At 37.3% G+C, this 144,179-nt stretch overlaps 1 protein-coding gene across 3 annotated transcripts; it reads left to right on the forward strand.

Annotated features, from left to right (window-relative positions):
* The first annotated feature begins 44,490 nt into the window (after positions 1–44,490).
* On the forward strand, positions 44,491–112,289 carry MCHR2 (melanin concentrating hormone receptor 2). 3 transcript variants are annotated; one of them, XM_045391279.3, is made up of 6 exons: positions 44,491–44,701; positions 80,868–81,075; positions 89,599–89,808; positions 94,058–94,252; positions 102,702–102,821; positions 109,586–112,289. In XM_045391279.3, the coding sequence occupies exons 2-6, from the start codon at positions 80,894–80,896 to the stop codon at positions 109,899–109,901; spliced, it is 1,023 nt and encodes a 340-aa protein (XP_045247214.1). In that variant the 5' UTR covers positions 44,491–44,701; positions 80,868–80,893; the 3' UTR covers positions 109,902–112,289. The 3 variants fall into 3 exon arrangements, with proteins under 3 accessions (XP_045247214.1, XP_005552341.1, XP_045247215.1); XM_005552284.5 differs by having other exon boundaries at positions 44,491–44,525; XM_045391280.3 differs by lacking the exon at positions 102,702–102,821.
* The last annotated feature ends 31,890 nt before the right edge of the window (positions 112,290–144,179 follow it).

Raw genomic sequence — 144,179 nt, forward strand, 5'->3', positions numbered from 1 at the left:
GTGCGATGTGGTGCTGAGAAGAATGTATATTCTGTTGATTTGGGGTGGAGAGTTCTGTAGATGTCTATTAGGTCTGCTTGGTGCAGAGTTGAGTTCAATTCCTGGATATCCTTGTTGACTTTCTGTCTCGTTGATCTGTCTAATGTTGACAGTGGGGTGTTAAAGTCTCCCAGTATTATTGTATGGGAGTCTAAGTCTCTTTGTAAGTCTCTAAGGACTTGCTTTATGAATATGGGTGCTCCTGTATTGGGTGCATATATATTTAGGATAGTTAACTCTTCCTGATGAATTGATCCCTTTACCATTATGTAACGGCTTTCTTTGTCTCTTTTGATCTTTGATGGTTTAAAGTCTGTTCTATCAGAGACTAGTATTGCAACCCCTGCTTTTTTTTTTTTTTTTTTCCATTTGCTTGGTAGATCTTCCTCCATCCCTTTATTTTGAGCCTATGTGTGTCTCTGCATGTGAGATGGGTCTCCTGAATACAGCAAACTGATGGGTCTTGACTTTTTATCCAATTTGCCAGTCTGTGTCTTTTAATTTGACCATTTAGTCCATTTACATTTAAGGTTAATATTGTTATGTAAACTTGATCCTGTCATTATGATATTAGCTGGTTATTTTGCTCATTAGTTGATGCAGTTTCTTCCTAGTATCAATGGACTTTACATTTTGACATGTTTTTGCAATGGCTGGTACCTGTTGTTCCTTTCCATGTTTAGTGCTTCCTTCAGCATCTCTTGTAGGGAGGCCTACAAGATCTAGGCATTTGCTTGTCTGTAAAGGATTTTATTTCTCCTTCACTTATGAAACTTAGTTTGGCTGGATATGAAATTCTGGGTTGAAAATTCTTTTCTTTAAGAATGTTGAATCTTGGTCCCCACTCTCTTCTACTGTGGAGAGTTTCTGCTGAGAGATCTGCTGTTAGTCTGATGGGTTTCCCTTTGTGTATAACTCGACCTTTCTCTCTGGCTGCCCTTAACATTTTTTCCTTCATTTCAACTTTGGTGAATCTGACAATTATGTGTCTTGGAGTTGCTCCTCTCGAGGAGTATCTTTGTGGCGTTCTCTGTATTTCCTGAATTTGAATGTTGGCCTGCCTTACTAGGTTGGGGAAGTTCTCCTGAATGATATCCTGCAGAGTGTTTTCCAATTTGGTTCCATTTCCCCCCTCACTTTCAGGCACCCCAATCAGATGTAGATTTGGTCTTTTCACATAATCCCATGCTGCTTGAAGGTTTTGTTCATTTCTTTTTCCTCTTTTTTCTTTAGACGTCTCTTCTAGCTTCATGTCATTTATTTGATCCTCAATCGCTGATACTCTTTCTTCCAGTTGATCGAGTCAGTTACGGAAGCTTGTGCATTTGTCACGTATTTCTTGTGTCATGGTTTTTATCTCTGTCAGTTCATTTATGGCCTTCTCTGAATTGATTATTCTAGTTATCCATTCATCCATTCTTTTTTCAAGATTTTTAATTTCTTTGCACTAGGTATGTAGTTCCTCCTTTAGCTCTGAGAAGTTTGATTGACTGAAGCCTTCTTCTCTCAACTCGTCAAAGTCATTCTCCATCCAGGTTTGTTCTGTTCCTGGCAATGAGCTGCGTTCCTTTGGAGGGGGAGATGCACCCTGATTTTTTGAATTTCCAGCTTTTCTGCACTGCTTTTTCCCCATCTTTGTGGTTATATCTGCCTTTGGTCTTTGATGATGGTGATGTACTGATGGGGTTTTGGTGTGGGTGTCCTTTCTGTTTGTTAGTTTTCCTTCTAACAGTCAGGACCCTCAGCTGTAGGTCTGTTGGAGTTTGCTTGAGGTTCACTCCAGACACTGTTTGTCTGGGTATCAGCAGCGGAGGCTGCAGAAGATAGAATATTGCTGAACAGGGAGTGTTGTTGTCTGATTCTTGCTCTGGAAGCTTCCTCTCAGTGGTGTACCCCACCATGTGAGGTGTGAGGTGTTGGTCTGCACCTAGTGGGAGATATCTCCCAGTTAGGCTACTCAGGGTTCAGGGACCCACTTGAGCAGACAGTCTGTCCATTCTCAGATCTCAGCCTCCGTGCTGGGAGATCCACCGCTCTCTTCAACACTGTCAGACAGGGGCATTTACCTCTGTGGAGGTTTCTGCTGCTTTTTGTTTAGCTATGCCCTGTCCTCAGAGGAGGAATCTACAGAGGCAGGCTGGCCTCCTTGAAATGTGGTGGGCTTCACTCAATTTGAGTTTCCCATGGCTTTGTTTACCTACTTAAGCCTCCGCAATGGTGGGCGCCCCTTCCCCAGCCTTGCCGCCACCTTGCAGTTAGATCTCAGACTGCTGTGCTAGCAATGAGGCAGGTTCCGTGGGTGTGGGACCCTCTGGGCCAGGTGTGGGATATAATCTCCTGGTGTGCCGTTTGCTAAGACCCTTGGTAAAGTGCAGTATTAGGGTTGGAGTTACCTGATTTTCCAGGTGTTGTGTGTCTCAAATTCCTTTGACTAGGAAAAGGAATTCCCTTTCCCCTTGTGCTTCCCAGGTGAGGCGATGCCTCGCCCTGCTTCAGCTCTGGCTGGTTGGGCTGCACCCATGGACCAGTTCCAATTGTCCAACACGACCCAGTGAGATGAACTCACGACCCAGTGAGTTGAAAATGCAGAAATCACTCATCTTCTGTGTCACTCACGCTGGGAGCTGGAGGCTGCAGCTGTTGCTATTTGGCCATCTTTGAGACTGCTTTTTACTATTTCCATTCTTTTGCATTTGCTGTGGAGTATTTTACTTCCAATTATGTGGTCAATTTAGAATAAGTGTGATGTGGTGCTGAGAAGAATGTACATTCTGTTGATTTGGGGTGGAGAGTTCTGTAGATGTCTATTAGGTCAGCTTTGTCCAGAACTGAGTTCAAGTCCTGAATATCTTTGTTAATTTTCTGTCTCATTGATCTATCTAATATTGACAGTGGGGTGTTAAAGTCTTCCATTATTACTGTGTGGGAGTCTAAGTCTCTTCTTAGGTCTCTAAGAACTTGCTTTATGAATCTGGGTGTTCCTGCATTGGGTGCATATATATTTAGTATAGTTCACTCTTATTGCATTGATCCTTTGATCCCCCTACCATTATAAAATGCTCTCCTTTGTCTTTTTTGCTTTTTGTTGGCTTAAAGTCTATTTTATGAGAGACTAGGATTGCTATCCCTGCTTTTGTTGTTTGTTTGTTTGTTTGCTTTCCATTTCCTTGGTAAATCTTCCTCCATCCCTTTATTTTGAGCCTATGTGTGCACATGAGATAGGTCTCCTGAATACAGCACACCAATGGGTCTTGACTCTTTATCCAATTTGCCAGTCTGTGTCTTTTAATTGAGGAATTTAGTTGAGGAATTTAATTTAATTTAGTTTGAAGAATTTAATTTAGTTGAGAAATTTAATTGAGTAATTTAGCCCATTTACATTTAAGGTTAATATTGTTATGTGTAAATTTGATCCTGTCATTATGATACTAGCTGGTTATTTTTCCCATTAGTTGATGCAGTTTCCTCATAGTGTCAATGGTCTTTACATTTTGGTATGTTTTTGCAGTGGCTGTTACCAGTTTTTCCTTTCCCTATAAAGTGCTTCCTTCAGAAGCTCATGTAAGGCAGACCTGGTGGTGATAAAATCCCTCAGCATTTGCTTGTCTGTAAAGGATTTTATTTCTACTTCACTTATAAAGCTTACTTTGACTGGATATGAAATTCTGGGTTGAAAATTCTTTTCTTTAAGAATGTTGAATACTGGCCGCCCACGCTTTTCTAGCTTGTCGGGTTTGTGCAGAGAGATCTGTTAATCTGATGGGTTTCCCTTTGTGGATAACCCGACCTTTCTCTCTGGCTGCCCTTAACATTTTTTCCTTAATTTCAACCTTGTTGAATCTGATGATTATGTTTCTTTGCGTTGCTCTTCTCGAGGAGTATCTTTGTGGTGTTCTCTGTATTTCCTGAATTTGAATGTTGGCCTGCCTTGCTAGGTTGAGAAAGTTCTCCTGGATATATCCTGAACTGTGTTTTCTAACTTGGTTCCATTCTCCCAATCACTTTCAGGTACACCAATCAAATGTAGGTTTAGTCTTTTCACATAGTACCTTATTTCTTGGAGGCTCTGTTCATTCCTCTTCATTCTTTTTTCTCTGATCTTGTCTTCATGGCTTATTTCATTAAGTTGATCTTCAATCTCTGATGTCCTTTTTACCACTTGATTAATTAGGCTATTGATATGAGGGTATGCCTCACATTTCCTTCCTCTACTGCCCTAGCAGAACTCCTCCATGAAGGCCCCACCTCTGCAGCAAACTCCTGCCTGGACATCCATACTTTTTCATACACCCTTTTAAATCTAGGTAGAGGTTCCCAAACCTCAATTCTTGACTTCTGTGCACCCGCAGGCTCAACACCACATGGAAACGGCCTATGCTTGGAGCTTGCATCCTCTGAAGCAATGGCCTAAGCTGTACTTTGGCCCCTATTAACCACAGCTGGAGCAGCTTGGATGCAGAGCACCAAGTACCGAGGCTGCACATAACAGGGGGACCCATTAAACCATTTTTCCTCCTAGACCTCTGGGCCCATGTTGAGAGAGGCTGCTGTGAAGGTTTCTGACATGCCCTGGAGACATTTTTCCTTCTCTTTTGGTGATTAACATTCAGCTCCTTGTTACTTATGCAAATTTCTGCAGCAGGCTTGAATTTCTCCTCAGAAAACGGGTTTTTCTTTTCTATTGCATCCTCAGGCTGCACATCTTATAAACTTTTATGTTCTGCTTTCTCTTGAATACTTTGCTGCTTAGAAACTTCTTCAGCCTGATACAAAAAAAAAAAAAATCTTTCTCAAGTTCAAAGTTCTACAGATCTCTAGAGCAGGGGCAAAATGCCACCAGTCTATGTGCATAGCAAGAGTGACATTTACTCCAGTTCCCAAAAAGTTCCTCATCTCCATCTGAGACCACCTCAGCCTGGACTTTATTGTCCATATCACTATTAGAATTTTGGTCAAGGCTTTCCAACAAGTATGTAGTGAGTTCCAAAGTTGCCCACATCCTTCTGTCTTCTGAGCCCTCCAAGTCTCTAGGAAGTTCCAAAGTTTCCCACATCTTTGTGTCTTCTGTGCCATCCAAGTCTCTAGGAAGTTCCAAAGTTTCCCACATTCTTTCCATCTTCTTCTGAGCCCTCCAAACTGTTCCATCCTCTGCCCGTTACCCAGTTCCAAAGTTGTTCCCACATTTTTGGGTATCCTTATACCCGCACCCCACTCCTGGTACCAATTTACTGTATTGGTTCCATCTCATGCTGCTAATGAAGACATACCCAAGACTGGATAATTTATAAAGAAAAGACGTTTAATTGATTAACAGTTCCACATGACTGGGGGGTGCCCTCAGGAAACTTATAATCATGGCCAAAGGGAAAGCAAACACGTCCTTCTTCACATGGTGGCAGCAAGTAGAAGTGCTGAGTGAAGGGTGGGAAGCCCCTTATAAAATCATCAGATCTCATGAGAACTCACTCACTATCATGATGCCAGGATCAGGGAAACTGCCCCCATGATTCAGTTATCTCCATCAGGTCCCTCCCATGACACATGAGGATTATGGGAGCTGTAATTCAAGATGAGATTTGGGTGGGGACACAGCCAGCCATATCAGTCGGTGAGGAATCTATTGGAAAACTCCAGGAAAAGATGATGGTGTAGCACAAAGGTGCAGCAGGGAGGTTTTACAAGATGAAGAGAGCAGAAATGACTTGCCTTCCAGGCTTAATTTAGAATCTGAGCTCTTAACCACTGTCTGCTGCCTCCCACTGAGACCACTTTAAGCTCAAAAAATATCTAAGGAAGTAGGTATAAACTGCCTTTAAAATGGCTGATCATTTCATGAAGTGAAGCTTCAGATTGTTAAAGGAAAAACTACTTTCATAGCCAAATTTTAAGTCCTTCCCACCCTTCAAAGCCTTTACCAAGTTTGAAGAGTTATTCTGGCTCTAACTTGAAATCCTGTTACATTATATTTAATACTGCATGGTCTCTTTCACATCTTTGTGTAAGTTTTATAATTCCTCAACTGTATTATGAACCCTTTAAGGCAGAAAACAAGATTGCATTTATTCCCAACATTGCCTGAAATATATAGATGCCCTAAAGTAAAATAGATGTACTGAAATTTTTAAAGATTGTCTGATTGGTTGATTTTCACTGGAATCTCACCTAGAAAGTGGCTTACAAATAATGCAGATGTAAAGTTATTTTTAAATTCTGATGTAGAGAGAAAAGAAGAAAACAAAATATTTGTGCTATATGTGTAAATACATGCAGAACAATAGGAAGAGGAAATAACATGATTTTTTAAAAAAGAATTTATTATAAAAGCAAAATTCTTCATATTTATATAGCACATTGTTGTTTACTTAGTCCTTTTACTCAATTTATTTAATTTTATCAACTCCCCATGATTTTATTCTCATATTGTTTTTTTTGAAAAGATCAAAATTATCTGATGAAAGATGCATAACATATCGAGGGAAAAATCGATCCATGTATTTAAATTTCATGCACTGTACCTTTAGGATTTATATTTTATATGAACTAGTGAAAAGCAGAAAACATAATTAAGCAAGAGTGCATTCTGCTGACCTGAAAGTAGTGTTAGTTCTACTATAAGTATTTTTACTTTTTTCAGATATGTTCCATGTAAAGGTCTGCACACATTGCTTCTCACAGGTGAATTAAGCACATCCTTAAAGATGTCCTATCTGTCCTTCTTCAGAATCTCACCATTTGGTGTTGGTTTTAAATGTAATTTACTAGTATATCCTTTTTTTCCTCAGCCACACAAAGATCACTAATTATGCTCATCTGTGTGCAACATTGCACAGTGTCATATTAACTCCCATGCATGTCTGTAGCTCTGATGGCTCTCGGATAGAATTACCACATCTAGGGTCTCAACACTTCTTTAGCTTTTCACCATGCATCCCTTCCACTGAACTCTTAATACCTTAATACAGCTCTCTCTCTATTATCTGTGCTAATGGCACAGCAGGGTAAGTGACAGCCACAGAAAACTTGTAACCTCAATTTAGCCTTTGATCCTCCCCCTTACTGCCCTTTACATGAGTTGCTAATGAGCAGTGAAGTTGACAGATTGAAATGTCACCCCTTTCTGCCCTCTGATACAAGTGTTAATAAGAATGAATATGACAAGGGTTTAACAGGACATTAGGAAGAGGAAAGCAAAGTCCTGGGTGACCTATATGACTGTCAGCTCTCCTTCATAATTAAGTTTATTTTAGATATTTCCTTTACAAATTATCCCCTAAGTTGGGGTTGAATATTGCACTCTTCCTATTTCTGACTCTGTGACCGAATAAGTCATTGAGTACTTCCAAATTACAGATTTTTCATCTATTCAGATCAGTCAACTAAAATATTCATAGCAATTTCATGACTCAAAGTATAGGACATGGCTTTCCATTTCAGATTTGTTCTCTTCCAATTTCTCACTAATAGATTCATAAAAACACAAAAAAGGATTGCAAGTCATAACAGAAAATCATGACTCAAAGCCATCTTATTGCCAGGAAATGAGAGGATTTTCTACTAACTGCATGATCAATGGAGCTGACTTCAGAATCCCACATGGTTGCTTATGCATATTTTGCTGCCATAAGTGGAACATGTCTACCAGGTTAAAGACAAACAAAGGGAAATGTTGTACCCTCATAACTCCCAAAATCCTTTACAGAGACTCAGAGGATATTGCAACAGGAAATTCAGCAGCTATTCTTCAGAACAGGATACTTTTGGAAGCAACCCACTTCCCTAATGCCTCTTTTTCTACTTCTCTTCAGAGACTAACCTGGAAACCAACACAACAGGAAATATGAAATAAAGAGAGCTAACAATGATTTACGCCACATTAGAGATCTAGCATTTTACTTCTTTGAGTCATAACAACACACGGTAGAAACAGACTCTGGAAACAATGTATATTTATATGTACAAGGTCCCTCTCAGGAGAAAATACCACTAAATTCAGAGCTATTCTAAAGTGATGCCTGTTGGAGCATGGAATTTGAAGAGAAACTGTAAAATATCAACCAGTCTTCCAGTTGAAGATCTGAGAAGGTCCAAGTAGCCAGGAAGCCAGATGGGGAAGAAACCACTTACTCTGTTTATTGGTAAATATCAGGATTGGAGACAACTCATGCCATTTCAACATGAGTAAATGAAAATAACATGGAATTCTGAAAATATGGAGCAACAGAAGAATGGGAAGGTCATCCTGAAAATTTAGAGTAAAAGATACTTTTCAAAATAATTTACTACCATAACCAGAGAACATTTTTTAAAAGAATAGTATTATCAAAAGAGGCTATAAGATTTTACAATTTCATTTATGAAAGAAAATCATGAAGAAAGAACATGTCGATTGAAGACAACACAATAAGTTATAAAGACAATATGCTGAGATATATTGTCTGATTTGAGTGAAATAAGGATTAAAATGAATTAAAAATGCAAAATGAGAAAGAAGATGATGCTAAGAAGCGGAGACAATAAAGATTTAGTCCTCAAGTGATAGGTATTCTCAAGGGAGAAATCAAGATATTAATGAGGAGGGAATCCCTAAAACTGAAAAAGCATTGTCTAAATGTGTCAATTTAAATCATTTATCTTATTTCTTGAAACGTTATTGAGAATAGACCCATATTGAGATACATGTATTACTTAAATGTTTTAAATACAATATTTCAAGTGTACAAAAAAATAAAATTATTATAGTGAATACCCTAGTACCCACTATGCAGATTTAGCAAAAGCAAACATTTTGCTATACTTGCACAAATACTTTTCTTTAAGAAGCAGAGCTTTATGTGTACTATTAAAGCTTCCCAAGCTTATTTCCTTCCTCCTCAGAAATAACAACTATCCTAAAGTTGATATGTATCCATGTTTTATAATGTCCTATAACTATATGAATTCACAAATTATACATAGGACTGATTTTTATATTTTAACATTACATAAATATCATCTGTGTGGTCCTTGTAGATTATTGTAAGAATTTTGTTTTTCATGTTGAATGATACAAGAAACCATTGGAGGGCTTTGGGCAAAGGAATAGCATGCTCTCACTCAGTTTTAAAAAGATTCTCTGACAAACTAGGAAGCTAAGGGTAGAGGTGGATGAGATTAGCTTGGACCAAGAGTGATACAAGAGGAAGAGTAAGAAGTGAATATATTCTGAACCTATTTTCAAGATGGTGCCAAAAGCATCATTTCTAGTCTATTCATACTTGTATCTCCAGTGCCCATCACAAGGTATCATACATAGTAAGCTTGAAGTGTGTTTTCAATCAATACTCCTTCTATGCTACCCCAAATTTTCACCCTGCATGTGGTAGGAAGGATTAGCAGGAGGCAAGAACTGCTAACTGTAATGTAGTCTATATCATACACTGATGTAGATGAACTTTCTCTTAATTATAGTCCACATAACAGTGATACTATCAGATTATATTGATTAATTATTTTGTGGAAAAGCTGACCATTTAAATTAGATAAATTAGAATATTCAAAATATACTTTATGTAGACTCAATTATCAATGATGCCTGTATAGGTTAGCTGGCTGCAGTTTATCCTGGCCCTTAGGCTCTTGGAAATGTTTTCTGTAGTCTTGATACTTGAAGCTTGATACTTGAGCTTGGCTGAATATATAATCTCATTCATACTTTTCTTGAGTGTTTTGAAAAGGCTGCTTCATTGTTTGTTGCCTTATTTTGATTTTGAGAGGTCAAATACAGTATATTATCTTGCCCTTATAAATTACTTATTTATTTATTTATTTTTTTGGCCTGGAGATGCTCAGGACATTTTTAAAATCTAATAATTATATTAGAATATGTCTCAGTGCTGATCTCTGCAGGTCAGTTTTCCCTGATACTGGGCCTTGTTTTGTTTTGTTTCAAAACAGGTCCCACTCTGTCACCCAGGCTGTAGTGAAGTGATGCCACCTTGGCTCACTGCAGCCTCGACCTCTGGGGCTCAAGCAATCCTCCCACATCAGCCTACCAAGTAGCTAGGAGCCCAGGCACATGCCACCATGCCCAGCTAAGTTGTTTTGTTTTGTTTGTAGAGATGGGGTTTTGCCATATTGCCCAGGTTGGCCTTGAACTCCTGGACTAAAGTGATCCACCTGCCTTAGCCTCCCAAAGAGCTGGTATTACTGGCATGAGCCACTGTGCCTGGCCACTTTTCTCTTTCATAAATGGAAACAAAGATCAGTTTGTAACTTCAGATCTTTAAGGAGAAAATCACAAAATTCATTCATAGAAAAGAGCAGTGACAAGAAAGTGTTGGGAATGAGCATTGACTGTTTTCTGGACAAGACCAGTCCATGAGTGAAACATGGCTCTGAAATGAGGCAGCATCTTGGAAGAGCAATTACTGAGAAAATGGAAGTTCCTGTCATTAGAAAAGAGAAAAAAATGCTAATTTTTTATTCAGACTTAACATTTTCTTTCCAAAACCACAAAGTCCTGCCTACTTAGCATAATTGGGTTTATCACATCTTATTTTTTAACACCAAATTTAGAAAACTCGTATGTATTTGAAAAAGTAAAAACCATCATAAAGACCAAGATAGAAAATCCTCTAATGTCTTGTTTAATAAAGTTTATGGCACATAATTTTTAAACATTTTTTCAAGTTCAAAGAAATTCTTGGGTATAATATCTAATTTGTGGTGCCTTTTTAAAAAATCTAGTGAGATAATTGATACCTTTAAGATAAATAGTGGACTTTTCTGCATTTTTAAGTGCTTTAGGTTTGTTGCTGTATTTATTAGGTTCTTTTCCTACCATTGCCAACGCCAAATATTTACTTAAAATATGTAACTCTCCCCAGTAAACTATGCTTAGTCTTTTTTATTGTGGTAAAATATACATTACATAAAATATACCATTTTAACCATTTTTAAGTGTACAGTTCACTGGCATCAAGTAAATTCGCATTGTTTCATGGTCATCACTGCCATTCATCTCCAGAACTTTTCATCTTCCCCAACTGAAGCTCTGTACCAATTAAACACTAACTTCTCATTCTCCCCTCCTCCAGTGCCTGGCAACCACCATTCCATCCTGTCTATGAATTTGACTACTCTAGGTATCTCATAAAAGTGATATCATACAGTATTTGTCTTTCTGTGACTGGTTTATTAACTTAGCATTATGACTTCAAGGTTCATCAATGTTATAGCATATGTCAGAATTTCCTTCTTTTTAAAGGCTGAATAACCTTTCATTGTATGTGTATATCACATTATATTTGTCCATTCATCAACTGATGGACACGTGGGTTGGTTCTGCCATTTAGCTATTATGAGTAATAATACTATGTACACGGATATGCAGATATCTGTTTGAGCCCTTGCTTTCGATTCCTTTGAGCATATACCCAGAAGTGGAATTGCTTAATTGTGTAATACTTCTGTTTAACTTTTCTGAGGAATCATCATACTGTTTTCCATGCAGCTGCACCACTTTATATTCCCACTAGCAATTCACAAGGGTTTCATTTTTTCTACATTCTCACAAATATTTGCCATTTTCTGGTTATTTTCCTTAACAGTCATCCTAATGGGTATGAAGTGGTTAGTCTTATATTTCAAATGCCATTAGTAGTCATTAATATATCTATTCAATGAGTTTACATGTAATCAAAAATTCAACCAAAATAGCTGACAAAATTTTTTTGATTTATGGAATTGTATTATTAACTGTAATTGAAATTTGCTCAACATTGAATCACATATACTCCAGCACACTGCTATTCCAGATCTACCAACGACATTGCTGAAGACTAAGCAGACAAAAATAATTACTTACGTTTTTCAGATAGCAAGGTTACTGAGGCATCAGTGCCAGAATTCTTGCTTTGTTAATTTAATTCAATAGGCAAAATATACTCAGGGTAAAATGAAGCCAATTAAATCCTAATGTTTCCTTTCTGTGACATGAGAGTATTCCCACTTTAATCCTAGTGAGTATATTTATTAAGACATTTCCGCTCTTGCTATCATTATTTATTTTATATTCTTTTCTCAAACTCTTTCCAAAGACCAAGTCTCAAAATTGGCCAGACTTTGCCTTATTTCCACCTTAAGCCCAAATTGTTTTTTAACTAGAGAAAGAATGCCTGTCAAAGCTGAGTTAAGGAATAGGCCTTTAAGGTGAACTAAAACATCACCTAAATAAATTAAAATTATGCTCTCACATCACATAGTTTCTTCATTCACTTTCTTATATAAAGCTGACAAATTGTAAATTGGTTCCTTTCCTACCAAAGTATGTGGCGCTCTTGAGTTGGGGAGGGAAGAAATGGCTCTAAACTCCCTCTGCTGAATACTCAACTTGATACTTGCTAAAGTCAATAGCTGCAGTCAATTGAAATTCTGAAACCAAATAATGCATGACATAAACCTGTTTACTGGTGATTCAGTGGGTTATTTGTTATATAAATTAAAATTTAAAACCCTTTATTACCCTTCCTTAGAAGTTTCCTGGTTTCACAAAAGAAACTGGAGAGATTAAGAGACACAAAATATACAAAATGTTTTGCACACATGGAAGCCAGAGAAAATATGATTTAGACGTGAACTTGATTTGAAAATGACTTTGTAACTAAGGTCATGAAAGACACTATATCAGTTAAAGACCATCAGGAAAGAGACTGCCCACTCAAACTGCGTAACTGAAAAGGATTTAATAGAGGGAATATCTACAAGTTTTGAGTAAGATTTAGGGAAGCCAATAAGAGACTTTGCCATCCAGTGAGGCATCATCACTCCTAGGCCTGCATGGGCAATGAAAGAGTGTTTTCCAAAAACCAGGACAAGGATGAAGCCCCTCTGCAGCCATCAGCAGGGAGTAATCTAAGGGAACAGGTACCCCAATTTTTCCTCTTGGTCTCCCATTAGCTGTTGATGCTTCTTGTTGTCTGAATCTAATTGGAAGCCAGAGGACAAAGTAGCCCATGGATGTAGTCCATTAGCCTCCTGTAGCAAAGAGCAAGGGGTAGAATGGTGGTGAGTGTATCCAGCAGAGCTGCCTCTGTTTTTAGAGATTGTGTGTAATTAACACTATTCAGTTATAAGTAATAATTGAGAAATAACTACTGAGAAAAAAGATTATCAAAATAAGTTAAAATATATTTTATATTCCATGGCTACTATACATTTTTAATGTTCAATACAAAGACATATGTAACTTCTATCACATAAAAAATATATTTTTTCTCCCACTGGTAAACAAATGTAAAACCAATATCTAAGAATGGGAATTAGAAAAAGTCCCAGTTATCATTCTGCCTGAGACACTCATCTACTGAAATCCAGTTCTGGTTGGGCTGATCTAAAAACAATTGGATGGTCCTTCTACTTACTTCTGATAAATGTAGGTACATTATTTTAGCACCTTTGATGTAATAAGGTGAATATTTTTCATAAATGTTAACAGTAACTCCATTTTGATAGGCCAACAACAGTATTTCTTCATTCTTAGCCTATAATAAAGTTTCACCTGGACATTGTGGCTTGCATCTCTAGATGTTTAATTGGTCTCTTCTCTGTATCTTCTGTCTCCACTTAAATTTTTAAACACATAGAATACAATTATAATAGCTTTCAATGTACTTGTTGGCTAATTCTAACATCTGTGTCAGGTCTGATTTGGTTTCAAATTGATTGGTTATTCTCAATATGGGTTTTATATTCAAATATGTATACCACAACTTTTTTGCATGCTAATAATTTTTTATTGGATGCCAGAATTTGTGGATTGTACCTTTGGGGTGCTGAATATTCTTATACTCCTACAAATATTCTTGAGTTTTGATGTAGGATATAATTAATTTACTTGGAAACAGTTTGATACATTCAGATCTTGCTTTTCAGCTTTATTAGGTGGGAACAGAACAGTTTTTAATTTCGATCTAATTTTGCCCCACTACCGAGGAAAAACTCTTCTGAGTATCCTACACAATATTTGATTTATGAGGTTTTCTACTCTGGCTGGTGGGAAAACAGGAATTATTCCTGGTCCTGTGAAACCTCTAAAGATAATTACTTGTAGTTCTTTCCAGTGGTTTATGTCCCAGCCTTGGTGTTTTCCTCACAAGTGTGTGATAATCAGTCTTCAGATGAAGATTCAGAGACCCTCTGCAGCTCTCCAGCGTGCTCTGCTGTGCAGCTCTCTCCTTTCAACTACTCTGCAAACTCTGACTACCTTGGCCTGCCTGCAGTCCCAGCTCCATCTTCTAGTCCCAGGGATACTGCTGGGCTCCACCTGGGTCCCCCGTCCCTGAACCATGGCCTGGAAACTCTCCTGGAGAGGGGTAGTAAGCTGGGGCAATCATGCCTCATTACTTTCCTATCTCTTTGTGATTACTGTTCTTCATTGCCAGATGTCTAAATTCTTGAAAAATAATTGTTTCACATTTTTCCCAATTTTCTAGTTATTTTAGGTGTAAGAATAAATTTAGTCCCTGCTACTTCATGTTAGCTAAAGGTGGAATTTCTTGCTACTGCTACGCACTGCTTTTATTTTGAGTTAAAAGAGGATTTTTAATGTAATTGTCAATATTTCTTTAGGCTTCATATTTGTAAAATATAATACAAATTACTTTTCCCATGGATGACTTTGAAACTACAGAAAATAAGTACTAGTAGCCATTATTATTGGATTTCAAGTCTTTTTTATATAAATGTCAATCTGAGGACATTAACTTTTTTCTGATAAGTACAAGAAAATTATGCTGCTTCCATTTCCAATATTTTAGAACATTTCATTCAAGCAGTATTTTTGAACCCAAAGGAGAAATTTTGAAATAGGTGCCTTTCATCCTTGTGCCTTGACCACAGCCTTCAGCTTCGCCAACATCACTTTTATTTATCTTAAAGATAAATTGTCTTCTGGTTTGTGATGCCTGCTTCCACTATAAGTAAAAATTAGAGCTCTCACAGTCTTTTCCAAGGCTATCAGATGACACTAGCTACAACTGTAACCAAAGGACAGTTTAATGCTTCAAAGTAATGCCAACTAATTACATCATGGGCTAGCCAGCATTCAAACATTCCATGCATCCCTTCTTCTCTAACATTCCAATGTGTACTGGGACTTAGAAAGTATAGATGTCGTCTGTCCCTGGAAAATGCCAGATGTATATAATGATATACATTATTCAAGAATAAGCAATCTTTACATGAACACTGATTCTAAATGATGCTTAAGTACCTGCTGTGGTCAATAAACACAGGATGTGCTGTATATATATTAGAATCATATCCATAATCAAAATTCTTTAGTTATGTCTACTATAGTATTAAAGATTTTGCCTTTTACTCTACAATTCTGAGATCAGGGATTCGTCAGGAAAATCTACTTATTTTAACCAACACATGGCATTAATTAGGATTAAACTATTGAAGATGATTGGAAAATAAAACAATACATTTTTGTACTAAAAAGTATACATTATTCTGTTAAATTTCTCCTTTCTATATTGATGGAATCATAAGAAATGAAAAAATATTCAGTTTTGCAATAAGCAATAGACAAGGGGTGACTGGATCTCTTCTTTGGTAACTATTGAAAAAATAAACAGGAGAATCCAAATTGTCCAATTCTTTAAAATGGGGCCTGTTTAATTTCCTTATTTGCTTATACTCTAAACAGAATTTTTTACATGTAATAAAATCTGTATTTTACATTTGCATGGAGTAGGTAACTATCCTGCAAAATAAGAAAACAAGTGAGGACACAAGATAATCATTAATGTATGTTTTGAAATTCCAATAAATAATGTTTGCTAAATGCTTTAAAATAAGACAGATGGAAAAATGATTATTTCTCTGAAAAAGGGAGAAAATGGTATTGGAATCTATCAATCATGGCTTTTCATCCGGGAAATTTCTATCAGAGGTTCCTTCCTTCCTGCTGGGACAGACCAGGCCTTCCTGCCACGTGATGTGTGTTCTGACCCCTACATCACATTCCCTTCCCTCCCTCTGCACTCAGCCTCCCAGGGAGCTTCCTAGTCTCAAGAAGTCTGAACTGACACAGCCTCCACCCCTCTTCCTGGCTGAATGGGCTAGTATTCCCAATTTGCTTGATTCATTCTCCCTTTTTCCTCCCTTCAGTGCAGTAGTCAAATGTAGAATTTTCATAATCCTGGCCCACCACCTCACCCCCTCAACTATTCCACCAGTACATCACTCACTACTCTGTCACCTATTGTCCATTGGCAATTAATGCCTTCAGAACGTTTCTCATTGTTCAGTTTCCCAGGGTATATGTAGATTTTTCCCTTCATAAAAATCTCACCCAAATTCCACCATTGCAGTTGTAATAAATTCAGAAATATACAAGTGAGACCAGAATGCAAGAGTCAGGGATGTCCCAATTTATGCAACTCAAAGGTTGTCAGACTATAGGCCTCTTGAGGACTTAAGTCAGTGTCCAATGACAGCTGTTGAATTATGCAATTAAAGCCAATAATTTAATACTTTAATTTTTCATCTGGTTACTGACATCATGTAAACACTGAATTAGATTGATGTAATAAAATGTCATAAAACTCTAGTTAAAGTCTAACATCTAAAATAGCTTAAGCTAATTAAAACAATACATTTCAAAATCTCTAAAGACATTTGTGCACTGTAGGAAATAACTGGAGACTGGAACAATGCTATGTATAAGTCAGTCTGTAGTTAAGACAAAGATTAATTTGTACTTATTAAATATAGCATTTTTCCCAAGTAACATAGAGAACATTTTTTTTTGGATTAATCTCCTCTACCTCAGTTCTTTGACCTCTTCATTACCTGGCATTTCCAGGCTCTAGTGTCTATATTCAATAAATTATTACACTCTGTAGAGTGTCATCTATTCATTTTGTTTTTCATAGTACTATTTTTTACATCATTAGAATTAGTATTCTATTTTTTCAATCTAGCTAAGATAATTTCTCTTTTAAATTGATCCTATATGGCTTCTATATACTATGTTAGCTGTTAACTTCCTATTAAACTTTTCATAAAAGTAGCAATAACCTTCCATGTGTCTTGGTTCTCAAAAGCACCTATGACATAGTACACACCTCACTCCAGCCTTACTTGCATCCTAGCTTATAAATGATTCCTAAGCGGTGCTAGGATTGCTGCAGGTCAGCCTGGACTCGGGGTTTCCATGTCAAATTATTTATCTGTAACCAACCCAGTGCTGTGCATTTTCTATACTTTTCAATCAATGTCTGCTAACTGAATTAAAGGGAAATACAAGAATTTCTCTCATAAAGCAATATGCAGAATTAGGCAATATGCAGAAATTTATCAAAGCCATATGCAAAAATGTGTAGTGTAAAATGTGCTTGTTTCTTAGGGCATTAAAGAATACTGCCTTACTAGTTAATTAAGGAGAGTGGAAAACTTTGAAAATGTAATTTTTATTATGTTGATGTTTAAATTCAAGATACTTTCTGAAAAAATATGAAAAGTAAGTGTATCAATGTCGAGCTTTTGACTATGTACTTTCCTGGAGGTGTGACGTATTTATAAAGCATTGTTCTGTGAATATATAACTTGGGATATATGAAGAGTTTTCAAATGTACCCAACACTGCTTAAATGGTTTATGTGCAATAATGTTTTTTATATACATGTTGCTCTGCCTAAATGATTTCTATTATAAATGTTCAGATCTCAAAAAAAGTCATTAGTAAAAATAAACTGTTGACACTGTAATTAATAGTAATAGTCTGCTATAAATCATTAGCTTATATTACTAAAGTTAAAACCACAGATTTTATTATTATGGGTTATTCTAGTAAAACTGCCCAAACTACCTAGAGCAGAGTAGGTGGCCTGTAACTCCAGCACAGCCCCTCCAGACCACAGGCAGGCAGGAGATATGCCTTCAATCTCCACAGCCGACGTTTGAGATTTTTCTCATCTCAAGAGTTTCTAATTTATTTATTTTTATTTTTTAATTTTTAATTTTTGTGGGTACATTTTATATATATAACACATACATATAAATATCCTACGTACTATATATATTTTTTGATACAGGCATATGATGTGTCATAATCACATCAGGGTAGGTGGGGTATCCATCACCTGAAGCATCTTTTCTTTACAAAAATCCAAATGTACCATTTTAGTTATTTTTAAATTCATAATAAATTATTGTTGACAGTAGTCATCCTGTTGTGCTATCAAATACTAGATCTTATTCATTCTATCTAACTATATTTTTCTACCCTCTAATGAGCACCATTTCCCCACCATCCACTACCCTTCCCACCCTCTGGTAACCATCATTTTACTCTCTATCTCCATGAGGTCTATGTTTTTAATTTTTAGTTCCCACAAATAAGTAAGAACATGTGAAGTTAGTTTGCCTTTCTGTGCCTGTCTTATTTCACTTAACATAATATGTCCCAGTTCCATTCATATTGTTGCAAATGACACTATCTTATTGTTTTTTATGGCAGAATGGTACTCCATTGTGTTTATGTAACACATCTTCTTTATTAATTTACCTATTGATGGACATTTAGATTGTTTCAAAATATTGGCTGCTGTTAATAGTGCTTCAATAAACATGTAAGGGCAGACATATCTTCTACATTCTCATTTCCTTTCTTTTGGGATATAGCTAGCAGGGGATTGCTGGATCATACAGTAGCTTTTTGAGGAACCTCCAAACTGTTCTCCATAGTGGCTTTACTAATTTACATTCCTACCTCCAATTCCCTTTTCTCCATATCCTCAACAGCATTCATTATTCCTCTTTTTTGAATAAAAGCCATTTTAACTGGGGTAAGGTGATATCTCATTGTAGTTTTGATTTGCATTTCTCTGATGATCAATGATGTTGAGCACCTTTTCATATACCTGTTTGCCATTACTATGTCTTCTTTTGAGAAATGTCTATTCAGATCTTTTGCCCATTTAAAAATCAGATTATTAGGTTTTTTTCCTATAGAGTTTTTTTGAGCTCCTTATATATTCTAGTTATTGTTCCTTTGTCAGATGGGTAGTTTGCAAATATTTTCTCCCATTACGTAAGTTGTCTCTTCACTTTGTTGACTGTTTCTTTAGCTGCACAGAAGATTTTTAACATGATGTGATCCCATTTGTCTATTTTTGCTTTGGTTGCCTGTGCTTATAGGGTATTTACTCAAGAATTCTTTGCCTAGACCAATGTTCTGGAGAGTTTCCCCAAAGTTTCCTGTAGTAGTTTCATAGTTTGAGGTCTTAGATTTAAGTATTTAGTCCATTTTGATTTTTTTTATACGGTGAGAGATAGGGGTCTAGCTCCATTCTTCTGCATATGGATATCCAGTTTTTCCAGAACCATTTATTGAAGGGATTGATTGTCTTTTCCCCAGTGTATGTTCTTGGCACCTTTGTCGAAAATGAGTTCCCTGTAGATATATGAATTTATATCTGAGTTCTCTATTCTGTTCCATTGGTCTAGGTGTTTGTGTTTATGCCAGTCCCATGCTGTTTTGGTTACTATAGCTCTGTAGTATAATTTGAAGTCAGATAATGTGATTCCTCCAGTTTTGCTCCTTTTGCTTAGGCTATCTTTGACTATTCTGAGTCTTTTGTGATTCCATATAAATTTTAGGATTATTTTTTCTATTTCTACGAAGGAGGTCATTGATGTATCTTTGTATGGTTTGGGTATCAGAGTAAAATTGGCCTTGTAAAATGAGTTTGGAAGTATACCCTCCTCCACTATTTTTCAGAATAGTTTGAGTAGGATTGATATTAGTTCTTCTTTAAATGTTGAGTAGAATTCAGTAGGCCCCAGGCTTTTCTTTGCTGGGAGACTTCTTATTATGGCTTCTATCTCATTACATGCTCTTTGTTCAGGTTTTGGATTTCTTCAGGGTTCAATTTTGGTAGTTTTATGTGTCTAAGAATTTATCTATTTCTTCTAGATTTTCCAATTTGTTGGCATATGGTTGCTCATATTAGCTTCTAATGATCCTTTAAACTTCTGTGGTATCAACGGTAATCTGTACTTTTTCATCTCTGGTTTTGTTTGGGCCTTCTCTCTTTTTTTCTTAGTCTGGCTAAAGTTTGGTCAATTGTGTTTATCTTTTCAAAAAAAAACAACTTTCCATTTTATTGATTATTTATTGTTTTCTTTGTTTCAATATCATTTATTTATGCTTTGATCTTTATTCTTTCTTTTACTAATTTTAGGTTTGACTTGCTGTTGCTTTTTCAGTTCTTTAGATGCATCATCAGGTTGTTTATTTGAAGTTCTTCTACTTTCTTAATGTAGGTGCTTATTGCTATAAACTTTCCTTAGTATTGCATTTGCTGTATACAATAGGTTTTGGTGCGTTGTTTTTCCATTATCACTTTTTTCAAGAAATTTTTAAGTTTCCTTCTTAATTTCTTCATTGACCCAATGGTCATTCAGGAGCATATTGTTTAATTTCCATGTGTTTGTATAGATTCCAAGGTGTTTCTCCTTCATGATTGAGGGATATTTTTTCCAGATATATTATTCTTGTGTAAAAAAATTTTCCTTCAGCACTTTAAATACGTCATGCCACTCTCTCCTGGCCTGTAAAGTTTCCACTGAAAAGCCTGCTGCCAGACATATTAGAGTTCCATTGTATGTTATTTGTTTCTTTTCTTTTGCTGCTTTTAGGATCTTTCTTTATCCTTGACATTTAGAAGTTTGATTATTAAATGCCTTGAGGTAGTCTTATTTGGGTTAAATCTGCTTGGTGTCCTATAACATTCTTCTACTCGAATATCAGTATCTTTCTCTAGCTTTGGGAAGTTATTCATTATTATCCCTTTGAATAAACTTCTTACCTCTCTGTCTTTCTTTACTTCATTTTTAAGGCCAACAACTCATAGGTTTCCCCTTTTGAGGCTATTTTCTAGTTCTTGTAGGCATGCTTCATAGTTTTTATTCTTTTTTCTTTTGTCCCCTCCAAATGTGTGTTTTGAAATAGCCTGTCTTCAAGTTCACTAATTCTTTCTTCTGCTTGATCAGTTCTGCTGTTAAGGTACTCTGATGCATTCTTCAGTATGCCTAGTGTAATTTTCAGTTCCAGAATTTCTGCTTGATTCTTTTTAATTATTTCAATATCTTTGTTAAATTTAACTAATAGGATTCTGAATTCCTTCTCTATGTTATCTTGAATTTCATTGAGCATCCTCAAACAGCTTTTGAGTCATCTGTCTGAAAGGTCACATATCTGTCTCTCCAGGATCAGTTACTGGTGTTTTATTGAGTTCATGTGGTGAGGTCATGGTTTCCTGGATGGTCTCCATGCTTGTGAATGTTTATCAGTGTCTGAGCATCAAAGAGTTATTGGAAAGTTATATTATTAAAGGACTTCAGGGAAAAGAAGTTTTTGTTTAGTAATTCCATGGGAGAAAATTGGATTCGAAGAAACCTAGAAAAAATGTAGGATCTAGTTCAGTCTACAGGTAGATAATAAAACTTGAAAACATAACATGTTTCAGACTATAAGCCAATAATAAGTATATTGTATTCATCTCAATTTTTGCCAAATGTAATCAGATTAAGACTAATTTGCTCTAAATAAATTTAATTTTACTAGATTTGGTCTTATAGTTTACATAAGTATAATAATAATAGTGATTAGATTTCATATTGGACTTAGAAAAATTTTCAAAGCTAGGAAGACAAATCAAGCTGGGCTTTAGGTTTTATCTGTAGTACCTATAAACTGTTTTTTGTTTTTTAAAAATCTTTTTTGTGATTATAATTTACATACCATAAAATTAACTGGTTTCAAATATACAATTCCATAGCACAATATCTACAAACAACTTTAAATACAACAACCTAGTTAAATCTTGCCACTATTTTAAATTATATATTGTTATAAAGAAAATATTTATATTGAACTTATGTAAATAAATATATGGTTATAAAATAAATATAGCCACAAATAGTTTTTTAATTTTGAAGGGACCAGATAGAGAGAAAAAGCAAATATTTTAATTCTGTTCACAGTATATGTTACCAAATTGTTGTACACTGGAGGAACCTTATGAGTTTCCTCAAATCTAAAAAATAAAGAACCATAATTCATTAAAGAACCATAAATATTTTAAATGAACATTATAAAAATCATATTACTTTATCAGTTTAGTCCATATAATAAATTCTTGCTTTGTCTGATCTTGGTTAGCAGTTTCATGAATTCCTCAATGTTTTTTAATAAGCATTGGACATTTTTACTTTTTGGAAAATTTTGGACATTTTTACTTCATGCATTGATTTTAAAGTCATCAGAAACTGTATTCAAAAGTACTTGTTAGAGTATTTTCTATGAATCTGATTGGAGATGTCTTTACAGAAAAATCAAAACTGTAAATGACAAAAACTTAAAATAGCCACAGTTAAAAATCTGATGAGAATTCTTTGTAGCTAACACAAAGAAATTGAGTCACTTCTACCGTATTTTAAGATGGCCAGAATTATGATTGACAGTGTCACAGAAGGACTATCAGACCTTTATAAATATTAAATAATTTTTAAAACATCAACACGTCTGCATAAATAAATTTTAAGAAAGTTTTAGCATCACTAATTAGAGATGATTCAATTTTTCTAAGTAATCAAAAACCTAATAAGGACAGCAGAAAGCACAAGAAAAGCACAAGCAACTATATGAATAAAACAAAAAAAATCCTGTTTCTTAGGCTTATTACTTAAAACATTAAAAAGCAACCACACACACACACACACACACACACACACACACACACAGAGAGAGAGATCTCCTGCAGTATTAGTGCTTCTCTTTATTGGAAGCCCATTTACATAACCTTGAAGTGGAAGGCTGTTGAAAAGGTACTTCGATTAAATTGGACACTGAAAGAGTATATGTCCATGATTATGAGTGTACACCATATTATAAAATAACAATGTAAACAAGAGAACCATTACCTTGAGCAGGGGAATCTATAGCTTTCAGAAAAAGTAAAAGCAGGTAAAATTGTCTGGTTACATAGAACAATTTAGAGGCATCAAGAAAAGCAAAGAGTGTAGAATCAAGTTATAATGGAAAAAATATTGTTTTCTTAGTCCTTTAAGACAAACTTTCTCAGTGTTAGGCCACAATAGCACAAAAGCTACAGAAATGGATGAAAAAGCTAAGGAAGAGAGTAACCACTCTAGTTAAGCAAACTATGTACCTTTTCAAGGAGATAAGGAAGAAAAGCAGAAAGCAATGATGCATGACCTGTGAATCACATGTAGTGAGATGCAGTAAAAAGCCAAACCCTAGGCATGTGAATCTGAAGGGCTTTAAGAGGAAAAGTCTACTCAAAAAATGTAATTATCATTTTAAGTGAAAACAGCACTTCCAACTTGAAATTAGGTAGAAGCTGTAAAACAAGAAAAGCTGTAGGTCAGAAGATTGTTGAAAATTTAAAGAAATGGATTTGAGAATTAAAATCCAAACCTCTTGCAATTTATTTTTTACTAAGAGTAGATCAACATTCTAGGAAAACCTTGTTGCTTCAAACACAGAGAATCAGATTCTGGTCCTGTATCAGTGCACCCCTGACATTAATGCTCAGTTCTTAGAAAAACGTATAATCAATTCCCTTCTAATCCCAGCCAACCCAATTACACACAAAATTCTCTTTACAAGATTTATAAACCCCCCATGACTTGTTTATACTTTTCATTATTCTCTTAAACCCCAATCTTTGTCCTATACTGTAACAGTTCATAAATTAGAACTGTATAGGTCTAGAAGATTTCTTAGTAAAAAGAAAATATTTTCTCTTACCTATCAGAATGGCCAAACCGCAAGCTCGTGAGAGAAATTCAATCAGTGGTATTCTTAGGACTCACCTGATTCTAAAACTCTGGTAGTGACTTACTGGGTACTCCCATAAAGACAGAGTTTCAGATGAAATGTCCATATACTTTTGGACTTTTTGGTAGAGTATAAGTAGTGTGAAAGGAAAAAAACTTGGGACCCCAATTCACTATGCCAAAAGGAAAGAATTAAGCCAAAAGCTGTCACACAAAAAAACTGCCTTTCCTATTGTTCCTAAGCAGAGAGCTACAGATAAAAGGTTAAATATCTCCACCAGCAGCCATTCTATGTTCACCTTATCTTATGTAAAGTGCTGATTTACTGAGCTTGAGACTATCACATAATTCACAATTCCCCTGTCTGCTTCTTTTCTCTTACAACATGTGGATTCCTGTACCACTCCTCTTTTCTCTCCAGCCTGCTTTTCCTCTTTAAATACTGAAGCCCTCAGAATCATCTTTGGAGAAAGGCACAAACCACAGACTGTTTCTGTGATGTCATGTTCTTTTCTTCCAGGCATGTCCTTAACCTTGGCAAAATAAACTTCTAAATTGATTGAGACCTGTCTCAGATACTTTTTGGTTTAGAACAGACAGGCATTTATTAACACTTCCACCTTCTTTCTGAGTTATTCCCAAACAAAGCCACCAATAGAGTTAGAACAGCTAAAAAGGTTTTTAGTGACTTTTTGTTTCACATGTGTATAAGGTAAGGCTCAGAGTCACAAGAATTTTGGTGCCAGAGTCATCCTGGAAGTAAGTGGAGCAGGACCCCTCAGGGGAGCCAGGAGATTTAAGGTGATAGCACTTCTTGCCAACTTGGTCCCCAAACATTTAATTAATCTAAAACATGGTAGTCACTACAGTCTTACAACTAAAGGATTTGGCCTTTGTTATTAAAAATCAGAATAAATGATGGAGATATCTAAAAGGAAAGGTGCAGACAAAATAACATTTATCAGTTCCATTATCAAAAAAAGAAAGAAAAGATCTGAGTGTTTGAAATTGTAGATTACAAGTCAGCCCACTTTCTTTTGCACAGCATTACTTCTTTTCCTAAATGACAACATTTCATCTGTAAGACACCCTTAGGTCTCTCAATTGCTCATTACAATATAAATCCTCTGTGGTGTAAGAGACAGTACATTCTGAACTGAGAGATACTCCACTTTGTCACTTTGCCTGCTCCCAGTAATCTCTGGTCTGCCTCAGCTCCACATGTGAATGACAGGAAAGACAAAGGCAAGCCAGGGGATTGAATGGGAAGTACAGCTAAATAGTTATGTTATTCATCTTCACTTTATGTCCAGGGTTAACAGAAAATGTAGCTGTCCTATGTCTTGGATTTAACTCTTTTCACAACTGAAGTGCTCCTTCACTCCATAATCCACTTTCCTACACTGACTTATTTATCCTTCTGTCCCCTTTGATGACAACGCAGCTCAGAGGAGAATGGTCAAGAGTGCTCTGAAGGAAAACAGTCAAGAATACCCTGGAGGAAAATGGTTGAGATCTTTCTAAGGTGGAAGTAGGATCAGCTACAAGTAATACTGGCTCCTCCACAACTGGCTGAAGGTGAAAAAGAGAAACTACCCAATAAGATTCACAGGTGTACTTTGGGAGGCTGAGGTGGGCGGATCACCTGAGGTCAGGAGTTCAAGACCAGCCTGGCCAACATGGTGAAACCCCATCTGTACAAAAAATACAAAAATTAGCTGGGCGTGGTGGTGGGCACCTGTAATCCCAGCTACACAGGAGGCTGAGGTAGGAGAATCGCTTGAACCTAGGAGGTAGATGTTGCAGTGAGCTGAGATCACACCACTGCACTCCAGCCTGGGCAACAGAGCAAGACTCCATCTCAAAAAAAAAAAAAGATTCATGGGTAGAGGATGGCAGAGGAGTGGAGGAAGCTCTTGTGTGTATTGGTTGTGATGGGCTGAATAGCTGGCACATTCTAACTTTCTGTAGGTAGGCAACACAGTCCAAGAGGTGCCCACCTACTGAGTTAGACAAAGCAGCAGGTTCCTCTAGCCCCTAGCTGTGTGAAAAACAAGCAATCTCATGATTCATGATGGTTCAGTGATTTGGTAGTTTGGACCCACATTCGGGCCACACAGTGGCTAGCATGAAGAAAACAAATCCAGCCCGGGGAGGGAACCAACCAATTAGTAGGCAAGATCAGATCTGAACCTAGGCCTTGAAAAACTCCAGGAACACTATCCAAATTATACTCTTTGCAAATGAGCTCACATCAGCCAAACAGAGATTGAACCTAATGAAGAAGAGCAGACCAAAGGACTGGAAAGCATAGGAGAGATGGGTTCTTGGTATTCTCTTATTCAGACATACAGGACACCAGACTTAAGACTATTTTTGGAGACTACTGGGTCCTTTGTTGATCTAGAAAATTGAATTCAATATAAGGACTTATCAAAGTTCATAAAAAATAAGTAGGACATTCATATAATAGAGTATTAAAAATATATCATCTTATATTTCATTAGTGACTTTCATTAATTCAACACACATTTATTTACCATTTACTATGGTCCCAAGAACTGTCCTAGACAATAAGATACAGGATGAAGAAGAAAGATAAGATCTTCTCCCACCAGAAGCTTCTATTTTAGTGGGGAGACACCAAAATAAAAGGAAATAAGATAATTTTAGATACCAAATGCTATGAACAAAACTAAACAGATTAGTAGTATAGAGAGCGGCATTGATCAGAAGAAAAATGAAATTGAGTAGTTAGGGAAAAGTTATTCGAGGAAGCAACATTTGAGTTGAGACCTGAATGAGAAGAGGATATCAGCAATTTAAGATCTGAAGGAAGAGCATTCTAGGCAGAGAAAACAGCAAGTATAAATCTGAGATTAGAGTAAACCTGCTGAATTTGAGGCATAGAAAGAATTCAGGGGTATCTGTAGTGTAGTCAGAGAAAGGGTAGGTGGCAGCCACAGAGGTCAGAGAAGTTAACATCTCATTATATAGCCTCATGTCCAATTTAATTAAGAAGTTATAATTTATCCTAAATTCTTAGCAGAAAATTTTAAGCAAATTAGATAATAAAGTCATTAGGAACCATTATAAGAATCCAAAAATGACTTAGAAGGGATTTATTAGTCCATGTTACTGAAAGTTCAAAGGAAGAAAGGGCTTTAGGCATGGTTTAGTTGGGGATTTTACTCCACTTCTCTGAGATTCCAATGGCTTTGCCTCCTACTTGGTGGCTTCTTTCTCAGGCTATCTGGGCAAAATGGCTACCAGTCTGCATACCACATCATGCTTTCTCCTTCACATCCAGAAGGAGAGAACAAGACGGCTCCCTCTGTTCATTTGACAAATGCCCTAAGATTTGCACAATTGAACTACCTTGAACCAATCCTTTGGCCAGATAAATATCAGGAGCTGCTTGGGTTAGTCCTGGGCCGTCTGAACCGAGTGCTACAACAACAGCACATGGATTTTCCTGATAGGCTTTAAGTCATCAGGGTACTCCCTAGAGATGGTAGTGGGGTCAATCCCACACAACCCACACAGCTGCCACAATACAAAGAGTTGACTGGAGGCTGTCAACACAATCACCATGTGTACAGGGAGAAATGGCAAAAAAAAAAAAAAAAAAAAAAGGCAGAATCAGATAGAATACTTTTGACACAGTTGTCCATTTACAAGATAAGAGTGGGCCAGGCACGGTGGCTCATACCTGTATTCCCAGCACTTTGGGAGGCCGAGGCATGTGGATCACCTGAGGTCAGGAGTTCAAGACCAGCCTGGCCAACATAGCAAAAACCCATCTCTACTAAAAACACAAAAAATTAGCCAGGCATGGTGGCAGGCACCTGTAATCCCAGCTACTTGGGGAGCTGAGGCAGGAGAATTGCTTGAACCTGGGAGCTAGAGGTTGCAGTGAGCAGAGATCACACCGTTGCACTCTAGCCTGGGTGACAGAGCAAGACTCTGTATCAAAAAAAAAAAAAGTAAAAAAAAAAATGACTTGACCTGGGATGGTGGCAGTGGAGGTGGAAGAAGTGAATAGACAATATATTTTGAAGGCACAGACAAGAAGACTTACTGCTAGATTGGGACTTGGGAGTTTATGCTACCTTTTTAAGTATGATAAAACAGGTTAGAAAACACTGTATCTCTCCCACATCTACTCCAGTTCCTCTTTCAGAGCAAATAAAGATCAGGAGAGCAATGAATGGCAAGCCTAGGTTCCAGTCTACTGATACCAGAGAACAAGCGTCTGCACTTGCCAGCCTAAGTCCCTTCTAGGCAGCAGTGTAAACAGACAAGTCAGGCATGAAAAACTTAACAATTGGCACTTGTATCTTTAAAACAAAGGCAAAATAGAATGTGGGTTTTACTCAGATATTCTTGATCAAGCAGCCTCAATTCAGCCCTATTACACACAGCACAGGTTATTTTCCTCATGACCTAGGTCTCTGTCTGAGCCACAGACTCCTCTGATTTTCCTCCTCCAGCCCCATCTCACTATGTTACCATTACAAGACTGAAGCCTGAATGAATTAATTACATTCCACATGCCAAGCTCCTTGCTGGAGTTTTCATACATTGTCTCATTAATTTGAATATTGCCTATATAAGTGTTATCTCCTTTCCAAAAATGAGGAAATTCAAGGTGTGTGGGCTGTCCATTTTGAGCAAAGTAAACTATTTTCTAAAAGCCCCCTGTGTATTGCTTCACACATTCTATGTTACACAACTGACTAACAATACTAAGGTTGTTACACAAATAAGAAAAATAAGACTTGAAAAGATTCAGTATTGTGTACCACACACCAAATTAAATATTGATATGGTTTGGCTCTGTGTCCTCACCCAAATCTCATATTGAACTGTAGTCTCCAATGTTAGGGGAGGGACCCGGTGGGAGGTGACTGGATCATGAGGGTAGATTTCCTTGTTGCTGTTCTCATGCTAGCCAGTGAGTTCTCAAGAGATCTGATTGTTTGAATGTGTGTAGCACCTCCCCCTTCACTCTCTTTCTTCCTCCTGCTCAAGCCATGTAGAACGTGCTTCCTTCCTCTTCGCTTTCTGCCATGATTGTGTTTCCTGGGGCCTCCCTGGCCATGCCTCATATACAGCTGGTGAAACTGTGAGCCAATTAAACTTCTTTTCTTTATAAATTACCCAGTCTCAGGTATGTCTTTATAGCAGCATGAGAACGGACTAACACAAAGGTGGAGTCAAAATTCCAGCCCTGCTGTTTCATTTGTTTTTGGAGTCTTTCCACCACCTCATAATGTTTTCTGGGTGGGGATGCACACCACTAAGTTGGACAGGAAAATACTGAACTGGGCTTTGGTGGATGTAGAGAGAGTGAGAAAACTCCTTTAAGTAGCCAATAGAGCAGCCCTCTTTCCTGACTTCAAAGTGTTCCAGGCCACTCCTGGGAGATGTTCTGACCCTAGAGAATAAACTTTCATCCTTTCTCCATCCAGGGATGTGAGTCATATACAAACATATGAGCTGAAGAGGCAGGTAATAGTAGTAATAACACATTTTTTTTTACTTTCATACACATTCATTTTCTCATTTGATTTTTCAGCAACTCTGAGGGATAAACATAGTGAATATTTTTACTCATTCTCTACTTATGAGGAAACTAAATCTCATAGAGGTGAAGGGACTGATTCAACACTGTTTGGTGCCAGAAGGGATACATTTTATCTAAATGTATGAAAATATATGCTACAGTAAGACTTCCACGTAAACAAATAAATTGAGTAATTTTAATTTTTTTCCTCCTCTAACAACAGCATAATAGGTTAGGTAGTTACTTCATGAGCAGTGCTTTAGAGAAAGATGCACATGTAAGTGGCATTATAATTATCATAAAAACCATCTAAAAATCCCCAGATTTCCCGTCTGCAGATGACATTGGAGGAGGCAGCGATTTGGTGTGGATGGCTCTGAATGCTAATGTAGTTATTGTTTTCTACTCCTGTGTACATCCTGGGACCCACCAGCCCAGCACGGATGTGCTGGGGGTGCTGTGTGAGCCGCACACTCCCGCTGTCTTTCAAGGGCAGCCTTAAGGTCACAGTATTCTCCCTCAGGCTGGCACGGCTTTTCTTCTCACCCTGCAGGGCCCCACACTGTCATCTGTCAAGAGCTTCCTCCACATTTCAATGCAGATGAAATTCACTCAGACCATGTGTGACATCAATCTGAAAATAGCAATATGCATGGAACAAATTTAAGTTCAGTTGTGCGAAAGGCATTTATTGAGTGCCTACCATTTTCTGTACAAATTCTGAAAGAAGACTTAAGGCCATGGATAATGAATCATTTATAATAGTATCATATATATATATGTATATAACATATATATATAATATTTAATATATACCAAAAGGTGGAAAGTGAAAGAACATGTATTAGCATGTTTCTCTTATTTATACTATTACAAAACATCTTCCAAAGCAGGAGCCATATTTGCTATCTTTTCTTTATCTATTCTCAGCACCTAGTAACTGCTATTCATTGATTCAATGCAACAAATCAGTCTGTTTTAATGAAAGGAGAATCGATTTGGATTGGTGCCTATGCCTGCTTTATTCCCTGCCCCCCCCCCCCACAAAAAAATGCAGAGTTAATTTGCTAGCAAGAGTGTATAGAAAAATGGAATAAAATTTAAAATACCTCTTTATCACCCTATTTTGTTGTTTATTAGCACAAATGATAATTAACATGTGGTAGCAGGTCATTTAACTTTAAATGTACTCACATACAACGTATGTGGAAAACCTAAATTAAAATCATGCCTTAAATGTGTAAAATATTTCTTTTCAAATGTAGTTATTGTGCTTCAGAAATTGCTTGATGGAAATTTTACCTAATATTTTTGAGAAGTAGTAATTATCAATGAATTCTAAATGATTACTTCTTCAGTGAAATGGCTGGATTTTTTCCTTGACTATATGGAAAGGAGCCCCTAAGTCTTGTATGTTAAATGAAATCTCTCCTCATTCTCTGACTAGCATTTTTGCCTAAAAGCCCATCTCCCTAAATCATCCTTGTCTAGTAAAAGAGAACTTGGCCATATGTTCTTAATTCACTTTATAACATTTTAAAAACTAAAGAGTAGACAAAAGGCCAGTCTGCAAGATTTGTCGAAAAAGCCAGGGATGTGAAAAATGAACAATAGAAGGCAGGGACTGTTCTAGATTAAAAGAGATAAAAGAGACACAGACAAATGCAATGCCTGAAACTTCATTGGATACAGGTTTAAAGCAGCTAAAATAATATCTGGGGGACAATCAGGAAAATTTAAGTGCATGTTTGACAGTATAAAATTATTAATTTTCTGAAGTGAAAGAAACATGGTTGTTACCTATATTCTTCTTTCAATTTTTTGTTAGATTTTAAAAGCTTCAAAAGAACAATATTGAGGCTATAGGAGGGAGCAGCTGTGAGAGATGGATGAGGCGCTCCGCTCTGCACCTGGGTTTCCAGGATGCAGCACCTGTTTAGGGTTCACCCAGGTGTTAAAGGCCCACATGCTGCTGACAGGAAAAGCATTCATGTCAAGCTTTGCTACTGCTTACCTTTCATTAGCAGCAGCACCATTGAACACTCTGCAGGACAAAACGTACATTCATTTATTCATCCCTTCAATAAACCTGTATTAAATATCCCCATGCTAGATAATGAAGGTACCACAACGAATAAGAAACTGTTGCCTGTCTGCAGGCTGCTCAAGGATATCTATATGTTAAGTGACCACAGAATTTATCCACGTGAAAGCATGTTTGAGAGTGAAAGAGAATATGCTAACACAATCATGAAAACACATATAATTAAAATATTTATTGAGCAACAAATTGTGGTTTTACTATATTGGTCCTATTGTATTACATTGGTAGTTCTATTAAAAACTTTTAAAAAATAAAATTATTTCTAAAAATTGAAAATAACATACATTCTTGCACCTTAAATAATTTTTAGAATTATTTTGTTATATTGACTACCTGAATGCTTTAAAAATGAAATAAACAAAACAATGACTGTAGTGCATATTCGGTTGCTTAGCTGCATCTGTCTATGTTACTAGTATTTTCTTGAAGAGTGCATTTTTTCCAATAAGCATCTTATTATTTTTATTCATCAAATTGTAATGTGCAAAGTGTTATTTTGGTGGTTAATATATTTGAAATTTTTGACACCCGAAATTGACACTTCTCTACTTTTTTTTATTGGATAATATGTTCTCCCCACAGGCACTGAGGTTCCTGGTAAACTCAGAGCCAGTTATGAAGAATAGTCTCAATTCTAATTTCTTTTAATTGAGATGTATGAATGTTTTACCCCAATACTGTCACAAGCAATGCTTTTTGCTTTCCTTCAGAGTACAATTTCTTTGACAAATTATTTCGTATGAAAAAAGAACTTGTGAAAAAACATAGCCTGAATTTATATACTTTTGAAGTTTTTGCCAAATATAAATCCTGCAAAATCTAAGCGTTCTCAATATCTTTCAATTCCAGATGTCAATATAAATTATCCAATTAAAAATTGGCACTCCATCAAAATATTCTTTCTACAAGCCAAGATACTCAAAATTGATTCCTGTACACACTGTTTGAGTTCCCCATAATTTCTTCAGTTTCTCCTTGGTTTTGTAGAAATAAGAAGTTTTTTGGTTTTTGTTTTTGAGACAGGGTCTCACTCTGTCACCCAGCCTGGAATGCAGTGATGTGACGTAGGCTCGCTGCAGCCTTGACCTCCCAGGTTCAAGTGATCCTCCCACCTTAGCTGCCTGAATAGCTGGGACCACAGGTGTGCACCACCACGCCTGGGTAATTTTTAAAATTTTTTGGTAGAGATGGCATCTCCCTATGTTGCTCAGGTTGGTCTCCAACTCCTGGGCTCAAGTGATCCTTCACCTTGGCCTCCCAAAATTCTGGGATTAATACATTTAACATTTTCCATATTATAGGCTTTCTTTTTTAAACCAACTTTTTCTTTTAGAATAATTTTAGAGTTACAAAAAAACTTTAAAAGTAGTGCAGAGAATTCCTGTATATCCTTGACCCTGTTTCTCCTTTTGTTAACATCATGCTTTAACCATGGTACACTTTTCATAACTAAGAAATCGACTTTGGTACATTGCTATTAACTAAACTCCACCCTTTATTCTAATTTCATTAGTTTTTCCCTAATGTCATTTTTCTGTTCCAGGATCTCATCCAGGATACCTCATTACATTTAGTCGTCATATCTCCTTAGTCTCATCTTAGTCTGTGTCTTTGTTTTTGTTTTTGACGACCTTGATAGTTTTGAAGAGTACTGGTCAGATATGTTATAAAATGTTCTTCAGTTTTTGTTTGATGTTTTTCCTATGATGCACTGGAGTTATGGGTTTGGGAGAATACCACAAAGGTGAAATGCCTTTCTCATCACAGGATGTCAACATACCGTAGCACTAGTGATGTTAACCACGATCACTTGCTTAAGGTAGGGTTTGCCAGGTTTCTCTACAATAAAGATATTATTTTTCTTCCTTTTCATGCTCTATTTTTAGAAGAAAATCACGAAGCCCAGTCCATACTCAAGGAGGAGGGAATTATACTTCCATTCCAGGGGAATTGTATATATATATTCAGTGCAGATTCATGTATAATCATACTATGCTTTCAGTTATAATCCAACATTATTATTATTTTGTTTTTCAAATTATTCCAATGTGGCCACTGGGAGCTCTTTCAGGTTGGCTCTTTTGTCCCTTCGGCATGCCTTTATCCTTTGTTTAAGGGGTTCTTCCTTGCTTCCTGGGACTACAAATGCTTCAAGCTCATCTTATATTTTCCGTGTTCCAGTCCTAACTGAAACTGAGAGTTGCTGACATCAACCATTCTCAAAGGATCCCTGGTTGCTTTTATTGGAGAATGATATTTAGAAAAGCAACATCTGGGATCTGGGTGCAGGCTTTCTTTATAATAATTTCAACTCAGTAAATGCTGCCAAAGCTGACTTTTTGACATTACATTCACAGAACAGTTTAATGATTGATAGATTTACAGGTGACTTTTTAATATACTAAAAGGTTAAAAAGCTCATTTACAAAAAGTTGAACGCTGTTGTAGAGCATTAACATCTACTTGCAAAGTAGTTCTTCAAAGGCTAAAACACTTGTAAAATTCAATTGATGATGGGAAGAAAAGAGATAAAATGCAATTTGCCACGTCAAAGCTTGTTTTATGATTCAATATCAACTTCATCGCAAATATTTTATGACATTAACCATGTGAGATATGTTAAATTCTTTAAACTGCAACAACTACAGACTGTATTTTAACAGATATAATATCATAGTTTGTTTGAATACAATTATGGTTTATCTGTACACGACAAACAGCTTCAAATTTATTTCTTCTCCATAGATGTTTATGTTAATACAAATGTTATATTTACCACAAAGCCTTGCTCCACCAAAATTTAAATTCACATCATTACCACAAAACAGATAGTTTCTCTTTAATGTTAAACATTTTATCTAAGTTTCCAGTAGCTTCAGAAAGTTGTCATTTGTTTCACTTTTTCAGAATGCATTTCCAAAACTTTATGCTTAGGAGTTTATGCTGAATAATATGAAAAACCAAAAATGAATTTAAGCAAATCAGATCTTCCTGTTTGAAATTCCCTCTTGCAGGAGTTTGGAGAATTGGTTTGTTGGGAGAAGGAATGAGCAACTTATTCAGTAATTTATGGGGGAAAATGAAGACAGCCTAAGCTAAGGCAGTGGTTATGGAGATGGAGAAGTGAGCTATCTCAGTAGATGTAAAGGTACTACATTTAACTGAATTTGGTGCCTACACAGATTTGTGAAGTGAGAGAGAGGAAGGAGTAAAGCATGACTTCTAGGTTTCCAATTTGATAACTAGGTGGTTAACAGAACCATTAATGAGATGAAGAATAAAGGATGAGAAGACTTGGTAAAAGACTATAATCTCAGCACTTTGGGAGGCCGAGGTGGGCAGATCACTTGAGGCCAGGAGTTCGAGACCAGCCTGGCCAACATGACAAAACCCCATCTCTACAAAAAAATACAAAAGTTAGCAGGGTGTAGTGGGGCACTCCTGTAATCCCAGCTACTCGGGAGGCTGAGGCACGAGGATCACTTGAACCCAGGAGGCAGAGGTTGCAGTGAGCTGAGATCATGCCACTGCACTCCAGCCTGGGCAACAGAGTGAGTAAAAAAATAAAATAAAATAAAAAACTTGGTAGAAGACATGAAGGAATGAGGAGTTCAGGTTTAGACAAGCTGTCTGAAGATACTGTTTTGGGAGTATATTCTTTAGTATATAATTGATAATTGAAGCCATAAAAGAGGTCACATGGGGTTGTATAGAGAGAAAAGAAATCTAAGGAAGAATTCCAGCAACACTTAAAGGGTTGTTAAAGGAGCCTGGGAAAGAATGGGCCAACACACAGAGAGGAAACATCTCTGAATGAGAAAAAAAAAAGAAGGTATTTGTGTCCCATCTGAATGCCTGCCAAAGGGTAACCTCTGCAGAGGAGAATTTTAATAATCAAGTAGATAGAATGAGCTGTCCTGTGGATACCAGTCAGTTTCTTTCTTTCCTGCCACTTTTGTCATTGGCCAATGGTGTCATTAACAAAGTGGTCCTGATGACAGAGATGGTGGTTATGCATGAGCTCAGCAACATGGACTTCTACTCACCAAAGTCAACTTGGATATGGCCACAGTTGAGTGCCCAATCTGCCAGCAGCAGAAACCAACACTGAACACCAACATGACACCATTCCCCATGGTTATCATCTAGCTACCTGGTGGCAAGTTGATTACACTGAACTACTTCCATCATGGAAGGGGCAGTGTTTTGTCCATACTAAAATAGAAACTTACTTTGGATACAAACTTGCCTTTCTTGCATGCAATGCTTCTCTGCCAAAACTGTCATCTGTGGATTTACAGAATGCCTTATCCACCATCATGGTTTTCCACACAGCATTGTTTCTGATCAAGAAACTCACTTTACAGCAAAAGAGGTGCAGCAACGAGCCTATGCCCTCACCAATGCAGGTGGACATTATCCCATTCATTGAGGGTTTGCACAGAACAAATAAGTGGACTAATGGTGAATTCACTCTCCCAATTTGAGTTGGGGCATTTGTCTTCTCCTGCCCCTGGACATTGGAGCTCCTGGTTCTCTGGCCTTAGGAATTAGAACAGGAGTTACACCACCAGTTCTCCTGGTTCCCAGCTTGCAGATGCCAGACTGTGGGACTTTTCGGTCTCCACAGTCATCATATAAGCCAATTTCTATTATAAGTCTTTATCTCTATATCTATCTATCTCTAATCTATCTAATCTATATATCTACCGTCTACATTCTATTCATTCTGTTTCTCAGGAGAACCCTAATACAGAAGGGTTGCAGGATGGGCTATTGAATCTGGAAAACAGGAAGAAAGAGAAGGGCTCAAGAGACTGTGATCTCTGAGAAATCACATCTATGCGATAACAGCAAAGAGGGAGAGATAGATGCTTGTGGTCAGAGAACAGAGTTTAAGATTTATGAGGTGGAGAAGTTCAGGATAATAACCAGTTCTGGGATAGGACCTGGATTATGTTTGACCTATGTGTGATGTCAAGGTAGAGATTATTAAAAGACACTGAGGAAATTGCCATTATTCACCTTTTTAGGTGTAACCTAACTGGGGGCCTAACCTAATGTCATAAATCAGGGTAAGAAATTTATTTTAAAATTCTTATATAGCCTCTTTGTCAGTAAGCAAAGTTTACCTTAGCCCATGTGATTTACCAGAAACCCCTTGTAGGTCCTAAAATTTGAATAGAAGTTGGGAATCACATGCTTGTGTGCACGCTAATGGCTTGAGCTGGCACTTAGTTGGCACTGCCACCAAGTGGCCAGTAGGGAGAACTGCATTTGATGCTAGCGCTGGTTCTCAATGAGGTATTTGCCCTTCTGAGATCCAACTCTTCAAGCTCCGGAGCTACCAACTCTCCAGGGGAATATTTGTGTGACAGCTTTCCAGTGAAATGTGCAATCTGTCAATCCTTTAGATGAGAAAGTACTTAAAGGATGTAGCTTGAAGGATGAGCTACTCTAGCATAGTCACAGTTTTTTCTTTGACAATTTGGGAAAAGGTTGTTTTCAGAATAACTGAACACTTATAAAAACAGAGACTCCAAACATTGAGAAACAGAAAAAGTATGCATATTTGATGATATCATTTCTATATACAGACTTGAGGCTTCAGATCCTTGCAAACTTCTCAATAGGGAAGGACATTGCAGCATGGCAGACCACATGAATATACACAGGGAAGCATCATGAGCATGGCCTGTCCATTGCCTTTTGCCTTTGTCTTGTGTAACAGTGCCTTTTTTACTATATATACGAGACACTGTGTACCTTTGAAATACATATTTGAAAGACAAAAAGGTGAAATTGATCAGAATTGAGAAGCAAAGAGTAAACCAGTGGACCCTGTCCAATATCTCCTTGACTTTATGGTGGCTCTTGATTAAAATTAAGAAAAAAAAATGGTGATTGGGAGATGAATAGCTACCTTCATTTACTAAACAAATTCCACAACTATTAATCTTTATTGAGTACTTACCATCTATGTAAGGTAACGTCCATAGTGCTTACCATGTTCTAAGTGACGGAGACACAGTAATAAACAAAAGAGGCCAAAGGCCCTTGTAAAGCTGACATTCCAGCAGACTGAGGTAGATATTATTGCCCCTGCACCACAGATAAAGAAGCTGAAGCTCAGAAATGTAGCAAGTAATTGACCGAATGAGGTATTAGGCACTGGTCTGTTCTACAACAAAATCTGTGCTTGTTATTTTTATAGGAGCAAGGAGGTGTAATCTCTGACCCTTTGTTACACCTGAGAACTGTGCCATAATGATTATTACAGAAGGCTTTCTGACATACACAATATCATTGACACCTGAAATCTTTCTTTAAACTTACCTTATGAGAATCAGGTTTACTAAGTGTCTCCACATTCTTCTGTGACTTTTTTAAAAATTACACAGTTTATTACATTATATTGAAATTAACTTGTGTATGTCTATCTCTCTCATTGGATTGTGGGCTCCCTAGAGCAGAATCATATCTTATTTATCTTTATAACCAAATCAAGTTCAGGCACTGGCAGGAGTCAAAACCCAGTGGTGCAGAGTAATTCTTGACAAATTCTTGTTGGCTTGAACTTGTTTGAGCTTTAGTCTGTATAGGGGGAATGGAATTGCCAATGGAAAGAGAGATAGACTAAGAAATCTCACCTTTTAAGTGGATATATTTTCTTCTGTGAGTGTAATACCTCTAAACAGCCTGAAGGACAGTGCTCTCTGCTACCACTTATGATCACATAGTACTTTACATTTGGTAAGTTATTTTACACTCATCACATTTGTTTGCCTTATGAAGTGGGTGGGGCAAGTTTTACTTTCCTCATTTTATCCATAATGAAGTTGAGGCTCCCAAACAATAAATTACTTCCCTCAAAGCACACAACTTACACAAGGGGCCTTTAGACTTGATTCCAATCCATACCTAGACCCATTACATAGATCTGTCTTCCCTACAGTGCTGCTACTATGAATTTTATCAATTCCACTATAAACATGTTTTATAATCTGGAATTTGTCAAACACAGTACGTCTTTGTTATTAGATAGTGGAGCTATTTTTACTCAATACACAAGGACACAATGTATCTGAAATAAAGAGATGAAATTCACCAACATTGAGAAACAGCAAACCAGTGAGTTCTTTTCAATTTCCCATTGAATTTATGGCAGTGCTACACTAAAATTGAGTAAATTAGATCATTTTTCTGAATAGCTATTACAGTAAAATGAAGGACATTTATAAATTATTTATAAATCATATAATTCAAAAATTATTCAAAAAGCATAAATGTAAATATTAAATGTAGGCATTTAAACATTTCACTCTCAAAGAATGCATGCATGGGAGGTGAAGGATATGACGCTAATTCGATGGGGACATGAAATGTTAAAACCTTAGAATTCTGAGCTACTGCCCCCCAAGAAAGATATTAATGTGCACACAGGAAGTTTCATGGCACCCACATTTCTGCTCTGTTTTCAGCTCTTATCTCAAAGACAAAGGGAGCAGACTGTAACACTCCCATCCCTTTCCCACAGGGTGAGCAGGACAAATAGGTGGCTGCCCCATTAATCCATTACACTGGCATAAGATGCAACTAATAGTCACATCAGAACAGTAGGCATTAATTGGGATTGTCTCAGATAAACTGAGATATATGGTAACCCTTGTAATAAGAGCATGCATTTCCCAGAGCATTTGGGGAGGCAATTATCCCTATAAACTCTGAAGCCAAAGTGAAACTTGTGCAAATTAATTGAGACTGAAAACCAGCCCTGGCATTTCTACCTTAGCCCAAAAAGCACTGGAGACATAGCAGAGGGTTACGGAACCTGATGCAGCAGGAGAAATACAGAGTGGATTAAGCCAAAGACAGTTCATTGAAATTTGTTTCCTCAAAGTTTCTCATAATTCCTAAGGATGGAGTTGGATATTAACATCCACTTTCTCTTTTTATATTATATATAGCTTATTATCTATAACTAGCCTTAGGGCAACTGTTTAGTAGAGTACGTAGTTCTCATTCCAAATATTAAAGATGGTAGTTCACAGTGAATCTTGGCGATTGTCTGTCTTAGAACCCAAGGTAAAGCACCCTTCATGTTTTTTCAAAGAATAAAAACTAGGCTGTATACCTCAACTCACTAACCCATCAAAATTCTGCTACCCAACATGAGCAAACTCATAAAAATGACTTCCTTTAAGAATACTCAATTAACATGTCTTACTTCTATCTTAGGAATGGATATCATACTTTCATTTCATTTGCACTGTATCTATTCATGTGTTTATTTTCACCACAAGATTGCAAGGTCCTCACTGGCGGGGATGATATCATCTTTGTACCCCTAGTATCTGGAATAATACTCCAAGCATTTTATTATTGGGAATAAATGTCTTTTAAAAGTACCACTTTTAAAATAAAAGATTTTTAAAATGAAATAATTTTACTAACACATTAGTTAATAGATAGCACCGTACCATAGACCAGCCAGTCAGGGGCTAATATAGTGGAAAGAAAGAAGTCCACCTAGAATAAGGAAAAAGTATAAAAGGTCAACTGATTTTTCACTTTGTTTTGAGACATTCCAGGTCATAATGTTTTATGCTTACTGAGACAGCTTACATGATAAGCTGTGACCATTCCTCAGGAAGTTGGAAAGAAATAAATTCTTGTACAAATATCACTCCCAATGGTAGTTGTTCAAAATGAGCACATGTATTTGAAATGAAAGCATAGGCCAAGGCCCCTTAGGGAATATAAACAGATATCAACAATGATTCATAGTTACCAAATTAAATGAAAAAGGAGGTGTTTTCTATATGTTTCCTGCAACCCCTGTGTTTTCTTTTGTGCTTGAAAGCAGTTCCAAGCCTTGGCATTGTGACTAAGCTTAAAAAAGAGTTCTCCTGAAAGTGCTCCCCATTTCTCAATAACTAAGAGAAAAAGAGATCAGCCAGTATTTTAGGTTATTCATTCTCATTTTTAACACCAACGTAGCTGCTAAGCAACTTTAATGGCAAATATTAGATTTGCTATTTGAAAAAATGAATTTAATTAAAATTGATCAATATAATTCATTGGTCATTTATTTAAAAATGAATGTTCTTTATACCAATTATAAAATGATTCTGAAATTTGGCTAGCATCAGAAGTGGAAAATAATTTTTAATCATTTAGAAATTTAGAGCTGTACCAGACAAGTCACTGATGTGAAATTTAGCAGCCATGAGAAGGTAAATGGGAATTTACTAATACGCAAACTTTTTTAATCTGATGGATTGGTAAGGCTTGAAAATCATTGTCAATTTTTCTAAGAGTTCATCCAGGTTTCTTAATAACAAGTTTAGGACTTAGGCAAACTGCTCTTCTTTTTTGTTTTTTAATCCAAAGTGTATATTTTATATGATATTATTATAATATAAAGGTAAAAAATGAAATGAGTTTGGGAAGTAATGAATTAATGCAGTCCTTCTCAGAGCCTTTAATATATTAATGTGGGCTATGACTCTGAGAAGAGGGAGTTATATGTGGCCCAAACTCTTTTGACTATTTTACTAGTTATCTACTGCCACAATAATTCCAGATGGTAAACCACACCAAAACTGTGTCTCAGAACAATCATCATTTATTCTTATAGAGCTGAAGTTTGACTGGAACACTTCTGGTTCAAGCAGCAGGCCTGGGAATTTGTGTTTTCTATGCTTCTCTTATCCTCCCTGGCTTAGCAGGCTAACCAGGACATGTTCTTCTTGGACAATGCCAGAGGTACAAAAGAGGCAGTGAAAAGGCAGTAAGTTTCTTAAGTCCTACTGCTAAAATTGTCATACTGTTTCTGTAATCTGTATTCAGCTAGACAAAGCAAGTCACATAGCCAAGCCCAAAGTCAAGGAGTGATGAAATATGCTCCATCTGTGATGAGGCCATTGCAAGGAGTGGATCCAAGGAGGGGTTAAAGAGCTAGGACCAACAATTCTCTCACAACAAAACCCTTTGTTTATGGATCATCTCATGGAACTAGTGCTCCACAGGACATGCTTTCAGAAACACTGCAATATCTCACTGTTTTTTATGCAATGCTTATGTTAGTGGGCACAAAATGACATCTGACTAACTTCCTGAGAATTTCCTAATTCAGGCTAATTTCCTGAGGTGCTGCAGCCTGAGAGACATTTTAAAACATTATAATCTAAATGGAACCCACTACTAGATTCCTAGCAGAAATTCTTCATGTTAATTGGTCTTTAAAATCCCTTCTGTTGTCAAAGCTCAATGAAAATTCAGTTCATAGAATCAATATGGACACAGTGGGTTCAGTTTAGAGAGAAATCATTTTCCTAGAGAACCTCAGTCAGGATTCTGTAAAGGATTTTGGAGGGAATCAGATCCTTTGATAGGAGTGGATGATTAAGACTAAGTTCTCAGAGACTGTACTTCGAGGAAGTGCAGAGCCAAAGACCAAGCTGGGTAGCAGATGATTGCAGAGACAAGTAATATCCCAGCCCAGGCTAGTGAGGAGCTCAGGAACAGCCTGGGTCCTCAGAAGAAAGCCATGCCAAGTCAGCACAGAGATGTTCCTGAACAATCCCTTAATGAGAAGGAATAGAGATCAGAACGCACTGCGGGCACTCTGCAGTCTATGGTATATATACGCGTGGAACACAATAAGCCTCATTCTCATCAGCATGTGGGGTCAGTCATTGGACCAATCTCTTTTATTGTTATAAAACCATAATTAATGAGACTCACCAAAAATCCTTGAACCAAATGAAAGTTTTTCTGATAAGCATAGTCAGAAGTCTGTAGCCATAGTAGGAAAAAACCAGGTCAGCAGGAGCTCTGCCCACAAAGCCACCTCCCAACACATAAATTGCCAGTAAACTGAAGTGCTTTGTCTGACAAACTTCCCAGTTTCCAGCTGAGAAAAAAAGGCAGGGACTTTAGAGGGGTGGGATTTTAACTGGGCATTCTGGCTCCCCTACCATTATCTAAACCATGTGACCTCATCAGAAAGCTCAAGGTCCTGCGTGAGAATTGGGTGGGATTCTATTTCCGGTTCAGCCTCTGTTTCACTGTCTATGATTTACTGTAACTTTTAACCTCAGTTTCTTTATTAGTAAAATGGGATAACACCCATCTTGTGTACCTGCCAATTATTATAAAAATAAAGAATGTAATGATACTTTTTAAAGTATACATAAAAAGTGGCACTAAAATGTAAGATGAGGCCACATATCCTCCATTGACATCAATGGAAATTGACAAACATAAGCAAGGATGCAATTAGGCCTCATATGCTAATGTTTTCCTAAATAGTGATCTCTAGCACAGGCTTTCTAGCCACCAGTGCCCTATAAAACACAATACAATATATTGGGCTAGGAAAAAAAAAGTATTCTTCACTTTTCAATTTGGCAACAACAACAAAACGATATTTATTCATCCTTCATTGAGAGTACATAATTAGATAGAATTTGTCAACATCATCATCCTCATCATTATCAATCACTGGAACAAAGAATTGAAGTAGCAAAAATTGGCATTACCAATATCCCTGTCTTTTTTTAAAATAGATTGCCTACAAGTGAGAACTTCAAGACAAGCCACTCTGAGTTTTCTTTGAAATGACTTAACATTTGGTCACGGATAGAAAAGTTGAACAGGAAAATATACTTCAAGATTTTAACTTGGAAAAAACATGAGGTGTATAAACTCATAGTGGGCTGAATTTTTATATTATCGGAGAACTTGAAAAAGGCTTTTCCACAAGGGTATTGTAGAGGGGGTTTAGATAATCAGACTGATAAATGGGTCAGGTGTTTCTTCTTGTTTTTCTTTCCGAAGAGATGGTTTGAAATCTCCCACTTTGAAATCCAAATTCTCTTTAAATTTAATCTCCCATACTCATATCTCCTTGGTTTTTCTGAGATATTTTAGAGATGATGTCTTTTTGCACAAACGCTAACTCTAAGGCGACTTCCAGTTCTGAAATGTATAATCATTAACTCTACACTTGCTTTAAAAATTTTGAAATTTTAACCAATGTCACTAACCTTTCAAGTTTTTCTCGTTTTCCTAACTTAATGTGAAACACAGGACATTTTGCCATGCCACTCTGACTTCTCACACTATAGATGAAGGAAGGATTCTGAAAGGTGCTATAATGACTATAATTATCATAGGACCACATATTGAGCACTAACTACATGCCAGGCCTGATTTGAGGGCTTTTGCATATGTCAAGCCAGTGAAGCCTCTTAGCATCCCTGGGAGGGAAGTTTTACAATTCTGGTAGTACCAAATGAGCAACTGAGGATTAGAAACATTAAAGAATCTGCCCAAGGTCATATGCCTAACAGTAAAGGATAAAGCTGGGATGGAATGCGGGGCGGGCTGCCTGTCTCCAAAATCGTATGAGACTCCCTTGGGTGGGAAGTGATCCAACTCCAGCTTCGTCCTTGTCACCTTATTTGCTAAGTAGCCACTAAGGACAGCAGATTTGATCAGGGTGCAAGCATGAAGCTCAAGATCATTATAGCAGTTGTACTGGGTGGATTAAAAGTTCGTGAAAACAAAAGTTCCTTGGTGGTATTATAGGTTTCTTCTTTCCTCTTTCCTTTCCCCCTGCCCTTCCTTTAAACCTTTGGTACATCAATAAACATTTGATCATATAAAAAGAAGGTCGGGTTTCTATTACTGCTTAGCTGAAAACACCTACAAATGTTCACAGGAACTTTAGAGACTACCGAAGTCAAGAAAAGCACTTGAAAATAAGAAAAAAAAAACAAGCTCCGCGAGAGCAGAGATGCCTTCAGATTTTATTCGCGAAGGCACCCCACGCTCCTAGAAAAGAGGATGATGCACCCGATGCTCGGATTGGATGAAGTGACAAAGGTAGCCCCGCTGGTTCGGGCGTTTGGCTGTTCCTGTGTCTTGACTCCCGCTTTGGAAATAGAGGTAGGGCTGGCTCCCAATCGGTCCCAGAGACCCTCCCACTCCTCCCCCACCTTCCCGCAGCTGGGACCCGCTTCGAGCTGTTTTTGGCCACGCGCGCTTATCGGATAGACCTGCAGTCCCGCAGAGAGGAAGGGCGCCCGGGCCGCCCGCCGCGCGGGGAGGACGCCAGCACCCAGGTGACGTCCCGCGGGCCGCCGCGAGGGGGGCCGGGCTCGGGCGTGGGCGCGCCCCAGGGCCCGTAGGCTGCGCGGCGGGAACGGCCTGGCGCCAGCTCCACCAGTCGCCCCTCCCCGGGGCTGGCTCGCCGGTAGTGTCTGATTATTGGGGGATCCCTCTCCATCCCAGAAGGTACAAAGTTTGGCTCTGTGGAGGCACCTCCGCCACGGAGAGGGGCGGGTGGGTGGCCGGCTAGTTTCGTACTCGGCAAAGAAAATGGAAACACAGGTGGGAAAAGAAAGAGGGAGTGGCTTTCCGGGAAGCAGCGGCCCGGACCGAGACCGCTGGAGCGCGCGGGGCTAGTTCATCCCGGCTCTCCATGGGGACTAAAGAGGCTGAACTAAAGTGGCGAAGGCGAGGAGGCGATCACTGGCTTGTTTGCTAAGAGTTCAGGAAGGTTTTTTGAACTAGAAAAGACAAATTTAGTTCTTCCTCCAGGTAGATCCCCGTGTCTCCTGTACGCGCCTCCGGACGGACTTCTGTGAAGCCCCCCTTCCCACTTAGTTAACTTAGTTAATATTACTCCTCTGTCACAGGACTCCTGCATGGTCAGGTCATCTGCACTCCTCAATGGCCCTAGGGAAGTTAGCTGTCAGAGAACTGGGGAGGGGGGCAGGAGATAGCCTAGGCCCTTGCAACTCAGCTGGGGTTTCTGACAGCCTTTGAAAAACTCTTTCTAAAAATGTGCTTCTTGTATTTTTTTAATGAGGCTTTGCCCCAAAGCCTAATATCTTTGTTTGAGGTGGAATCTTCTTATTAAAATGGTCCTGAAGCTACCACTAAAGAATCAGGCATGAACATAAAATCGTCTGGATTTGAGAAATGCGCAGGTATTTCATAGAACTTAGCTCAGCGCAAATGCGGAGGCAGTCTGTTTTCAATGAATGTTTTCTAACTTCTTAATATTGCATTTTTCTACTTAAATAATAACCTGTTTGTTAGTATAACTTAGTGGGTAGAGATGAGGGGGGAATACTGACTGGCTGGAAATGACTGAATTTGGTTGGTAACCCATTATATGTGTTTCATTTGGATCACAACATCTGTTTAAGGTCACAATTGAATTGGCCTTTTGCAGAGCAGACATGCCCTCACTTATTGTCTTATGGCTGTGACAAGATAATTACAAGGGCAATGTTATTCGACTCTTAGCCTAACACAGACTATTAGACTGCACAAAGCATTCCAATTCCAAGAAAAAAGTTTTTCAAGCCTGGGGAATAAAGTACCACCAATGTACAGGCCACTGAATGTTTCTGAAATATTAATGTAGATAGTTAGACAGAGATTGAATAGGGAAGGAAAAGCCACCAGGCACTTTAAAGAGGAGCCAGGAACAATCCTACAGGTCCAAGATGCTATGAGAGAACCAGTTTCATTTTTAGTGTCAGCCTGGCTGTCCTCAAAAACTAGAAATAGATTTTGAGGGGAGGTCTGTTATGTATACTGCTAAGTCCAGTGTCTATTTTGAGAGGCGAGCCTGTAGATTTAACCCAAGTCGTGGGCTAAATGCACAAGAGGCAGCAATTATCCTACCAGACACCCAAACTCCCCAGCCTAGCACTTTAGTCCTAGAGTTGGGTGGGCAGGGTGGGAAGCCTCCTCCTTCACAGGACCTTTGAATGCCCATTAGACCTATGGTCCAGGACTGTCCAGTCAGAGGTCCTAGATGCCCTGCAAGGGACAGTCACAGCTCCCACTCCACAAGGGATGGAAAATGCCCCTGTGCCCTCAAGATGCCGGGATGCCTCTGCCTTCCGCAGTGACACCCCCTCACCCAGCATGACTCCTCTTCCTTCAACCCAGCCGGAAGAAACCCAAGCCATCACTTATTCAGTCTCCAATTTACTCACCTCCAATCCCTTATGTATTTATTTTTAACATTCTGATTCTAAAACCTGAAATGAAATAAATACCGGTGGGGAAAATAGAGCAAAGTTGGAAATGAGAAGAAGAACCTTCTTCATGCCTCAGGGCTGAAGAAAAGAAAAACACTTTTGTCAAGAGCCTGCTCTGTTTTAGGCAATGTTTGGATGCTTCATTTCATTAAATCCTCACAATAACTGTGTAGAGAGTATTATTCTCACCTCACCTATGGGGAGACTGAGGCTCAGACAGGTTGGTGACTACCTAAAGTCACACTGCTAAAAATGACAGAGCTAAGATTAGGCCCAAATTTGTCAAATTCTTCTAGGAAGGCAAGTATGCTTTGCTGGTGAGGGCTGTCAGGGAAAGCCCAAGTAGCTCTGTCCTCCAGCTCCATCTGTCTTCCAGCTTCCCTGAGGAGGATGAGCTGAGGCTGAATCTGCCAGAAGCTGTGCCTGGAGAGCATGTGTTCACCGCTAAGGTCTCCTACGGAGATCCTGGGCCCCACAGGTTGCTCTGCTCCCCTCTTTTCCCCACTCTTTATCTCCATGCCTGCACCTTCTCACTCCTCTGACCCCAAACTGTTTGATGCTACAATTCCAGAATCATTGGCATATGCCCTTTCTCTCCCTAGGGTTACCACCCTTTCACCACATGCCTGGGTTTCTCCTTTCTGTCCCATCCCAACATTATTGGGAATGTCATAAAGACGCCTCCAAATAAAGCAGGAGATGCATATCTAAGGACATGCTACATGTGGCTCCAAGGTGTGAAGAACCGAGGGCCTGGAGCTTCCAAGCCGCTGATGCCCTGATCAGGGTGGGAAGGAGGAGAGGTGGATGCTGAGGCCTTGCCCAGTATTGGAGCTCCTCTATCTTGGTGAAGGGCAGGAAGATAAGGAAAAAAAATATAGAGAGACAGAGAGAAGAGGAGACAGAATTATGCAAATGGCTTTTATCCAGGGAAAAGTTTATGATTATAGAAAAGTTTTTAAAAATTAGATTGATTGTGTAAAATTAATGCTGATGAAATGACAGTCTTTTGTAAATTCTGTATGACTTACAGCTAACTGCCATGCAGCTCAGTAACAATTGTGTATTTCATTAAATACAGTTCCAAATAAGTTCACCGTACATTTTACTTAATTAACATACATTTTTAAATCTTTCTATACTCTCAGGACTAATAAAGTTTCTCTTGAATACTAGCTTCTGGCATGATTATCAGATCATCATTGAGGTAAATAAATACACACACACACATACAGGGTAAATAATGTGTTTATCCTATGACTCTAACATTCAGAGAGACATAGATGGAAATCACGCTTTATGAGAAAAAGTTTTATCTTTGGGATTTGTATTAAGCATGTAAAATATTGGCAAAGTTTTTACTGTGCTGAACTCAAGTCTGATACATTTAGTAGCTCATTACTCCAATTTTAATGTAGGGTTGCAGAACACTGAAGTCTCATAACCTGGGTCCTACCTTGTTCTAAATATACCTGACATCCCACACCTTCTAAATAATTGAGCTAATTCATTTACAATGCTCTGCTCAATTTCAGTAAGATGGAATTTAGTTTTTGTTTTGTTGTTTAAAGCCAATGAACTTGCAAATGTACTTGGTTGAAAATGCCTTTTAATCTTAGAAATGAAAAAAAAAGATTATGTATTGCTACTTAAAAAATCTAGGTGAATTTTTTTCTCCAACTAAAATTCTTCAGAAATTTAAAAGAAGCTGCTGTCTTTGAGGGAGATTATTTCACAGAACACACATAAAAACATTTTTTAAATAAAAATGTTATAAAATTGTGAACTATTAAGGCATTTATTCCATAAATTCTGCCTAAAATATTTTATATTTCCAAAAAGTGGAAGGGGAGTACAGTTTGTTCTTTATAGAGAGCCTCTATATCAGAGACATATGTAATGTTCTCGAAATATTTCTTGATTCTTTCAAGCAGCAGTGATGACTTATTAAACAAGGTCTATGTAGCTCTACAGGAGCAGTTTGGGACCCTAAAGAGAGAGGAAACATTTCAGGGGGACCATTGTTCCCACTGTCTTCTCAGGTTAGAGGTCAAAGGTCAAAACATAATTTTAGAGCCTGACACAACTGGGTTTAATTTTTGGCCCTACCACTCACTTACAGAGGAACCTGAGCAATATCCTTACCCTCTTAGCCTCAGTATTTTCTTTGGCAAAATGAAGATAATACTAGTATTTGCCTTTGATCTGACTGTGAATTTTGAGTGAGGTAATGTACATAAGGTACTTAATACAGTATCTGGCACATTACAAACATTCTATAAATCTTGCTTAAAATTGGCACTTTACCTCTTTATCTTGGTTTTAATGTCTTCCTTCATGAAAATCTAGGCAATATTTTTTTTAATTTGATATTTTTTTAAATTTGATTTTGATTTGATTTTAATTTAATTTGATTTTAATTTAATATTTTTTAATTTGATTTGATTATTTTTAAATTTATTTTTTTAATTTAATTTTTTTTTTAAATCTGAGGCTCAAGTGATCCTCCTGGTGGGTAGTAATTTTAAACCTGTGGTGTATTTCATATGATCTTAGACCCTCTTTCAGCCATTCGAAATGCTTTTTTTTAACCTGTGTTTAATATTTATTTTTCTCGTAGGAGTCATAGGTGTTTTCATGAATATGACTATCTACATGCATGTGGGTAAACATCCATTTAGCTCATGGAGACATTCAAGCTGGTTTCTTAATTGACTCATAAAGGCCTTGAGAAGCTAACATTAGTCATAAATAAATGCTACCTGATGGCCATTCTGGAAGAGAAACCTAGTGTGCCATTCATTATATGGAAAAAGGTATACGCCTGCTGGTAGCAACGTATGCCCAATAACTATCAACTGTTAGAAGATGCATGTAAAAAAGATGGACTGATGTGTCTTCTCATCCTCCATAGTATTTAAGAATGTTCAAAAGTGAGAGGTAGAGGGTAAAAGGAAGGTCTTTCTGTTCTATTTCTACCTATGACAAATGTTGTTGGTTGATAATCTCATTTTTCCTTGCCTTGAATTTGGGTGGCTCTGAGCTTCAGGCAAGTCTGTGTCCATTTCTAGCCCCATGGGGGAGGATGAATTGAGATTACTTTAGACCAATTACTGTAATTGCAGTCCTCCTACCAATGCAATGATTGGTGTGGCAGAGAGCATGAGACACAATTCCAGCCATGATACTTGTGGGCCAGTGTGCAAAACAGCTGCTGGGAAAGGATTGCACTTTCTTTAAAATGTCCACAAAGAAGGGATGGTCCTTTCTGGCTTTTATTGTGCTTACATGACGATGAGCATGAGCTGCTGTAATCATCTGGTGTCCCTGTGGGGACCATCCTTGGAAAATATTTGTGTGCTGAGGATAGCTGCAGTGGAAAAGAATGAAAAGACCTGGACTCTGATGTCACTATTAGGCCACTGAAATAAGCAATCTTGAAAGTACCACCCTATCTTCCCCTGTGAAAGTCTACCCTATGGACTTCACTGTTATGTTTAAGCTATTTAGGGCTGGTCTTCTGTAACTGACAGCTGAAGACAACCCAAATGATTTACACGCCAGCCACAGAGAACCAAATCAGAAAACTCTTGCAATGAATCCATCCCTTGGGACATCAAATGAGTTAAATATTCTGCTGAAGTCTATGGCTGCCTTAGTTCCAGAGATGCAAATAATCCCTAATGATTTTTAACTTAGCCTCCTGTTTTAATGCCTTTTTGAAGAAATGATTAACCCTCTATAGACTTGTTGGTCTCTTGTTTCCTTTTCTTTTCTTTCAATATTGGCCTGCCAATCTTATCAATAAAAAAAAATAACCTTTTGTGCCCACATGAAAAATTTTAAAACAGTGTTTATTTTGGGGTGCTAATGAAGTGAATTCAGTCTCTTTTATGTGTTTATCCATTTATTTCAATTTTTATTGTTTCTTTTTAACTCTTAATTTCTTATATTTTGCTTACTTTTTCTGTGTACTGTCTTGATCTCTTTTGCTTTCAGTGTAGTTTTAAGTGTATGTGTGTATGTGTGTATGTGTGTGTATGTAGACTTTTGGAAGAAGCATAATGTAGTGGAAAAAGCATGGAATGTTGTGTCAAACTTTGGTTTAAATCCTGACTCTGTTACCTAATTTTTGTATAGTTTTTGACAAATTCCTTAACCCAAAGTAAAAAGAATGGTGGCGAGCATGGAATGTATTTAATTGTAGAACTAATCCTAAAGCAAGGGTGGGGATTTGGATGGCATATTATATGCTGTGAAAAATTTTAATTACCTAACCAAATAAATTGGTTTAAATACCTAACCAAAACTGGAAGAGGAAGAGGGAAAGAAGGTGAAAGGTAGAGTAAATTCACTTATGGCCTTGTGTAATATGTCTGAGTCAAAGGATATACTGACAAAACAAGCATTTAAAGTATAAGGATTAGCCGGGTGCAGTGGCATGGGCCTGTAATCCAAGCTACTCAGGAGGCTGAGGTAGGAGAATCGCTTGAACCCAGGAGGTGGAGGCTGTGGTGAGCTGAGATCACGCCACTGCACTCCAGCCTGGGCAACAGAGCAAGACTCCCTCTCAAAAAATAAATCAATACAATACAATACAATACAATACAATACAATACAATACAATACAATGCAACACAATACAGTATAAGATGTACAAAGCTAAAACTAAAAATATATTATGTTGACCAAAATTCAGCAGTGGAGGGCCAGAGGAAAAAAGCAAGGAAGGGGAAATATGCCAATGTTATCATTTCCTTTTTTTATTTTTATATATTTAGGGGTCCACGTGCAGTTATGTTACGTGGATATATTTCATAGTGGTGAAGTCTGGGGCTATTAGTGTACCCATCACCCAAATAGGATATATTGTACCCAATAGGAATTATTTCATCCCTCACCTATCTCCCACCTTCCCACCTATTAGAATCTCCATGTCTATTATTCTTCTCTGTATGTCCAGGTGTACCCATTGTTTAGCTCCCACTTATAAGTGAGACTATGTGGTTTTGACTTTCTGTTTCGTCATTTCAATTAGAATAATGGATTCCGGTTCCGTCTATGTTGCCATAAAAGACATATTTCGTTATCTTTTGTGACTGAGTAGGATTCCATAGTATACATATATACCACATTTTCTTTATCTGCCCATCAGTTGATGGACACTTAGGTTGACTGCATGACTTTGCTAATGTAAATAGCATTAGATAAACATGCAAGTGTAGGTGTCTTTTTGATACTTGATTTCTTTTGGGGCGAGGGGTAGATACCCAGTGGTGGGATTGCTATATCAAAGGGTAGTTCTTTTCTTAACTCCTTGAGAAATCTTCATACTGTTTTCTGCAAAGTTGTACTAATTTACATTTCCACTAACAATGTATAAGTACTTCTTTTCTCTGCATCCTTCCCAATATCTGTTGGTTTTTGACTTTTTAACAATATTCATTCTGGCTGGTGTAAGATGGTATCTCATTATGGTTTTAATTTGCATTTTTCTGATGATTAGTGATATTGAGCATTTTTTTCATATGTTTTTTTGCCATTTGTATGTCCTCCTTTGAAAAATGTCTGTTCATGTCCATTGCTTGCTTTTTAATAGGGTTATTTTTGTTTTTTGTTTTTTGTTTTCCTGTTGATTTGTTTCAGTTCCTTGTAGATTCTGAATATTAACCCTTTGCCAGATGAAAAGTTTGCAAATATTTTCTCCTATTCTGTAGGTTGTCTGTTTACTCTGTTGATTATTTCTTTTGATGTACAAAAGCTTTTTAGTTTGATTAAATCCCATTTGCCTATTGTTTTTGTTGCATTTCTTTTTGAGGACTTAGTCATAAATTCTTTGCCTAGGATAGTCCAGGATAGTTTTACCTAGGTTTTCTTCTAGGATTTTTGTAGTTTCAGGTCTTACACTTAAGTCTAACCAATTTTGCATTAACTTTTGTATATGCTGAGAGATATGGGTCCAATTCCATTCTTCTGCATATGACTATTCAATTTTCCCGGTACCACTTATTTAATAGAGTGTACTTCCCTAGTGTATGTTTTTGTCAGCTTTGTCAAAGATTATTGGTTGTAGAGGTATGTGGTTTTACTTCTGGGTTCTCTGTTCTGTTCCATTGATCTGTGTGTCTGTTTTTATGCCCATATCATGCTGTTTTGGTTACTATAGCCATAGTATAATTTGAAGTCAAGTAACGTGATATCTCTAGATTTATTCTTTTTTGTTTAGTATTACTTTGGCTATTCAGACTCTTTTTTGGTTTCTTATGAATGTTAGCATTGCTTTCTCTAATTCTCTGAAGAATGATACTGGTAATTTGACAGGAATTTCACTTAATCTGTAGATTGCTTTGGGCAGTTTGGTCATTTTAATGATACTGGTTCTTCCAATTCATGAGCATAGGATGCTTTTCCATTTGTTTGTATTATCTCTAATTTCTTTCATCAGTGTTTTGTAGTTATTTTTGTAGAGATCTTTTAACTCCTTGGTGAAATCTATTCCTAGGTATTTTATTTTATTTTGGTAGCTATTGTAAATGGGATTGAGTTCTTGATTTGGTTCTCAACTTGATCATTATTGGTATAGAAATGCTACTAATTTTTGCACATTGATTATGTATTCTGAAACTTTACTGAAGTCATTTATCAGATCTAGGAGTCTCTTCAAGGAGTCCTTAGGGTTTTCTAGGCATAAGATCATATCATCAACAAACAGAAATAATTCAACTTATTTTTTTCTGATTGGATGACTTTTCTTTCTTTTTCTTGACCGCTTGCCCCAGCTAGGACTTTCAGTACTAAGTTTGATTAGTAGTGGTTAAAGTGGGCATCCTTGTATTGTCCCAGTTCTAAGGGGGAATGCTTTTAACCTTTCCACATTCACTATGATGTTAGCTATGGGTTGCCATATGTAACTTTTATTATTTTGAGGTAAGTTCCTTCTAAGTCTGGTTTTTTGAGGGTTTTTATCATGAAGTGATGCTAGATTTTACTGAATGCTTTTTCTGCATCTATTGAGATTATCACAGGGTTTTTAAAAATTCTGTGTATGTGGTGAGTTACATATGAAGGAACTAAAAGATAATATCTAAACAATTAAAGTCTAAAAGTAGCATGTAAAATTAAACAAAGGTAACCTATAAAACAAAAATATACATTTTCCTAAACATTGTTAAAAAACAAAAAGACACCATGAAAAATGTAGAGAAATGAATGTTTCTCTTTCATGTATAAGTGTGTATATATATGTATATGTATACATGTGTATGTGCATGCATGTGTGTATAACGAGACAAAATATGAAATACTTCTGGACGTCTTTATTATGGCAAGATAATGAATACCCTTTATGTTTAAGCCATTTGTATAGAGTTTTTTGAAAGTAGCAAAGACATCCCAAATGATTCACCTGCCAGCTAAAGGATACCTAATCAGAAGCCCCTTGTAAAGAGTCCAATCCTTCCTTCCAGAGCTAAAAACAAACATATCTGTTATTATGATAGATGCAAAGGAGTTAAATTCTATCTCTATTATTGGAAAAAGAACTTCAAATTGGTTTATAATGGAATATCCAACCCTATGCTGTAGATAAGAAACATCCCTTAAATAAAGCAGTTCAGAAAGGTTGAAAATAAAAATATAGGCAAAGGTGTATCAGATAAATGCAAACGTAGGCACACTTTTTAAATAACAGATGAGCATCATGTCAAGGAAGTCAAGAGAAGAGAGTGTTTCAAGGAAGACATTTGCAATGATGTTGGATGTTGCCAGGAAACCAACTAAAATAAGGACAAAGAAGAATTACTTGGATTTAGCCAACAGTAAGATTGAGTAACCTTGAAAACAATGGTTTTATTAGAGTGGTGAGACAAAAGCTTGAATGTGATGATTTCAAATTCTTTTGGGGGGAACAATTAGGATCAGGCTTGCTTCAGAAAGTTCAGAGTAGTGGGCAGGTCCATTTAATGAAATAGTATGTACAGGGCCTAGTAAAGGAAAGATAATTGACATGCATATTCTGCTAGCTCAGATGGCTTTTTGAGACCTAATTCTACTTGTGACATCCTCTATAGACAAACATCTAAGTATGAGGACTCAGGAGTGAAAACAGTTCTTTTCCAAGAGTTGTTGCTAACCCCATGGCAGGGACTGGGCACAGTGACTCGCACCTGTAATCCCAGCACTTTGGGAGGCCAAGGATGGAGGATCCCTTGAGCCCAGGAGTTTGAGACCAACCTGGACAACATGGTAAAACCCTGTCTCTATAAAAATACCAAAAAAAAAAAAATTAGCTGGGCATGGTGGTGCACTCCTGTAGTCCCAGCTCCTCAGGAGTCTGAGGTGAGAGGATTACTTGAGCCTGGGAAGTTGAGGCCTCAGTAAGCCATGATCGCACCACTGCACTCCAGCCAGGGCAGCAGAGCAAGACCCTGTCTCTAATAATAATAAGATAAAACAAAACAAAACAAAAAAACCAAAAACATCATGGCTGGCACCAGCCACATATACCTTAAGAAAGACCAGTCTCACCAAGACAGTGCTCTGTCTTGAGTCCGAAAGGGAGAAAGGGAGCATCTAGTGTCACTTTCCATTTGTCTCAGCATCTAATAAGTAACTTCTTTCCCTAACATCTAATGTTTGAGTGCTCAGTTTGATCAGCCTGCATCAGAGGTTTAGGGAGAAAGGAAAAAGCCACTTCCCCATCAAAAGTTCATCGTCCAAATCATGGCACCCATAATAGCACCCCAATTAAAATTAGGTGTTTTTTTTTTTTTTTCCTGGAGAGTAGGTCTCAATCTGTTGCTGAGGCTGGAGTGCAGTGGTGCAATCTCAGCTCACTGCAACCTCCACCTCCCGGGCTCAAGCGATCCTCCTGTCTCAGCCTCCTGAGTAGCTGAGACTACAGATGGGCACCACCACACCTGGCTAATTTTTTTTTTTTTTTTTTTTTTTTTTTTTTTGTAGAGACAGGGTTTTGCCATATTGCCCAGGCTGGTCTCGAACTCCTGACCTCAAGTGTTCTGGCTGCCTCAGCCTCCCAGAGGACTGAGATTATAGGCATGAGCCACTGTGCCCGGCCCCAGTTAAAATTGTTTTATACATCAATGTTAGATTTCTGAACAGCCATCCTGAGTAGGGTTGGGGAAGGTGGGTTGATGTGAGTCATTAACTGAGGCTTAATTTAGGAGGCAGATTTGAAATGGACCACGAAAGACTGAAAAGGAATTTTGTCAAAGTGGGAGACAAGGCTGCCATAACTGCAGTGAGAACTAATGAAGGAAGCAGTGAAGCTGTGAGGAGGAAAACCTGAAATTCCATCTGAATAGAACAGAGACAGGTAGGGAGCAGAGGGTTTAGGGAGATGTGAAATCAGAATCTAGAATATGGAATTAGATACAAGATATATGGGAAGTTGTCGGGAGGGATAAAGTCGACAAGCATTGTGTTGAGCTTACACCATGTGTTTACAGTAGCTAGCAGTTTTGGGGAAGTGCATGTAAACACACAACTGATAATTATGAGGTATGTGTAAAACCTGAGAGTATATAGAAAGGGGAGACTCACAGAGCTGGAATTAATCACCGACTGCTTCTTAGAGGTGAGCCATTTCTGAAAAGAAGAGCTTTCCACATCAACAAGGAAGGAAAGAGACTTTCATGCAGAGAGAACTTGAGAGAAAGCACAGCTATGAAATGAATAGTAACAGCAGTGATAACCAACACATTTCCTAGTTGTCGTGTGCCAAGTGCCTTACATCTCATTTCCTCGCAACAGCCTTATGCAATGAGTTATATTATTCCCATTAAACAGATAGGAAACTGAGTTCACAAAATAGGTTAATGAATTTGACACTGTTCTCAATCCTTGTAGGGTAGAACCTGGATTCATCCCCGACATCTCCATGTTTAACCACACATACCACTTGCCAGATCCCCACAGAGAAAGAAGATTTTCCCAGAGGCCAGACTCCAGTTTTCAGGAAAACAGCTCCAGTCACAAGCCAATGTCCAGTAGTGAAACACGTTTTTTCTTATGGCCACCCTCTTCTTTGTGCCTGAAACTCTTACCCCACAGGGAAGTGTTTAGCAGAAAAGTACCAGTCAGTTTTATCTCCACTCTAATAAGACATTTTTGGTTTTTGCCTTCAATCTAGAATGTTACATGATAGACATAGGATTGCTAAGTTAATGTTTGGACCACAGCATTGGACAATCTGTACTTTTAAAGTAAAAATAGTAATAATAATAATAAATTAATAAGCAAAAGGACTGACAGCTAGAAAAACCTCTAGGTGCTTATTTTTACTATGGTTGATTTCTGATTGTCAAAGTAAAATGTCTCATTTTATAAGCATTTGACCTATTTGAAAGATATGAAGATTATCTAAGGATTTTTCTTTTGTTAAATTTGCAACCCTGCTTTGACATGCACTCAAATATGTAATAACTTTTTATCATAAAACCTGCAGCAGAAATGAATGCTAATATTTTCATGCAATCCTTCTGGGATTGCAGTGTCTGAATGGATATATCTTTTCTTTGATGTTTTTGGAGCTAGTTTCATGTAATCAGTACCTGTCAGTGGAGCACTGAATATTGGCAGAATAAAAAATTATTCCACTTTCTCATTGCTATTAAATACCTCACTCCCAGTTTTAAGTCATCCATAATTTGATTCAGCAGTGAAGATCCCAATACAGAGGGTATTTTATGTCGATGGTAGATCTAGTCCTTGGAAAGGTTATATCTCGAAAATTACGTTTCTCTGTCTCTGTCACTCTCCTCTCTTTCACTCACTCTCGCGCACTTGCGTGCATGTGCGTGAGCGCGCGCACACACACACACACACACACGCTTTCACATTGAAGTTTTTCAAGTCCATCCCATTGACTATGTGGGCAGCTCTTCCCTGCCTCTCAGAAGGCTAGTGGATGAACCATAGTTCTATAGAACTATCTTGACCTCCGAAAGCTTCCCCCAGGCTCTCAGAACTGGATCCAACCAGGACATTAGCAGAAACAACTTCGGTCTCAGCTTGCCCTGACTTGGCAACCAGATGGTCCCAAGTAAAATTATTTTTCCTTAAAGTGAGCTTAGTCCAGATTCAGTGGAGCACATTGCCTTCTTTTAAAACATCTCACTTATCCCCATAGGTGAGACTGTGATGCTGGGAAAATTTATATGTGTACCTGAGAATTAGTGTTTAACAAGGGCCCATAGCGGGTCGAGTAAAATGTGCTAGTGTGCTTTTAGAATGTTTACTTTCTCATTAATTTATAGAAAAAATACAAAACAGAATAATCATCTTGTAAGTTGAAATGATCAAATTAAACAAAGATCTTTAACAAGAATGTGTCACCAAGTTCATATGAGAGTACTTTAATGCTAGCAAATTTCAACAACAAACAACTCACTTCACAAAATAAAGGCTTGTAGATCAGTTGAGCAAAGTGCGAAGTCATTGAAAAATTTTTTTTCTTCTTAATTTAACTGTCTCTGCAAAGGAGCATACATTTTTCAAAAATTTTCTTCTTTAAACCTACTAAAAGATCCCTCCTCAAGGAATTCTTAAAAGGGATATAAGGTAAATCAGAATTAGATTAATTAAAGGATATTAAATTAGCAACAACATAAATAATCACTGTATGAATTGTTGTCAAGGATATTCTCTGTAGTCAGCTTTCCCAGGCAGCTTTGCCCAAGACAAGTAGGAGGCACAAATACAAATCACGTATGTAATCTTAAATTTTTTAGTAGCCACATTTAAAAGTAAAAAGAAACAGGTGAAATTAATTTTAATAATACATTTAATTTACCCTATTCTAGTAAAAATTTTATTTCCATGTGTAATCAATATAAAGTAATTATTAAGGATTTATTTTACACTTTTTACACTTAGTCTTCAAAATCAAGTGCGTATTTTATACTTACTGCACACCTCAATTCAGACAAGCCACACTGCAAGAGCTCAATAGCCACATGTGGCTAGTGGCTACTGTGGTTGTAGGGAAGTTCAATGGAACATGCATACTGTGCTGCTATCTTAGGTGATAGGAAAAAAGAAAGATGAATAAAACATGACTCCTGCCCTCAGTGAGGGCGAAGTACAGGGATTCTTTCAGGCTGGGACAGTTTCTTTCCTTGGGTGTACAGTGCTGCGTCTATGGACCTTTCTGCCAATTAGAGACTCTCTGTGTTCCCAAGTCACCGGACTCCCATAATGTCAGAAAATGGGCATAATGTGCTGATTTTATTAAAACAAGACGCTCTACCACTATCAACTGAAAAACTGTTTTAATAAATACACCAACTATAATGTCTGTGAAGTAAATGATATTCCCCATCCAACCCACCTCCCTCCGTCCCACCTCCCACCACTTGGATGTGGCACCTTTGAGCGTGCACAACCTGCATCGCCATACCAGAAGACCTGCTTATTCCCTTTGCCTAGTACTGGCCATGGCACCTTTTCATTTCCCCAGTTCTTCCCCTGCCTGTACTCCAACCAACATCAGAACAAGGCTGTCTAATTAAAAGCCCACTAACGATCTCACACTGACTGCGGCACAAACTGTGAAGCAGGGTACATTTTTTTGGTGTCCTAGCCTTTTGTAGCCACCCCCAATGTGCTATCATCCTCTTTCAGGGAGGGCCAACGGATGAGCTGTTCTCCTAAAGAACTGTCTTGACCTCCCATAGCCTCTTCCAGACTCTATAAGATGGGCAAGTCTAGGAAATGTCCTCTTAACACAACCTGCTTTCAGAGGAGAGTCAGATGGCAGTCCTTAATTCTATATCATGCATTGAATACAATACTTAATCATTCTCAGGGGTTTTCACATTATAAGCACCATTTGTACTATGGAGATGAAAGTCTACATTCTCAGTTAAATTAATGTCAGATAAGTAAGAGATGGGGCATCTCCCTGGAGCTGCTGAAATGCTGCTAATCAAGTGGAAACTTACCTTGCCTCTGATTGTGGCCCTGCCAGAGAGGCCCATCAGCTGCACTTTCTTCCTTTGCGTTCCTCTATACCTTTGCCACATGATGTTGGGATCCCTGTTTATATTGATTCTTAAAGTGTTTTTTCCCCTTGCCTGCTCAGTTCGTGGGTATAATTTTTGAGTTTACCTCATATTCGAAGTATTTATGTTGTTTGTACTAGTTTCCAGAAAAGCAGTGATATGGTCAAAGATTGAATATTAACATCATAAATTACACTTATTATCTAGCAAACTTTATTATGGGTGAATTAGCTAGCAGTAGCCTTTTTTTTTTAAGTTTTAGGGTACATGTGCATAACGTGCAGGTTTGTTACATATATATACATGTGCCATGTTGGTGTGCTGCACCCATTAACTCATCATTTACATTAGGTATATCTCCTAATGCTATCCCTCCCCCATCCCCACAATAGGACCCGGTGTGTGATGATCCCCTTCCTGTGTCCAAGTGATCTCATTGTTCAATTCCCACCAATGAGTGAGAACATGCGGTATTTGGTTTTCTGTTCTTGTGATAGTTTGCTAAGAATGATGGTTTCCAGCTGCATCCATGTGCCTACAAAGGACACAAACTCATCCTTTTTTATGGCTGCATAGTATTCCTGGTGTATATGTGCCACATTTTCTTAATCCAGTCTGTCACTGATGGACATTTGGGTTGATTCCAAGTCTTTGCTATCGTGAATAGTGTCGCAATAAACATACGTGTGCATGCGTCTTTATAGCAGCATGACTTGTAATCCTTTGGGTATATCCCCAGTAATGGGATGGCTGGGTCAAATGGTATTTCTAGTTCTAGATCCTTGAGGAATCACCACACTAATTTCCACGATGGCTGAACTAGTTTACAATCCCACCAACAGTGTAAAAGTGTTCCTATTTCTCCACATCCTCTCCAGCACCTGTTGTTTCCTGATTTTTTAATGATTGTCATTCTAACTGGTGGAGATGGTATCTCATTGTGGTTTTGATTTGCACTTCTCTGATGGCAAGTGATGATGAGCATTTTTTCATGTGTCTGTTGGCTGTATGAATGTCTTCTTTTGGAAAGTGTCTGTTCATATCCTTTGCCCACTTTTTGATGGGGTTGTTTGTTTTTTTCTTGTAAATTTGATTGAGTTTTTTATAGGTTCTGGATATTAGCCCTTAGTCAGATGAGTAGGTTGCAAAAATTTTCTCCCATTCTGTAGGTTGCCTGTTCACTCTGATGGTAGTTTCTTTTGCTGTGCAGAAGCTCTTTAGTTTAATTAGATCCCATTTGTCAGTTTTGGCTTTTGTTGTCATTGCTTTTGGTGTTTTAGACATGAAGTCCTTGCCATGCCTATGTCCTGACGGGTATTACCTAGGCTTTCTTCTAGGGTTTTTATGGTTTTAGATCTAACATTTAAGTCTCTAATCCATCTTGAATTAATTTTCGTATAAGGAGTAAGGAAAGGATCCAGTTTCAGCTTTCTACTTATGGCTAGCCAATTTTCCCAGCACCATTTATTAAATAGGGAATCCTTTCCCCATTTCTTGTTTTTGTCAGGTTTGTCAAAGATCAGAGGGCTGTAGATGTGTGGTGTTATTTCTGAGGGCTCTGTTCTGTTCCATTGGTCTATATCTCTGTTTTGGTACCAGTACCATGCTGTTTTGTTTACTGTAGCCTTGTAGTATAGTTTGAAGTCAGGTAGCGTGATGCCTCCAGCTTTGTTCTTTTGGCTTAGGATTTTCTTGGCATTGCGGGGTCTTTTTGGTTTCATATGAACTTTAAAGCAGTTTTTTCCAATTCTGTGAAGAAAATCATTGATAGCTTAATGGGGATGGCATTGAATCTATAAATTACCTTGGGCAGTATGGCCATTTTCACAATATTGATTATTCCTATCCATGAGCATGGTATGTTCTTTCATTTGTTTGTGTCCTCTTTTATTTCACTGAGCAGTGGTTTCTAGTTCTCCTTGAAGAGGTCCTTTATATCCCTTGGAAGTTGGATTCCTAGGTATTTTATTCTCTTTGAAGCTATTGTGCATGGACGTTCATTCATGATTTGGCTCTCTGTTTGTCTGTTACTGGTGTATAAGAATGCTTGTGATTTTTGCACATTGATTTTGTATCCTGAGACTTTGCTGAAGTTGCTTATCAGCTTAAGGAGATTTTGGGCTGAGACAACGGGGTTTTCTAAATATACAATCATGTCATCTGCAAACAGGGACAATTTGACTTCTTTTCCTAACTGAATACCCTTTATTTCTTTCTCTTGCCTGATTGCCCTAGCCAGAACTTCCAACACGGTGTTGAATAGGAGTGGTGAGAGAGGGCATTCCTGTCTTGTGCCACTTTTCAAAGGGAGTGCTTCCAGTTTTTGCCCATTCAGTATGATATTGGCTGTGGATTTGTCATTAATAGCTCTTATTATTTTGAGATATGTTCCATCAATACCGAATTTATTGAGAGTTTTTAGCATGAAGGGCTGTTGAATTTTGTCAAAGGCCTTTTCTGCATCTGTTGAGATAATCATGTAGTTTTTGTCTTTGGTTCTGTATATGTGCTGGATTACGTTTATTGATTTGTGTATGTTGAACCAGCCTTGCATCCCAGGGATGAAGCCCACTTGATCATGGTGGATAAGCTTTTTGATATGCTGCTGGATTCAGTTTGCCAGTATTTTATTGAGGATTTTCGCATCGATGTTCATCAGGGATATTGGTCTAAATTTCTCTTTTTTTGTTGTATCTCTCTCAGACTTTGATATCAGGATGATAATGGCCTCACAAAATGAGTTAGGGAGGATTCCCTCTTTTTCTATTGATTGGAATGGTTTCAGAAGGAATGGTACCAACTCCTCCTTGTACTTCTGGTAGAACTCGGCTGTGAATACATCTGGTCCTTTCCTTTTTTTGGTTGGTAGGCTATTAATTATTGCCTCAATTTGAGAGCCTGCTATTGGTCGATTCAGGGATTCAATTTCTTTCTGGTTTAGTCTTGGGAGAGTGTAAGTGTCCAGGAAATTATCCATTTCTTCTAGGTTTTCTAGTTTATTTGCATAGAGGTGTTTATAGTATTCTCTGATAGTAGTTTGTATTTCTGTGGGTTCAGTGGTGATATTCCCTTTATCATTTTTTATTGCATCTATTTGATTCTTCTCTCTTTTCTTCTTTATTAGTCTTGCTAGTGGTCTATCAATTTTGTTGATCTTTTCAAAATACCAGCTCCTGGATTCATTGATTTTTTGGAGGGTTTTTTGTGTCTCTATCTTCTTCAGGTCTGCTCTGATCTTAGTTATTTCTTGCCTTCTGCTAGCTTTTGAATGTGTTTGCTCTTGCTTCTCTAGTTCTTTTAATTGTGATGTTAGGGTGTCAATTTTAGATCTTTCCTGCTTTCTCTTGTGGGCATTTAGTGCTATAAATTTCCCTCTACACACTGCTTTAAATGTGTCCCAGAGATTCTGGTATGTTGTATCTTTGTTCTCATTGGTTTCAAAGAACATCTTTATTTCTGCCTTCATTTCGTTATGTACCCAGTAGTCATTCAGGAGCAGGTTCTTCAGTTTCCATGTCGTTGAGTGGTTTTGATTGAGTTTCTTAATCCTAAGTTCTAGTTTGATTGCACTGTGATCTGAGAGACAGTTTGTTATAATTTCTGTTCTTTTACATTTTGGAGGAGTGCTTTACTTCCAACTATGTGATCAATTTTGGAATAAGTGTGATGTGGTGCTGAGAAGATTGTATATTCTGTTGATTTGGGGTAGAAAGTTCTGTAGATGTCTATTAGGTCTGGTTGGTGCAGAGCTGAGTTCAATTCCTGGATATCCTTGTTAACTTTCTGTCTTGTTGATCTGTCTAATGTTGACAGTGGGGTGTTAAAATCTCCCATTATTATTGTATGGGAGTCTAAGTCTCTTTGTAAGTCTCTAAGGACTTGTTTTATGAATCTGGGTGCTCCTGTATTGGGTGCATATATATTTAGGACAGTTAGCTCTTCCTGTTGAATTGATCCCTTTACCATTATGTAATGGCCTTCTTTGTCTCTTTTGATCTTTGATGGTGTAAAGTCTGTTTTGTCAGAGACTAGCATTGCAACTCCTGCTTTTTTTTGTTCTCCATTTCCTTGGTAGACCTTCCTCCATCCCTTTATTTTGAGCCTATGTGTGTCTCTGCATGTGAGATGGGTCTCCTGAATACAGCAAATGATGGGTCTTGACTCTTTATCTAATTTGCCAGTCTGTGTCTTTTAATTGGACCATTTAGCCTATTTACATTTAAGGTTAATATTGTTATGTGTGAACTTGATCCTGTCATCATGACATTAGCTGGTTATTTTGCTTGCTAGTTGATGCAGTTTCTTCCTAGCATCGATGGACTTTACATTTTGACATGTTTTTGCAATGGCTGGTACCTGTTCCTTTCCATGTTTAGTGCTTCCTTCAGGATCTCTTGTAGGCAGGCCTGGTCATGACAAAATCTCTAAGCATTTGCTTGTCTGTAAAGGATTTTATTTATCCTTCACTTATGAAACTTATTTTGACTGGATATGAAATTCTGGGTTGAAAATTCTTTAAGAATGTTGAATCTTGGCCCCCACTCTCTTCTGGCTTGGAGAGTTTCTGCCGAGAGATCTGCTGTTAGTCTGATGGGCTTCCCTTTGTGTGTAACTCGACCTTTCTCTCTGGCTGCCCTTAACATTTTTTCCTTCATTTCAACTTTGGTGAATCTAACAATTACGTGTCTTGGAGTTGCTCTTCTCGAGGAGTATCTTTGTGGCACTCTCTGTATTTCCTGAATTTGAATGTTGCCCTGCCTTACCAGGTTGGGGAAGTTCTCCTGGATGATATCCTGCAGAGTGTTTTCCAACTTGGTTCCATTTTCCCCGTCACTTTCAGGCACCCCAATCAGACGTAGATTTGGTCTTTTCACATAATCCCATATTTCTTGGAGGCTTTGTTCATTTCTTTTTACTCTTTTTTCTCTATACTTCTCTTCTCACTTCATTTCTTTCATTTGATCTTCAATTGATGATACTCTTTCTTCCAGATGATCGAGTTGGTTACTGAAGCTTGTGCATTTTTCACGTAGTTCTTGTGTTATGGTTTTCATCTCTATCAGTTCTTTTAAGGTCTTCTCTTCATTAATTATTCTAGTTATCCATTCATCCATTCTTTTTTCAAGGTTTTGAGTTTCTTTGCTCTGGTTACGTAGTTCCTCCTTTAGCTCTGAGAAGTTTGATTGACTGAAGCCTTCTTCTCTCAACTCATCAAAGTCATTCATCCAGCTTTGTTCCGTTTCTGGCAATGAGCTGCATTCCTTTGGAGGGGGAGATGCACTCTGATTTTTTGAATTTCCAACTTTTCTGCACTGCTTTTTCCTCATCTTTGTGGTTTTATCTGCCTTTGGTCTTTGATGATGGTGAATACTGATGGGGTTTTGGTGTGGGTGTCCTTTCTGTTTGTTAGTTTTCCTTATAACAGTCAGGACCCTCAGCTGTAGGTCTGTTGGAGTTTGCTTGAGGTCCACTCCAGACCCTGTTTGCCTGGGTATCAGCAGCGGAGGCTGCAGAAGATAGAATATTGCTGAACAGCGAGTGTTGTTGTCTGATTCTTGCTCTGGAAGCTTCGTCTCAGGGGTGTACCCCACCATGTGAGGTGTGAGGTGTCGGTCTGCACCTAGTGGGAGATGTCTCCCAGTTAGGCTACTCAGGGGTCAGGGACCCACTTGAGCAGACAGTCTGTCCATTCTCAGATCTCAACCTCCATGCTGGGAGATCCACTGCTCTCTTCAAAGCTGTCAGATAGGGGCATTTATCTCTGTGGAGGTTTCTGCTGCTTTTTGTTTAGCTATGTCCTGTCCCCAGAGGAGGAGTCTACAGAGGCAGGCCAGCCTCCTTGAGCTGTGGTGGGCTCCACCCAATTCAAGCTTCCCAGCGGCTGTTTACACCTACTTAAGCCTCTGCAATGGCGGGCGCCCCTCCCCCAGCCTCGCTGCCACCTTGCAGTTAGAGCTCAGACTGCTGTGCTAGCAATGAGTGAGGCTCCATGGGTGTGGGACCCTCTGGGCCAGGTGTGGGATGTAATCTCCTGATGCACCATTTGGTAAGACTCTTGGTAAAGTGCAGTATTAGGGTGGGAGTTACCCGATTTTCCAGCTGTTGTGTGTCTCACTTTCCTTTGGCTAGGAAAAGGAATTCCCTTCCCCTTTGCACTTCCCAGGTGAGGCAATGCCTCGCCCTGCTTCAGCTCTGGCTGGTTGGGCTGCACCCGCGGACCAGCGCCAACTGTCCAACACGCCCCAGTGAGATGAACCCGGTACCTCAGTTGAAAATGCAGAAATCACCTGTCTTCTGTGTCACTCGCGCTGGGAGCTGGAGGCTGGAGCTGTTCCCATTTGGCCATCTTGGGCGTGCCCCCAGACGACTGTCCACCTTGTTTTCAAGTAGATGAGTCTTCTTAATTCTGAAGCTGAGGAAATAGCATGACATTTCAAGTTTTTAATTTAAAACTTTGCTACATTTTCTTAAAGGATAAGAATAAGAGGAACTGACTTATCCACTAGGCATAGTAGCCATTATGCCCAGGACCAATAGGACCTCTAGGGGCCAATGGAAATGTTTACATTTCTTTTATATTCAGAAGGGAAAAAAATAAATGTACTGCAAACTGGAGTACATTTGCCTTTATACCGATGCAATGGTAAATATGATTTTTTTTTCTTTGTAGAGGAAAGGACTCACAAAGACAAAAGTGTCTAGAGCCCATGAAAGTAATGAAGCAGCCCTACTCTGTATGGTATCACAACTCCTGTGAACAGTCTCAGGAGCAGGGTACATTTTCTTCTGTTCTTCCTAAGCAGAGTAAATTTTCTTCAAAATTTGTCTCCCACTAAATGTAAAAACTTATCTAGCAAAATGATGAACTGGAGTTTTCCTAAGAATCTAATAGGTCTTAGAAGGCATAAAACTTGAGTTTGAGCTCCCTAACTTCTTTTCAAATCCTCAAAGAACATTCCCTTCCAGCTAATACAGTTCAAGGTCAAAGGAGATTTTGAACATGCTAATTAAAATGTTAGATATTGCTTGAACAGAAGAAAATTAACTGTTACGCACACATTTTGAGAGTGATTCATGAATGAGTAGGATAACATGTCAGACTACATCTCAGACCCCAGTTGCTTATCAAAAGCTAAGTATTAATTTACACCAAACCAAATTCACTAAAATATAACTTTGTTATAAAAATGAAGTCAAAAGAAAATCAACAGGTCAGGTAAATATTGGCATTCTGGCCTCCATATGCCTAAGGTAGCTTTGGATGCTCTGGAATGTATGAGTTGCTGACAAAGAAATATCTGTGGCAAGGAGCCAGCAAGTGTGTGAGGCAAGAATGGCAGCAAAGGACACCAATTTCTTAAAGGAAAAATTGGAATTTGAGCAGTAGGCCCTGGTTCCTAGTCAGCAGGCCTTACCTTAGCCTTAGGCAGTCCCTATGTAGGGCTGGATGGGGCCGGTACAAAAGCAGGTCTCAGAAGGTGAACTGAAGTAGGAAACAGGGTTTTGAAGATGCCTGGAGGTCAGGTGGGTGCATTGGTAAAGATGAGGTAGCTGGAGAGTGCTATAAAAAAGCCCCAGGTGGTGCTCCGTCAAAGTAGACAGATGCAGCTAACTTGCAGCAGCCACACCTGGAGTAGCTTGACCAAAAGGCATATATAGATGGTGGATTGAAAGATGAGCTGTGGCGCAACTGTGGCTACACAACCAGAGCCTACAGCAGTCCTGCTCCTTCACACCATCAGTAACCATCCGTGGCTTCATCTGCTAGGACACTAATGCCATCTGGAGATGCTCCAAACCTGCACATAATTGGTACCCACTAGATTATGGCTGGTTTTCATATAGGTGGAAAATGCTCAGACATAAAAAGGTTGAGACTTATGCAAAAATCACATAGTTTCCTAAGGCTATAGATTCTAAACTGTGAAATGGATGTTATATCATCATTGTCATTTGAAGAGATAACTAAAGATTATGCAACCCAAATTTGTAGAAGAAAGATAGAGGTTTGTTAGGCAGTTAATCAAAATATTATATTATTTTCCTGGATTTTATGTTTGGGATATTTTTAACTTTTCAAAATTTGTAATGTGCTGTCATATCTTTCTTGCCCTTAAATTTGTGTTTGTAAATTTGTGTTTTTCCTAAAGACCTTCCCCTAGTTGTATAAGCTGAAAGATCCACAAATCCTGCACCTGCTCCTGACTGTCTGCATACCCACCCTCAAACCGTGATTTTATTTTATTTTATTTATTTTTATTTATTTATTTATTTTTTTTTTTTTTGAGATGGAGTCTTGCTCTGTCACCCAGGCTGGAGTGCAGTGGCCGGATCTCAGCTCACTGCAAGCTCCGCCTCCCGGGTTCATGCCATTATCCTGCCTCAGCCTCCCAAGTAGCTAGGACTACAGGGGCCCGCCACCTCGCCCGGCTAGTTTTTTGTATTTTTTTTTTAGTAGAGACGGGGTTTCACTGTGTTAGCCGGGATGGTCTCGATCTCCTGACCTCGTGATCCGCCCGTCTCGGCCTCCCAAAGTGCTGGGATTACAGGCTTGAGCCACCGCGCCCGGCCCCAAACCATGATTTTAATTCCTGCATCATTCCAGTGAACAGAAATTTCTCTCTGGTCACTTAGTAAAAGAATTCAAATGAAGGATGCTACGAATGTTTGCAATTGAAAAGTGAAATGCCTTTCTGTCAGTCAAGAATTATTATAAAGTTCAGTTGTTTCAGCTATATTGATTTAAGTGTTTAGCCACTACTTATCCTAGGGAGGTGGATAAGAGGCAGAAATGAAGTAGTATGTTTAAAATACACTCCCAGCCAATAAGACTGTAATATTACATCATGATCACTAACTCATGGTGTATTCCTCATTAAGATAAACTCCATTAGTCTTTTCTGTCTAGCTTCTCCTTGTCACTTAGAGATATGTGGGCAACTGAGAAGTGAGAGGTGGAATGACCCCTAGCTTGCTTTCTAGCTATGAGAGGTGACCAAGCCTAATTTCCCCATATCTAAATCCAGTCACTCTAGCTGCTGTCTAAACAATATCAATATATAGAAATGGGATCATGGGAATGATCCACTTTCCTGTGGTTCTCTTCACTGTTTGAAGTGTTTTGAACTAAAAGCTGGTGCTATGTTTTTAAACCCATTCCCTGTAGATTAAGGACTAAAACCTGAGAGCCTTAACCTCAGCCCTGTCTTGGTTCACAACTCATTCCTACAGTTCTTACCACCTCCTCTCCATCCCAGGGTTCCATACCCCTAGTAAACAAAATCGAGTGCATAATGATGATCATGATGATTATTGTAATAACTGATATTACATGAACACTTACTAGAACACATTATTCTCAATACCTTTTTTGGATTATCACATTAATCATCACAACCTCACTATGAGATAGGTACTATTTTTTTACCAACGGGGAACCTGAGACTGAGAGAGATTACTAAACCAAATTCTTTGCTATAGGCACTATAATGTGTGTTAAGTGAATGAATGACATAAAATAGAGTATGCCTGCAGATCATTGAAATAGAGATTTCACAAATAAAGTCTGAATAGAATGTAAGGAGACGGGTGGATCAGGTGAAAAATGAGATCCTCCAGTTAGTTGGGACATAACTTAGAGAGCAAATGTATAAAACTTGGATCCATAGGTGTGTATGGAGGGGGGATTGTTGACAGGTAAATGTAATTGTGTACATTGTGGCTATTGACATGTCTTCGGTGGTTTTCCTAGTTATTCGCAGTAGGTATTTTTCCCCATATGATTTTTTCCCCTGATATTTAACTTGAAAATAGTAACAAAACAAGTGGCCAAAAGCTGGCTCACCAGTTCACTTAATCTCATCATCATGACAGTTTACTGAAATAAGTTGAAGATAATTATTTTAGGGTTTATGTTTAAAAAATAACCAAAACTATGAAATTATCACTACAGTGTAAATAAGCTCATCATCTGTTAGTTCTCTTGATTTAATCTCTGCATCATGTTCCTCTTTGCCATATATTTTTTATTATCACTTTTCAGACTTCTTAACACTGGCTTTTTGCTTTAAAAAGCCTAATGTTCTTTAAATGCATTTCCCCTTTTGCTTGTCCTAGTCATCATGAATAAATTGTGTATGTATGAAGATGTCAGTGTATATAGATGAACGATGTGAATCAGAATATATTAAACTGACACTGTCAGTCTTCTTTCAACACCAACCTCACAAGCATACATTTCTCTTTTTTTTTTTCCTTTAAGAAAAACAATCTTGCTACCAAAAGGCTCAACTGTTTAAGACCTGTTTTCTGGGGTCATATTTCAAGTAAGTGTCAAAACTTGCAATTTAAGGAATGAGAAAAAGGTTCATACTTTGAAAAGTATCAAGAAAAAAAGTACTTTTTTCTTTAATATTCAGGGTGGTTGGGTTCAACCCAAAGGTACCACATGAGCACAGATGAAGAGACAGCGCAAGGGGGTTTTTGCAAAGGGGTTTTTATGCAGTTAATCTTATTTAGCATTGGCTTTCATTATAAAATTAGGGAGAGTTTTCCTGGATGAAAATGGCCTCTAGATATAATGAAATCATACTGAAGAATTGAGAGATTCTTTATACAAAAGATTCTTTAAAATAACCTTTTGATTAAATATTAACAATAATTAAAATTATGAACATAATTTAAATACTAATTCTTAAACTTTTTCAACAGCTAATATTTAATAACCATCAGTGAATTAATATTTTGTTTCTGTATATTTAACTAATGAAACAGTCTATTAAAAACACAAAGATAAGAATATGGTACTTGCTGAACCTGTGAAGTACCAAATATTGTTGGGCATTCACTCTTCAAGTTTAGCAGCCATGCACCTGGAGGGAAGGCAGCCTGCTACCTGCCACAGTTCACAAAACAAGATGAAAGACAAGTAGGTTATTGTTCTTGACACGGATTTATTATTTGATTTGGTGAGTTTCCCAGTTTGAAATTATATTAAGAAAGCAACGAATTTCTTACAAATATGACAAGGATTCACAAAATTCTACTTATGACGAATTTCCATTGGTACACTAATTTGCCTTTACTTTAAACTCCAGCATTTACAGGAGATGGTAAACATGAAGTTTTAATTGACACTGAAGAAAAACAGTGACAGCTAAGGTAAATGAGCTCTACTTTTTCAGGTATTTAAGGATAAAAAGGTTACAGTTTACTTTCAAAGTCCTTTCCACACACAGTATTATTTAGCATATTTCTTTCTTTTCTACTCTTTGAAGCTCCCATCTTCCTCAAAGGACTTGAGAGCTGGAAAATAAATAAAGCAAGTTGTATAGAGAGGTGGAAGGGTGAGGCTACAAAGCTTTGGGCTGAGATTTCATTAACCTGGGAGTTGTCAATAACAAGTAAGTCTTCTGACTGCACTTCTTTTTGGTTAAGCATTAAAAGAAATTAATATGTAGCCAAATAGATTATACTCCCAAATCTTATGACGTGAAGCCATTAGTCTTAGAAACACATGTGGGGAGCTATCTTCCTGTAGATTATATTTGGAGAAGAGATATTGAAATTCATAAATGATTTGTGAGATCATAAAAAATTGCTATCCATAATTCATTGGAAAAAGTTTGCCTATGGCTTAAACTTAAGTAATCATTTTCAAAAATGCATATGGCTCCCAAACCTATTCATTTGCATATATAATCTATATTTTCTTTTTTAAACTTATAGAAGTGCTTAAAAGGCAAGTGTCATAAAAGTTAACTTTCTCTATTTATCTTACATTTTATAATTACAAAACACTAGATTTTTGTGTATCCTAAATCTCTCTTAACACTAATATTTCATTATCTAAAAATGAAATGAAAATTAAAATAAATTAATCATTTTGGCTTTTTAAAAGAGCCACATCAGTTATTTTTAAAACAATATGAGGTAACTAACTGAATATGTTTCTCCATACAAATTTCTTCAATGAATTCAGCCAGTCAGTCATATTTATTGGTGTTCCCTGAAAATAGCTGTTTTGCTACATTTTCGTAAACACTTTGACATTAAATTTTCATATAACAGAACCACAATCAAAGTTAACATCATATTAGATGATTTTTAAAATTTGAAATAATCAATTTGGAAAGTAAAAGAGAGCAGTGGCAGAAAATTAAGACTAAGCATTAATAAAGGAGAGAACAGAGAGTTAGATTATTGCCTTGGAACCGTATGGTCAGATGTTAGACTGGTTTTTTAACAATACTTTTACTGTTATTATAACCTGCAGAACCATACAGAAAACACTGGCTATCAAGGACAAGAAAGCCAGAACGTTTTTGGCTCATCAGGGTCCCTCTGAACCACTTACCAATCACAAGTTGCTCTCTCTTCAGAGGTGGCCAACAATCTGACATTTGCAGTTATCACTTCTTTGCTTTTCTTTATATTTTTACCATCATTATATGTATCCCTATAATATAGATTCATTTTGCCTTGTTTTTTATTCTATAAAAATGGAATCATACATATGAATTTCTGCTTTTTGCCCTTCCTTATGATTTTAGATCCATCCATGTTGCTGTGTGTACCTAGAATCTGTTCCCATCGGTGCTATATAGTATTTCATTGTGTGAATATATCACAATCCATTCCATTGTAAATGGACATTTGGTTAATTTCAGTTATATAATTTGGCTGTATCCCACCCAAAATCTCGTCTTGAGTTGTAATCTCCATAATCCCCATGTGCCAAGGGCCAGAACAAGGGTGGAAGTAATTGAATCATAGGGGCAGTTTTCCCCATGGTGTTCTCATGATAGTGAGTGAGTCTCAGGAGGTCTGATGGTTTTATAAGCATATGGCATTTCTCCTGCTTGTTCTCACTCCGTCCTGCTACCCTGTGAAGAAGGTGCCTGCTTCTCCTTTGCCTTCTGCTATGACTGTAAGTTTCCTGAGGCTTCCTCAGCAATGCAGAATTGTGAGTCAACTAAACCTCTTTCCTTTATAAATTACCCAGTTTGGGGCATTTCTTCATAGCATTGTGATAACAGACTAATACATTCAGTTTAAGGCATTTTAAATGAATATTTCTGTAAACATTCTGGAGCACATATCCTGGTACATATAAACTTGTGTATCTTTAGGTATATCCCACCTAAGGGGAAGATTCTGGGTCATGCAGCAATATGTAGCTACTCAACTTCAATAATGCCTCCTTGTTTTCCAGAGTTATATATCCATTTATACTGCCACCAGTGGTGGGAGTTTCTGTGGCTCCAACACTTAGAACTGTTAGACATGAATATTTTTACCAATCTGATAGTTAAGCAAAGGTATCCACTTGTGCTTTTAATTTGCCTTTTCCTTATCTTCAATGAAATTAAATACCTTTTAAATATGTTTATTCACCAGCGGATACCTATTTTATAAATGCCTATTGAAGTCACTTGCCATTTTTCTATAGGCTTCTCTTTTTTTATAGATTCATATAGATAGTTTATATATTTTGATCAAGAGCCTTTTGTTGGTTATATGCCTTAGAAATATCTTCACTCTGAGACTTGACTTTTGGCTTTCTTAATGGTGTCTTTTTTTTAATTCCCATGTTATTTTTTATTTTTTGCAAACATAGTTTACCAATAGGACATTGAATGGAATATTCCACCTAGAACATGAACCACTAAACGCTGCATCATTTCTCAAACATTCATTTTTGTCCTCTACATGCATTTCTTATTATGATTAAAAAGAAAACTATAACATGATAACCACCCCCAAACAAACTGAAAAATGAACAGTACAGTATTAGGAACAATAAACACAGTATTTTACAGCAAAGACCTAAACTGTTTTCACTTTGCATGATTGAAACTTTATACTTATTCAACAATTCTCCATTTCCTCATCCTCCAGCCCCTGGCAACCACCATTCTACTTTTGGCTTCAATAAGTTTGATTAATTTAGATACTTCATGCAAGTGAAATCATATAGTATCTTTCCTTCTGTGACTGACTGACTTCACTCATTATCATGCCCTCAAGGTTCATTCATATTGTGGCATATGACAGAATTCCCTTAATTTTATGGCTGAATAATATTCCATTGTATGTGTAAACTTTGTTTATACATTTATCTATCAGTGTTCATTAAGGTGATTTCTATCTGTTGACTTGAGGAACCTCCACACTGTTTTCCATAGTGGCTACGCTATTTTACATTCCTACCAACAGTACACAAGAGTTCCAATTTTTCCACATCCTCAATACTTATTTTCTGGGTTTTTTGTTTTGTCACTTTTTTAAATTGTCATTTGTATGTTTTTATTGTTTGTTAGTAATGGTCATCCTAACAGGGATGAGGTGATAGCTCATTGTGGTTTTTATTTGTATTTCCCTGATTAGTGACATTGAGCATCTTTTCCTGTATCTGTTGGCCATTTCTATGTCTTCTTTGGATAAATGTCTGTTCAGATTACTTGCCCATTTTTTAAATCGAGTTATTTGCTTATTTGCTATCCATATTAAGTTATAGGAGTTCCTTCTATATTTTGGATATTAACCATTTATCAGAATTGTGGTTTGCAAATTTTTCTCCCAGTCTGTCAGATGTAGTTAGACTCTGTTGTTTCCTTTGCGGTTCAGAAGCTTTTTAGTTCAAGGTAGACTCGTTATCTATTTTTGCTTTTCTTACCTGTGTTTTTGATATCACATCCAAGAAATTATTGTCAAAACCAATATCATGAAGATTTCCCCTATGTTTTCTTCTAGGAGTTTTACCATTTCTGGTTATACATTTAAGTCTTTAAACTATTTTGAGTTAATTTTTGTGTGTAGTGAAAGATAAGGGTCCAATTTCATTCCTTTGCATGTAGATACCCAGATTTTTCAACATCATTTGTTGAAAAGTCTATCCTCTTCCCATTGTATACTTTGGTACCCTTGTTGAAGATCAGTTGACCACACACTAGCCCTTCCTTATCTGTGGTTTCACTTTTCAAGATTTTAGTTACCTGTGGTCAACCACAGTTAGAAACTAATAAATAGAAATTTCCAAAATAAACAATATGTAAGTTTTAAATTGTGCACCATTACTGGAACACGGTGAAATCTCATACTATCTAACTTCATTTCTCCCAAGACATGATTAATCCCTTTGTCTACCATAACCTCGCTGCATATGCTACCTGCCTGCTAGTCACTTAGTAGCTGTCTCAGTTATCAGACTGACTGTCACAGTATAGCAGTCCTTGTGTTCAAGCAATCCTTATTTTACTTAACAACAGACCCAAAGCACAAGACTAGTAATGCTGGCAATTTGGATATGCCAAAGCAAAGCTATAAAGTGCTTTAAGTGAAAAGGTAAAAGATTTTTACTTAATAAAGAAATTTTAAAAATCATATGCTGAGTTTGATATGATATACCATGAGAAAAAAATCTCTCTGTGAAATTGTGAGGAAGAAAAAATAAATTCATGCTAGTTTTCCTGTCATAGATTTCATTCCATTGTGGTTGGAAAAGATACTTGACATGATTTTCCTAATTTTTTTGTTATTATACTTTAAGTTCTAGGGTACATGTGTACAATGTGCAGGTTTGTTACATAGGTATGCATATGCCATGTTGGTTTGCTGCACCCATCAACTCGACATTTACATTAGGTATTTCTCCTCATGCTATCCCTCCCCCAGCCCCCAGCCCCCAGCCCCCAACAGGCCCTGGTGTGTGATGTCCCCCACCCTGTGTCCTTGTGTTCTCACTGTTCAACTCCCACCTATGAATGAGAACATGCAGTGTTTAGTTTTCTGTCCTTGTGATGGTTTGCTGAGAATGATGATTTCCAGCTTCATCCATGTCCCCACAAAGGACATGAACTTATCCTTTGTTATGGCTGCATAGTATTCTATGGTATATATGTGCCACATTTCTTAATCCAGTCTATCCTTGATGGACATTTGGGTTAGTTCCAAGTCTTTGCTATTGTGAATAGTGCCGCAGTAAACATACATGTGCATGTGTCTTCATAGTAGAATGATTTATAATCCTTTAGGTGTATACCCAGTAATGGGATCACTGGGTAAAATGGTATTTCTAGTTCTAGATCCTTGAAGAATCACCACACTGTCTTCCACTATGGTTGAACTAATTAACATTCCCGCAAAAAGTGGAAGAGCATTCCTAAAACACTTTTTTGGAAAAAAAAAAAGCATTCCTAAAACACTTTTATTTTCTTCTTTTGAGAAGTGTATGTTCATATCCTTTGCCCACTTTTTGATGGGGTTGTCGTTTTTTCTTGTAAAATTGTTTAAGTTCTTTGTAGATTCTGTATATTAGCCCTTTGTCAGATGGGTAGATTGCAAAAATTTTCTCCCATTCTGTAGGTTGCCTGTTCACTCTGATGATAGTTTCTTTTGCTGTGCAGAAGCTCGTTAGTTTAATTAGATCCCATTTGTCAATTTTGGCTTTTGTTGCCATTGCTTTTGGTGTTTTAGTCACGAAGTTTTTGCCCATGTCTGTGTCCTGAATGATATCGCCTAGGTTTTCTTCCAGGGTTTTATGGTTTTAGGTCTTATATTTAAGTCTTTAATCCATCTTGAGTTAATTTTTGTATAAGGTGTAAGGAAGGGGTCCAGTTTCAGTTTTCTGCATATGGCCAGTTTTCCCAACACCATTTATTAAATAGAGGATCCTTTCCCCATTGCTTGTTTTTGTCGGGTTTGTTATAGATCAGATGGTTGTAGAGGTGTGGCATTATTTTTGAGGCCTCTGTTGTGTTCCATTGGTCTATATATCTGTTTTGGTACCAGTACCATGTTTTGGTTACTGTAGCCTTGTAGTATAATTTGAAGTCAGGTAGCATGATGCCTCCAGCTTTGTTCTTTTGGTTTAGGATTGTCTTGGTAATGCAGGCTCTTTTTTGGTTCCATATGAACTTTAAAGTAGTTTTTTCCAATTCTGTGAAGATAGTCATTGGTAGCTTGATGGGGATGGCATTGAATCTATAAATTACCTTGGGCAGTATGGCCATTTTCACGATATTGATTCTTCCTATCCATGAGCATGGAATGTTCTTCCATTTGTTTGTGCCCTCTTTTATTTTGTTGAGCAGTGGTTTGTAGTTCTCCTTGAAGAGCTTTTGTTTTCTGAAAAAGTCTTTATCTCTCTTCAATTTTCAAAGAATATTTTTGCTGGATGTAGTAGTCTTGGTTGCCAGTTTTTTCTTTCGGCACTGTGACTATATCATCCCACTCTCTCCTGGCTTTCAAGATTTCTGCTGAGAAGTCCCCTAACAGATGTATTGGAAGTCCCTTGTACACAGTGAATCATTTTTCTCTTGCTGCTTTTGAAATTTTCTCTTGCCTTTGTGGACTTCTTTGGATGTAGCCTATTTGAGGTAGGCTGGTGTTCTTGAATCTGGGTGTTCATTTCCCTTCCCATATTTAGGAAGATTTCAACCATTATTTCTTTAAATAAGCTTTCTGTCCCTTTCTTTCTCTTCTTTTCCTGAGATTCCCATAACATGTATATGGATCCTTTCAATGGTGTCCAGTAGCCTTTTAGGCCATTTTTACCCTTCATTATTATTATTATTGTGTCTTTTTGCTCCTCTGCCTATTTTATTTCAAATCACTTGTCTTCAAATTTTCTGATTCTCTCTCTTGCTTGATCAAATCTGCTGTTGAAACTTTATAGTGAATTCCTCATTTCAATTTTTGAATTTCTCAGCTCCAAAATCTGTTTGGTTCTTTTTTATATTTTCTATCCCTTTGCTGAAATTCTCATTTTGTTCCTGTATTGTTTTGATGAGTTTATCAATCACCTTTATGGTGGTTATTTTGAACTATTTGTCAGGCAATTAGTATCTAACTATTTCTTTAGTATCAATTTCTGAAAACTTGCTTGGCTTATTTGATTGGGCCAATTTTCTCTGCTTCTTTGTGTTCCTTGTAATTTTGCATTAGTATCTACACATTTTAACAATATAGCTACCTCTCCCAGTCTTTGTAGACTGGCTCCAAACAGGGAAACATCTTCACCAAGCAGCATAGCTACAGATTCAGGGGACATCGCAAACATTTTCTGTGGATGTGTCTCCTCTGGATGTCTGTGTCTAGGTTCCTAATTAGAGAGATTTACCAATTTTTTTCCTGGAACTCGTAATTTCTTTCTCCATTGGTATCTATCTTTTGTACCACAGGTTCTCCAAAATAGCAGCATGCCACCCGACTCTTTTTGTGTTCCCAGTGGCCTTCCAGGCATCCAGAGTACATGAGGTCTCATCAGTGCCCCAATTTGGACTACATAGAAACCAGTACCTCTGGAAACCCCCCAAAAGCCAGAACACTGCATATATGCTCCACTCTTCTCTCCTTGAAGGAAGAGACTGCCAAGCAGCATTGACCTCTGTCAGCTATACCACAGGTCCTCTGGAGCAGCAGCACACTGCCCAGCTCTTTTTTTCTGAGGAGCCCCCAGCTATCCAGAATATGCCATTTCCTGCCAATACGCTGAGATAGATAAGACAAAAGCCTGTCCCCAAAGAAGCCCCTTGAAAGTCAGAAAAATGGACATATGCTCCAGTTTCCTCTCTCTCCCCAGGGAGAAGCCAGGAGCTGGAAGTTTCCCCGCAATCACATGGCACTGTGCCAGAGACAGATACTATGGCAAGAGGGTGCCACAGGTTCTTATACTGGCTTTGATGTAGCTGGCTTCCCCTTTGCCTAGGATGCAAAAGTTTCTTAACTGGTTTCTGGGTTTCTCACAAAAGGAATTGTTCCATGTATGGCTGTTGAATCAGTGTTGCCATGGGAGAAAGAGGGTCTGAAATTTCCTATTTTACTGTCTTAATGGTGTCTTTTAATGAACAGATTTTTTTTCATTGTAATCAAATTTTTCAGGTTTTTATTAAACATCTGTGTTTTCTGTGTCTTGTTTATGAAATTTTTTACTCCAAGGACATAAAGATATTCTATATTCACTTCTAAAAGCCTTTTACATTTGTTTTTAAGCCACGTGGAGTTTATTTTTATGTATGTATAGATTTTAAATCAATGCGCATATAAGTGTAAGTAAGCATATATGAATTCATGTATATGTGTGTATAATATATATTTATATAGGTGAGATTGTTTTTTTTCTATTTAGATAGGCAGTTGTCCCAGCATCATTTATGGAAGAGTCCATTCTTTCCTCACTTCTCTAAAGTGACATCTTTTCATGTATCAAGTGTAATGTATATGTGTGGGGGCTCTCTTTAATGTTCTCTTTAATGTTCCCTTGATCTATTTGTCTATCCCTATTCAAATATCACACTATGTAGATTACTGTATCTTTATAATTTGTCTTAGTATCAAATAAATTAAGTCCTTCTATCTGGTTCTCTTTTTTCAAGAGTTTACTTACTATTCTTAGTCTTTTATGTCAGAAGTAGTATGTTATCATTTTTCACAGATAATAAAACTTGGAATTTTATTGGAATTGCATTGAATCTATAAGTCAATCTGGGGGAAATTGACATCTATAGAATAATGAGTCTTCAAATTCATTAACTTGGTATTTTTCTCCATTTACAAATGTTCTTTAACATCAGTTAAATGTTATAACTTTTCCAGTAGAGTTCTTACATATTTTTGCTGGGTTTAGCATTAGGTATATATATTTTTAACAGTTAAATGTTAACTCTTTTAAACCTTCTTTTTCTAATGGTTTGTAGAAAATATATGGAAATGCAATTTTTTTGGCTTGTTTTCATATCCAGCAAACTTACTAAATTCTCTTATAGCTGCACAATAATAACACTGAGACTTTCTTACTCTCCAAGTCTCATACATCCTATTTTTTTCCCTCATTGTGCTAGAGAAGTCCAATATTGAAGACAAGTGGTAATAGTGGACGTTCTTTCATGTTTTGAAAGGGAAATGTTCAGCATTTCATAATAAAAGTTTTCTTCAGGGGAGATTCAATTATCAAAGTAACGTGACAGACATGAAAAAGAACCAAATGAAAATGAAGAACATTTTTTAAAAATCACATCACTCTCTCAATTGATGGAAAAACCATCTTTAATATTAAATTAATAACCTGCTGATGAACTAGGAATAGAAGGGAACTTTCTTAATCTGACCAAATATAATACACTTAATCATGAAGCCCCTGAGGCTCCAGCTCAGAGGAGGGTATCTCCTGTAAGATTCCCCAGCCTCAGTAGGCCCTGGACCCTAATATTTCTCTGGACTTCTTGTAGACATGGAACCAGACTTCAAATGCTATGTCATCCCTAAATGTCTTCTAAATCAAGATAGCATTGGTGCTTCAATATTCCACTTACCTTTCAAGATCTCATTCAAAACCCAGCCAGGGAAGGCCTACTGATTTTTCAGACCTTGAATATTTTTAAGTTGCTGTATACACACACATGGACATGCATAAATATAAGTACACACACACATATTTTGTCCAGCATATTTTATTTTCAGTGGGAAGATTAATCTGAGTAATCCAATTTATCATTACCAAACACCAGACTTAGATGGCATTTTTAAAATGTCTTTTATCAAAACAGATGATCAAGCAAATAATTTTCTAGTTCTATTTGGCTTTATTTACTTGTTTATTTTTTGGCAGTGAGCATTTCTCCTTGAATACTTCTTTGCACATGGTGCCTCCGCTGGCTACAACACTTTTCCCTTCCCACAACTCTACTTTGCTCAGCTAACTCTTCCTCATGCTTCAGGATAGTCCAATAATCACATCAGGAAGTCTTATCCATTCCATTTCTAAACAATCTGAGTTCAGTAGATCCCATGCATTTTATAGCAGACAGAGAGGATATATTTAACAACATAAGTGTTACAAGAATACTAGCCAATATGAACAGACCTACAGGCCAATAAGAATACCAGCGATCTGTAAACAACCAGGACCAGTATATACTAGGTAAATATCACCTATGCTCAAAGCATATAGTACAGTAAGATGTGGTAAGATACAAAGATTATCATGGTGCTTCTCATGTTGTTCTGTAACTTGCTGTTTACCTGTCTCTTATGGTAATCTGTGAGATTACTATGAACAGGGACAAATCATACTCAACCTGGAATCCTGTGTTCCATGGAATCTTGGTTTAAAAAAAATAGGTCCCAAAAAATATTATTTGAATTAGGTAAAGGAAGTTATATTGAGAGAATGTTCACTAAATAAATCACTTCCTATTACTTCACAGCTTTAATCCCTGGAAGTCCATGAACAATGAATCCATTTCACTCATCTTGTTGGAACACCTCTGCCGAACTTTCAAACAAATCCTGGAATAAAGAGTTTGCTTATCAAACTGCCAGTGTTGTAGATACAGTCATCCTCCCTTCCATGATTGGGATTATCTGTTCAACAGGGCTGGTTGGCAACATCCTCATTGTATTCACTATAATAAGGTAAGTGCTCCTTTTTTTTTCCTTCTGTACTTTAGGAAACTACAGTCAAAGCTCCCTAAATCAATCCTTTCCCCTGTAGCATTTTGCTTAATGAAATGCAATTTCTTAAATATTTGCTTAAGATAATTAAGATAATTAATGAAGATTCTACAGATACTTTCATCATGCATTAGGTAACATCTCAGTTGGAAATCTCAACATGCTAAGACCTAGGCCAATGCTTACTGCTGGGTCAGTGAATTTTTAGGGCAATGACTCTCAGTCTTAGCTGCATATTAGAATCACCTGGGGAGTTTTAAAAACTCCTGATATGCAGTTTCACCCCAGACCCATTAACTCAGAATCTCTAAGGGTAGGGTCTGGGTAAGATTTGAAACTGCAATGCAACATTTTATTTTCCAGCAATAAGAATTATCCTAAAAAGCTGACCTGTTTAGGCAGGTGAAAGAGATTCTTTTACTCACTTGGGCAAAAGAGAGACTTTATCTGATCACCAGAAGATGCAGGGAGTCATAGGTAGTGGGCTGTTCCCTTTTGTGTAGACCAGCCTATATAGACCAAACTGAGAGACATTTGCCCCCCAGTACCTCCTGCCTGGGCACCACGTATCTCACCTAATTCAGGTAATTCCCTCCTCTCAAGTAGAGACTAAAGTTTTACCTGGAGAATAAGAACTGATTGTTTTCTAGGGACTTGATAAAATGGATTCAGAATTAGTGCACACAAGCCCTATAACTACTTGGTATATTTGCTATCTTGATTTTCACATGTAAGTTTTGCTAGTTTTAATAACTATAGGATGTTAACTTTTTTCCCTAGTTTCTGATTATACTTAAAATTGCCATTTTTAAAATGTTTGTGCATATTCATATGTTATAAAAGATATTCTAGACTGCAGGTTTAGCATCCCTTATCCAAAATGCTTGGGACCAGAAGTGGTTCAGATTTCAGATTTTTCTGGATTTTGCACTGTTTGTATATGCATAACGAGATATCCTGGAGAAGGGACCAAGTCTAAACACAAAATTCATTATGTCTCATTTACACCTTATACACAAAGCCTGAAAGTAACTTTATGTAATAATTTAAATAATTTTATGCATGAGACAAATTTTTGTAAACCAAACCATCAGATAGTAAAGTCATCACTCTCTCTGCCACCCATGTGGACATCCGTGGTTGTCTGGCATCACCATCATTCCTGACTCCAGATTTACATCTAACCAATGAACAATCACTTTCTTAAACTTATTCACACAACGGTACTTAGCAGTAAAAAAATATGGCCATTAATACCACTAATACAGTGAAAAATAATGTGTTCAGGGCAACTAAGCAGCCCAGTAACATCACCAGAACACCAGCACCAGCTGCGAAACAACAGCAGCTGAAGGGGGCTGGGAGGCTCATTTTTCCCTTGGAAATGCTGTGTGTTGTGCAGCAGCATTTTGACTGCAACCCATCACATGAGGTCAGGTGTGGAATGTTCCACTTGAAGGGTCATGTTATTCCTCAAAAGCTTTCAGATTTTAGAGCATTTCAGATTTTGGATTTCCAAGTTAGGGATGCCCAACCTGTACTACCTAATAGGTGTTTTCAGCATCATATTAACACATAACCGCAAAAAACTTTTGTGGAACATACTACACTAAAAAGCACAGCAGTACTATTATTACACTAGTACTATATAGCATTATATAGTACTTACATATATAGTATATATACACACTATATATAGTACATTATATATAGTACATAATATAGAACTATATATGTAGCAGTACTATTATATATACAGTACTATATATTTAAGAAAAGAGGCTCAGATGAGTAAATAACTGGTCCAGCATCACAGAGCTAGTAAGTAGCAATCCTGGCAATTGAACTCAGATCTTATTCCAAATTCTAGGCTATTTCCTCCACAGCTAATGAAAACAAAGAGGTCATCAAAATTATAGAGACAGTTGTTGGATTTGCCATAAAGATAAAAGAATCCTCACAGCCTTAATTGAGAGCAAGAGGAGCCCTCAGGATGGTCATGCAGATGGTGCTCATCACCCCGAGAAGACTCATAACTTGTCACTTCCCCGGGTGGCGTCTCATCAGCCAGCCCTCTCTCAAACTTTCATTTTCGCTCTCTCTGCAGTTAGAACTAGAGGATCAATGGTATTTTTTATACCAGTCACAGCTGAAGATTTATTTAGTACATAGGGATTCTACTCTTAATAAATTCAGGCATTCTTTATTGTGTCCTGTAAAGCCATTTGTGAATATCAAGCATTTTAAACTTTTCTTTAAGTGCTAGAAGAATGTCCATTCAATATATTTTAGTAAATACCTATTGCATGCCCTGCATTGCCCTAGGGTGTATGAAAATACCCCAAAAAAAAAAAAAGCAGCATCTGTTTAAAAAGTTCATATTCTAGTGGAGAAGATGAGATTTAAATTCATGGAATAATTTGAAAAATAATACAAGAAAGACAATAAAAACAATCAATTGCTGGGGGAAAAAGATGGCTCAGATGAGTTCCAGGAAAGAAAATGGAAGTAATCAAATATTCTTAGGGAGCCTCAAAGAGGCAATAGTGCTGAGTAGAGAGTTAATAGCCAGATACTTGAGAATATTTCTAGCTCCCTCCTGTTGGCCTGTTGGATCTGCCCAGTTCTCCTTCCATCTCTTCCTCATGGCCTCCAGTATTTCTGCCCTGCTCTTCTAAAGATACATATAGTGTGTCCTACACCCAAAAGCCTTGGTACCACCATTGAAAAACCCAAGTCCTTATTAGGTCTTAGCCCTTCTGAAATGTTTGCATTTTCACAGGTGGCTTTTATATGCAAAACCTTTGCAATGTGGGATTCCAGGCCTTGTGACAAGCTGTTGAAGAGATGTTTGGAGCCAGAGAAATTTCTTGGACCCCTCAATTTACACCAATAGATAACAGGCTAATCCTGTCTACTTATACAGAGACAAAGTTGAAAAAAAGGAAGACATGTGCAATGTGAACTCTTCTAAAAGTAAATTCTGAGCTATGATTTATGGAAACAAATTTTCAACATGAAGTCAACAATCATTTAACTGGGGAAAAAAACACTTGAGCCATTATATGGACCAATTTGTTTGCATTATTGTGAAAAATCTATCATTTCTTCATATTATCATTTTATACATAATGTGAGAATATACATTAGATAAAGAAATGCTAATGGAGCTTTTAAAATAAATATTTTAATCTTTCAAAAAGTATAGGGAACAACTTTTAATTAAAACAACAGTTTTAATTTTTTTGCTAAGATTTTAACACTTTTCCTTGCAAATTGCTCGCCAAAAATTTATTAATCTTTCAAAAGTCATTTAAAAGCAACTTACATTTATTTATTTATTTAGTTGGCTAGGAATGTATCAACATTTTGCAAATTGCTCTCTAAATATTTTAAGGCAATTTGTATTAATGTTTTCATCCTGCTTTGCCATGATCTTTTGTTACTTTCTGAACAGACAGGTGAATTAAATAAAATATTAAGACTACAGTAACAATAAGGAGAAATAAATAACATTTAAACAAGATTTAATGACTTTTCCTTTTATGGTAGTAATTGTATCAAAACCAGTGTTCATCAATAGAACTAAGAGTCATAAGCAAGCAATGAACCAATTTCTGACTTTGCCAAATGAAGACTAGAAACATATATAAAATAAATATGTTTAAGGAAGGTGGAGCTTCAATAATAAGATGTTCTATGTGCCTTTTGTAAAAGCAAGAAGCAACTTGTGTATTAGGAGGGTGACTTTAAAATAATGAGGCCAGATCATCACTAGTCTGTTGTACATTAAATTTGTAGCAGGTCAAAAGAAGCCAGTTTAGAAAAGGTAGGCAGAAAATTGAGCCAATTATAGTATTTTCCTCTTGCGTTCCCAGGAGACCGATCAATGAACTCAACCCCATTACTCAACTATTCTCCACAGGCACAGCAGGCCCTGGGAATCACCTGTCCTTTAATAAAGGCACTGACTTTTTTTTTTATCAGACCCCCACATCCACCTTCTGAACACATCTTCCTTCTGTTTACTGATAGATTCCCTTCAAGTGGGCAGAGTCTCTATAAAAGGTGCCCTATCCTCCAAAAATAAAGAGTTCCCATTTTGTCACTTCCTGCCTTCATCTCCCTGTCAGGTCAACTAATTAATACTAAGTCATGAAATCATGAAACAGAGGTTACAAACAGAGGTTAATAAATGTATTAACCTAGAGGAATACTGTCTAATGGCAGAATTCCAGTTGCTGACAGGGATGGGAAACGTTTTAGAACACAGGTCTCTTTTTTCCCAACCCAGATTAAATAATAACTAACAGCTCCCTCTGACCCAGCCCTCTACCATTCCAAATGTCAGCCATACACAGACTTTTGTTGGAATTGACCCATACCCTTGGCTGCACAGATATGTTTTAGATGCCAGAGTACCTTGCAACCACATTTGTTCTGATCTATGGTCCAGTTGGCCAATATGCTAAGCCGGCTTGGGAATCTAAAGAAGTTGAGTGGCTTGCCTAACGACACAATGAGTGAGGGCATAGAAATGAAAATAAAATTCCCAATTAAGTTATCTTTCCACTATATCACTCTATCTATGTAGGGAAGGGTTGGCAAATATGTGACTCTACTGTAAACTCTCTCACCCTTAGCAGTCATCTCTAATCACACAGGTCTGTCCTGTGTAGCATCTGTTCTGTATAGGTCTGTCCTGTGTGAGGACTCAGAATTCTTCTCAGCAAAGTGCTTCAGGAAATGACTACTAATCCATTGGCATTGGCTCATGATAGCAATTTAATTCAACTAGAGTTAAATGCCAGACAGGATGGTGAGGCAACCCAGAGATTAACAAGAGCAGGAAGCCAGTTCTACACCCTACCCCATCCCTCACCCCAACACCACCTTCCTCTCCCTGCCCCAAGCTGGAGGAAGAAAGGGAGAAAGAGGTTTTACAGCCCTCCGCAGTCTGGGCTGCCTGGTGGGAGCTGGAGCCCCACTGGTATCTTGGATCATGGAGTGAGGGCTACATTCTGGCTTCTCTTCTCCCCCTTACTCTCCAGTTCCCACCAGTGCTTCTGATTGGCCAAACCTAATCAGAAGCCAGTTGGCAAAGGGGCCTGAGGACAGGCTAGCGAATGACAAGCATGGCAGCCTACATGCGTAGTGTTGTGTTTTGTTAGTTTTACTGAATCCATATCATATGTTGTTATTTCTGATTGCAAAAGGTAAGCATGGTTTTAATAGAAATTTTGAAAAATTGTCAGAAAATGCAAACAGTAAAGTAAAAAAATCAGTCATACTACTACCAAATAGATGATCACTGTGATCACTTGACATATTGTTCCTGCAAATTTTTTAACAAATGTTTAAATAAATTTAGAGTCATGCTCTACACGAGTATTCTTTCTTTTTTTCCCAATGTGATTAAATATTCTTTCAAACTATGACTTATAACAGCTATATCCTATTGAGTGTGGTAGTGTAGAATACCGTAATTTATTTTGTCATTCCTCAAATTAATGAGCATTAGATATGACCACTTTAACCATATGGAACACATGTTAGCCAAAATTATCACAAGTCTTTGTATTTTATTTTAAATGTTTGCATCATAAGAAACATAAATCTCATGAAGTCTGACATCAGGAAATCTGAAGATAAATTAGACCTAAAATGGGATATAATTTATATAGTTAGAAATTTTACAATTTCTATTTGTTTTTAATTTCGATGCTGTTGCTTTCAGTAAAGAAGACAATAATAAATATAATGTGTTATTTATATTGCCCTAGTAACTTATGTCCAGATAAATTTATCAATTGCTTCAGAATTCTCTTTGTACTGTACAGAATATCGAGACACACTTTTATTTAATTCTTTTTAATTGGCAGTTAATGGCCTGCACTGTCTCCACAATATAATTACCATAATTCATTATCAGTAAATGATGGGTACCCCTCTAGAGAAAAACAAGGGCCATGGATCTAATTGCTGCAATTGAGACCTAAGCAACTGCTTATGGTTTATATCCCAATTCACATGCAAATAATGTCTATTTATAGACCAAGATTTACGATTTTTTTTGGTCTGTTTTTTTTTTTTTTTAGTTTGGAGCTCTTTCTATCTGACTGCTAATATCTGTCCCTCTTTTCTGTCCCCTCTCCATTTCCCACTCTAATGGCCTGGAGAGGACAGGGGATGAGAGACCAAGGACAGTCAGCTGGCTGGTCTTTTGTTTGACATGATCTTTTCTTCATGTCATCTCTCCCTCTTGGTCATTCTAGTGTGAGGCACTAAGTTCCTGAGAGCAAGGAACCAACCTGTTTTTTTAGTGGCAGCAACAATGCATACAGTATGGTTGCTGAATGAGGACTCCATGGCAGTAACTGCCCCACATAGTGGGTGCTGCCAAGGCCTGGAGAAGAGACGGCCTCACCCAATCTGATGTTTCACATGAGAATCTGACAGCTGAGAAATGAAGCTCACAGGTTATAGAAGTTGTAGCCAATGAATAATAAAGACACACACGAGCTTCCAAACAGCAGAGCATTAGCCCTGAAATAGGAGCATATACACCATGGAATACTATGCAGCCATAAAAAAGGATGAGTTTGTGTCCTTTGTAGGGACATGGATGCAGCTGGAAACCATCATTCTTAGCAAACTATCACAAGAACAGAAAACCAAACACCACATGTTCTCACTCATAGGTGGGAACTGAACAATGAGATCACTTGGACTCGGGAAGGGGAACATCACACACCGGGGCCTATCATGGGGAGGGGGGAGGGGGGAGGGGGGAGGGATTGCATTGGGAGTTATACCTGATGTAAATGACGAGTTGATGGGTGCAGCACAGCAACATGACACAAGTATACATATGTAACACACCTGCACGATATGCACATGTACCCTACAACTTAAAGTATAATAATAATAAAAAATAAATTAAAAAAAAAGAAATAGGAGAAAACTAGCAATTGTGGCATAATCTTAGGACTGGTTCTTATATGCTCTTTAAATTCTTATTTGTCCACATCTGCCAAGAAACCTGTCTTGACTGTGCCCAAGAAAAAGGAGAGGGCCCCTTCTTTGTGCTTCTTGACCTTGTACTTGTCTCTAGTTTTCTCTCATCAAATTGTAATGTGATCATTTATTTATGCAAGTCTAGACTATAAGCTCCTTGATGACAGGGTTTATACATGGTTTAGCTTTACAGCCTTAGAGCACAGTATTATGCCTGCCATGTAATTGGTGCTCAACAAAATGTTTGTTGAATTAATAAACAGCATCTCCCAGATAAAGATGATACCTGTTTATTATTGAATGTGCCAGCTCCTTGAAAGAGGAACCAGCTGAATTTTAAATTTCTGCTCTCAGAAATGTATTTCACCTGCTGATGAGAAGGCCACTTCTAGATAGCACTGAATTCACTTCTCCCACCCCCAGCTCCCCACAGGAGACATGACATCATTCTCAGTGCCATCTACCAGCTCCCTCTTTTCAGATGACTCTCTCTGTCTGGATCTCAGGGTCTTTATTAATAGTCTTTGCTATTTGTTAGATTTTTCTGGAATATTTCTAAGTCATTGTTGAAATCTTAACAATGGCCTAAGTTACAACAGGAAAAAAAAAAGCATTAGACAACAGAAATCATTTATTTTCAGTCTTCAGCTGTTTTAAATACTAGGAATGAGTAAAGACTAAATCTTTTGTCTGAGTGTATTTAAAGTTGGTATAACTTGTTGCTGCATTAAAAAATTACCCCAAACATACCGGATTGAAACAATAAACGTTTACTGTCTCATGTGTGTCCAGTGGTCATGGATTCAGCAGCAGCTTAGCTGGTTGGTTCTGGCTCATGAACTGTCATAAAGTTGCCATCAAGCTGTCTTCCAGGGTTACAGTCATCTGAAGGCTTGGCTGCAGCTGGAGGATCTACTTCCAAGGTAGCTCATTCCCATACCTCGAAAGCTGGTACTGACTGGTTGTTGACTGGAGCTTCAGCTCCTCTCAACGTGGACCTCTCCATAGTGTTGCTTGAGTATCCTCACAAGATGGCAACAGGCTTCCACCAGGGAGAGCAATCCAATAGAGAGCAAAGAGAAAACCCTACAATAACTTTGTGACCCAATTTCAAAGGCATACACTGTGACTTCTGCCATATTCTCATTGTTAGAAGCAAGTTAATAAGGTCAACACTCAAAGAGAGGGAATTGAAAAAAAAAGAGAGAGAGGGAATTAGGCTACACCTATTGAAAGGAATATCAAAGATTTTGTGGACATATTTTTAAACCACCACAGTAAGTTATCAAATAAATAGTTCAAAATGCTTAAATATACACAAGACTAGGCATTTCCTCTATGCATTTGTGTAGGTTTCCTTTAACATTTTAAAATGCATTATGGCAATTAAAAATTGTATCAGGTAGCATATATTGAATAGTCTGTATACATTCAATGTCAAACCTCAGTTTCCTCTATCTCTTTCAGGTCCAGAAAAAAAACAGTCCCTGACATCTATATCTGCAACCTGGCTGTGGCTGATTTGGTCCACATCATTGGAATGCCTTTTCTTATTCACCAGTGGGCCCGAGGGGGAGAGTGGGTATTTGGGGGGCCTCTCTGCACCATCATCACATCCCTGGATACTTGTAACCAATTTGCCTGTAGTGCCATCATGACTGTAATGAGTGTGGACAGGTAAGTGAAGGACTTTGAAATATCTTAATATAATTCAGAGGTGCCTGCGCTTCCCCAAGCTCATTCCAATTCCAACATCAGTTTTGGTTTATTACAGCAAAGCTTTTCTTCCTTTGCTTGTTTCATTGTAGGATTGATTACTTAAGAATATTTTGTTCAACTTTCACAGAGGTCTATTTTTAATGGAAAACATAAAACACAAAAATCTCCTTTTTTCTAATCATTCTTTTCAACTCAGTTTTATTTGCAATTCACTGCATGAAAAAAAATCACAAAACCGTGAAATATTAGAAACCAGAATGAATTCCCCCCATGAATTTCACAGTAAGGAAGCTGAGGCCCAAAGAGGTGAGGAGATCTGCTAGAAGCACATAGAGAATTAGCAGCAGAGCCAAGAATTAAAGTAGGTTTCCTTAGTCTCTGTCCAAGGCTATTTCTGATATGTCCACTGTCTCATACACTTGTTATTGCCTCATAGCTCTAAGGAATCAGTGGAGTAAATAGAGGTTCTTATATGACCATGAAGCAATTTCCCAGTGCCAAGAAGATCATCTTTCACAAACATTATTGTGATTGGTTAATACAAATGCTGTCATTTTATATTATTAGAAATGTATACCACTATGTCCTGGAATGTGCCATAGCCCCTTTCACCATCCATGTAAGCTAATGTTATTTGAGGAGATGATGGTGATAGTGAGTACTTATTGAGCCGATAAGTGGTAGAATCCAGTTCAGACCCAAATCATCTGACTCTAGAGATGGCAGGTAGTTGTAACTGCTTCAATCTCTGGCCTGTCTAGGAAGCATGCAAGCTAGGATGTGCCCTGCATTATCCGGATGCCAGAATGTCCACCCCAGGTCCTAACAGCTCACCTCAAACAGAAACAGGGCCTAAAGACAACCATAGTACTTCCAACAGTGTTACTCTGTCTTTCAGAAAAACCCACTTAAAATCTCCATCTGCCTTCTTCCCAACCCAACCCCAGCCCAACACATTTAATCCTCCTTTCTCTGATCTACTGTCTTTTTCCTTTGATTCAAATATATTACATAAATCACGTGTGTGTGTGTGTGCGTGTGTGTGTGTGTGTGATTTATTGTCTAGTTCCCTTGCACCTCAAATGTAAATTCCCCAAAGGCAGGTCTTTGTCCATAAATATATCATAAATGTGTGTGTAACGCTGCCTGGCACTCAGGTGCTAAAAAAATATTGATGAATGAATGAATGAATGTCTTGAAGGGTATGTTAAATTTCCCCGGGTCCATCCAGAAATCTTCCTGAACCCTCCCTCTTTCACCCTTCCAAATGGGACTCTTGGGTGGGGAAGTGATGAACCATTCTTTAGATGGACAAAAAAAGAATGACAAGGTTCATATAAATCATCCACTCTGACAAAAATGAATAATAATGGTAAAATTTTAAATATACTTTTATTTTTTTGCAAGAGAATTTTCAAAATATAAAGTTTCCTTCTCAACTTATAATTCGCATATTTTTAAATCAATATACTGCATAGGTCTAGTTAGCTCAGCTGATGCCAGCCACTGTGACTGTGTCATGAGAAAAGCCCCATAAACATGTCAGGGTTCCAATACCAGGAAGAGGGCCTTGAACAGGCCAGGCTCACTATGGAAAAGCAACCTAAGGTATAGACCATACCACTAGTAATCCCATTCTTGGGGATAATACGAGCTTCTTTATACACTGTGCCTTGGATGCAGGAGAATATTGCCTTTTTTTTGAGAAAAAAAAAAAGAGGGGTATACTCCTGTAAATCTTTTACTGTAAATGAAGTGAATGGGCATTTTCTGCCTTGGAACAGACAAACTGTGTATATTTTTTAATATTGACAGATTTTTCTCTGTATGTATACATGTACACACATGCATGCGTGTGTATCTTACTCGTAGTCTTTTGTTTTGTTTGGTTTTAATCCAATTGACATAGTATGCTAAAATTTCATTTCACATTTAAGACATCTGCCCTTTCCTTCCCCTCGCTCTGGAAAATCAGGTGGTAAGAAACAAATGAAGAGGCTATAAAACTGAACCATTACCTTCCTCACAGTTCTTGTAATTCTAACTCTACTAAAATCATTAAAGTTTAACAAAATCTGCAATTTTGTAAGAGAGAAATGAGGCTTGCTTTGTAAGATCATAACTAAATGTCGGTGCCATCAGTATGCCTTAGTGTTTACATATTTAAATCATTTTAATTGCCAATTTAATGGATCATACATTTCAAGTGTTTCCAATAACTCATTTTGCTTTCCCTAATTAGTGATAACTGCAAGTGTGTAGAATATCTAGTAGTCGGCTCCTACCTCCATAGCCATACAAAAACAATATATAAACACCCAAAATGTCAAAAATGTTTGCTTTCAAATGAAAGCTACCTAGACTTTCATTAGTGGCTACTTTTATAAATAAATTCTCTAAAACATCAGGAGTCAGTAAGTAGGAGCCAAAATTTGCAATTTATTCATTCATTTATTCAAAAAATATTTATTGAGCATGAACCATATGCCAGAGATTGTTGGACACAGGGGATACAGTGGCCTTAAACTAATAGTCAAGGCTCCTGCCCTCGTGGGGCTTTCATTCTAGTGACATAGACAGACATTAAGTGAAGAGTCCCACAAGTAAATGTTTATTTCCACATAGTGATAACACACTAGGAAGGAAAAATAGAGTCTCCCTATAATATTCTTTTACAGTCGTGGTCCCTTGTATAGAATGGGTGGTCAAACAAGTCTTCCCTAAGAGGGAGACGGTTAAATAGGGTCTTGAAGGAAGAGCAGGAAGAAGCAGAAGCAGATCCCGCCAGGCAGGTAGCACAGCATATACCTGACCTTGAAAGGGGAAGAGCTTGAGGAAGTCAAGGGAGAGACTGGCACAGGCTCCAGCTTGAGCAGCAGGCAGAACCAGGTGGGAAAAAAAGACCTGTGGAACATGGGAGGAATTCTGAGAATTTATAGAAAACCATTGAAAGATTTTCAGTTGGGGAGGGATGCTATCAGAGAAGATTCCTTAATTGCTTGATCCCATGACTTCATCATCCTATAATTCCAGTAAAACTGACGGCTGGGCTGCTATGCAGTCACTACGGTATCCACTTCCCCAGCAGGGAGAAAAGAGGCCCTTCTCTCCTTAGCCACAGGGAATGCATGTGCAGTGTGCAGAGGATGGGTAGCCGAGGAACCCTGGCCAGACCACTCTCTGCAACCAAAGGCCCCTTAACTGAATACAAATGTCCTGCTTCTGGTGCAAAATTGAAAGGGCAAAAGAAGAGGAAATTTTTTTATTTTTGTGAGTCTTCATTAAGTAGCTTTACAAAAACTTGGAGAAATTTAAGTGACCATAAAAACCATTTTTACATTTGTTTAATTTCTGCTGATACTATCCTCCACCACCCCCCAGCCCCCAGCAAAGCTGTGCTTTTTCAAATAGGCCTTCCTTCTGAATCTGAGCTCTTGTTTCTCATTCTTCAGTTTTCATTTTGCTCTGAAAAATTCTTTGGATTTGCTGGAGGACTAAATATATTAGATATGTCAGAATTTCAAGTTTGATTAATGATTACCACTTTTTTCCTGGCTGTAAAATGAAAAGAAAAAAAAATAAAGAAAAATGCTTCCCCATGAAATTAGCCCATTTCTTCCCTCTGGCTCCTAGCCTAAGTTCCTTAAGGAATTTGCATTGTCTATACTAGTCACACTTGTTCATCCTCACTGTGACTTCTGTGAGCTGAAACTCCATGAGCGTGGTGACTTTAGTATAAAGCCATCGGGGCAAAATGTTTGTTCTATGTTCCTGAATCCCTTTCTGCTGAGAGATTCTCTTAGCCCCACATTTTCCTCCTTCCTGCCTCTGTGTCAGTAAATCTTGCTGGGAAAAGGGTCATTTCCTCCTGGAGGAAATCCGTATTCAGAGACAAAGTTTTCCAGAGTCTCATTTACAGGACAAGCGCCTTTGTAAAGAGTGCACTGCAGAATTTTGCCATTATCAGTGTGTTCATAGAAGGAACAACTATTTCAGTGAGTGGTTTATTCAGACTTGCAGGGCCAAGAATTGTTTTCTCTACAGATACCAGGCAGCTCTTAAAAAATATAACTTTCTTTCACCCTGATAGAGGTGTGCTTCAGAGAGGACAATAATGCTAATAATTTACGCTCGTCATGAACCTTTCATCCTTGGAGCTCAGTGTTTTTATTGATTGTTCCAAAACTCTTCCTGACTGCTTTTGCAGGTACTTTGCCCTCGTCCAACCATTTCGACTGACAAGTTGGAGAACAAGGTACAAGACCATCCGGATCAATTTGGGCCTTTGGGCAGCTTCCTTTATCCTGGCATTGCCTGTCTGGATCTACTCGAAGGTCATCAAATTTAAAGACGGTGTCGAGAGTTGTGCTTTTGATTTGACATCCCCTGACGATGTACTCTGGTAAGTTGTTAAAACTTAAGAAAAATGAGTTGAATTAAGTTGTGAATTACTTCATTCTCCTTGTCAACATGTGAGCAGCCTCAAAGAGTATCCTTGTGGATCCTCTTCTCACCAGTATCTCCACTTAGGTCCCTCCACACATGCAATCAAGGTGATAGTTTGATTTTTAAGGAGAGGATAACCTTTAGAAAAGATTTTGAATTCAATCATGTAACCTCAGTGGACACAAATATATTTAAATAGGATTTTAAAGATTCATAGCAGCCAGATGCAGTGGGAATGCAGCAATCAAGGGAGGTAAGGAATTTCCAGAGTCACTCAAACTCAAAGCTCATCAGTATGCAATTGCAGTTTGCTGAAATTGTGTCCCCTATAAAGATATGTTCAAGTCCTACACCAGCTCCCCCCTGCCATACCTGTGAATGTGACCTTATTTGGAAATAGGGTTTTTTCAGATGTAATCAAGCTAAGTTAAGGTCTTGCTGGATTAAGGTGGGCCCAATGACTATTGTCCTGATAAGGAGAAGCAGATTTTAAGAAATACAGAGACACACAGAAAAGAGACATGTGAAGACAGAGGCAGAGATTGGAGTGATGTATCTGTAAGCTAAGGAACACCAAGGATTGCCAGAAACCAGCAGAGAGGGTAGGAGGGGGCATAGAGCAGATTCTCCTTCAGAGTTTCTAAAGAACCAAACTTGCCAGCACCTTGATTTCAGATGCCTAGATTTCAGAGCTGTGAGCGAATAAATTTCTATTGTTTTAAGCTATCCAGTTTGTGCTAATTTCTTACAGCAGTCCTAGGAAACTAATGCAACTACCATAGCCATTTTATGCATTTTAATTTAAAAGGAAATTAAAAGTCTTCAATGTGAAATTTGAACATAGAATTGGAGTTCATGATTAAATTCTTTGAGCAACTACCAATGGCCAATAACTGTGTTAGATATTTTTACATATGCTATCTCAAGTCAGTCCGGCAGATCCCTTTCTCCGACTCTATAACTTGTCAAACAGATGAGTCATTTCTGCATTATGTGGACGCAGCCAAAGAAGGATGGCAGTAAAGGACCTGCAAATCCACTAATCCAGTAAAAAATAAAATTCATATACATGCATGTTTTGTTCAGTTTAGTATAAAAAAGTACTATAGACTAGGTGGCTTGTAAACAATAGAAATTTATTTTTCACAGTTCTAGAAGCTGGAAATCCAAGATGAAAGTGCCAGCATGATCAAGTTCTGATGACAGCCCTCTTCCAGGTTGCAGTCTGCCAACTTTTCATTCTATCCTTATGTGGCAAAAGAGAGAGACAGGAAGCAAGCTCTCTTGTGTCTCTTCTTATAAGGACACTATTCCCATTCATGAAGGCTCCACTCTCATGACTTAATTACTTCCCAAGGACCCCACTTCCTCATACCATTATATCGGGGGTTAGGTTTTCAACATAGCAATTTTGAGGGAACACAAACATTTAGAACATAATAGTGCAACATAGATAGGACTGGACTTCCAGTTCCAAAATGGCAGCATAGAAGCAAGCTGACTGAATGCCCCCCTGAGCCCTCAGAAAATCAAAAACAAATATACAGCACCAAGGTTAGCATTAGCAATATCCCAGAACTCCAGAACTCAAATATGAGGATGAGACGGTTCCTCAGGCTTCAGAGTAGTGAAAAAAGATATGAAAAAGCCTCCAAGCTGACTGTAATAGAATCAGATTTCCACATCCATGACACCCTTCTCCCCCATTCTGCTTGACACCAAACACATGAAAAATTTCCCCCCAACTCACAGTTTCTACACTGAAGAAAACACGATCAAGGTAGACAACCAGCTTTCCCACCACCTTGGGTTCCCTGACAAAATATCTGTCTGTGCCTTAACCTATGGGAAGTATCACAAGTGCTGGAAGGGAGAAATATCCCTGAGAACAGGCAGAGACAAAGTAGGGAGGTGGGACAGTTACTCTGTAGCTCAGCCAAAGGAGACACTAAATCAGAGTGGCTATTCAATACCACTACACTGCAGGAGGTACATTCAGCAGGTCCCCTGGACAAACCCCTAGCCAGGCTTCCCACACATCTGGGATATCTCCTTTGGGACCTCCCCCATTCAGGACAGCCAGTGACTGATGGGTTACTAGAGCGAAAGCAAATCTGGGCTTAAGGTGCAACCTAGAGCCAAAAGGAGACAACAACCTAGCGATAAAGACTCTCTAAGAAAATATATGCAATAAAAACCAAAACAAGTCAGACAGAGAAGACTGGAATAAATAGCAAATCCTCAATGCAAAGACATAGTTGTACATCCACAAGAAGCAACAGCAAACAGCAAACCATGATCTCTCCAAATAGACAAAGCAGGGAACCAGTAACTGACCCTAATGAGACAGCAATATGTGAGCTCTCTGGCCGATAATTCAAAATAGTAGTTTTTAGGAAACTCAGTGATCTCCAAGATAACACAGAAAAGCAATTCAGAAATATATCAGAGAAATTTAACAAGGAGATGAAAATAATTTAAAAATTAAAAAAGAAATCTTGGAATTGAGAAATACGTTTGCTGAACTGAAAAAGTTACTAAAAATTCTCAACAGCAGAATGGGTCAAACAAAGGAAAGAATTAGTGAGCTCAAAGACAGGTTATTTGAAAATACACAATCAGAAAAAAAAAGGAATGAAAAGAAATGAAGACTGTATACAAGATATAGAAAAAATTACTTCAAAAGACAAAATCTAAGACTTATCAGTGTTCAAGAGGGAGTTGAGCAAGAGCAAGAAGTAGAAAGCTTATTCAAAGAAATAATAACAGAAAATTTCCCAAAAATTGAGAAAGATGTAAATATCCAGATATGAGAAGATCAGAGAACATCAAACAAAATCAACCCAAATAAGACTCTACCCCAAGGCAGATAATAAACTTTCAAAAGTCAAAGACAAAGATAGAACTCTAAAATCAGTAAAAGAAAAGAAGCAAATAACGTGTAAAGGAGCTCTAATTCATCTGGATATGGACTTCTTACTAAAAACCATATAGGCCAAGAGGGAGTAAAATGACATTTTCAAACTGCTAAAGAAAAAAAACTAAAACAAAAACAAAAAAACCTGCCATCCAAGATATTGCATCTATCCTTTGACTGTGAAGAAGACATAAAGTGTTTCCCAGACAGGCAGAAGCTGAAGGAATTTACCACTGTCAGATCTGTCTTATAAGAAATGCTAAAGGGAGTTCTTCTGTTGGAAGGAAAAAAAAACACTAATGTGCAAAAAAAACATTTGAAGGTATGAAACCCCTGGATAAAATTAAATACATTAACAAGCCCAGAATGCTCTAATACTGTAATTTTGGTACATAATCCACTCATAATTATAGCATGAAGCCCAAAGACAAATCTATCAAAAATGATAACAGCTGTAGCAACCTGTTAAGAGACAGATAATATGAAAATATGTAAATTGAGACAACTAAAAGTTAAAATGTAGGGGAATGGAGTTAAAGTGTAGTTCTTTCCACTTGTTTCTTTGTTTCTATTATTTTCTTTGTGATGTAAAATAAATAATCATCTCTTTGGAATAACTTGTAAGATATATGTTTTTTGTCAACATCATTGTAACCACATTGCAAAAATCCATAACAGATTTTAAAAATAAAAAGTAATGAACTAAGACATTCCATCGAAGAAAATCACTTTTCCACAAAGGACGATGGTAAGAAAAGAAGAAAGGAAGAGAAAAGTTGCAGAACCAGAAAACAAGCAACAAGATGGCAGTAGTAAGTCTTTACTTATCAATAATAATACTGAATGTAAATAGTCTCAATTTTCCAATTAAAATGCAGTGAGTGGCTTGATAAAGAAACAAGACTCAACTCTATGCAGCCTGCAAGAAACCCACTTCACCTCTAAAGACACACATAGCCTGAGAGTGAAGGGATGGGAAAAGGCATTCCATACAACTGGAGATCAAAAATATCAAGAGTAGCTATATTTAGATAAAATACACTACAAATCAATGACTGTAAAAGAAGACAAAGAAGGTCACTATATAATGATAAAGGGGTCAATTCAGCAAAAGGATATAACAATTTTAAGTATCTCTGCACCCAACATTGGGGCTCCCAAATATATAGAGCAAACACTAATAGATCTGAGGGGAGGGAGGGGCTGCAATGCAATAATAGTAAGAGACTTTAACACACCATTCTCTGTAATTGACAGATCATCCAGACAGAAAATCAACAAAGAAACGGCAGAGTTAAACTACACACTAGACCTAATAGGCCTGACATTTACAGAACATTTCACCCAACTGTTGCAGAATGCAAATTCTTTTCAACAGCATATAGAACATTCCCCAGAATAATCCTATCAGGCCACAAGACACACCTGATCAAATTCAAAAAAGTAGAAGTTATAGCAAGTGTCTTTGACCACAGTGAACTAAAACTAGAACTCAATAACAAGAGAAACCTTGGAAACTACACGAATATATGTAAATTAAACAACATGCTCCTGAATTATCAGTCAATGAAGATATCAAGAAGGAAATTTAAACATTTTTGAAACAAATGAAAGTTGAACTACAGCATACCAAAATCTATGGGATATAGCAGAAGCAATACTAACAAGGAATTTTATAGCAATAAATGCCGATATCAAAAAAGTAGAAAGACTTTAAAAATAAACAACCCACGAACGTACCTCAAAGAATTAGAAAGGCAAGAACAAACCAAACCCAAAATTAGTAGCAGGAAAGAGGTAATGAAGATTAGAGCAGAAATAAATAAAATTAGACTTAAAAAACTACAGATGATCAACGAAATGAAAAGTTGGCTTTTCAAAAAGATATGCAAAACCAACAAACCTTTAGCTAGACTGAGAAAAACAGAGAGAAGATCCAAATAAACAAAACCAGAAACAAAAATGGAAACATAACAACTGAAACCTCAGAAATACAAAGAGTTATTAGAAACTGTAATGCATCACTAAATGCCAACAAACTGGGAAATATAGAGGAAATAAATAAATTCCTGGACACATACAGCCTGCCAAGATTGAACTATGAAGAAATAAACAACCTCAACAAACCAACAGCGAATAAGGAGACTGACGCTGAAAAAGAGTCTTTCACCAAGGAAAAGTCCAGGACCTGATGGCTTCACTGCTGAATTCTACCAAACATTTAAATAATTAATATCAATTCTCTTCAAACTTCAAAAAAAAAATGAAGAGGAAGGAATACTTCCAAACTCATTCTACAAAGCCAGCATTACTCTGATACCAAAACCAACCAGAGGCACACACAAAAAGAAAACTACAGACCAATATTACTGATGAACATAGATGCAAAAATCCTCAACAAAATATTAGCAAACAGAATACAACAACACTTTAAAAAGATCATATATCATGAGCAAGTAGGACTCATCCAAGGAATGTGAGGATGGTTCAACATACGCAAATCAATAAAGTTGATACATCACATTTACAGCACCAAGAACAAAAACCATATGACTATTTCAATAAATGCCAAAAAATCATTCAATAAAATTCAGCATCCCTTTCTGATAAAACCCTCATCAAACTGGTTATAAAAGGAATATACCTCAAAATAACAAAAGGCATACATGACATACCTACAGCTAATTTTGCACTGAATGGGGAAGAATTGAAGGCCTTTTCTCTAAGATCTGGAACAAGACAAGGATACCCACCTTCACCACTTTTATTCAACATAATATCAGAAATCCTAGCCAGAGCAATTAGGCAAGAGAAAGAAATGAAGGGCATTCAAATTGGAAAGGAAAAAGTCAAATAGCCTTGTTCACAGATGGCATGATATTATGTTTAGAAAAACCTAAAGATCCACCAAACAACTATTAGAGCTGATAAATGAATTCAGTAAAGTTGCAGGATACAAAATGAATGTATAAAAATCAATAGCATTTATATATGCAGTAATGAACAATCTGACAAAGAAATCAAAAATGCAATTGCCTTCAAAATAGCTACCAAGAATATAAAATACCTAGTATTCAATTCAACAAAAGAAGTAATATATCTATACAAGGAAAGCTATAAAACCCTGATTAAAAAAAAATACGCACATACCTAGATACCTGATGAAAGAAATAGGATGCAAAAAAAGGATATTCCCTGCTCATTAATTGGAAAAATTAATATTGTTAAAATGACACTACTAGCCAAAGCAATGTACAGGATTCAATGCAATCTCTCTCAAAATACCAATAACAGTTTTCACAGAAACAGAAAAAAATTCTAAAATTTATGTGGAACCGCAAAAGACCCTGAATAGCTAAAGCAATCCTGAGGTAAAAGAACAAAGCTAGAGGCATCATGCTACCTGACTTCAAAATTTACTAGAAAGCTATAGTAACTAAAGCAGCCTGGTACTGGCATAAAAAGACACATTGACCAATGGAACAGAGTGGAGTACACAGATACAAATCCACACATTTATAGCCAACTCATCTTCAACAAAAGAGCCAAGAATATACAATGGAGAAAGGACAGTCTCTTCAATAAATGGTGCTGGGAAAACTGGAACACTATATGCAGAAGAATGAAAATAGACCCCTACCTCTCACCATACACAAAAATCAAATCAAAATGAATTAAATACTTAAATCTAAGACTTGAACCTATGAAAACTATAAGAAGAAAACATAGGAAATGCTCCAGGACATTGGTCTGGGCAAAGACTTTTTGTGTAAGACCTCAAAAGCACAGGTAACCTAAGCAAAAGTGGGCAAATAGGATTACCTCAAACTAAAAAGCCTGCACAGCAAAGAAAACAACAAAGTGAAGAGACAACCCATAGAATGGAAGAAAATATTTGCAAACCATGCATCTGACAAGCGATTAATAGCCAGAATATATAAGGAGCTCAAACAACTCAATAGCAAAAAACCCCAAATAATCCAATGTAAAAAATGGGCACAAATCCAAACAGATATTTCTCAAAATAAGACATACAAATGGCCAATGGGTAAACAAAAAGTGCTATCACTAATCATCAGAGAAATGCAAATCAAAACCACAAGGAGGTATCATCTCACCCCAATTAAAGTGGCTTTTACCAAAAAGGCAGGCAATAACGGATGCTGACAAGGATGTGAACAAAGGGGAACATTCGTACATTGTTGATGGGAATATATATTATTAGAGCCACTATAAAGGCTCCTTGAAAAACTAAAAGTAGAGCTACCATATGATCCAACAATTCCAGTACTGGGTTTATATCCAAAAGAAACTATATTAATATATCAAAGATATATCTGTACTACCATGTTTATTGCTGTACTGTTCATAATAACCAAAATATGTAAGTAATCTAAATGCCTATGAATAGGTGAATGGATAAAGAAAATGTGGTATATATACACAATAGAATAGCGTTCATCCATAAAAAACAATGAAATCCTGTCATTTTTAGCAGCATGAATAGAACTGAAGGCTATTATGTTAAGTGAAACGAGCCAAGTACAGAAAGACAAATATTACATGTTCTCACTTATATGTGGGAGCTAAAACAGTGAATCTCATAAAGATAGTAGATTGGTGGTTATCCCAGGAAAGGTAGAGGAAGTGGGTAAGGAAGAGAAGTTGATTAAGTGGATACAAAGATACACTTTACTAGAAGAATTAAGACCTAGTGTTTGATGAATCAGTAGGATGACTATAGTTTAAAATATCCTATTGTACATTTCAAAATAGCTAGAAGAGAATAATTTTAATGTTTCTAGCATTTTTAAAAAGTCAAATAGTTAAGATGATAGATAAATCCCGAGTACTCTGATTTTATTTTTACAAATTATATGAATGTATTAAACTATCACATATACCCTGAAACGATGTACATCTATTATGCATCAGCGAAAATTGTTTAAAAGAAACATAGATAAGATTGTTTATTCATTACTTCTCCCACCAGCATTGGCTATCCTGGGTTCAAATTTTACCTCTTTCAGTTACTGCTTGGGTAGTCTTGAGCAAGCCACTTAACCCCTCTGTGCCTCAGTTTCTTCTTCTACAATGTAAGGGCACTAATGGCATCATACTCATGGGGTTTCACAGATTCAGTGGATAAAGATATAAAAAATGCTTAGAACAGTGCCTACTATATAATAAACGTTACGTACTGTTGCCTGTCATTGTTAAACACTGAAGATTGGTGATAGGTAGCCTCACCTATACTGCACTCAGTACAGCTGGGTTTGGCTAGAGAAAAGACAAGCATTGTTATTGGTGAACAATGAAGATCAGGGCTTCTCTACAATAAAGCAACCAGAGATCCACAAGGACTTTTATCCTGGACCCTGAAAAATGAAAGAATCATGCCTCGGAAACTGCAAAAGCCAATTCCTAATCCAATTAATGTAATGGTGTTGTTCTCTCTCTTCTCTCTCCCCTCTCTCTCATTTTACAGGTATACACTTTATTTGACAATAACAACTTTCTTTTTCCCTCTACCCTTGATTTTGGTGTGCTATATTTTAATTTTATGCTATACTTGGGAGATGTATCAACAGAATAAGGATGCCAGATGGTAAGTGTTTGCCATATTTTGCTTTATTTGTTAAAAGAACAGTTTATATAGTCTAAGACATCTACAATAGAAACTTAGGCAACAGTGACTTGAAACATACCACACTTAGACATGTCGACATTGATATATGTCTATAGAAAGAACTTTCGGAAAATAAGGCATGTACTAAATGAACTGCTTAAGAATCTCTCAGTGACAAATGTTAAAAATCACTGATGTAATGGTTTCATTAAAATGCATACAGAACTCAAGATTCTATTTAAAGAATAATTTTATTTTTGTTATTAACAGTTATTTAACTGTTTTCATTGCACATTTTGCAGAGTTGCATGCGTACGTAAATATCTTAAATGTTATGTGCAACCTTTTAATTTTTGTGTTTCAATTTTTTAATTTAGAGGAGAAAAGTCTCATTAATATTTGAATTTTAAAAGATGGGTTTTGTTAATATTAAAAGATTATTTAGGAGCAAATAAAACCAAAGACTTAACCTAAAGTCAATAAACTTGAGAAGAACCTGTGAAGATACTTGTCTCTAAAACTGCATAAATAAATCTAAATTATTTTCACCTTGCAATTGTGTATTCCACAATCTACTTGTTCAAATAAATAAGTCAGTAATTATATAACCTGTTGGGTAAAAACACACTTACATTCATTAAACATTATATTGTAAATATATTTTTGTGTTTCTCTTGGAAAGGCAAGTTTGCTGGGTTTCCCTGCACACTACAAATTTACAAATTTTACAAATTTTTTGTTTAAAAAAATGTGAACAATTTAACCACCATTCCTCAAAAATTGTGGCAAACCCTTGAACCAAAGGTTTGTAAGTAGTCTGTTGGCTCACAACTTTTTTTTTTACCACCTAGTTACTTGGAATTCTTTGAAAGTCTTACACTTGTAAAGTATGGTCCATTTGGGAAGAAAAAGGAAGTAGCCACAGTTACAGAAAAAAAACATAGCTTATAAATGTATCCCAGGGAGCTGAGTTGGTGAGAAGGTTAAAGTGAAATCATATGGAATATTAAAGATACCAACAGCTGGAGAGAATGCTTGAGCCTTTCTAAAACAGTTCTCCAAATCAGATCATTTTGCTCCTGACATTTTTCTCAGAAATGCTAAAGAGGATCTTATGAAACAAATCTCATACACGTCAAAATGCAAATTGGAGGAATGATAGGGCCTACTCTGATAAACTGCAGGAGAATCAAATGATTTTTAGCTCCCATGCTTTTAAAATTATTTCCAAGTTTTGTTCATCTGTTACCCTCATGTCCCAGGGAAATTTTCATTAAATGCCTAAATATGACATAACATGATTAAATGTATGAGTTTTAAAATATGTTTTATTTTAAAATAATTTGTATTTCTTAAAAAGTTGATAGTAAAAATATAGTATAGATAATACAGAGATAGTATAGAGGTTTCCCAACTACCCCTCACTCAGTTTTCCCATAATTAACATCTTACATTACCTAAGACATTTGTCAAAACAAAGAAAATTTCTGTACATTACTGTTAACTAAATTCCATTCTTTATTGGACTTCACTAGTTTTTCCATTAAAGTCCTAAATCTATTCCAGATTCAATCCAGAATAGCACATTGCATTTAGTTATCACGTCTTCCCAGTATCCTCTGATTTGTGAATTTCTCACTCTTTCCTTATTTTTCATGACCTTCATAGTCTTGAGCACTGGCCAGGTATCCTGTAGAATGTTCCCAATCTGGGTTTGTCTGATATTGTATCATTACTCAACTGTACTTACATGTTTTTATTTTTAAAAATCAACTCTTCTCATCACAGCATATCAGGGGTCACATGATGGCTACATTACATCACTGTTGATTCTAGCCTTGATTACCTGGCTAAGGTGGTGTTTGCTAAGTTTCTCCACCATGAAACTGTTTATCCCTTTCACTATTCTATTCTTTGGAAATGAGTTACTAAACATAGCCTACCTTCAAGGGGGAAGCAGGAAGGTGGGAATTAAGCTCCATCTTCTGAAAGGGGAGTATCTATATAAGAATCCCCATATTATTTGGAATTATTCTGTAAAGAAGGTCTGGCTCTTCTCTCCTCATTTTATTCAATATTATTTGTATTACTATAGACTGATATAGTTATTTCATACATTGAGTCATAATTTAATACTTTGTTATTTATTTGGTCTTTCAAAATGTTCCAACTTTGGACCTTACATGCCAGGAGAGAGTGGCATAACATATTTAAACACTGAAGGAAAAAAAAGTATACCCTAGAGTAGCATATCCAGCAAAAATACCCTTCAAACATGAAGGAGAAATAAAGACTTTCCCAGATGAACTAAAGCTGAGGAATTTCATGAACACGAGACCTATTTTACAATAAATTCTAAAGGGAGTACTCCAATCAGAAAGAAAAGGACATTAATGAGCAATAAGTAATCACTTGAAGGTACAAAACTCACTGGTAATAGTAAGTACCAAGAAAAACATAGAATATTATAACAATGTAACTGTGATATGTAAACCACTCTTGCCATAAGTTGAAAGACTAAACAATGAACCAATCAAAAATAATAACTACAACAACTTTTTAAGACATAGATAATGCAATAAGATATAAATTTAAACAATAAAAAGTTAAAAATTGGGGAGACAAAGTTAAGGTGTAGAATTTTTACTAGTTTTCTTTTTGCTTGTTTATGCAGTGTTAAGTTGTTATCAGGTTAAAATAATGGCTTATAAGATAGTGTTTGTAAGATTTATGGCAACCTCAACTCAGAAAACATACGGTGGATAAACAAAAAATAAAAAGCAAGAAACTAAATCGTATTACCAAGAAAATCATCTTCACTAAAGGAAGACAGGAAGGAAAGAAAAAAGGAAGGGAACACCACAAAACAACCAGAAAACAAATTTTTAAATGGCAGGAGTAAGTCCTTACTCATCAATAACAACATTGAATGTAAATGGACTAAACTCTTTAATCAAAAGACAAAGACTGGCTGACTGAGTGAAAAAACAAGACCTGTTGATCTATTGCCTTCAAGAAACACACTTCAACTATAAAGACAGACATAGACTGAAAAAAAAAGGAATGGAAAAAGATATACCATACCAATGGAAACCAAAAAAAGCAGGAGTAGTCTTATCAGACAAAATAGATTTCAATCCAAAAACTTTAACAAGAGACAAGATCACCATATAATGATAAAAAGGGGTCAATTTAGCAAGAGGATATAATAATTTAAGATATATATGCACCCAACACTGGAGCATCCAGATATATAAAGCGAATATTATTAGAATTAAAGAGAGAGATAGGCCCCAATATAATAGTAGCTGGAGACTTCAATAACCTACTTTCAGCATTGAACAAATCTTCCAGCCAGAAAATCAACAAACATTGGACTTAATGTGCACTGTAGACCAAATGGATCTAATATATATTTACAGAACATTTCATCCAATGACAGCAGAATATACATTATTTTCCTTAGCATGTGGATCATTCTCAAGGATAAAGCATATGTTAGGTCACAAAACAAGTCTTTAAAAATTCGAATAATTGAAATAATACCAGACATCTTCTCTGACCACAATGGAATAAAACTGTAAATCAATAACAAGAGGAATTTTGGAAACTATAAAAACACATGGAAATTACAAAATATGCTTCTGAATGACCAGTGGGTAAATGAAGAAATTAAGACAGTTGAAAAATTTCTTGAAACAAATGATAATGGAAACACAACATACCAAAACCTATGGGATACAGCAAAGCAGTACTAAATGGGAATTTTATAGCTCTAAGTGCCTACATCAAAAAAGATGAAAAATGTCAAACAGTCTAATAATGTACCCTAAAGAACTAGAAAAGGAAGAGCAAACCAAACCCAAAATTGGTAGAAGGAAAGAAACAATAAAGATCACAGCAAAAATGAATGAAATTAAAATGAAGAAAACAATACAAGAGATCAATGAAACGAAAATCTGGTTTTTTTTGAAAGTTAAACAAAATTGACAAACCTTATAGTCTGACTAACTGAGAAAAAAGAGAGAAAGTCTAAATAAATAAATTCAGAAATGGAAAAGTAGACATTACAACTGATACTGCAGAAATTCAAAGGATAATTAGAGGCTACCATGAGCAACTATATGCCATTAAATTGGAAAATCCAGAAGAAATGGACAAATTCCTATACATATATAACCTACCAAGATTGAACCAGGAAGAAATCCAAAATCTGAACAGATCACTGACAAGTAATGAGATCAAAGCCATAATAAAAAGTCTCCCAAGAAACAAAAACCCAGGACCCAATGGCTTCACTGAATCCTACCAAACATTTAAAGAACTGATACAAATTCTACTCAAATTATCCTGAAATATGGAAGAGCATGGAATAATTCCAAACTCATTCTACAACACCAGTATTACTGTGATACCAAAATCAGACAGACACAACAAAAAAGAAAACTACAGGCAAATCTCTCTGATAAATATTCATGCAAAAATTCACAACAAAATATTAGCAAACCAAATTCAGCAGTATATTAGAAATCTCATTCATCATGACCAAGAGGAATTTATCCCAGGGGTGCCAGGATGATTCAACATATGTAAATCAATCAATGTAATACATCATATCAACAGAATGAAGGATAAAAATCATATGATCATTTAAATTCAATATATCAAATTGAAATATCAAATGCTGAAAATGTATGTGATAAAATTCAACATCTCTTTATGATAAAAACCTTCAAAAAACTAGGTATAGAAGGAACATACCTCAACATAATAAAAGCCATATATGACAGACCCCCAGCTAGTATCATACTAAATGAGGAAAAAACTGAAAGACTTTCCTCTAAGATTTGGAATATGACAAAGATGCTTACTTTCACCACTGTTACTCAACATAGTACTGAGGTCCTAGCTAAAGCAATCAGACAAGAGAAAGAAATAAAGGACATCCAAATTGGAAAGGAGTAAACCAAATTATCCTTGTTTACAGATGACATGATTTTATATTTGGAAAACTCTAAAGACTCCACAAAAAACAAACAAAAAAAAGATTAGAACTGATAAACAAATTCAGTAAAGTTTCAGGATACAAAATCAACATACAAAAATCAGTAACATTTCTTTATGCCAATAGTCAACAATCTGAAAAAGAAATAAAAAAGTAATCCCATTTATAATAGCCACAAATAAAATTAGGTACCTAAAAACTTAACAAAGAAGTGAAAGATCTCTGTAATGAAAACTATAAAACATTGGTGAAAGAAATTGAAGAGGACACCAAAAAATGGAAAGATATTCCACATTCAGTGTTTGGAAAATCAGTACTGTTGAAATGTTCATACTACCCAAAGCAATCTACAGATTCAAAGCAATCTCTATCAAAATACCAATGATGTTCTTCACAGAAATAGAAAAAACAATCTTAAAATTTATATGAAACCACAAAAGACCCAGAATAGCCAAATATATCCCAAGCATAAAGAATAAAACTAGAGGAATCACACTACCTTACTTCGAATAATACTACAAAGCTATGGTAAGCAAAACAGCCTGGTACTGACATAAAAACAGAGACGTAGACCAGTGAAACAGAATAGAAAACCCAGAAACAAATTCACACACCTACGATGAACTCATTTTTAACAAAGGTTCCAAGAATATACACTGGGAAAAAGACAGCCTCTTCAATAAATGGTGTTGGTAAAATTGGATATCCATATGCAGAAGAATGAAACTAGAGCCCTATTTCTCATTATACACAAAAATCAAAATGGATTAAAGACTTAAATCTAAGACCTCAAACTACGAAACCACTATCAGAAAATATTGGAGAAAATCTCCAGGACATTGGTCTGGGCAAAAATTTCTTACTCCGCAGGCACAGGCAACCAAAGCAAAAATGGACAAATGGGATCACATCAAGTTGAAAAGCTTGGCTATATAAATTACCAAGATTTAGAATCAACCTAAGTGTCCATCAACAGATCAATAGATAAAGATAATGTGGTATGTATACACAATGGAGTGCTATTCAGCCATAAAAAAGAAAGAGATACTGTCATTTGCAAGAACATGGATGGAACTGAAAGTCATTATGTTATGTGAAATAAACCAGGCCAGAAAGACAAGCATCACATGTTCTCACACATTTGTGAGATCTAAAAATAAAAACAATTGTACTCATGTACATAGAGCATAGAAAGATGGTTACCAGAGGCTTGAAAGGATAGTAGGGGCCTGAGGGTGAGGTGAGGAAGGTTAATGGGTATTTAAAAATAGTTCAAAAGAATGAATAAGGCCTAGCATTTAATAGCACAACAAGATGACTATAGTCAATAATAATTACACATTTAAAAATAACTAAAACAGTGTAATTGGATTGTTTGTAATACAAAGTATAAATGCTTGAAGGGATGGATACCCGATTCTCCATGATGTGATTATTACACATTGCATGCTTGTATCAAAACATCTGATTTACTCCATAAATATATACACCTACTATGTACCCACAAAAAAATTAAAAAAAAAATAACAACAAAAAATTGTTCCAGCTTTGGAAACTTTGGAAAGTTTTCAACAATAATAAAAAAGAATATATCATAATGCACTAAGTAGGAATATAATAATGAGGTTCATATTTCACTGCAAAGCCATTATGAACTGTCCAAAAGATTCTAGGAACACATTGCCCCATGATTTCTATGGTTGTTTATACCCTGTCTATCTGAATGTTTCCTTTGCAGTTGCAATCCCAGCGTACCAAAACAGAGAGTGATGAAGTTGACAAAGATGGTGCTGGTGCTGGTGGCAGTCTTTATCCTAAGTGCTGCCCCTTATCATGTGATACAACTGGTGAACTTACAGATGGAACAGCCCACACTGGCCTTCTATGTGGGTTATTACCTCTCCATCTGTCTCAGCTATGCCAGCAGCAGCATTAACCCTTTTCTCTACATCCTGCTGAGTGGAAATTTCCAGAAACGTCTGCCTCAAATCCAAAGGAGAGTGACTGACAAGGAAATCAAAAATATGGGAAACACTCTGAAATCACACTTTTAGGAAAGTACATGGATCACCATGAGTCTAGACATGATTATCTTACTGGTATTATTAGAAAGGGCAGGTGTACCGATATGTTTATGCCCATTTTTCTTGTGTACTTGTGACTCTTAGCAGCATGGAACAGAAGTGTAACCATGCAAATGCAATGAGTTTAATATGCTAACTTTAGCAAGATGTAAAATATTAATCTATATTGTGGGTAGGGAATGGGATAGTCTAAGATACCCAAGCTTCATGATGGCATATATTATTCCAGCATGTTATAAACTAGTCACTAATGCAAATGGCCATCCATGACCATTGACTCAAAACTCACCAAGGAACCTGACCTTGCCGTCCACACTGTGGCCTCACTGTAACAGTTTCCTCAAGGTTCCTAGGAGGGTATCACCTCACAGTGAAGTCTGAAATTTGGCTATTTTTAATCTACAAATATGTTGGTTTTATATGGTCCAATCTAATACCTTCAACAACTAAGCCCTACCTTTCAGATAACAGTTACCATTTATTGCACACATGCAATGTGTAAGATTACATGTAACAAACCTATGAAATAAGTATTATTACCTTTGTTTACTAAGGCTCAGGAAGGAGATATGCTAGGCCTAATGCTGCAACAGCTATCTAAGAGCCAGGCTAATAATGTTCAGCTCTGCCTGTTTCTTTTCTACTGCACCACCTTGGCAACCTTTACTTATTATACTGGAGAACTCAGTAACTTGGAGTTTCTTTTGCTTTCTCCTATAGCCCTGCAAGGGGAGAACTAAAGTCTGATAGAAACGAGTTGATGTTTAAGCATCCTTTTGGATTACCTTTGTTCTCACACCTGCAAACTGTAGAAACTGGTATCTACACTTTAATAATAATACCTTACTTCTGGACTTTAAGCTTCATTAAGAAACATTCCTGGCCGGGCTCAGTGGCTCATGCCTGTAATCCTAGCACTTCGGGAGGTGGAGGCGGGTGGATCACAAGGTCGGGAGTTCAAGACCAGTCTGGCCAACATAGTGAGATCCTGTATCTACTAAAAATACAAAAAAATTAACCGAGCATGGTGGTGCGTGCCTGTAGTCCCAGCTACTCAGGAGGCTGAGGCAGGAGAATCGCTTGAATCCAGGAGGTGGAGGTTACAGTGAGCCAAGATCACGCCACTGCACTCCAGCTTGGGCAACAGAGTGAGACTTCATCTCAAAAAACAAACAAAAAAACAAAAACCAAGAAACATTCCCTTTAGGTTACAGTATACATGTTTGTTCTAAGGTACAAAAAGTAATTAGCCCTTAAATTTTCATAGGTATTCATTATATTTTCCTCTTTAGACTTACATATAGTTAGGCAAGCAAACAATGCATTTAATGCCTGGGTTCTACACTAAGACAAATATCGTTATTTTGTTTGTGGATAAAGTCTGTAAACCCACCTTCTTCATCTAAATACATTAAATTTGTTTACTCCATAAACATCTGAAACCAATTTTCAATCAGCCCTTTTTAGAAAAAGACTTAACCATTTTTATATCTGATCTCCATTTTTATATCTCAATTGTGTTTGGATAAACTTGTATTTGAATCAACCCAGACGTGATTTTTAACCCTATTTATTTTACTCTAGAATTTTTAGGCACAATTTCAGAACTGGATAGTATCTAAATGCATATCTGGATGAATGGCTCCGTAAACAACATGAGAACTACACATCTGAAACATTTTATTTCCATAGCTGAGGTCTAGAGACCTACATACGCAGCTGGATGCTCCTGTAAAACGTCAATGAGAAGCTGTGTCATGGCCACAATTTCAGGGGTCTTCATTCTCACTTTTCTAAGGTGCAACAGCTCAGACTCAGTGAATAATACTGACTTCTGAAGACCCAGCACAATGGGTCAGAAATATCTTATTATGTGATAATTGAAGAGCAATTGTTTACTTTCATTGTCTTTTTTAATACAGAAAAATATTATGATTTTAAAGACTCAGTTTTAAACCACAGACCTTTTTCTAGTAGCATTCCCAATAGTCCTCAAACAATTGGTCAGTGAATTATTTTAAATTATATTTACTAAGAGTCATAAGGAGCTTTAGTTTAATCAAAGTAGAAAATAAAAAGGGTGACTAATAAATTTATCTTTGTCCCTTTATATAGCCTTTCTATGCATAAGCATATTTATATGCAGATTTACAGAGGTGGTTTGATAGAGACTCTTTATGTGTTTTATATGTTTGGCCATGATATATATACAGGTTTACTTTCAAATGAAGTTAATAGTGATAGTTGGGTATTTGTCACTCAGTCAAATAATAATTGTATCCTTATTCTATTCTTATTCAATTGTAGGTGCCTCGTTTAAACTTTGATCATCAATTAATAAAAATGAATGAGTAAGAATTGCTTGTATATTAATTTACCTCTGGCTTGTAGCTTCTACTTTTAAGATTTTCTATAAGGGATTTTATATTCTCTTAATGGAAATAGTTTCTCCTGAACAAAGACCAAATGTTTCAGAATTAGTAAAATGTATCTTAAATATGGCCAGTAGTTTGAAGGCACTCGTTATCATACCAAATTGTCAGAAACCTAGACTCTTGTATTATGTCCCAGAAATTACTGCTTTTGTGGGTTATAATGTCACAGGCTCATGGAACCTTGAATCTGAAAGATACTTTAGAGACTATCAAGTGTTAAAGGTGAGAAAAATGAGCCACAATTAAACCAAATTATTTTTAACACAGTTCATTGTGTGTCTAGAGACCTACACCTAAAAAGCAGCTACAAACCAGCCCTGAGTCCTTTCTACCAAACCATAGTCCCTGTGGAACACTGATACAGTTGATAATAGCTATAACAAATACTTAAAAGTTTACTGAGTAAATCAAGATTGTATAATTATGCTCTAAAAGTTGTCAAATTTTGAAGAAATATCTGATTCAGAATTTACTTGGATTACTTGTCAGAATGGCAGACATTAATTATCCATTCTCTTCACAGAGCTCTATGGAATCAGCCCAAAGCAAAATAGAGAAATTAACAAGATTTTCTTATTGCCCCCAATTTTTTGTTGACAGCTCTCTACACCAATAATTTAGTTCATTCTACAAAACGCCTCCTATCTCACCTAAAGTTAGGAACAGCGCTACACTCCGTACAGTTACAATTCCTTTATGACATCACCGTAGCAGGGGTAGCATCAGATTTTTCCATTTGCCATTTTAGCAATTAGTTTAGATGTAGCTATAGTCCGCTCAAAAGACTATACTTAATTGGTATCTTGATTTCTTGTGTTTGTAAATTCATCATTTAACACATATTTACAGAATACTCTATCTCCAAGGCACTGTGCTGAGCTCCACTGAGAATAATTTTTTTTAATGCCTAAGACATTACCTCATCTCAAGAACTGAAAATCCAGTGTCTCCTATGATTCCTGTAGATCAACTGTACCCACTTAGGTGTCCCAGAGAACAATCTACAGTGGTTTCTTGATTCTAAAATACAATTCATAAAATATACCATTAATTTAATGACTGCTTTGGGGAGTAAAAACACAACATTCACATTAATAGATATACCCTCAGAAACACACATGGAACGCACATCATAGAATTAAGGAAAAAAACTGTGTTGACATTTTCTTCTAAGACTAAATGTACTCATCTCATCAGTTTATGAAAGGATTCTTCATTAAGTGATTTCATTGCTACTAATGTCTGAATTTAAAGACAAAAGTGAATCATATAAAAAGGTCAAAATTGATTAAATATCTCACAAAAAAAGTTTACCTTTTTCATGTAAGAATTGAGAAAATGGGAATAATTTTGAATTAAATGTATTGCAATAGCAGCAAAACCACAAGAACTTGTTACCTTAACGACAGTAAAACTTAACATTGCATTATGAAAATAGAGCTTTGAGCTTCTTGAGGATAAATAGCTACCTCTGGCCCATCACACCATCACTGGGAGTGTAATTCTGGGATGCTACTTCAAGGGTATTCTCTTCTATCAGAAACCTATTTGAAAGTATAAAGTAGCCCTTTAATCAAAAGCAGGGGAAAAAAGCATTTCTAAAACACTGTATGATTTTTACTGAGACTACAGGTGGTTCCTGTAGCTTACTAAATGTGTTGTTCTTCCTAATTTATAAAACTGAATACCTTTGCTATTTCTCTGAAAAACATTCAAGGCAAATATACTAGACACTTTTTAATAACAGCTATCTAAAATATCATATGTAAGTCTATTCCCAAGCAATTGACAAAATTATTTCCAGGAATAAGAAATAAGGAATGAGTTTCCTCTCCTCAATTTTCAATGTTGTGTTGACTGGGCTTTGGAATTCCTAGTGTCAGTAGACTTGGTTTAAGTTCCACCCTGGTCAATTACTAGATATAAGACCCTTGCAAAGGACATGAACAGACACTTCTCAAAAGAAGACATTCAGGCAAGCCAAACATATGAAAAAAATTTCAACTGATCATTAAAGAAATGCAAATCAAAACCATAATGAGATACCATCTCATGCCAGTCAGAGTGGCAAATATTAAAAAGTCAAGAAACAACAGATGCTAGTGAGGTTGCAGAGAAAAAGGAATACTTTTACACTGTTGGTGGGAATGTAAATTAGTTCAACCATTGTGGAAGACAGTGTGGTGATACCTCAAAGACCTAGAAGCAGAAATACCATTTGACCCAGCAATCCTATTACTGGGTATATACCCAAGGGAATATAAATCATTCTATTATAAAGATACATGCATGCGTATGTCCATTGCAGCACTGTTCACAATAGCAGAGACATGGAATCAACCCAAATGCCCATCAATGATAGACTGGATAAAGAAAATGTGGTACATATACACCATGGAATACTATGCAGCCATGAAAAATAATGAGATCCCATCCTTTGCAGGGACATGGATGGAGCTAGAAACTGTTATCCTCAGCAAACTAATGCAGGAACAGAAAACCAAACACTGCATGTTCTCACTTATAAGTGGGAGCTGAACAATGAGAACACATGGACACATTGGGAAGAACAAAACATACTGAGGCCTATCAGCGGTTTGAGGGGAGTGAGGGCATCAGGAAGAATAGCTAATGGATGCTGGGCTTAATACCTAGGTGATGGGTTGATCTGTGCAGCAAACCACCATGGCAGACATTTACCTATGTAACAAACCTGCACATCCTGCACAGAAGAAAATATTTTTTTAAAAAACTGTTGACTAAACTACTTAATTTATAGATTTGGAAACTGGAGCCCAAAGAGGGTAAAGTAATAACTCAAAATCACTAAACTTTTTGTTGCCAGAACAAGAGCAACATTTTGAAGCTCCTGACTCTTAGGCCTTCCCTAGTTTCCACCATATCTTTCTTTCTCAGGCTGTACTCGGAATGTAGGGGGCTGTGGATTCCATGCCAAGAAGTTGGTTTATAAATGCAATGAGATGCCTTGAAACTTTTTGAGGAGGGCAGGATCACAATCAAATCTGTGCTCTTAGAAATAGCTAGCACTAGAGTGTGTGATGAAAAGAACGGGAAGAGCCTGAGGCTGAAAATCATAGTAAGTTATCACAATGGTCCAGGAAATGTCTCAACCAGCACAATGACAATAAAGGTGTGTACATATACCTACCGTTTGCTGAGTGCATACAGTGTACCAGGCATTGTGCATAATCTCATATAATCCTCACACAGCCCTCAAAGCTACATACCATATTGTCCACATCTTATACATGAAGAATCCAGGGCTTGGGAAGGTTAAGTAACCGGCCTAAGGTTACTCGGCTAGCAACCCCAGGCTGATGCTCTTATCCACTATGCTTCTCAACCTTCACAGTGGATGCATGTCACTTGGAGATATTGTTAAAATGCAGATTCTGATTTGGTGCAATCTGAGATTATGCATTTTTAACAAGCTCCCAAGTGATGCTGATACTGCTGTTCCATAGAACACACTTTAAGCTGAAAAAAGTTGTGTCCAATAGAAATGCAAGGGAGGAAAGACATAGGAGAAACCTTCAAAAATAAATTTGGTTATGTGGAATGAGGAAGAGAGAAGATGACGAAATGATTTTGAGATTTCTAGCCAATGGGAAAACTGATTAACATAAGAACCCAGGAGAAGGACCAGCTGCAATCTGTATTCATTAAATGGAGTTTCTGCCCATCTGTTTCTAGATCAATGTTAAAAAGAAAAAGAATGTAACATACTTTTTTGGCAATTATCAACACCAGGCTACCAGTAGAAATTAACAGTGTGTACATATCTACATGCTCATTCAACCGTATTGTTTATTAGCAACCCAGTCATACAATAATTTTTCTAGTTTTATAATCTCATTATTAATCCTTTAGAGTTTTGTATCATTCCTTAAAATCAAGATTGATGTTGACATGGAAAAGTATAATACAGACACCAGGGATTAATTATTGCATAAAGAATATGGAGAAGTGGGAGAAGAGAGAAAAACCACAGGTTATAAAGTCAGTAGACCTAGGTTTGCATCCTTAAGTTGCTACTTAGTGCCTGCAAGACCTTGAGCAAGTTCAATAACTACTCTAACTCTCAGTTCCTTATCTGCAAATTGAAGATGATAACATCACCCATTTCAAACTGTTGTTATGAGACATGGATGCTTAAGGTACTTTAAACACTGCTTAGATAGTGCAAATACTCAACACGTTTAGTGTCCTTATCCTTACCCTCATCATCTTCATTATCATGATTATCAACATCATCACTTAAAAACACTTAATTGAAAAACAGTCACAGTATTTTGCAATTTCTCCCACTAAGAAGTAGTCTATTTTCAATCTAGACTGCCTTGAAACTTCCTTTTACCAATAGAATATGGCAGTAGTGATACCATGTAAATTCCAAAGCCTAGGTAGGCCTCAAAGGCCTTGAACCTTCTACTTTTGCCCTCTTGAACCTGCTTGAAACATTACATAATGAAGCCAGAGCCTACTGGAGGTTGAGAGGCCACATGAAGGAGAACCAAGGTACCCGAGATGGTAGCCAGCACCGACTGTCAGACATGTGGGTGATACCCTCTGGACCCGCTGACTCTCCAGCATTCACAGCCATGAGAGTGACTCAGATGTAACCAAAAAATGAGTCATCCACCAATCCATAAGACAGTAAGAAATAATAAATTGTTCTTGTTTTGTAAGCCATAAGTTTTGGGGTGATTTGTATTATAGTATAGGTTACCAAAATAGCATCCATGTAAGTAAAAATTAGTAAAATAGTCCCTGTGATTAAAAAAATCGTGAGCCTCTAAAGCATGCAGTTATTATGAATCTTGATTGATTCACTCATTCATTTATTCCATTTGAATATGCTAGCTGCTCCATAAATATCTATAGCATGAATATAAAATATGTTTCAGATACAGCTTGGCGAAAAAACATTTTCCTGCCCTTACGGAGTTTATAGTCCAGTTAGCATTAAAAGTGCTAACACACAAGTCTATACATTATAATAGGTGCCTACAGGAGAGGACAACAAAGAGTAACCCAAGCTGCAATGGGCAGTTTTTCATCAGTACTTAGCAGCTGTGAAACAAATTCACTTCCAGCAATTTTATTCTAAAAGAAATAGCTGGCCGGGCGCGGTGGCTCAAGCCTGTAATCCCAGCACTTTGGGAGGCCGAGACGGGCGGATCACGAGGTCAGGAGATCGAGACCATCCTGGCTAATATGGTGAAACCCCGTCTCTACTAAAAATACAAAAATCTAGCCGGGCGAGGTGGTGGGCGCCTGTAGTCCCAGCTACGCGGGAGGCTGAGGCAGGAGAATGGCGTAAACCCGGGAGGCGGAGCTTGCAGTGAGCTGAGATCCGGCCACTGCACTCCAGCCTGGGCGACAAAGCGAGACTCCGTCTCAAAAAAAAAAAAAAAGAAAAAGAAATAGCTATAGCATCGAACAGAAAATGCTTGAAGTATGAGGAAGCTGTTGTTCTATTCCTTTTCTATTTAAAAGGGTAGATATAAATAAACTGCCTACAGAGATGGGGAAAACAGATGGATTTGAAAATTCAAACTCACACTGAATGTAATTAACTTGAAAAAGGAGAGAAACCAACGACGTCTGACATCATAAGTGCCCAGGAGACAGGCAAAGGGCTAACTTATTTTTAACACCACAGTAGTCTCAGCAATAAGGAAAATTCAAACTCGATTACAGTCTCTGAAGAGGTGAAAGAGCAAATGAAGAGAGAAAAAAAAATGTGGCTGTTGGAGAGTAATTAACATTTTGACCCAGTTGCCAGCCTGAGTAGGTATTTGCTGCTTTTTAACAGAGTTTGGGATTCCCAGATCATTGCAAATGAGAAGGTCTCCTGAAAGCACTGTGAGTACTGTTTACTATTTGATTCTGAAAAAGGTACACCTGAAGAGAAAAATGGACTTACTTAAAGCACTTTTTCAGCAAGAATGGAGGGTTGCCTTCTGCACAGTGGGGTACTGATTATATATCTACAAGGAGTACTCTGTGATAATTGGAACAGAAGAAGAACAAGATGATCCTTGGCCTTGAGACAAAGCACACTTAGGGGCTTGATCACAGTCATGCTCCAGGTCAATGGAATTGAGGCTTCAATGTAGTCTGATGTACAAAGCCTTTCACAGTTGAGCCACGGTGACCATTCACCTCTACTCACCCTGTAGATTGGTCAGTCATACACGTGGGGTATACATTCACAAATCTAGGGGGCTTTTTCCCCTTCACCTAACAAACCTCTACTCATTACACCAAATTTAAATATTATTTCCTTCCATTCCTACCCCAAAAGCAAGCCAAGTTAGCCATCCTCTTGTTAGTGCTTACATACTTTATAACTCCCTCTATTGTAGTATAATCAGTGATATTACTTGCATAATTATCTTATCCATTACATTGTAAGCTTCTCAAATCCAGAATGCATCTGACTCATCTTAGTATCTGTGGTACCTCAGTATCTGTTACATAATAAGTATTCAGGAAACAGGTAATGAAATAAACAAAGGAATGAATTAATGAGAAAGGAAGACAGACAAAGAATACTCTCAGGAATATTGAGGAGTGTTTGCGTGCATGTGTTGTGCATATATTTATATTTATATGCATGTTCATAGTTACACATGGATGTGGAAAGATATCTATCTAGATGTTAACAAGTAGAAAGATGTGTCAAATAAACTGAGAAAGCACGTTTATCATTCAGGTACCTTACAAATTTCTTTAAACCTCCTCTTTTTATTTCTTTATTCTAAATGTAGTGATAAAGCACTGACATATCACTTATGTATTAAAATCCTTGCAGACATTTTGCGTTATTTGAGTTTAGGATTTTCTAAAAGACGGCCAATTTGCATTCCTTAAGATTTCATATGAAAAAATATAAATAAATGAGATAAAAAGATTTAATATGGCTTCAAATGCCTTACTGTGAATCTATGAAAAAGGTATTTAATAAATAATACAAGCACTTAACTTAAAGCCTGCACCTCTGTAAACCAATTTCTGAACTTCAAAAATGCCTAGCACATTTTAAGAATGTCTGAAAGTTCAAAGAATAACCTTTTCAAAATTGTAAAATTAGATTAGGTATCAAGTGGAAAATGCTCAGTTCTGTCTTCTTTTTCAATGAATCAAATTCCTGTAAATGTTATCAAGCTAAATAACTACAGATTCTAAAGACAGCTGGTTCTATAATACCAGGTGTCTTCTCTACATGAATACTTTCTATCTTGCTTTCATATAATTATTATAATATAACAGCATCATTTGAAAAACAATTTAAATATATTCTTGTAGTCCAGATGTGGGTTTTAAAGATAACATTTATTTTTTATCTCTGAACTTAAAAAACGTATAAGAATATGCTCACTATAGAGAATTTGGAAAACAAGTAATAGAGCCACTGTGGAGAACAGTTTGCAGGTTCCACAAAAACTAAAAATAGAACTACATATGATCCAGCAATCCCACTACTGGGCCACAGCTAAAGAAATCAGTATATCAAAGAGACATCTGCACTCTTACGTTTATTGCAGCACTATGCTTAGTAGCCAACATGTGCAATCAACCTACATGTCCAGCAGAAGAAGAATGGATAAAGAAAATGTGGCGTATATACGCAATGGAATACTATTCAGCCATTAAAAAGAGTGAAATGCTGTCATTTTCAGCAACAAGGATGAAACTGGAGGACATTATGTTAGGTGAAATAATCCAGCAACAGAAAATTAAACACTGCATGTTCTCACGCATATGTGGAAACTAAAAGAAATTGATCTCACAGAAGCAAAAAGTAGAACAAAGGATATAGAAGTTGAACAGGGCATGGGGAAGGGAGAGATAGGGAGATATTTGTTAAAAGATACAAAACTACATCTAGATAAGAGAAATAAGTTCTAGTGTTCTACATCACTGTAAGATGACTATAGTTAACAATAGTATATTACATAGTTTCCAACAGCTAGAAGGAGTGTGTTGAATGTTTCCAACACAAAGAAATGACAGGCGTTTTAGATAATGGATATGCCAATTACCCTGATGATCACTATTATATGTACCAAAAGATCACTATGTACCCCATTTACATGTACAGTTGCTATGTGTCAATTTTGTAAAAAGACAACTCAAAAAAAGGAAAGAAAGAAAAATCATCCCTAATTCAGAAACCAGAGATAATAATAACATTTCATTACATCATATATAAGAGAAAACATATTATATTTTTGTTTCTCTGGTTGGCTTATTTCACTTAACATGACCTCTAGTTTTATCCATGTTGCAGCAAATGACAGGATTTCATTTATTATGGCTGAAAAACATTCCGTTGTGTATAAATGCCGTATTTTCTTTACCCTTTCGTCCATTGATGGCCACTAGGGTTGACTCCACATTTTGGTTATTGTGAATAGTGCTGCAATAAACTTGGGAGTGCAGGTATCTCTTTGATACATTGATTTCCTTTCTTTTGGATATATATGCAATAGTGAATTGCTGGATCATATGGTAGTTCTATTTTTAGTTTTTTAAGGAACCTACCTACTGTTCTCCATAGTGGCTGTACCAATTTATATTCTCACCACAATGTGTGAGGTTTCACCTTTCTCTACATCTTTTCCAGCATTCATTATTGCCTGTCTCTTTTATTAAAGCCATTTAAACTGGGATGAGATGGGACGAGATGATATCTCACTGTACTTTTGGCTTGCATTTCTCTGATGACTTGTGATGTTGGGGTTTTTTAAATATGCCTTTTGGCCATTTGTTTATCTTATTTCAAGAAATATCTATTCAGATCTTTTGTCCATTTTTTAATCAGATCTTTTTTTGAGTTGTTTGAACTCCTTATATATTCTGATTATTAATCCCTTGTCAAGTGAATAGTTTGTAAATTTTTTTTTGCTAGACTTTTATTTTATTTTATTTATTTTTGTGTGTACATAGTAGGGGGGTGTGTGTGTATGTGTGTGTGTATATATATGTGTGTGTGTGTGTGTGTGTGTATATATATAGGTTACATGAGATGTTTTCATACAGGCATGCAATGTGAAATAAGCACATCATGAAGAATGGGGTATCTATCATCCCCTCAAGTAGTTTGCACATATTTTCTCCCCCATTCTGCGGGTTGTCTCTTCACTTTGTTGATTGTTTCCTTTGCTGTGCAGCAGTTTTTTAGTCTGACAAAATTCCATTTTTCTATTTTTGCTTGGGTTGCCTGTGCTTTTGAGTTCTTATTTTAAAGAGTATTTGCCCAGACCAGTGTCCTAAAGCATTTCCTCAATATTTTATTCTAGTAATTTTATGGTTTGGGGTCTTTGATACTTTCAGGAATTGTTTCTATTGCTCGTTACAAGGATTCTTAATCTGGGGTGAATCCTCTAAGCCTGTAAAATTCAGTGTGCACTGTTCTGGGCAGGGTCCAAAAGCATCTGTGATTCCAAAATGATTAAGAACCATTAGAGATTCTTCAAAGAATGTTCATGCCTGATGTTATCTGGATTCCCTAATATTTAAACGTTAATAATTTTTCTGCAGATGTAGAGCTTGACACCCCAGAAAAAGGAAGAAGAAAACGGCTAAAGAATAGTGACTGAAGTTTTTAAACTGAAGAACAAATTCAGCACAAGCTTTTCTGAAGTTGATACCATACTGAACCCAGACTTTGCAAATGATAACTTAGAATATTGGGTGCCAGTCCATGTGCCTGTCACTGAAAATTCAATAGATCTGAAAGCTAAATATGACAACCTTTTCACATAATTTAATCTCATAGAATTTCTCAGTTGGCTGAGACCTCACAAGCTATCTAATTCTACATTACTGTCCTTCCCAAAGTGTCTCAAACAAGTAGTAAGCAAGCCTATGATTAAATACATCTAGAGATGGGGAACCCTTTCCTTCTTAAGACAATTCATTGCAGAATTTCTCCCTTAAGCCCCTATTTCATGAAGATCTAAGTTTTCCATTTATCTTACTGAATCAGTGGAGCACAGGTAATCAGACACACCTGCAGGAAATCTGCTGAAACAACCTTTCAGGCCTTTTAAATAAATGAGCTGAGACATAATCAAAACAGCATGTCACTGCCCTGTACAGATTTGTGCTGAAAGGTTTATGAAACAGTGTGAGATTTTGAATACCGAGTGCTCTTAAAAAATGAAACCAGAATTTAAGTTATAAAAATCATATCGTGCAGTATGAGCTATACGGATTTTATTTTATTTTATTTTATTTTTTGAAACAGGGTCTCAGTTTGTCACCCAGGCCAAAGTGCAGTGGCATGATCTCAGCTCACTACAACCTCTACCTCCCAGATTCCAGTGATTCTCATGCCTCAGCCTCCCAAGTAGCTGGGACTACAGGCGTGTGCCACCACACCTGGCTAACTTTTGTATTTTTAGTAGAGACGGGGGGTTGCCATATTAGCCATACTAGTCTTGAACTCCTGGTCTCAAGTGATCCACCCACCTCAGCCTCCCAAAGTGCTGGGACTATAGGCGTGAGCCACCATGCCTGGCCTATACTGATTTTTAGAACTCCTAAGTTGAGGAAACAGGGACAGTAGTTAATTTCTGTATAGGTGATTATTAAAGTATAAGGTCAGGCTATTTCAACAAAACTGGCCAGTCATTTTGAAAAAGTGAAAGCAAATGGGCAGAAATATTCTCCATTTTGACTTGAGGAAATGTCCCAATGCCAACACAAACAAATGTCTGAGTGGCCTCTGGGGATTCCCAATGCTGGATGGTGACAGAAAACAGACTGTCATCTAGATTTCTGTAGAACAATGGAAGAAAGACTAGAACTAAGTGTGTAGTTATCGTCTAGCATAAATATGCATGTAACTGCAAAAACTCATGTAAAATAACTTTAGTCTCTTTAAACACTCATTTAAATAATAATGTTATTATTTGTCAAAAGATACCATACGGACCAGGTATGGGAATTAGCCTATTAATTTCTGTATTGCTCACAGCAATAAACAGAAAAAAATTCAATCAGAAACCTCATGGGGGAGTCAGTGCTCAATTAGGGCGAACTCAGAAGCAGCTTGTTAAAGGCTTTTACCGCCCCCGCCAGGTCCCTGAAGAAAACGACTCTGGCCTAGTTAAACAATTACCTGATTCCTGCGCTTTGAGTTCCTGCTTTGAATAATTTCGACACAGGGTTTTGGCATAGATATTTCTAAATGCTTATCTGCTTACTTAGGATATGTACTAGTAGTGTTTTTTAAGCTACAAGTTGCAACCAGAAAGCCATGAAATCAATTTAGTGGCTCAACCAGTTGTTTTACCTCCTTTTCCCCCCTTAATCAATAGAACAGAGCAGAGCTGTGTATACAATATACGTTCCCAGGTGTGGTGTGCATACATGCACACACTAGTATGTGATATAAAATATATTTCTTACTCCAGGTTAAAAATCAAATACATGTGAAAGACATCCCTCTGGGGAAGAGAGATTAGAGAGATAGAGAGATGAATAGATAGACAGCCAGATTCTAATTTATTTAGGAAAAGATTACGTCCCTATCACCAAAATCTAGATATAATAATATTTTTCTAAAAAGACTTTTCTACAATATGCTGTCAAAGAATGTTTTTAAATGGCTTCATTAATCTTCACAACTCTCCTGTGTGGGAGAATTGGGCTTGTATTAAATGATTCTGTCAACTTTACCTCAAGAGAATGGATTTCTACAGATAGTAGCTGCCAATTTTTATTTGCCAAACCAAGGATTTTTCAAGAACGTAGAATAAGAGTTTAGAGTTGTGACTAAAAATGAAATGTCAGTAGTGATTTATTTCTGATGAAAACAACTTAGACCAGGTCAAAGCACAGACTCAGAAAGCATAAAACACCCTCCATGTAACATGCCTTTTCAACTTTCTTCTCTCTACTCCTAAGTCTCAGTCATCTAGGAATACACTATCTGCATTATGAATTATTTATGTAAAACTCTCACACACACACCAAGCACATACACATATTTCCCATCACCATACTCCTTTTGCCTCCTGCCTCTTTGGCTCAGACACAAGGTGCCAAACGCTTGCCTGAACCACATCTGGGAATCCAAACTTCTTGATCACCATGGCTTACTTGCTTAATTGAACCTCTGATATTAGCCAAGCCCACTATTGACCCTACCATGTGCCTATTCACCTTTAGTAAATAGCTTCTGCCAAGCGCTGCATACCCCTTTTTCCTGACTATCCTCTTTGCTTATATTACACTGTCTCACCAATAAATCCCAATGCATCAGTGCCATGCATTTGGTTTTGGAGCCACATGGTAAATTAAAAACTTCATGGAATGACTGTGAGATGAAAGTACAATAAACTGCATTTTGCGTCTTGGTCCAAATACAGTTGAAATTTTCCTTCAGTATGTGTAGGTACTCAAAATTCTTAAGAGACTTAGTGGGAGAAAAAAAGTGCTATGAGCATTTGATGGCATGAAGGTATGCTTAGGGAACAGAATTAAACATATTTGGCTCTTTTCTAAGATTTCCTCAATTGTAATAGACCCTCAAGGCCACAGTCAACCCCAGAGACTGCACAAAGGAAAGGCCTCTTAATTAGGCACATGAGAATGTGATAGCTCCTATTTTCCATAATGGTTGACCAAAAGTCTCATTCCCTCACCACCAAAGTGATGCCGAACAGATCTAGAAGTTCATAGATAGGCACTGCAATCACCCAATAGAACTTTGGAGCTGGGTAGGAGCCGGAGGAAGACACAGGAAGGACCAAATACTGGTAAAAGATATGATTGAACTTTAAAGAGTTGATAAAAGCTGATAGATAAATGAAGAAAATAAAGAAAATGTGGGTGCTAACGACCTGCGTTTTGAGCCAGTTTCTAAGTCTTAGGTGACTCTCTAGACAAATATTAAGCTCTTCAAAGCAATAGTTTGCAAACATATTTTCAGTAATTCACTGATTACAATTTAAAAATACTTTTTAAGTAAAAAAATGTGTAGGATAAAGTTAAGTGCTGAAATGTGTGTTTTATTTAATTAACCACTCTGTTCTGTCAAACACTTGGTTAATGTGGTGAAGAGAAAAAGAAGTAGTTATTTGATTTAACTGATTAGTCAACCCAGTTTAAATGGCTGATTCCTTCGTTCTACATAAAGCCGCCTCTCAACCACCTTCAAAAAACAAGAAAGCTAGTATTCAAATTAGTAGCATTTTTTTCTGTTGTCAATGTATTTGGTCCGGATCCACCATAGTGTGAGCAGGGATATGTGGTGTCCACCCCAGGCTTCCGTACCAATATATTGGCTATAAAAGAGAATGGAATAGCACAGGAAGGAGATATTTTCATAGAAAAAGATACTGGAGGCAGAAAAAAACAAGCAGAGAGGACAGATCAGGGTCACCGAGGTCAGTCTCTAGGATATGTTGTGCTTTCTTCTCTCCTAAACGGTTGTAGCAGATGAAAAACAAAAACTAATTCATAGACCAGAAAATTAAGCTTTGCATTATGCGATAAGAGAGACTCAAAGAAAACAGTAGACTTCAGACATGTGAGGGGGCTTGCATTTTGTATCTAAAGGAAATACAACCACCCTATGCTGGTGAACTGGAATATATTCTGATTATATTTTCAAAATGAATTAATTTCCCAAACTCTTGAGGTGGGCTACAACATCCTTAATTCAACAATTTTCTGTAAAAATGTCTCAGTTGTTACTGACTGTACCTCCTTCCATAATCCTAGTCTGCAGCAAATACAGAGCCATTGTCCTCCAGTCCATCTTGAGATTACTCTTCCAACCCTCTCTGCATGTATCTCACCTAGAGTCTTTGGCAAATCAGCTAAAATACCTCACCTTCTCTTACCTCCTAGTGGTACCTCTGGCAGCAGCAGAAGCAGGAGTTCAGCAGCATGACTCCAACAGCAGTGGCTGCAGTGGTAGTAGCAGAGGTGACCGCTCATCCCTGAGTAACATGCCCTTTTCTGAGTTGTTCCTCCATCCTTCCAACAAGTATTCAGCCAGTTCCCTGCATTAATTCCTCTCTGCTTGAGATACCTGAAGTGGTTTCTATTTTCCATATTGGACCCTGACAAATACAGAAAGTACTTATTATCACTGCTCATCTTCTGCCATTTTGTTCCTTGTATTTTATTAATTTATGAGCTAAATGTTTAGTTCAAAATTATAGATTCCTATGAGATTTATAGTATCAGAGATACTTTCCTTTCCCCCGCCCTCATTATACTGTTTTCCAACCTTTTCTCCAAGAAAGGTTTGACATCTGAATACAAAAGTATCCCTATTTTATTATATGTGTATTGCTATGATTAGAAAAACTTGTTGGAGGCAAGTTAATGAATTATTCTTAATGCTGAGCTTTTTTCCTCTAAAAAGGAGGTAACTTGAGTCACTTCAAAGGGGCCACTTAGAACACAATTAGATCTTAAGCATTTGTTTCACATGACGTATCATGGTAGTTCTCACCAAAAGAGAAAAGAAGAGTGCCTACACTGAATGCTTATTGCTGAGCATCTTCTGCTCATGACGACCTGGGTGGATTCTTTTGCCAGCAGAGCAAAACTTCAGCTTTACAAACACATCTAAAAATATTTCCCTGATTGTATAACAAGCCTCTTAAATACTATAAGAAACAATCACTTTTACGAGGAGATAAACTTTACCCAAACAAATTATTTCTTAGTTTTACAACTCTCCAATAGCTATTAAATGGCTCATATTGCCCACTGATACCCAAGGGGATTCAATTGATTGGTCTGAAAATCGACTAGTGTCTATTTTTATCTTTTTATGATAGGATAACCACTTAACAAAGTAAGACCTTTATTTTTACCAGTCCAATATCCTCTAAAGAACTTACAAAGGGACCAGCTGGCAGAAGGAAGCAAGAGTGTTTGAAGATTAATTCAGCTGAATCAATTCAGATCGCTAACTTGGAAGTGCAGCAAAGGCAGAACGTGTAAGTGAACATTAAATGAAATATGGTATTAAATTATCTCTGAGACATATGTGGACCCTGAAACTATTGAAACCAAGTCTAAATGTTTTTGGAGTTTGGCATGAAAGTTTTGGTTTGGTAAATATAATGCCAAAAAAAATTTTAAGTTTGATAAAATGGCAATATTTTCCAAAGACATATTTTTGTCCATCTTGGTTTAAAATAACTAGCAACTAACAGCATTGCTGCCTGAGAAATCAGAGACTATGCTAAGTGTCTTGAGAAGCAATTACTGCCTTTCTCTGAACTGTCAAACATATTTGAAAGTAATCAGTAACAGAATCGTGATCTCATGCTCTGGAAGTGCCAGTTAGTTCCACTGTTTCATGGCAGTGGCTAATCTCAAACCCCAGCTATCCCGCAAATATATTCTACTGGTCCCATGAAAATAGAGATCAAAGAATGGTGTTTTAGAACTTCACCAGACCTGAGATATCCTTTCAAGATATTAAAAGATTTATCTGAAGTCCCATAACAATGAGTTAGGCAGTGAGGACAAGAACTGAATAGTCAGTTCATTCTGCCTCAGGCACATAAGTGGGGGTCCTGGGCACAGGAGTCACCACATGCAAGAAGCTATCTCAGAGCATGTCCTGCGACCGTCAGTTAATCATGCACTCTATTCATTCACCCTTCTTAGGTCTTTAAAATCTATTTCACCTTGACAACAAATTCTGAGTTGTTGCCTAAAATCAGTGTGCAAGACACTTTTGTACTTTACTTGTGAATCATTTTCAATGAGGAAATATGCCTTCAGCTATCTGCCTATTTTTAAGAAAATTTTCACAGAGCTTTTATACAGATTAAGTTTACCAAAGCTAGTAATGCCATAGTAAATTAACACATACCAAAGTTGATAAGTAAAACTAAATGTAGCTTACAACCTTAAGTGAACGTAATTTTATATAACAGTGTTCTAGTAAATGTAGTTTCTTATAGCAAACATTCTAGTCTAGAGGTTATATGTCAACAATTTGCAGAACTATTAAACAAAAAAGAATCTTTCACTGCTATAGCAAAGCTCTTTGCTCTAATTAGCAAACTTTATAGTAATGGGATAACTTTACAGTGATGGAATACAAATAAATGTTAATTAAACTTTGTAGTAACAATTATGCAAGTATTCACTAACGTTGTTCTCACCTAACAGTAAGTGATGGCTAGCTGTGTGCTTGTTCTCCCAAAGCACTTGTGTCGACAGTCACCATTTGTCCAACTTTCTTCATTTGCAGTCATTAAAGTTAGTAGTCTCTGCCCTAATATGTTTTCTAGACAAGGCTGAGGTAAAATATATGAGGCTTATAATTTTATGTTTTCACAAGCTCTTTTTTTTTTCTATGGGCCAGGACCCTTTTAAAGAGCTCAACTGGACCAAGTTTCAAGTGGACCTGACTTGAGCTCTTGGAGTCCAGGCCCATAGGAAAAATATATATACACACACACACACACACACACACACACATATATATATATATATAGCATGACCTCACTTTCACGTGAACCTTTAAAAAATTCAAATATAAAGATACAGAAAACAAACAGTGGTTACCGGGGCAGGGGAGTGGGGTATTGGTGGGAAAAGGAGGGGCAAGGAAACATGGAGATGTAGGTCAGAGGATACAACTAGCAGATACGTAGGATGAACAAGTCTAGAGATCTACTGTACAACATGAGGACTATAGGTAATAAAATTGAACTTATATGAAATTCATGCTAAATGAGTAGATTTTAGTTTCTCTTGCTACAGAAACAAAAAATTGGTAACTATGTAAGATAATGGATATGTTAACTTGCTTCACTCTAGTAACCTTTTAACTGTCTATATGTCTCCCATAACATCATGTTTTGTACCTCAAGTATATACAGTAAAATGTATTTTTTAAAAAGAGGGACATGCAGAGCGTTCCTGAATTAGATGCTTCAAACAATACAATGCTCTCTTGTTGGCCTTCAAGGAGCAAATATCTAATCCTATGAACTGCCTATTGAAAGGGACAGCCTCTACAGCTGAGGACTTCAATTTTACAACCACAAGGAGCCAAATTCTGCCAACAAACTGATTGTGTTTGGAAGAGGACCTAGGCTTCAGATGAGAATGCCCCCTAGTTGATACCTTGGTTTCAGCCTTGTAAGCAAAAAATCCAGTTATGCCATGCGCAGGCCTAAAGATATTATGAGAAAATAAGTGAGTATTATCCTAAACCACTAAACAGCATACGTAAATAGTAAATTTTCAAGCTTGGTTGGCCAATATCTGTGTTTATGTACTATGCCTATTTAATCTATTTGAAAAGGGATCTTCAATGTATTTCTTTGCCATACTATATTTGTTTGATTCTTCTTTCCATTTATCATGAGCGTATTTTATTTTCCTGCAGCATGGTGGCATGTAACTACAGCCTGACAATTATTCTACCTTTAATATGCCAAGTTGTAGTAGGGGCATTTTTAATCTTTGTCTTAACACCTATATGACATTTCAGTAAGGCACAGAGAAACCATCAATTTTTCATGATGGAATTTTATTTTGTCTTCAAAAGTTGGCAGATCAAGTAATCTATTGCCAATGACCTTTACAAATGAAAAAATAAAAATTAGACAATTTCTGGAATCTTTTGATCCAGAAAAATGTCAAATATACCTTGACAACCGAGGCACTCAAAAAGCAGTAGGCCTATCAGCAGAAACTCCATTTTCACATTTCAAGCTTATGTTTCCTGTAGGAACAAAATGCACTTTAAAGACAGTTCCACTCACCAAGTTCCAAATACCTCAAATCAATCCCTGTGATTGTGGAAATCTTAGTAAATCCACTGTCTTACACGCAAGACCTCAACATAGCCCTAATCACTTTCCTCAGTTGCATTGAAGCCATTCACAGCATCCACATCTCCTCACTCAGGATGTTCTCTCTGCCCTCACTATCATCTCATGAACTCATCCCAAGGGAGCCCATTGTTTGGCCTCCACCCTTCCCCAGTCAGATAGCTCTGCACTTGGTTGGAAAGCACTAGACCATACATTTTATTTAGGTGTGTCCCAAAAGTTCCTAATCATAAGTGTCATCTAGCTAATAGATAAATAAATACTAGATAGCTCAATTCCCAGGACCTTTCCCTGAAGATTCTTGTTTAGAAGTTTATAGGAAAGCCCTGGGATTCTTGCTTGTAACCACACTCCAGGTAATGCTTATGATCGCATGCCTGATTTGATAGCATCATCTTAATTAGGAAACTCCAAACTTCCCGATGCTGGTAGGTGTTTTTCAAAGTTTGAATCCATCTAGGTGAGAAACAGACACACCCGTCTCCCCAGAACCCACTCCTTGCAAGTGCCATTCTTTGAGACCTTGCCCCTTTTAACATCTGAATGCATCTGAGTTTTTGAGCTTTATTTTAGTAACTACCTACATTTCATGCTTTCCCTTTTGCACATAAATTTAATTCCCTAAAAATAAACAGAAAAAAAGTAAAATCTTCTCTTTTCTTGAAATCCATCCAGCATTCAGAAAGGTTTGTTTGCACAGTTTTTGCTCTTCTCTTTTTCCTTCTTGTCCTTTGTTTTCTGGGCAGTTGTAGTGTTGTTGTTGTTGTTGTTGTTGTTGTTGTTGTCATTGTTGTTGCTTAACATGGTGGCCCTCACTAAAGTATTCTCTGACAGACTATATGAGCCTTTGGGATACATGAATGGTAGGCCAACAGGCGTGGAACTCCAGTTTCACCATGACTCAGGGCTGGAGCAAACTGAGTTTTCGATCTACAAGATTAAGGCCCTCTGATTTGACCTATTAGGCATCACTCTCTGAAAGCAAAGCAATAACATAGCAGGTACACTGAAGCTGTTAGCATCCTGCTAAGACAATGTCCACTGTGCGCTCAACTGGAGCACTTACTCTGGGGAAAAAGTGCCATTCATTACTCTCTACTCTAGCGGAAAGACTGAGTAATCCTTTTACCCAGCATAAAGCTCGGAGGATTGACCCAGTGTTACACATGGCTATTTCTCTAAAAGAGCTAGAGAATCAGGTTCACTTACTTGTATTTTTCTTCACTTTAACAATGCTATTTTATAGGATCTAGAAAAGAATGGCAAAAAAACAAGAAGGAAGCTGTGATCTAGGAGGAACTTACTGGGGTTGAACAATTATATTTTTATATATATATATGTATGTATAATTTCTTTTGAGACAGGGTCTCCCTTTGTGGCTCAGATTGGAGTGCAGTGGCACCATCTCGGCTCACTGCAAGCTCTGTCCCCTGGGTTCAAGCTATTCTCCCACCTCAGCCTCCTGAGTAACTGGGATTACAGGTGTGCATCACCACAGGCTGGCTAATTTTTTACTTTTAGTAGGAACAGAATTTCATCATATTGGCCAGGCTGGTCTCAAACTCCTAACCTCAGGTGATCCACCCACCTCAATTTCCCAAAATGCTGGAATTACAGGTGTGAGCCACTGCGCCCAGTTTAAATCTAATATATTTAGGAGAGAATTTGCTGAATCAGAGGAAATAGGCTTACACGCAGCATGAAAGATTTTAGTTATTAGGGACAAGGTGTCAGCTGAGAGTAAATGGCTTCTGCTGAAGGTCGTAATTTCTCCCTTCCCAGAACTCCCCAAGAAAAGCGTAAATAGCCCTGAGTTGTGGGTGTTTCAGACTTCCATCTACCCACAAGTAGCAGGAGAATGGAGGAAACGTGTCCTGAGTACTTTCGACAAACATGTGTCAGGTGCTTATTCTGTGGCAAAGACAGTTTCAAGCACTAGGACCCAAAGACAAATAAGTCACTGCCCTCAAAGTTGAAACAGAGCAATTTATAAAGTAAAACAAAGTAAGTGCTATATATTGAAGATAAATGAAAGATGATTTGGGGCACAGAAGATAAATTTTACCTCTGCCTGAGGGTAAGAGCAGGAAAGCTATCCACAAAGACTAAGAAGAAGTTGTATCTCTTGGCTTAAGTCTTGATGGCTAAGTAAAAGCTCACCAGGTAAACAAAATGGGGCAGGACATAGTAGGCAGAGGGAATAGCACATGCATGGAAGTTTTGCAGAGTAAAATCTGGTCAGATTTAGGTATAACATGTGCCAGGAGAGGTGGAGCAGGGAGGAGGAGGCAATTTGAGTAGGTAGTTGGACCAATAGGCAGATATGAAGTGATAAAGGGATCATTGGCTAAGCCATCACCCTCGGAGGACAGCCTCCCACACAGACACATGTGCTTGGTTAAAGAAATGAATATTTGGGCATCAGGATTTGTCCAAGATCTGGACCAGGAGGGTTAATGACAGATGTGCCCTTAAGAAGCCACTTAAGAGAACAGCAGAAATATGACATCTGGAGCAAGAAGTTCCACCCGAACCCCAAAATAGTAATCTAAGTATTGAAGTAAAGGGAAGACATCCAGATAATCATGGCTAATTGACCACACATTTTATGCCCTCTTTCTTCTGAAGCCCCATTAAAATTCAGTGAAGGAATTTTTTTTTAAGTGTGTACATACACAAGGACGAAGAGTTAAAAGAGGAGAATAGCAAGTGAACAATATTTTTTAAAACATAAAAAATGGAAAACAGACAGAAAAGTGGTAACTGATGCAAAAAAGCTTGAACCCTAAGTGTCTACAGAGAAAGAGGACAAAGGGAAGCAAACCCAGCAAGACATAGGAAAGACCAGGTAGGAATTGGTACTGCAGGGGCAAGGCACAAGACTGAAAAAGGAAGTGATGAAAGTTTTTATGCTGAGTAATTACACACCCCTAAATTTGCTTCGCCACTTTTATGGCCAAGAGAAGATTTTCATCTATTCTTCCCCACTCTTGCTGTCAAACGCTGACAATCTGGCATATTCTCCCCAAGCAGAGAACTAGAAGGTTATTTTCCAGAGAAGCTGGCCTGTATTGATCAGAAAGAATAGGCCTTGATGTAACAACTAATGAATCCTTTAAAAAGTGTATTTCTTACTCTCATCAGTCTGAAACAGGTCAGACTGTGTTTCTCTATAGCATAGCTAAACATCTAGAACATGTAGAATCGGATAACGTTACAGGAGGAAAAGAGGGAGTTTGAGGATTGTGCAAAATGTGCACAAATTGACCCACATCTCATTGGCCAGAATCAAGTCATATGGCCTCACTCTAACTAAAAGGGGATAGAAAATTTAGATAAGCACATGAGTATTGGGTAAGCATTTACAATCTCTGTCATACAACCTCAGAGAAATGATTACAAACTCTAACATTTACTGTTTTCTCCTAAAAAACAATTATCCCATAATTATCCTTTGATGAATGCTATTTAATAACTCAACCCATGCACATGAGATTCACTTTAGCTGTTTAGTGCCAGAGTACAAGATGTCTGAGAAAGTCTTCCAACATGGAAAACAGACACCAACATGAATAAATGGGAAAAAAGAAAACAATAAAAAGAAATAATGACGATACAGAAAAAAGAAGAAAACGTTTTAAAAATCACAAATAATATCCTCAGGAAGAAGTGAAAATATTGCATCACTTAAAATAAGAATAGTCTATTAAAATAAAAACACATCAGCAAATAAGAAAGAATTCTTAGAAATTAAAACAACAGTATCCAGGCTAGAATTTAATACCCAAGTTAAAAATGTAAAAGCAGGGTTGAACAATTAAGCAAAGAAATCTCCAAAAAATAATCTTAAAAAAATTTAAAAATGGAAAGAAAAATAAGTGTCAGAGGATCAATTCACAAGTTTCAATATCTGACAAATAACAGTTTCAGGAAAAAGAAAAGAAAAAAGAAGAAAATGTTCAAACATGTACACAATACATTTCTCAGTACTGAAGCATGTGAATTTCCAGACTGAAGGGACCTCCAAGTGCCCAGTAGAATAATTTTTAAGAAATCTACACCGAAGCACATCATCTTGAATTTTCACATCACCAGAAATGAAGAAAAACCTTAGTAGATTCCAAATGGGCAAATAATAAAAAGCAACATGGATCATGTTAGCATTAGAATTTGCAAAATTATTTATTAATATACTGCAATGTCTTGAAAATGCTAAGAAAAAAAATTTTCCAATCTATAATTCTGTACCTAATCACCAATCCAGTATGACAGAAGAATAAAATAAAATAAAAAACATATTTACAATAGTTAATGACCAAAAAAAAATGTATCTCCTATGACCCCGTTTCCAAGGAGATTCTGAAAAGTTTACTCCACCTAAAATGAGAGAGTAGAGCCAGAAAGTAGAAAATCCTATGCTCAAGACAGGCAAATAAAATTCTCACAATGGTAGTGAAGGCAGTCCCTGAACTACAATTTTGCAGTAGGCCTGAGAGCAATCATTCCAGTCCAGAGAGTATGAAATTCCAGGAAGGAGGTCTCCAGAAAAAAAAAAAATCATAATTGGTAGATTACGTGATATATCTGAACACACCGAAAATAGTACTGCAAGGCAGCACTACTTTACAGATATACCGGGCTGCCCATGTTCATGTCAACATATAAGAAACATGAAAGTCATCATCCTTGTCCTCACAATAAGAAAAAAACCTGAACAGACTGAAAATCAATCATCTTTCTTATACCTGTCAGAGAACTGGCAAACTACCACCCTGAAAACTGAAGAGACAGGTGAATAGAAGAATACAGATCAGTTTACCTGAATCAGAAGCTACTGGAATCTGTAATCATTTGAACACTTCAAAAGTAAAACCAAAAAATTGCTAAGCGTTGAGTGTGGGCTAGCATGAGAGTTTAAAATTCTTGGGGTGGGTTTTTCCTGAGGGGGCCCACACTTACATGAATATTACCTCTAAGGAGCCCCACTAGCTTATCATGGAAAGAGGAGAGAAAAATCCCATATAGCCTTTCTGTCTCATCTAAGGGGGACAGGGGAATGTGACAAGCACTTATGAAGATCAAAGCCTAGGGGCACAGGTCCACTAAAACCTGAGACCTAATTATAGAAATATAGAATGTTTTTCCTTCTCCCCACATCTTACCATCACATCAGTCAGGCTCTTATATAATAATAGTGGATTATGGCAGAAAGAACTGCAAGGCTCAGACTTTACTTAAGAAGGAGTATCTAGGAAAACCTGAAGACAAAAGAGGACTCTAGAGGAAACTGAAGCCTCTATTATACATAGCTACAGCAAACAATAAACACAGCCTAACTCCTAGCCAGATAAACATAAACTCTCACACTAAAGGCCGATCTACCTCAACTCCTAGTATCATGTCTAATCTTCAACAAAAATTTACAAGTCATAGTAAAATGCAAGGAGGAACAGGATCTGAAAAGACAGCACAGCATCAAAACCAGACTGATATAGGGCAGGGATTTAGAATTATCAGTCCAGGAATTTAAAATAAGTAAAATTAATATACTATGGTCTCTGATGGAAGACATAGACAATATGCAAGAACAGATGGGTAATATAAGCAGAGAGATGAAACCTTTAAGAAAGGATCAAAAGAAAATGCTAGAAATAAAAAAAACTGTAACAAAAATTAAGAATGCCTTTGATGCGCTCATCAGGAGACTGGACACAGTCAAGAAAAGAATTAGTGAGCCTGAAGCTATGTTAATAGAAACTTTCTACACTGAAATTCAAAGAGAAAAAAGAATGAAAAAATGAAAGATAATATTCAAGAACCCTGGGACCATTACAAAAGGTATAACCTATGCATAATGGGATACCAGAAAAAGAAACAAGCAGAAAGGAGCTGAAGAATTATTCGAAGTTATAACAGCTGAGAATTTTCTAAAATTGATCACAGAAACCAAATCACAAATTCCAAAAACTTATAAAACACCAAGCAGAATAAATTTCCAACCCCTGAAAAATATCTATGCCTAGGTATTGTATTCAAACTGCAGAAAACTAAAGTCAACAAAACCTTGACAGAAGCCAGAGGGGGAAAAAAACATTATCTATGGAAGAACAAGGATAAAAACTACATTGTGCTCCTCATTAGAAACCACAAAAAACAAAAGTAAGTAGAATGAAATACTTAAAGTGTTAAAAGTAAAAAGCCACCAGTCTTAAATTCTGTATCCAGTGAAATTATCCTTCAAAAGTGAAGAAGTAACAGATTTTCTCAGACAAATACAACTGTGGCGATTTGTTACTAGTAGACTTGTCTTGGGAAAAAAATCAGCAAACTTCTTCGGAGAGGAGGAAGTGACATAGATTAGAAATACGGCTCGGCCGGGCGCGGTGGCTCACGCCTGTAATCCCAGCACTTTGGGAGGCCGAGGCGGGCGGATCACAAGGTCAGGAGATCGAGACCACGGTGAAACCCCGTCTCTACTAAAAATACAAAAAATTAGCCGGGCGCGGTTGTGGGCGCCTGTAGTCCCAGCTACTCGGGAGGCTGAGGCAGGAGAATGGCGTGAACCCGGGAGGCGGAGCTTGCAGTGAGCCGAGATCGCGCCACTGCACTCCAGCCTGGGCGACAGAGCGAGACTCCGTCTCAAAAAAAAAAAAAAAGAAAAGAAATATGGCTCTACATAAAGAAAGGAATGGTGTCAGAGAAGGAAAAAAAAAGTAAAATAAAATCTTTATTTTTCCTATTTTTACTTGATCTATAGATAACTGTTTGTTCAAGGTAATAATAATAACAATGTATTGGGTAATATAGCATTTGAATAAATGAAATAAATGCCAACAATACTATAAGGAATAAGAGGGAGGAATGGGGCATATACCACCCACAAAGTGGTGTAGTGTCATTTGAAAGTGGATCTAGATTACTTATAAATATATATTGCAAACTCCAGGGCAACCACTAAAAAAAAATTTAAAGAAATATAATTGATATGCTGAGAGAAGAGAAAATGGAATCATAAAATGCCTACATAAAAGCAAAAAGGAAGAAGATTTTTTTAAAAAAGAAACAAATAACAAACACAATGAATAAAAAAACAGCTACAAGTAAACTGGAATGTTTAGAGGAAATAATCAATACATATAAGGAAAACTCAGGAAATGGAAACATGATGCAAATACAAACTTGAAGTGTGGGGAGGAGAAGTTGTACGAGAAAAGTAATATAATTATACTGAATTGTTTGACTCAATATAATAAAGTAAAAGCTGATTTTGATAAAAATTGTAATTACCTTAAATAGGTGGAGCAGGAAAAAGGGGGATTATGAAAGAACTAAACACTTAATCTGCCACAATAAAAAGTCAGTACAGCTGGGTGCGGTGGCTCACACCTGTAATCCCAGCACTTTGGGAGGCCAAGGCAGGTGGATCACGAGGTCAAGAGATCGAGACCATCCTGGCAAACACGGTGAAACCCCGTCTCTACTAAAAATACAAAAAGTTAGCCAGGCGTAGTGGCAGGCGCCTGTAGTCCCAACTGCTCCGGAGGCCGAGGCAGGAGAATCACTTGAACCCGGGAGGCGGAGGTTGCAGTGAGCCGAGATTGTGCCACTGCACTCCAGCCTGGTGACAGAGCGAGACTCCATTTCAAAAAAAAAAAAAAAGTCAGTAGACAATAATCAAAAAAGAAATAGGAAATAGCAACAAAAACTTTATATTTAGAAATGTGGAGATAAATGCCACAAGATGAAGCTAAAACTGTAGAAAGTGGTTACTACAGGGAGCAGATTTTTGGTGCATATTTTTTACCAGAAGCATTTTAGTACTATTTGATTTTTTAAAACAATGTGCGTGTATTGCATTAATAAAAATAAATATTCATATTAAAAGTAAAGATAGACTTGAAAGAAAAGAAGTATGGAGTCAAGGACTGGATGAGTCAATAAGGTTTTTCCAATATTTGCTTTGTTCAAATTGTTTTTTATTGGGGAGCTCTGTGTGTGCTTCTAGCAGAGTAGAAAGTGTGGGTTTTCAAACTCTCTTCCAAGAAACCCTGGATTTCTGCAGAAGAGTCTTAGGGCCACCCCATGGGATGGGGTAAGGGCAGGGCATTCTTTTCAACATCTTCAGGTACCCTCCCTGGCTTAACTAGAGGGACTTAGCTTTCATCTTTTTTCATTTTTATTCCACATAAGATCTCATTTGAATAAATATTTGAATGCTGCTGAAAGAAGAGCAGTGTCGAAATTCCCCACCTGCCAGTTTCGAGCTGAATAACCTCAAGGTAGTCCCTTTACCTCTCTGTACCTGTTTCAACTGGAGGCAGTGAGGTGTGTAAAGCACCTAATACATTGCCTGATCCATAGCAGGTGCTCAGTAAATGTTTATTCCCCTTTTTCTTATCACCCTGTGTGGAACTGAGTGGCCCCTCACACTAGGATTCCGTAGGGCTGAAGAAAAGACTTTTGTTTTTCTGCTAAATGTAATAGGAGTCAGCTGGTACCCCCATCCCCTTCTTTCTGCCTATAACACCAACAGGTACAGTAGCATCTATATTGCAACCACCAAGGAAAGGCCAAGAGAATCACAGAAATGTCACAGATATAATAGCTTTGCTCTATTGAATCAATGCCACCAGATGCCACATCAATCAGAGTACCAGCAGGAAACAGGTGGAACACTCAAAGAGTGACTAAACAGAGGTTCATAAAGGGCCTCTCTTTACAAAGTGTGGGCAAACCGAGAACCAATAAGGAATAATGAAACCTCAGGAACCATCAGTAATGAGGAGTCATTACAACTTCAAGCTTGGAAGGGAAGGAGAGGAAGATATTAATACAAGAGACCTGCACCAGGAGAAAATAGAGAAGGGATTCCCCATAGGAACTGTTTTAGGTAAAAGATTCCAGCCACAATCCAACTGGGCTCAACATAGAGGAAGCCAGAGAAAGAAATATCCCAACTTCTCTGTCCTCCCTGCTGTTGGCCAACCCAATCCAAAGCTGGCCAACCCAATCTACTGGCCAACCCAATCCAAAGTCCAGGAGTTAGAGAGCACAGGTAACACAATCCTTAGAGATCAACTCCCCAGAGCACAAAGCAAGGCAAAAAGAGGTGGACAATGGGCACGGCCAACTACCTCCAAACTTTCTATCATATGACACAAATTCCTGTTTGTTAAAGCCAACATTAGATTTCCGAACACATTCTAACATAACACGTCCATTAAAGATAGGTCATTAGACAGACTGCCTGGTGAAGGATAGCCTGGAGTTGGAACTAGTATGGAGTTCTGCTAGGAGGCTGTAGGTAGAAATGGGAAAATGATGATAAGGGAAAAAATTGCAAAGATTAACAATCCTTACATCAATCAAATGGGATTTGGGGATACAGGCAGAATTTTGTGTGGTCTCACAAAGCTACTCACATTTAGGGTCTTCTGGCTTGGCTGCTGAAGTTATGATGGCAAGCAAAGGTCAAGTGCATTTTAAATCAGAGATATTGGAGAGGACTCTACAGAAACAGACTCCTGTAGCCATCTGAATTACAATGTTACTTCATGTGGGAGGTCATACATTCTGAATATTTCACAGAGTAAGAGAGCTGCTGGGTCACCTGTAGCCACAGACCCAGGGTCTTTTATGAGTACATTTGCCAGGATCAGTTGGGCCCTGAGACAAGGTCCCCTAATGACAGCTCTAAGCCTTCAGCTTAAAAGTGTCAACAACAATTTATACCAATCTAGGTCATGTAGAAATGCCCATGGAGAAAGCACACCCAGGGCCCCAGTAGGTTGGTTAGAGGCAAGGTTGTATGTCCAAAAGTTTTTAAATGAGGTTTCCAAGATGGATGACATGAAAATTGAACCATGTGAATAACTATGATTTATTCACCTGTCACAAGTTAAGTTGCTTGTGGGAGTTATATATTGGAATTTAAGGGCTCGATTAAATAACACCCCATTGTCAAGTTTCGAACTGATTGAGAAATAAGAACCAAGAGACAGATGGAGATCAAAAGGTCAGCTTTACTTTTGGTAAAGCGGATTAGAGAACATGGATTTAAATCAGTGATCTCCATTGGCATCCTGACACCAACTTCAGAAATATTCTTACTTGCTCCATGACAGGTTGAACTGGAAATCAGAGGACACCCCTTTAAGGGCAAAGTTCACCCAGTAATCTTTCCATATACTGAGGACAGACCCAAATACACCTGCTATGCAGGCCAGCAGTTTTGAGAGGGAGTTTGGGAAGTTTGAATGGAGCAATTTCCTTTGCTTCCATCTAAACTCACCAATCAGATAAGGAGCAAGTGAGGGAGCTGGAGAGGCCTGGAAAGAGATGTCACTGTAGTGGAAGCTCCTCGTGGCGATGAGAAGCAAGTGCAATGGAGTTCGAATGGCTACTCTCTGTTTACTGTTGTGACGGAGGGGCGGAAGCGGGGCAGATTTTTCCTATCAGCACGGAGAAGTTCAAGTCAGGTCCATTCAAAAAGTAGCACTAGGCCTTCATGGCCATGATTTTGTTCTCTTGACATAGTCAGATGGATTTTATTTTACAAGGGATTGGCACAAGCAAATGAGAAAGCTGAAGACAGAGAGAAATGTATGGTATATCAATATATCCATTTGTATCATAAAAGAGTAATTGACTTGGAAAATGCCAGAAAGGAAGTGAAATTATATTATAATATAATATAATATAATAGTATATAATAGTATAATATAATATAATATAAATCTTCCTAGACAACCATAGGCCAGTAGAACAACTGATACTTCATCAGGAGGTCCACAAGAGAGGACATTTGAAAAGGGATGGAAGGAACCACAAGAAACCACAAATATCCTCCTGTTCCCTGCCCATCCCATCCCAGCATAGCACCAACCAGGTGATAACTGGCAGGCTCCTTCACAGTGAATGCCTGATGACAGTGACCATCTTGGCATGTGCTTGAAAAGATGCCTGTCCTTTGTGTAGGAGCAGGCTTTTTGCTAATATTTAGTCGTGAAATTACACAAAGAAAATCAATAGGTGAACAATGCTAATAGAGTCCTCTTCAAAAAGCAGTGTTAAAAGCTTGAGAAATTTCTTACTGATCAAAATGTTTCCACACTTCTCCTACTCATCCTCCCACCTACCATCTCCCAGGAGGAATTCTATTGAGTGGAAAGTGATCAGATGCAGGAGACTGCCCTCCATGGATACTCTGTTTACTGCTGAGACCAGTGGGCCACCCACAGAAGTGTCATATGGAAGGACTTTATCCAGCCCAGATCCTGGGCCAATGTGAAACTGGACTCAGCTTATAAAGCTGTGGTTTGTCTTGTAGGGTATTACTCCATCACCAATAACTTGGGTTTTCCCCTAGAAAGTTCTTACCTTTCCCCAGTAGGGGATCTTGTGTTGCACATATGAGCCCATTTTTCTGTTGCCCTAGCATCAGTTAATCATGAGTGTGTTCCCAGCTAGGTCTGAGGTTACCATCAGCCTAGGCAATGGCTTATGTCCAAAAGATGTTATCTGTTGCCTCTAGCTTACAAGAATCTAATTCTTAGTCTTTGGAAAGTATTTCCAGTCTGTAGAAAGAACTGAGTTGCCCCCAATTTGGTTGGTCAAACCACTTCTTTTGGAGGATAATCAGTTTTTGTTTTGTTTTTGTAACTGCTGATTTTGAATCAGGAATAGTCTTTGCCATTCTTATAACAGTAGTTTCTGTAGCTTATAAAACAAACAATGAAGCATTTCCCAATGTTTTTACTTTGTCAAGAACATTTTTAAAACTAGCTACCATTGTCCTATTTCTATCATATTATGCAAGAAAGGGCACTTAGACTGGGAGCAGTGGCTCACACCTGTAATTCCACTTTGGGAGCACTTTGGGAGGCTGACACAGGAGGATTACCTGGGACCAGGAGTTCAAGACCAGCCTGTTCAACAGAGTGGCACTCTGTCTCTATAAAAAAAAAAATTTTTAAATAGCCAGGCCTGGTGGCACCAACCTGTAGTCCAGCTACTTGTAAGGCTGAGGCAAGGGTATTGTTTAAACCAGGAATTCAAGACTGTAGTCAACCATGATCATGACACTGCACTCCAGACTGGGCAACAGAACAAGATCCTGTCCCTACAAAGCAAACCAAATAAACAAAAGAAAGAAAGAAAGGATATCTAACAAAAATCACAGAATGACCCGTACTTTTTCTTTAAACTGAAAAATAGATAGCCTTATTAAAAAAATCAACGTTGTCTTTATTTGCCAAATTTGATTGAGAGCCAGTGAAAACACTGTTACAGTCTGGCATTTGGGAACTACTGCTCTTCAACTGTAGGTTGCAGGGATACAGATAAGTATAGGATGCAAATGTTATTTAAACATATGAGAAAGCAGGACTAATAACAGGCATTTTTACTCAGGTAAGTTATTTACAAAGGCTGGATTCTACCAAATATTTGCAAAGCAGCTTTTCTTCTACCAGTCGCTTTCTCGGAAAACAAAATTGTAATTGTTTTAAAGAAAATTACATATGTACAATAGTACAAATTCAAATAAAAGCTAAAAGCTAATTTTAATGCCAGGCATCAAAATGAACAGCATGCATGAAATTCCAAGGGCACGGTTGGCAATAAATTTTCTTCATTATAAAGGCGATGTTTTTCCAGTGGGTGGAAGCAGGTTTGGGCTAGCAAAATTTTCAGTAAATTAAAATACAGAAGCAGAAAGCAAATAGAGGAGCAATGCCAGAAAGGTCCTTTTCAGAAAACATGTTTTGAGAGGCTGCACAAATTGATGTTTATTTATCTTGATGAATATATTCTCCTCTGGCGCACCCCACTTCCTCCCCTCTCCCCATCAATCAACATTGACCCATCGTTTACTAAAAGAAACTAATCTGTAGTAAACAATGAATCACAGTTGTATCATTAAGACTAAGGCCTCATCCCTAGAATATCAGCACTGCAAAACAATAAAACATGGTGACAATAAAACTGGTTCCAAAAAATTTACTGGAAGGCACTTTTTGTATGTTGAAAGATGGAGAGTTTTAGTTGAAACTCAGAAGCAAATTACTCAGACTCTCAGACTCAATGGTGCTATGTACATAATTCAATCAATAAATATTTTTAATAGGCACTATGGGACATTCAAAAATGAACAAGACACAATCCCAGCTCTCCAGGAACTCAAGCATGGTGGTTAGAAATGATATGCCGTCCTCCTTGGGGACCATGAAAGTGGGCCCAGTGTAGGCTACGCTGTAGGCAGATTAGTTCCAAACTGAGCACATCAACAAAGAAGGGCCACTAATAAACTAAAATCGTGGCTGCAAGAGTTGCTCACACCTGTAATCCCAGCACTTTGGGAGGCAAGGCAAGTGGATTGCTTGAGCTCAGGAGTTCAAGACCAGCCTGGGAAACACGACAAAACTCCTTTTCTACAAAAAAAAAAAGTTAAAAATTAGCTGGGCATGATGGCACATGCCTGTAATCTTAACTGCATGAAAGGCTGAGGTGAGAGGATTGCTTGAGCCCAGGAGGTCAAGGATGCAGTGAGCCGTGACATGCCTCTGCACTCCAGCCTGGGTGACAGAGCAAGACCCTATCTCTAAAATAAAATAAAACCATGAATTTTATCTAGAGTTTTATGCTCAGAAAACCTAGAAAGAAGTCATTTTGATTTCAGCATGTATATAAATTTTGCATCATATTTTAAAATATATTTTATTTTGAATTGTTCATGTGGGCAACAATGCAGTCCCAAGGTGTCAGGCACCCTAAGGGTCTCGCCTATGTCCAAGGGTGAATGTGGCTTTTCCTTCTGAGACCTAGTGGCATTTTGAAGAATTAAATATTTGTTTTCATAAAAATCTATCTAGGATAAGAATTGACTATGCATGATGGTGAATCATTAGTTTTATACATAGGGTATTATCTTTACTCTGCATCTTTAC

Source organism: Macaca fascicularis, chromosome 4, assembly GCF_037993035.2.
Source record: "Macaca fascicularis isolate 582-1 chromosome 4, T2T-MFA8v1.1".
Taxonomy (NCBI): Eukaryota; Metazoa; Chordata; class Mammalia; order Primates; family Cercopithecidae; genus Macaca; species Macaca fascicularis.

What these genes read in the sequence shown, in the direction of transcription:
- MCHR2 (XM_045391279.3), top strand. Translation starts at nt 80,894, where the DNA reads ATGAATCCATTTCACTCATCTTGTTGGAACACCTCTGCCGAACTTTCA. An exon ending in ACTGTAATGAGTGTGGACAG is followed by an intron (nt 89,809 to 94,057) that starts GTAAGTGAAGGA and finishes CTGCTTTTGCAG; the next exon opens with GTACTTTGCCCTCGTCCAAC. An exon ending in TCCCCTGACGATGTACTCTG is followed by an intron (nt 94,253 to 102,701) that starts GTAAGTTGTTAA and finishes CTCATTTTACAG; the next exon opens with GTATACACTTTATTTGACAA.